The 144,179-nt window shown below is 43.9% G+C and overlaps 2 protein-coding genes across 4 annotated transcripts; one reads left to right on the forward strand and one right to left on the reverse strand.

Moving 5' to 3' along the window:
* Window positions 1-34,609: 34,609 nt before the first annotated feature.
* Fam20a (FAM20A golgi associated secretory pathway pseudokinase) lies at window positions 34,610-87,875 on the forward strand. Its single transcript, XM_047543535.1, has 11 exons — window positions 34,610-35,526; window positions 72,355-72,539; window positions 73,172-73,222; window positions 74,454-74,532; window positions 79,152-79,244; window positions 80,011-80,126; window positions 80,653-80,833; window positions 81,789-81,898; window positions 82,588-82,669; window positions 83,076-83,135; window positions 84,375-87,875. Exons 1-11 carry the CDS (start codon window positions 35,132-35,134, stop codon window positions 84,637-84,639), a joined length of 1,617 nt encoding a protein of 538 aa, XP_047399491.1. The 5' UTR covers window positions 34,610-35,131; the 3' UTR covers window positions 84,640-87,875.
* A 2,988-nt stretch (window positions 87,876-90,863) lies between these two features.
* Prkar1a (protein kinase cAMP-dependent type I regulatory subunit alpha) lies at window positions 90,864-106,786 on the reverse strand. Of its 3 annotated transcripts, none has more exons than XM_047543539.1 (12): window positions 106,549-106,786; window positions 106,144-106,298; window positions 103,225-103,404; window positions 98,493-98,663; window positions 97,631-97,722; window positions 97,383-97,444; window positions 96,489-96,535; window positions 95,397-95,555; window positions 93,848-93,908; window positions 92,662-92,783; window positions 91,587-91,668; window positions 90,864-91,246 (listed from the first exon to the last, which is right to left on the reverse strand). In XM_047543539.1, the coding sequence occupies exons 3-12, from the start codon at window positions 103,396-103,398 to the stop codon at window positions 91,074-91,076; spliced, it is 1,143 nt and encodes a 380-aa protein (XP_047399495.1). In that variant the 5' UTR covers window positions 103,399-103,404; window positions 106,144-106,298; window positions 106,549-106,786; the 3' UTR covers window positions 90,864-91,073. The 3 variants fall into 3 exon arrangements, with proteins under 3 accessions (XP_047399495.1, XP_047399493.1, XP_047399494.1); XM_047543537.1 differs by having other exon boundaries at window positions 106,144-106,348; XM_047543538.1 differs by lacking the exon at window positions 106,144-106,298.
* Between the last annotated feature and the right edge of the window lie 37,393 nt (window positions 106,787-144,179).

Here is a 144,179-nt window from a genome sequence, read left to right on the forward strand (position 1 = left end):
AAATTGAACCTTCTATCCATATGAAACATTCTTTGTATCTCTAATTATTTTGTCTTAAGGTCAGTATCTTTTGATCTTCACATAGCTTCATCAAATTTCTTTTGCTAGAATTCTCATAATAAATCTTCCTTTCAACTTTTATTCTAATTTTCCCATGTTGCTGTGTTTTTGATATACCTATTGTAACAGGCATAAAGATGGGTCTTCATTCCAAATTTAACAGTCTGTGTCTTTTAATTGAAGTATATAGTCCATTTACATTTGCTGTAAATACTGATAAACTTGGGCAATTATATTCATTTCCTAGGGCTGCCACAACTAGTACATAAACTGGATGACTTAAACCATAGGTATTTGTTTTCTCACAGCTCTCAAGATTAGAAGTCTGAGATCAAGGTGTTGGAAGAGTTGACTTTTCCTAAGGCATCTCTTCTTGGCTTTCAGGTGTCCATCTTCTCCCTGTCTTCACAAGGTATCTCCTCTGAGTCTCTGTGTTCTGTATCATCTCATTATACAGAGAGATTGGATTAGGGCCCACCACAATAATCACATTTCACCTTTATTACTCGTTTAACGGCCCCACCTGTACATAGCATTGCATTCTTAGATAATGGGAGTTATGAATTGGGGGGACCAATTCAGCCCATAATAGTAGCAAATATGCCATAAACTGGATTAAACTACCATCTACCAAGTGCTTTGTATTTGTTCCACATATACCTTGTTCCCTTTTGTGTCTTTTCTCAACTTGTTGATTGACATTTTTATTATCCATCTTTTTTCTAATAGCATGAAACTATACATGCATTGACCATTCTTTTAGAGTTTCCCAGAAATTACAACAGGTACCCTTGACTTATTAAAGCATAATATTAGTTGATGCTTTTATTCTTTCTGGATAATACAAAAACTTTAGAATACCTTCCATTTATTCCCATTCTTATGTTCTTGTGGGCCTATATTTTAGTTCAAAATATTTTCAACCCCACAATGCATTTTTGTTGCCTATGCACTCAATTTTAATTTCTGTTTACTCACATTGTCTCCTAGAAACAAAATTCTCTGCTTTACTTATTTTTCTATCCTTGTGCAACATACAGAAACAGGGGTGTTTATCTTCTAGTGAAATGGGCAGAGGCAGGACACTCTTTCTAAAGTTTTAAGAAAGGAAATACAGAAGTCAGATGAAATGTTGGTATCAAGAAGTAAGTCTGGAAAGAGGTAGGTTATTAGAATACTCCTTAAAGACAAAACTTCCACCTACAAGGTGACACTGGTTAATTTCTGGGATGTTTATTTTGCTGTGTTGGTAGAAGAAAGGTTCACAGGAGCACACCAGGGGTGAAGGAAGAGTCTGTAGGTGAGAGGAAGGCATCAGTGGGCTCCACAAGACCCAAAGGGATTAGCTGGGTGACATAACAGCAACTGAACTCAGAGGTTGGTAGACATATGTCATTCCCTAACTGAGGTTCCTGGATTAAAGGAGCCCATAAAATCAGAGCAGAGGCCCAGTAATCACACTAGCGACAGCAGAGCGTGTGTCCTCCATATTTATGAATTCTGAAATGATAAGATTCAGCTTCAAGCATTGTAAATAGTGTCATCCCCGGCTCGCGGGCTTGTGAGAACCTGTCAAGAGCTTGGCAACTTGTGAATATTCAGCCTCAATTAATGTAAATGAGTTGCATGTTGAGGGCAAAAATATCCCTTCCTTTGCCAACTCCAAACCTTGTGGCTCATTACCAAAAGGATTCCAGTAGTGAAACCAACAGAGTCAGCCAAACCCCGTCTTCCCACCACAAGCATGTGGGAACATTCTACAAGGGGCCACGCTGCAAGTCTGGTATATTAAAACAAGGGTATCGAGTTTGCTAAATCAGCAACAATTATGGTATGTTCGAGGCAGAACTGCAATGTGAAGGGAGGGAAGGCCAATTCGCATCACAGGCTTGGCCTGCCTTCAAGTCTTAAGATCAGTTAAATAAAAGGTCTTTGCCTGTCTTTGGGTTTTTTCCTTCTTCATAAATAAGGACCAAACAAAGGACCTCCTCAAAGATACCTAAAATGAGGAAATATTCAAAAGGTCAACCCTATTCATATAATTATTATTGTAGGTTAACATTTATTCTGTTTTCCAAAGGCCAGGCATTCATTGTATTCAGCTCTTAGTGTGCATTATATTATCTCATTCAAGCATTGCAACAATCCTACCATGCACACCCGAATATTCCCATCCAGATTGCTGCAAGGTTGAGCCCCTCGCACAAGGTCAACCATACAGAAAGTGCTAGAACCAAAGGTCAAATATGACTTCTTATCCCAAAGTTGGTATCTTTAACCATTATGCGAGGCAGCACAGTATTAGGGAAATAATCAAATTAATTACCCCTGGTTTATCTCATCTCACTACAAAGTTCCAAAGGATGTGCACTCAACGGAGGCCACATTTTTCAAATCCATGATCCAGCAAAGTTTCCGCATGTGTTCCATTCTCCCCTGCCTTCTCCCAGTTCTGGATCTCCCACCTCTCCTGACTTCTTGCAGAGAGAGAGTCCACCTGAATGGAGAAGGACAAATGCGAGGAATAGCTTTTAGGAGAATAAAACTATCATTAAAATGTGTGCAGGGTAGAAAAAGTGTGGAGACACCCAACATCTACATAAATGGTCTGGCAATTCACCTGACTCATTTGTTTGTGTAGCAAAATGACTTATTTCAAACATTGATCTTCTGGGTCTTTCCTCTATTTTTAACAGCAAAACTATTTTATGCTCATTCCTTCATGAAGAGGAAAAGGGTGTATGTAAAGAAGGAAGTAGAGAAATAAATTATATTCTCCTGGCTCTAATGTTTTAAAAGCCCATGATGTTAGAGGCCTAGAAAGAACTCTCAGCCTAGATATTTCTTGGAAAATATCTTGAGTAACAGTAAGGCTGTGTGGGAGCCACACAAACAGGAACAAGGAAGTCCATGGTGTTATGCTTAGGCTCATGAGGGAGGGTCAAGATGTCTTATCCAACATCCATGTAACAGTGTTATGCTCCCAGAATTTAAATATAATCTCAGGAGCAGGAAGAAACCTTAAGTTAGCTAAGGTTAAATTTTTCCACCTTAGTGAAACAGGGGCTTAAAACAAATCAGACTGAATTTCAAAAACATATCCTAAGTTGTTTATTGGTACACTCAAGCTTCTGGGCTGAGGGTCACACCTGTAAGGGTACAAGGAGGGCACAGAGCACAGACTCCCACCTCCGAGGAACTCTGGGGAAAGGAAGAGGCTCAGGCCCCAAGTGTGGGAGATTTTTGGACAGCCAAACAGACCATGCTTCACTGCGGAGTCAGCCCAGATGAAAGGATGATTTGTCTCCTTACGAGCATCCCAGAGCAGGGACGTCAAACAATTTCGAAACACTTCTTAAGGAAAAAGCCAAGATGTTACATAAAGTTCAAAGCCAGTTTACAGTCCAAGGCCCACACCTAACACTGATCCCCTTCCAAATGTATTGGAGCCTTATTTCCCTGGAGACAGAAAGCTATGCTTTTGTGCCCTGGGGACATTGTTCACTTTTCTCTCTGGGAGGAACTAGATATGCTCCAACAAACCAAGAAAGGGACAGATCCGCGGACGCACCTGTGCTGAATCTGGTCCCCTCTGAGTGCAAGGTCTGGTTGCACTGCCCTGAGTTTGAATTCTGCTTCGTGCACACCCTGGTCTCAGCTGATGCTCAGAGATAAGGCAGGGGAAAGGGCAAGAGAGGTGCATCTTGCATTAGTAAGACGTTCTTGACCTTTCTGTTCGGAGCAGAAAAAGCAGCATCTGGGAACTTGTTAGAAACGCTGGACCTCAGGCCTCCAAGCCAGGTCTGCGTCATATGACTCTGCATTTGGATTCCCAGGTGATTCAGAAAGCGGATTAAAACCCGAGAAACACTGGTCTAGGGAGCCAGTCCCAGGCTTCTGGAAAAATGGAGACCACCTCCATTGCTCCAACAGGAAGAAACCCTCATGGTGGGAGTGCTTTGAGATCAGATGATTGGCAGGGCAGAGAGCAGGCCTGGAGTTAGTTGACAAGTTCAAACTCTGGTGTGTTTATTACTAGCTACTAACTGGAGCCTTAAGCAATGTGCTCTTTGGACCTCAATTTTCCAAATCCGTAAAATGAGATGATGATGGTAAAAATGAATTTTAATTCCCAGGGTTGTGAAATGAGCTGAAACAAAATACATAAAACATTTAGAATAGTGTCGGGTGTAATAAACCCTCAATAAACGTTAGCTGTCATTATTTTTAGAAGGAAAATGTTTTTTTTTTTTTTCTTTTTGCTATTGTTTTGTTTTGTTTGAGGTTTTAGTATTTTTGCTGTTGGTGGGGAGATTGTTTCTGGTTTTGTCTTGTCTTGTTGTGCTTTCTGCGCTTTGGATACCTCACAGAGAGCTGACGCCATCTTGGTGATTCCCTCTGTGTCCTTCCTTCTTAGGTGTGGAAAGGCAGCGAATGACTACCTGCCTCTGACAGGCCCATGCTACCTGGTAGGCCAGGGAGCCAGCTGGAGGGAGGAACAGCATGAATCACCCTTTCCCAAACTTGACTGGTTCCGGAGGCATGATCTTTACTTTCCTTAACCATCTCCATATACACCCTTATGTATTATTTTTATTTAAATCAATGTACAACAAAGGTGTTTTCAAAAGCCACATCCTAAAGCAACAAATGGTATCTACGACCTCAGCAGTTTAACATGCTAGCTGTAATCTCTTTCTAATCCTCGTTAAAGTGAAACCATAACTATGGAAACAAATATGTTCACACCTGCATAAAAATGTCACTCGGAACTCCATAAAGTTTCTCTGTTCCTGGCTTAGCATTTCCTTAGCTCTCAGCTGTGGTTCTAAATGTTTTGACATCAAATCTCTCCCCCCAGGTGACTTGAGCAAACCTTTTGTTCCCAGCTCATCCTGCTCAGCTGAGGACCAGAGCCAGCAAGTGACTTGCCCAAGATAACACAGCCAGTGCAGGAGCAAAAGAAGCTCAGGTCCCTGCTTTCCCATAATACCGCTGGCAGAAGTGTCCTCACTCTCCCAGAGAGCACGGAGACAACAGCTGTGTCTATGTATGTCCCTCTTCCTGCCCTCCCTGCTTGGTGACTTAGGTCTTCTTATTGCTTAGATTCCTCTTCCTTTCACATCTAATGCAATTGCTGAATTCATCCAACAGAGCAATCATCCCTCAATGTTAAGGTGTTCATTTTGCAGGTTTCCCCCACTGGGGCCCAAGGCTCCTAGTGTCATGGAGCTTTTCTCATATAACCAAAGCAGCAGCTCGATCTTCCTTCCAGCCTGCTTGTCACAAAGCACTTGCCACGCATGAGCCTCGGGGGCTGACACCTTCCTCCCTAAACATTCCAAGCTCCTACAAAACCAAGGTGTGAGCCAGCTCCCATGCAGGACGGTCCCCAGTCCGAGTTTCTCTTCTCCATGTTTTTCTCCTCTGTGAACCATCCAGTGATTGTCTAGCGATTCTTGACGTTAATTAACATACGAGGAAAGAGAGCAATTTAGCAGTATCTGTTCTGTTTCATGGCGGACATGATAATGTGCTAGGGTGTTGTCTCACCAACATTCAAGTCAGTAAATATTTTTGGAGGGCTCCGGACAAGCCACAAATGCTAGATGCTGCAAGGTCACAAAAGTCAGATGTGGCATCTTGTGGCCCTCTCAAAAGAGGTGACCACAGGGTCACCCTGTGAAGGGTGCTTGTTATCTGAATTGTGGATTCTCAGTGGACAATATTGTCCTTCTGGGCCAAAAATAAATATGGTTCTCAGAGGCAAAAATATTTTAGATGTTACAACCCTCCCCAACAAAAGCTCATTCCTTAGTATTTCATTTCTTCCATTGAGGCAAAATTTAATTGTAATTTTAATTAATTTAATTAATTAACTTAGTCAATTAATATAATAATAATAATAATAGTCAATAATAATTAAGTTTAATTTTTTTTTTGACAGGGTAATAACAGCAAAAAAGATGGAAAAGCGTTTGGTCTAAATGAAATAAGGATCCAAACACACTTCTCCTTTATTTTAGAAATTCTGATTCTAGTATCTATCCTAGAAAGAGTCCCTAGAAGAAGCAGAAAAGCAAAGACATTATAACTGCATCATTGTTTTTAGTAGTAAAACTACCTAAATGTTCACTGAGCACAAATGGTTCAATAAACTACGGTGCATCTGTACTGTGAAATACTAAAAGGGATGAGGTAGCTCTGGAAAGGGAGGAGCTGACCTGGGGAGGCTTCCAGGTCATGTTATCAGCTGGAAAGAGCAATCTGTAGGGATTCAGTCTTACCTGAAGGGACTGGTTCCAGGATACCCAAGGATCTTCTCCTCCCAAAGCCCTTGGATGCTCAAGTACCTTATATAAAATGATGTCTTTGTATATGACCTTCCATTTACTCTGAATCACCTCTAGAGTACTTATAATGCCAGATACAATATCAGTGTCCTGTACCTCTGCCAGTAGTGGATATTCTGTATTGTTGAGGGAAAAAAGATAAGAAAAAACTCTACAGTGCTGATGCTTTATTATTTTTTCCAAATGTCTTCTACCTGCAGTTCACTCCGCAGATGTGAATCCCAGGGCTACTGGGCTGACTGTATATTCACAATGACATTTGTATTAACACAAACCCACACCAGCTCAAAGAGTTTCTAAATGTACATGTGTAGATATAAATACAAAAGGAAGTCAATGGAAAGTCTCACACCAAAGGGACAAACTCAGGTTCCCCTTGAGGATAAAAGGGAATTTGACAATACCTTCAAATCAAGGGCTTTTTATTTCTCTCTTTCTATGGACTTTGTTTTTGGTCTTCTGCACCCAAATAGCCATGAATAATTCATATAAATTAAGAATAATAAATAAATATTTATAAAAAGAAGTCCTACTTCATCTCCCTAGCATTAGGAAAGATTTCCCCATCTGAATGGAAAAAAAGATTTCTTCTAAAAGACCTGCCACTTGATTTCTAGTGCCACAAAAGTCCAAGCCTGTGGGCTTCAGATGGATTCAAGATGTATCTTCTTAACCACATTATAGATAAGTGACACAAAGACATGCAGAGTCATTGAAAAGATAATCTCCTAAGGTCTGAAGTAATAAAGTAATCAAAAAGTAAAGAGCGATGGATTTTACTTCCAAAAAATGAAACACCAGTGGTCATCACTTCTGGAAGGCAGTTTGCAACATGTACAGAAGTGTTAAGCTTGCTTACCTGTTGACAAGCCATCACAGTCCCAGGAATTACACAGGGATGCTTATTGCTGCTTGCTTCAACATAGAGAGAAGTCAGAAATCTCTTAAAATTTTGTTAATAGAGGATCAGATCTGCTAAACTATAGCAGATATACAGTAGTCCCTCCTTTATCCTCAGATTATACCTACCAAGACCCCCACGACACTCAACCAGATACTACTAAACCCTAGCAACAAGCACTGCAGTAGTGTGACAGAGAATCTGATAACAAGACAGCTACCAAGTGACTAACAGCAGGCAGCATCTACGGCATGGATCCCCTGGACAGAAGGGTGATCCACATCCTGGCTGGATAGAGTGGGACAGCGTGAGATTTCATTGTGATACTCGGAACAGTGTGCACTTTAAAACACATGAATTGTTACTTCTGGAATTTCCCATTTAATATTTTCGGACAGTGGTTGACCTCACATAACTGAAACCACAGAAAATGGAACTGCAGCTTGGGGACAGAGGGATACTGTGTACAAAGGAACCCTCTGCATTCATTCCCAGTGATGATCCGCATTTATCGACTTGGAAAGAGATTGGTGAAATATTACTGTATTTAATAAGTAGTTTAGGGACGCGCACATAGAGAACAATTGGATTTAACTTACACCTATGTGTGTGCGGTGGGGAGGTTCTTGGAGAGGAACTTAGTAAGATATTAACAGAATTTACCAAGTCATTTTGACCTCCTCCTTTTGTACTGTTTTGTACAGAGCACTTGGATGAGTCTGTGATTTCTTACAAAAACAAAATTGCTATTTGAAATAAAAATAACAAGTGTATAACTATAATGAGACAAAACAGAAGAGGGAAAATTAGAGATGAGTTTAGTATTTGGACACAGTATAACACACAAAGGGCTCAACATGGAGAATCAGTGGTATAGATCCTAATCCTGGCTCTTCCAAGAAATCCCTTTCCTAAACTGTAAAATGGTGATACCATCCTGGAGGCTTTTCCTAAGGATTAGATAACTAAGATTACAACAGTATCCTTACATCAAGGCACACCATCACAGAATTTTACTAACCATGGATAAAGAGAAGACCCTAAACAGATTTCAGAGGGGAACAATAGTTGGAGAAATCATGATAATGTCAACTTCTCAGCCTCAAAAACCTGACGCTAGAAAAACAGTGGAAGAAGACTTCCACAGTTCTTACACGGCCATTACCAAGTCTGGAGAAGATGTTTATGTCGAATTATTAAAATACTTCCAAGAGATATAATTTTTAGTGAGCAAGATGCAGAACAGTGTAGATTGGTTTTTTTAAAAAAAAGATGGAATGCATAGGTATGCATAGACTCTTCCTGGAAATCATACAGAAACCGGTAAGAATGCTACATGCACCTGTACTATTTGGAATTCTTTGCCATGAGTTTGTCCTGCCTACTCAAATAAAAATGGATGGGGAAAAAATTACATTTAACCTGAGACGAAATCCATAATAAATCATGCAGGAAATAAAAGATATGACATAAAACTTATGTGTGTGATGATTACACCTGTCAGAGTGTCACTGATTCTGAGATGCACTTTTTCCCCACACATTAGTGTCTCTGAAATTAGGCCATGTCCTATCCACAGTGTGTTATCCATCTTGTGATAGATCATGTTGGCAGGAGTGTTTCTTATATAGGGGACATGAAATAGTGGGCGCCTTACAAGTAATAGCACCTTAGAGTTTTTGTGGTATATGTGTGTATTTTTTTATCCACTGGTGCATAACAAATGACTGCACAACTTAATGGCTTAAAACACCGTTGATTATTTCACAGTATCTGTGGGTCAGGAACTCAGGCACAACGTAGACTCTCTCGGTGTCATTTGGACACCACAGTCCAGCTGCCACCTGGGAGGGGGTGTCATCTCAAGGTTTGACTTGGGGAGAATCCTTTTCCAACTCACTGGCAGTTTGCAGTCTGCTTGGCTGAGAACCCCAGTGCTTTTCCGGCCATTGACTAAAAGTAAAAGTCATTTCTGTGCCACGTGGGCCCCTGCATAGGACAGTTCTCTACCAAACAAGAGAGGACAAAAGAGACAGAAGTCACATTTCTTACGTCCCAGTCTCAGAAGTGACATCCTATTCCTTCTCCCGTTTTGCTATCCATTAGCCCTAAGTCCCTAGTTTCGGCTCACACTTCATTACACAAGGACATGGACATCAGCAGGCAGAGGTCTCCGGAAGTCCTGGTGGAAGCCAACCTGCCATAATGTGCTTTGTATATTGACAAAAAATAAAGATTAAAAAGTCCATTTGTCATGTTGTTGGTGCAAAACTGATAGAACGGGAGGAAAAATTCTGTGTTCACTGTGTCACTAGTTTCAGGCAAATCTACCACCAGTGTGCTCCCTTGAGGGACTGAGATGAATCCCAGGGACCCTGAGGCCTCTGTCCAGAGCCAGGCCACACTCCCCACACCAACTTAGGGTCAGAAGGAGCAGTGACATCCTCAGTCTGTGGGTGACCTTGGGCAGTCATGGGGACAGTGGGCCACCAACTACCAAGCATCATGGTTGAAGCCACAACACCGCCTGCCAACCCCTCCCTTGCGTGGATTGTGCTCTGAGATGAGGGCAGAGAGCGCCTGAAATCTTCACACCTTCCAACCTCTTGATCCTCTGCCACAAATCCCTGACCCTGAGCGAAGCCAACCATTCATTTTCTCTGTTCCTGCTCCCAGGCTGACAAATACTGCTGGAAGAACATCTAAGATCACGCTCACTGGTTCTGCCACAAATCAGGTTTCACCGTCTGAGTTGGGCACAGGCTGAGGCTCCTGCAAGTGAATTTCCTTTCTTATCTCCCTTCAACAGCAAGAAAATAAGCACCTGTGTGTGTTCAGGCAGATGGTGGATGGATGGATGGGTGGATAGTTGGATGGATAAATGGGTGGGTGGATGGATGGGTGGGTGGATGGATGGGTGGGTGGATAGATGGGTGGGTGGATGGATGGATGGATGGGTGGATGGATGGGTGGGTGGATGGATGGGTGGGTGGATGAATGGGTGGGTGGATGGATGGATGGATGGATGGATGGATGGGTGGGTGGATGGATGGGTGGGTGGATGAATGGGTGGGTGGGTGGATGGATGGATGGATGGATGGATGGATGGATGGATGGGTGGATGGATGGGTGGGTGGATGGATGGGTGGGTGGATGAATGGGTGGGTGGATGGATGGATGGATGGGTGGATGGATGGGTGAGTGGATGGATGGGTGGTTGGATGGATGGATAGATAAAATTCTTAACAGAGAATACATAGACTATGTTCCTTGGGATGTACAGAGGTACATTACAATATATCAACATATCTATCAACAGAGATAGAAATAGCTATGTTGAGATAAATATATACGTATAAAATAATGTGTCTAGAAATACAATAAATTGCTCAAACATTCCTTATTCTTTCATGAATAAGACTTCCTCTAAACTGCCGTTGCTGTGTTTGGAAGGTTCCTGCAGGAACCCTTGCTGCCTGACTGTTCTTTCATTGTTGCTACCTCCCTTCAAACATCCTCCACGGGTCTTCTCGGACACCCTCAACGCATGGAGGTGCCCCAGGGCAGAGCAGCGAACTCAGAGAGAGTGCTCTGGAATATTTGGAAATCTCCAGGGAAACTCCGTGATAGTGGACATCTGCTGGACACTGAGAATTCCTGGTTGGAGGTATTTGACAGTTTCAGCATTACGTCACTGCATTCCTTTTGATGATGTTCTGTTTTGGCAAAGTTGGGTTTGGGGTCGCTGATATGATTTTAAAAATAGATAAATAAGCATGGAAATGGTGCCCCGTGGAATTTGACGGGAAAAGGAAATGAGGGTGGCCCTGTTCAATCTGGCTCTTGGTTCGGGGCAGTTGTGCAGTACGCCACAATGACGCTTATCACTAGTAAGAAACCTCGGGGTGTAAGAGCCAAATTAAAATATATTGTCTTTCTATTGATATGCATTTTTAAAATGGTTGCTAAGTTGTTAGGACATGAATACTTATTACGATCTTGGGAGCCAACTGCTTACTACACAGGACTGATTCTTTCCCTTCAGGATGCTGTGATGCTTTGAAAGAATAACTAAGACGCTGAGGACTCTGGGAACCTGGAGTGTTTAGGAATCTCTGCCCGAGACGCTTTTCTCCAGGGGCATCTGCCTCTGTCCAGCTCTTGAGAATCACCATTGTACTTCGTTGCAACCATTTAAGTAACCAAGCATTTGGAGCCGTGGGCTGCGGGCTCACCATTGTCCCTCCTTGGCATGGGAGTGTCTTCTGTTCATCACTAGCATGACAGAAACAGCGTGGCACCCAGAGAGAAATAGGGAGATGCCAAAGGTTGAAAGAGGAAACTGGGGGAACGGACCCCCTGCGCCAAGGAGAGACCTTACAAGCAGCAGCCCCGTGAGCTATCATGGAACTCCAGACACAAGGAAACTTCTCAGCTGCAGGAGACAAACGCCACCCAAAGTGCGCACAAAGCCCTGTCCAGAGTCCCAGCCTGCACCTGCCCCTGCTGCCCCCGGGAGGACCTGCTTCTCAGGTCACAGGACTAGAGCTGGTGAGGGCAGGGCTGAGCAGGAGTGGGAAGATACCCTCAGGCAGTGGCAGGGGTAGGCTGGTCTCTGGGATCCCCCGGAATACCTGGGAACTCATTTGGATGAGGGTCAAGGGCTGGTGGGAACTGGATGGGTGGACTGCAGGCTATGCGGGGACAAGAACCAGGACCACTCTCTTTCGTCCCCAAGTCAGGGCTCATGACACAGCAAACGCTCCTTTCTTGCTTTGGTCTACACTGGCTCTCGGTTTATCTCTAACTCTCTCCTGAGGCAGCACGGATATTTCCAACCCATCAAGCTCAACACATCTCAAAACAAACTCACTGACGTCTCCTCTGTCCTGCAACGTCCTTTAACGTCCCCTTATCCTTCCCGTCTTGTTTTGTTTTGTTTGAGATGGGGTCTTGCTACGTTGCCCAGACTGGTGTCAAGTTCAGGGGTTCCAGAGACAAGGTTGCCTCAGCCTCCCCACCTCAGCCTCCACAGGGGCTGGAACTACAGCCTGCACCACCGCGCCTGCCTCGCCCACGTGCTTGGGGCATTACGCCTGGCATCCAAGAGGCTGAGCTGCATGGAGGTGATGGGTGGCGGCTCTGTCCTCTGCCACGACCTGGGACTCCGAGTCAGCCTTCCCTTCCCCAGGTCCTATCCTCACACTGTCCCGTCTCCGGCGTTCCTCTTGGACGCTGCCTGATTCAGGCCTTCGCTTCCTTCATCCCGACCCGTCCTACCTGCTCTCTAAACCCAGCTGGTCGCTCCTGCGCCCAGGACATTTCCACTGCCTCCCACCGACTCTCCAATGACGGCCGCCTTCCTCAGCAGAGCTGGCGGAGGCTCCTGGTGCCAACGGCCTCCACCTTCAGTTCCTTCCGCTTCCCTCACCGACGCTGAGGACCACCTGCCCTCCTGCGCACATCTATTTCTGCTCCGGGATCAGGACATTTCTTCTCTCTGGTGCTAGACCCTAAGTTCCTGGGATCCTCAGGTTTGAGATTTGCCTTTTTATCCCGCGTCCAACACAGTGCCTGGTCTCTGGATGGGGTACTTGATTTCGACTCCAGGGGAAGGGCTTCAGTTAGGGTTCTACCTCAGGACTCTGCCTTCCTCCAGGACGCCCCCCGGGGGAAGAGGAGGTGACTTACCTGATCCAGGAATTTGGTAAAGGATGGGAGCTTGCTGAGCTCCGCATCCCTGCCCTCTCCTGGAAGAACCAGCCCCCTGTAGGAAACCTGTGCTCTCTGTGTGCTCTCCTTTGTTCTTGGCCATCCAGAGGATTATTGGGACAGGATCCTCTGTCCCAGTGAGGCCTCTGGTTTGGATGAGCAATGTCAGTTTGATCCACGGGACCATGAATAAGCCCTTTGGCCAGATCCAAGGCGTGCCTCGTGACATAGGGCTTTATGAGTAACAAAGGCAATATTTTTATCTCCATCTGTTTGATTCTTAGGTCTATTTTTTAATTCTTTACAATTAAACCAGTTTGGAGGGGTGTTGGTTGTTTTGGGGGTCATCTTAAAACTTCTCACAGACACTATGTGTGCCCTATATGTGTCTCGATTTAACTGGTTTGAATTATTTTCCGGAGGCCGATTCTCCATTTGCTCAGCCTGAGTAAGACTGAACCCACAAAGCCTTACTTTATAAATAGTGAAACAGTAACGAGGCGTCTTTCAACCGAGAAAAGTTCAACCTGGGATTTGAGAAGCATCATTTGTTATTTTACACACAGCAGGAGGTTGGGCAGAAAAACAAAAATAGATTTTCCATGTCAAAATTCCCTTCATCTGTAAACTCTTCCCGTCTCAAGGAAATTTGTAAGTTTCTAGCTTTCTTTCCCTTTGGTCATCAAATTTAATTTCCCAAGAGTTTTGTTTTTGTTTGTTTGGTTTTTTTTATTTTTTAGTTACTATTCTAAATTTGTAAAAAGGGTCCCTATTCTTCATGTTCCAATCGCTCAATTTAATCCCCCACTTCTAATTTGTTCCTTTCTTCTACCCTGAACTTTCCTTACTCAGTCAGTTCCATAGATGACTAGCTCTCCTGCTTCCCCAAGAGCCACTGGGGGATTTTGCGTTTCATCTGAAAACTTGTATCGGCTTTTTCTCGTTCTTCCCTGAAGCTTCTTCTCTAAACACAAACCTTTCCCCTCCGCCTCCAGGGTACCCAGGACACCAGTTCTCCATTCTCCTCCATCCCTCCCTTCACTCTCCCGCCTCCCTGCAAACAGTCCGCCCTGTCAGCTCTAAAGAAGCTCTCCTCGTCAATCTCCAGGACACGCAAAAAACTGCCAAAGCTTAACGCCAAAAAAAACAAATAACCTGATCGATAAATGGGCAAAAGAACTGAACAGGCACTTCACAGAAGAAGAAATACAAATGGCCAACAAATATATGAAAAAAATGTCCCACATTTCTAGCAATTAGAAAAATTCAAATTAAAACTACATGGGATTTCATCTCACTCCAGTCAGAATGGCAATTATCAACAATACAAGCAAAAATTAATGTTGGTGAGGCTGTGGGGAAAGAGGTCCACTCATACATTGCTGGTGGGGCTGCAAATTAGTGTAACCACTCTGGAAAGCAGTATGGAGATTCCTCAGAAAACTTGGAATGGAACCACCATTGGACGCAGCTATACCACTCCTCAGTATATACCCAGAGGACTTCAAATCAGCATACTATAGTGACATGGTCACCTCAATTTTTATAGCACCTCAATTCACAATAGCTAAGCTATGGAACCAACCTAGGTGCCCTTCAACAAATGAATGGATGAAGAAAATGTATTATATATACACACAACAGAATACTACTCAGTCATAAAAAAGAATGAAATTATGGCATTTGCCAGTAAATGAATGGATCTGGAGACTATCATGCTAAGTGAAATAAGCCAATCCCAAAAACCAAAGGTCAAATGTTCTCTCTGCTATGCGAGTGCTAACACACAATACGAGGGGCAGGGAGGAGGAAACAATAGAAGTTCATTGGATCAGGCAACGGGGAAAGAAGGGAAGGGAGGAGGTGGGAATAGGAAAGACAGTAGAATAAATCTGACATCACTTTCCTGTGTTCATATATGAATACACAACCAGTGTAACTCCACATCAGGTTCAACCACAAGAATGGGAAGTCATACTCCAAATATGTATGATATGTGAAAATATATTCTACGGGCTGGGGTTGTGGCTCAGTGGCAGAGCGCTTGCCTAGCATGTGTAAAGTACTGGGTTTGATTCTCAGCACTGCAAAAAAATAGATAAATAAAATAAAGATATTAATATTATATATATTCTACTGTCACGTATAACTAAAAAGAACAAATTTAAAAAATTTCTCACTCTGTCTGTGGCTCACCTCAAACTACCTTCCCTTTCCACTGCCGGCCTGTGACCGTCACAATCCTTAAAACACCACTCCCCTCATGCCACCCTTTCCTCCACATCCTGGGACTGCCGCACAGCTCCACGGCCCTGTGCTGCCAACCCAGCCCCTCCACAGAGGGAACTGCTCTCAGAGTCCACCAGCGATGTCCTCACCATTACACTCTCAAGTCTTTTTATTGGGTCCTTGTTCTTTTTGACTTCTTCGCAACATTTGGCCCTGCCGATCACTTTCTGACTCCTAGCTTCATGTGCTCCTTTCTCTCAGTGCTGAGGTTCAGTCCTGGGCCATGATGGACCCTGGGAAGTGCTTCAGCATTACTAATGGAACAAGCGCCCAGCCCCTCCCACGCACAGCAGACTCTTCCCCTTCCATAATGACCCATGTTCTGGTAAGTGTCTGAGTCTGTTTTCTTTGCTCTAACAGAATGCCTGAGATGGGGCGACTTATAAAGAATAGAGATTTATTTTTGATGGACAGTTCTAGAAGCTGGAGGTCCAAGGTCAGGCAGCTACACGTGGTGTGGGCCTCAGGCTGTGTGGTCACATGGCAGGAAAGCAAAGGGTGAGCAGCTGTGTAGAAGGAGGAGCTGGGCTCACCTTGTAACAACCCGCTCCCACGAGAACAGCCCACTAGCGCCTCTGAAGGAGCTCTCACCTCTCAATGCTTCCCCACCTTCCAAACTACCACAAGGGCATCAGACTGCAGCATGAGTTTCTGGGGGTACAAACCACATTCGAAGCACACCAGGCAGGCATATTATCCATTTCTGATTGGTGATAAGAGATCTCTAGGGAGACCTAAGAAACACTTTACTCCCCATAAAAGAGGTAGATAATAAGAAAACCATTTCTTCCTGACCCTCCCTTTCTTCTTGGGATGTTGTCACCTAAGAATAAGAAGCATTGAGCTGTGACAATCTTGCCATCAGGAGGCAGAGCCGAGAGCCAAAAAGCCCACAGAGCTCTGACATCAGAGGCCTGCCAAGCTGGTCTTGCACCTCCACAAACTTGAACGACAGCAAGTCTGGGTGGAAGTATGCAGGGACTGGCCACATTTCTGATATTTGCAGCCAAACACACGAAGCTTTCCTCCACGGCCCTCTGCCTCAGGCCCTTCCACAGAAAGCATTGTGCTTTCCATGCTGACCTCAACAAAATTCGTATTGCCGAATCTCCCCACCCCCAGCCTCCTCAGGCTCTCCACATTTCCACCTGGATTTCACACCATCAGCTTCACATAACATGTTCACCTCCAGACTCAGCAGTTTTCCCCTCAAGTCAACAAGCTCTGTGCCGTCTCCATAAAGATGAAGAACCCCTTTGAGATCTGTTAGAAGAATGTGGATTCCAAGAGCTTCCGGTGGGAATGTCATGCAGAAAGGTGAAACTGAATTTAAGAGGTATATCTTAACACGGCTTAGCTCTGCCTGGTGTTACGCATTTCACGATAAGTTTGAAACAACCTGGAAAAGACGTGAGGTGCACGTGAGGAAGCGGCCAAAGATAGAGACAAGAGAGAGCAGTCGTCAGACCATGAAGCACGCCGCCCTGGAGAGTTGGGCCTCTATGATGTAAAGAGGGGAAGATCTGCAGCTACACGCTGCACCTTCAGGTTCACACTTTGCATTAGCTTCAGCAATGGCCTGCAGGACCGAGCAGAGGGTGCAAGACTGAGGTGAGTAAATCAAGATCAAAGCCCTCTAGTTGGAAAATAATGAGGGCCCAATGAAGGCTCTGCAAGAAGTAACGGGGAGAGAGAATTGAAAAGTAAGAGAGAATTTGCCGGACTGTGGGACAGATCAAATAGGGACAGTGAGAGAAAGAGCATAAAATGAGAGGTTTGGGTTGAAAAGGTAGTTAATGGCATAGTAGATCATGTAGTTGTTGTGGGTCAACATGATGGAGTAGCCTCCGCTTTCTCTGTAGCAAGGTACAGTCACATGACTCTGTTCCCACCAATGACGTGAGGAGGAATGTGTGAGACTTCTAAGAAAACTACTTCAGCTTGTGTGACTCAAAGGGAGGTAGACTCTCTTTAGTCTTTAACTTTTCTACTTTTATTCTGCCCAGGCCAGGGATGTGCTGGCCAGAGCTCCAACAGCCATTTGGTCTATGACGTGAGCTTGAAAATGGAAGCCACACGGTAGGGTAGCAGAGCAGTAAGACAGACGGATCCTGGGTTCCTAATCACTACAGAGCTGCTGTTACCAGCCTTAGACTGAGGACCTCCAGACCTGTTTTACATCAAAACCATTGCTGGGGTTTTAGGTTTTATGCCCCAAAGTATAATCCTCACTGATATATCACATGATTATCCATGAGTAGGTAATGCCTGACACCAGAGATTCCCTCTTATTAATGTGCTTAGTCCTCCCTGGTTTGTTGTTGCTTTGTTTTGTGTGTGTGTGTTTGTGTGTGTGTTTGTTTTGTTTTAATCTCAGTTGGCCCAAATAAGGCTATATTCCATCAACATTTCCTCCAAAATACTGTTCATTTCTACCGTCTTCCCATTATGGTTTGAAAGTGGTGAAGATCTTTCAGAAAGCGTCGGTAGGATAAGGAAAGGGGAATAAGCCCAGATGTTTGCTTAATGCAAAGAGCAGATGAAGACAAAGCCACCAACGAGATCTGGAAGGCTACCTGCGGCCACATTCTGCTGCATCATAAAAAGGCAAGATCAAAACAGCCAGCCAACCAGGAGAACCAAGCACAGGAAATGGAAAAAGAATTGCACCGAGTGGAAAGAACGTGTCAAACTTGGAGATGGGCCACTCCAGGGAGTGTGATTCAAGAAAGGACTGGCTGCCTAGCAGCGGGGAGTGTGAGTGTGGACAGCCTCCAGCTGTCAGCCTCCTCCTGGTCCTCCTCAGCCTCTAAGGCTAGAACTTTCTTGGACTATCCCAAAAATAAGTGAGTAAGGGGCGTGGCAGCCAAGATCACTTCCTCCTGTGGCGGCCCTTCCAGGGATTGGGGTCTCCTCCCGAAGGCACGTTGCTCCCATGCTGTCGGATCTGCCTCACGGTCGCGTGGCTCCCTCACCCCAGGAAGCCTTTTGCTCTCTTAATTCTATTTCAGCATCTGCGTGCCGGGGAACTCCCCTAGCACAGGGAATACGAAGGAGTTACACGAGTTAACGTGATTTAATCAAATAAGCATTACATCATTTAATTTCAAAATGAAGAGGTGGGAGGTTAGCAATTTCCTCAACCAACAAAAACTACCAAATACCGTTAATCTCACTCAATGCATTTCTCTCAGTTAATGTGCTTAGTCCTCCCTGATTTCTTGTTGCTTTGTTTTGTGTGTGTGTGTGTGTGGGGGTGTGTGTGTGTGTTTTGTTTTAATCTCAGTTGGCCCCAAATAAGGCTATATTCCATCAACATTTCCTCCAAAATACTGTTCATTTCTACCGTCTTCCGTTATGGTTTGAATGTGAGGCGTCCCCCAAAGCTCCTGCGTTAATGCAGGAATATTCAGAGGCCAAACGATTACATTATGAGAACCGTGACCCTAATCAATCCTAGTTTGAATGGACTACCTGCTGGTTACTGAAGGCTGGTGAGGCACAGCCGGAGGACATGGGTCACTGGGGGCGAGCCCAGGAAGGGTGTCTCTTTCCTGTAGTCCCTTCCCCTCTCTCTTTCTGCTTCCTGGTCACTGTGAGTGGAGGAACTTCCTCTACCACACCCTTCCACCATAATGTTCTGCCTCTCCTTGGGCCCAGAGCAATGGAGTCAGCCAACCACGGACCAAACCTCTGAAACCATGACCTAAAATAAACTTTTTCTCCTCTAAGTCATTCTTGTCGAGTATTTTGGTCACAGCAATGAAAACCTAACACACTTTCCTCCCGTGTTTTATCTTGCATTCAAATATTCCATAGGGATAAACAGTAAGTTTGAATCAATAACATCACAAACACAGGAAGTCATTCGAACCCCTGTCTGTGTGTTATCACTACCACACAGATCCAGCTATGTTACGGTATAGAACACAATCATTCCACACAACTCCCTAGGGTCAAGGCTTCATGTGAGAGGATGAACCTAAAGACAGGTACTAAACCTGTTCCCAGGATACAATGCCCAGAGGGATTGTCAATAGAATTCATTGGAAAGATTCTTGTCTCTGAGAATCCAACCGTTTCTTTCCTCAAGACAGAGGTTCATTTTACCTTTCTCCCTTTTATGTCAATCATCATTTAGTTCAAATTAATCTCCCCAGAAAAGCACATACAACTGCAAATCTGTTGGCATTTCATTCCTACAAGACAATCACAAAACAAGTAAAAAAAAAAAAAACTCTGCTCTCCCCAATTCCAGAAAGCCACTATTATTGGTATACTATTACAACTGATGTTCTCTTACAGGGAGACTCATAGACTAAACCTGGCCTCCCACCCGTTTTTATAAATAAAGTTTTATTGGAACATGGCCATTTCCATTGATTGACATACCCCTATGGCTGATTTTATCCTACAATGACAGAAATGAGTCAGTGGGACAGAAACAACCCAGCCTACAAAGCCTGAAATATTTACTATGTGGCCCTTAACAGAAGAGATTTTTGTTCTAGTTATAAAAAATCTTTGTGTGCTCTAACATTTCAGGCATATACCCATTTCATGGGCATTTTAACATGTCAACATCACCATTAATAAGTGTCCCTCTGAAATCAGACACAGCTTGTTGAAGATCATAGTGCCTGTTGGCCTTTTCCTTCTATTAACAAGTGATTATTATTTTTTAAATTAATCTAATTTTTAAAACAGTGTCTTCTACCTAGATGACACAGAATCTTGAGTCCAAGTTTAGATGTTCAGCCCTGTTTTGAGCTCGAGGTTCTGAACGCCAAGCTTCAGAACAATAACGAGAATGAGTCCCCAAGAGAGACTAGAAATTAAGCTCTACAGCCTTAAGAGAAATGAAAGAGACGGTTGTGTCCTGACGCCCATGTTTGCCTTCCTTTCCTTTTCTCTAAATAAAAGAAGATGACAGCCTTTTAAAATGCCTTTCATCCCCAGATCTTTTGACGTCACACATCTTCCTATTTTTAATAGAAAAACATCTTCTAAGAATTCCCCAGTGAATCATAGCAGGGGGAAGAGGCTGCGGTGACAGAGGGCTGCTGGGTGTCCACAGCCCCGTGGGCCAGGGCAGTGGGTAGGTTGACGGGAGGCCCAAACAGTGCCCGGGATGAAACACGGGACACATGATTCACCGGGGAAAGCCAGCGAGAGGTCACAGACCGCCCCAAGGGGAGTCCAGGGGCAACAGACTGACAGAGGGCACCTCTGTCCCTCCAGGGGCTGGCCCGGCAGCACCTGGCCTCCCTCCTGGTGCAGTGACCACCAGCTGGACGTCTCCTGGCTCCTCCCCACTGTGCCCTCAGTTCCATGCCGGTCCCCACTCAGGGAGGGGTTTCTATCTTGGGCTACGGAAGCCGAGTCGGCATCAGCATTGGCTCGGGTGCATGGCCAGCATCCCGGGAGCCACTGTCCTGGGGACTTTCTACAGATACTCGAACTTGCCCTGGTTCCCAGTGGGCATGAAGGAGAGCCAGTGTCTTTCCAGGCAATATGCACCTGGACCTTCCAGACGAGCTTGTATTCCCAGGCTAGGTTTGCGGGGACAGAATGCGGGTATTTGGGGACACGTGTTTTACCATCCACTTTTTCTTTAAGGACAATACATGGGGAGATTGCAAATGCAATCTGCTGCATTAGACAGAGTGGGGACAGAGAACGAGTCTGCTTGGGTCAAAGATGCCCCGAAGGTAAAGTGTGGATTTCTGGTTACCAGCTGCCCAGTGCCTGCTGTCAGCTGGGAGCTCTTTGAATCTTCCACAGAGTGTAAATGGCCAGAGGTCTCTTTTTGAGGATTTCCCCCATCATCTGAGTTTCTTTCTCCTACTCCCTCCTTCTCTAAGTGGATAAAATTGCTTGAGTTTTGTGAACCGACAATTCAAAAGTATCTTCAAGATGACAAAATTGTCACTTGTCAATGGAGTCTCTCATTCTTCGTCTGTCCAATACTTTTTTACCCTCAGAAGTAGTACAAAGATCTTTGCAGGAAAAGCATTAAAATACTTGCAATTAGGGGTGGAAAAGGAAACAAGAAAACAGATTATCCATAAATCCTACTACCCAAAGAAACCACTGTACAATGTTGCTGTTTATTTATATACGCAGGGGTTGGTGGGACTCACCCCTCATCCCACTCTTCCAAAGATGTGTCCACCCAGAATCCAGTTATGAGGTAGACATTAGACCAAGGAGCTGGTGAGTGAGATGCCAAACTTTTCACAGACATGTATGCATAAACGTTTTTAGTGGCTCATCATAATTGTTATCATTAACCCACTTTCTTCATTGTTTTAGTCAGCTTTTTTCTGCTGTAACTAAAGGAACCGACCAGCACAGTTGGAAACCTCCATGACCCCCTAACTCTGAATTCCTACAGAACCAGCACCATGTGGTTGACACCAAGGTCTGGTGCCATCTTGAGCAGTAGCCAAGCCTCCAGGGACCCTGGCTATGGCAGCTTCTGAGTTTCTGGGTGGCTGAGCATATCGAAAAAACTTCCTAGGCCCCCTTGTGCAAGAAAAGTGCCCCCCTGGTCTCTTCTCAAGAGAATTTTCACTTTTACTCCCTTGAGCCTGAGATAGATGTGGTCTTGCCAGCTCCTGAGATGCCCTCAGGTCATCTTTGTTTTTGTCTCTGGGCAAAGTTTTTAGCATTTCTTTAGTGGTAGTAAAGTCTTTAACAACTGCAACTCCCTTAGCCCCAGTTTTACTCTGGCCTTTCAAGTCCATGTTTTTCAAATATTTCTGCTCTGCTTTCTGCTCCTGAATATCACAATAAACTTGATCAAAAGCTGCCAGCAATATCCATGCCACAACCTGAATGCTATGTTATCTAGAAATTTCTTCCACTAGATGAAGAAGTCCATCACTTTTAAAATCAGCCTCACAGGAAGTCTCAGGACGCAAGCAAAATGTTGACAACTTCTCAGCCAGATCATAAAAGGAATGGCCTCTAGTCCAATTACCAATAGTGTCCTCATTTTCCTCTAAACCTTTTTGAGCCCTCTCTTCACTGTCCACAGTCCTTTTGGCATTCTGATTTTCTGAACTCCCACCAGAAGCAGCCATTAAGCTCTGTTTACAACAACCTAAAGCATGTCTAGCTTGCACTGCTAAGCATCTCAAAATTCCTCCCACCAATTCCAAAAAGCTCAAAAAGCTTCTGAACCACATGGTCAGTTTAGTCACAGCAAAGATCCCACTTCTCGGTACCAATTTCTGTTTTAGTCAACTTTCTCACGACTGTGACTAAAGGACTTGACCAGCACAATTGTAAAGGAGGAATAGTTTATTTGAGAGCTCACGGTTTTAGCGGTCTTAGTCCATAGAAGCGGGGCTCCATTTCTCAGGACTCCAAGTGAGGCAGAGCATCATGGCAGAAGAGTGTAGTGAAGGGAAGCTAATTCACTGATCAGGTTAAGACCCTTGCAACCCAATCATTTCTCCTCTGAACCTTCTTCCATTTTCTCACTCATGTGTGGGCTTTTGGGGGGACACCTCACATCCAAACCATAACACCCATCTAATAATGTAAACATATTTCATGATGATAAATAAATACAGCTTTATCTTACAGATAAACCACTAATTTTCTCAAGCAGTTCTCAATTTTCAAACCCAGAGTTTGTTTCAATTTCTCTTTCTCTACAGAAACAACCATTCTTTATCTCAATGATTGTGTACACCTTTAGTCATTTTCTTAAATTTTTAGAAATGGAATTCGGTGGTCAAAATTTGTTCCAGTTCTCTGCCCATTTTTTTTTTTTTTTTAGTCGAGGGGGAGGGGACCAGGGATTGAACTCAAGGTCACTTGATCACTGAGCCACATCCCCAGCCCTATTTTGTATTTTATTTAGAGATAGGGTCTCACTGAGTTGCTTAGCACCTCACTTTTGCTGAGGCTGGCTTTGAACTTGCGCTCCTCCTGCCTCAGGCTTCTGCCCATTTCTTAATCTCCCAGTTCCAAATCTGCCCTTCTATTTTTTTTTTTTTTTTTTTTTTTTTTTTTTTTTTTTTTTGTGGTGCTGGGGATTGAACCCAGGGCCTTGTGCTTGGGAGGCAAGCACTCTACCAACTGAGCTGTCTCCCCAGCCCCAAATCTGGCCTTCTTTACCCTGCCTGGTTAAACCATACAGCAGGACCCTGCAGCGTTCCTTCCTGACCAGTTGGCACAGTGACAGGCTCTGTCACTAGAGGGCGCCAGAGGGCAGGAAGACTCCCCCTGGGTCCCAGTCCTCCATTTTATTTCAGCATGGGAGCCCAGCCGCTGTATCCCCAACCACACTCTTGGGCCACACTCCCTCCCGCTTCTACCCTGTGCTGGTTTCCACTTAGCTGTGCCATGGCCACAGGCATCTCTCTCCCCATCCCGTCTACACATCAACATGGCCGGCAGTGGTACACTCATTCTCTACAAAAGGTCTAAATTTAAGCATTGGGTTGGGGTGGGTGCAGCTTCCGGAATGCAGTTCCTTCACTGTCCACTCTTCCTCAGCCTGGATTTGTACTTGTGTTGTTGTTCTTGCAGCTTGCTACTTCTTCTGGATCCCTTCGAGGTGCTTTATCGCTTTCACTAGTTAACCCTTTATTAAATTTTTCCTTTTCCAATAATTGGTATGCTCTCAGTCTCCTGACTGAGCCCTGACTGACACAAAAGCCAACACCCATTTATATTACCAAATTAACTTCCTGAACCATTGCTCTAATTTAGAACTTCTTCCCCAAGTCTTAACCAATTCTGGGTAGTTTCATTCCTTCTTTTTTTTTTTTTTTTTTGCAATGGAAAGAAAAGAAAAAGTGTCCCTCCTCAATTGCCTTAATTTGTATTTCTCCAATTTATTAGTAGGGTAGACAGACAACGATCTGAGTATGTATTGTATTGAAAGGAGTCACACCAAAGCAACAATGGTTACTTTTAGGAAAGACAAAGGTGTAGAGGAGAGAAGGAAGAGACTAGATTACCGATGCCAAACCCTGTATATTGTCCAAATATCTTCAATATATTCATGGGTCTTTTGTGCATAAATAAAAATAATTACATCAGGAAAATAAGCAGCCGCTGAGCTCCCTCCAGCTACGCACTGCCCTTGTGGTCAGAGCTGTGGCCTTCTGCTGCACGTGGAACCTGGTCGTCCCCACCACAACTCGGGCTACGGCTTCCCAGTGCTCCTGGGTTGAGGCAGGGGGGCCTTCAGAGGCATTTAGGGTCATGAAGAGAGTGTTTTTCTAGGGAGTCCAGATTAGTGCTGTCTAGCCTGGATGCAGGTTGGCAGAACTGGCTGAGTTAGGGCCAGAGGAGGTTGAACCAGGTGGGTTCAGCTTCCTCAGCTCACTCTCTTGCTTCCCCTCGTACCATGGAGATATGCTCCTTCCTAATTTTCCACCATGCATAGAGGAGCAGGTGGCCCTCACCAGCAGTGGGCCAGAGAGGGACACTGATCATGGATACAATGTGACCCAAGAGAAACATCTTTCCCTAGGACTCACACCACCTGGGTAAATGGAGTAAGCTTTGGCAATGGTTTATCCAGACATGATACTTCAGGCATCAGTGGTAGCCACTGACTTGTCTCTCCAGAACCCCAAAGGGAAATAAAGGCTCAGCAGAGGCACCTGTCATGGTACCTATGGTCCCTGTATTTTCTGGGATAAGAGAGTCACGGTTTCTAATACCTTGTCTCATTGTAAGACCACGTGGAAAGTCAGGAAGTGGACCCCAAGTCCAGATCTTCATTCACAATGTGGCCACACATCCAGGGAGGAACATAAGGAGAGCCTAGAGACCGTCAGGTCCATTGCCTTTCCTGGCTACCAGGTGGACGCGGAGGAAGCTGTGAAATGCAGGGCGTGGTCTAGTGCTAGAGAGGAAGAGGCTGGCTAGATCAGCACAGGCTTAGCTACAGGCACTGTCCGTTCCTGAGACTACGGATCACCTCTCACTTTTCAACCTTGCCTCCAAATTAAAGAAACAAGAACACCACTAAGAGAGTTAAGATGATGTTATTGCACCTGTCCCAACTGCAATGGATAATTCTATGAATCTCAATAAGACAGAATCAGATTCATTTAATGCAACGAATTAGCCAGCTACTCTAGAGGCCGAGGCAGGAGGATCTGAAGTTCGAGGTCAGCCTCAGCAACTTAGTAAAACCCTCTCTAGAAATAAAATTTTTTAAATGCTGGGTGTGTAAATCAGTGGTAGAGAGCCCCCTGAGTCCAAATGCCTAGTCCCACAATAAAAAACAAAAACTAAATCAGTTTAATTTAATAAATATTGTATTATCATATTGTACATACTTGAATTTCTTCCAGGCAGCTAACAGAATTCTATTGGGCTGAGCTGCATAGAGAGGGAGGGAAACGGCAGCTGGTGGACACAGAGCAGATTGTCCTCCGGGTAGAAGAATTGCAGGGGGCAGTGAAATAAGGGAATGAGCACGGTGGGTGGAGTTTGGGGGGTCAGGGCCAGGGGACAGAGGGGGAAGAGGAAACCACATGTGCAGGACACATAGATGTTCAGAGAGCAGGACTCTCGCCTCTCCATCAGAAGTTAGCGAGTGAAGATCTGCGCTCCGTGTCAGGGCTCTCTGGAGCTGAGTCTGCTATTTTAAAAGTTGCATCGATGTTCTGAGACTGAACTTGGAGCCGCAGCAGAGATATTTGTTTGTGTTATGTTTGTTGAATGTTTGTCTCACCCACTTGCTATAAATTCGTATCATGGATTTGGAGCTGCTGAGCCACAGCTAAAGTACTTGTAAGACATGATTTTCTAGAGACCCCAAAACGACTGAGAAGAGCTGGGCTGTCCAGGTAGTAAATGCTGAAACAGGAACACAATGTTGTTGCCGGCCTGTCAGCAACAGGCCTCGGGATTTAGCTCGGGCACAGATGCCGCTCGGAGCCATGGAGCCCCGTGGAACTCTTCCCTTTCCAAAATATGGATCCTACTCGTATTGTTTGCCCTCTGTCATATATGTATCTCCTCTAAAAAGAAATAGCCAGGTGCAGGGGCACATGCCTGAAATCCCAGCAGCTCAGGAGGCTGGGGACATAGGAGAATGGCAAGTTCAAAGCCAGCCTCAGCAACTTAGCAAGGCCCTAAGCAACTTAGCAAGATTCTGTCTCAAAATAAAAAGTAAAAATTTTTAAAAAGGGCTGGGGATGTGACTCAGTGGTTAAGCACCTCTGGGTTCAATCCCGAGTACCTAAATAAATAATAAAAAGAAATAGAGCTTCCTCCCCACATACTAAAAATTGAACCCAGGGCCTAACACACACCAGACAAGCACTCTACCCTGGAGGTACAGCCTCAGTCTTTTACTCTTTTAATTTGTATTTTTAAAACAGAGTCTCACTAAATTGCCCAGGCTGACCACAAACTTGCAATCCTCCTGCCCCAACCTCCTGAGCTGCTGGGATTTTAGGCATCAGGCCCAGATAGGATCAGTGTATTGACCCTTATTAACCTGCTTCACCTTAACAGCAACACCCCTACCCCATCTCCACTGTCCCTTTAAGAAAATAAAATATGAAAAATGTTTGAGAAGATAGAGACATTTAATCTGATTTAAATATTATACAGTGTATCGGTGTATCAAAATATCACATGGAATTCTATAAACATGTACCATTCTTATTTTTTTAAGTTTCAGTTAATAATTTAAATTTTAGAAAAGAAACTAAACTAGCCCAGAATAAAGGAAGTGTTGTAAGTATACAAAAAAAAAAAAAGAAATAGAACATGAACAACAGCTGTGGATCACCACCCAAACTGGTCTCATTTCAACATCATATGATATATTCTTCAAATTTTTTTTTTTTTTTTTTGCAGGGCTGGGGATTGAACCCAGGGCCTTGTGCTTGCAATGTAAGCACTCTACCCCCAGCCCTTCAAATCTTTTTTCTAAGAAATAAATCATTTCAGATTCTCTCACTTTGATCCCCTAGACAACCACAAAGCTGAATCCGCTGCTTGCTATGGACTGAATGTTCATGTTCCTCTCAATCTTAAATGTTGATGCCAAAATCCCTAAGGAGAGGGTATTGGAGGTGAGGACTTTGGGAGGTATTTAGAGCATGAGGGTGGAGCCCTCGTGAATAGGATTAATGCCTCTTAAGGGGATGAAAAGATCAGAGCTCCCTCCCCACCCTGTGAGCATACAACTAAAAGATGGTCATCTGAAAACCAGGAAGAGTGCCCTCACCAGACTCTGGATCTGCCTGCACCTTGATCTTGGACTTTTTAGCCTCCAGAACCATGAGAAATTTTCTAGTCAATGGTATATTTGTTATAGCAGCTGAAAGGTACTGAGACGGTGTTCATCATTCCCATGCATACTTTTATAATTTTACTACATATTTATCTATTGATACCAAGAATCATTTTGCCAGCTTTGATGCTTATCTACATAGAACCGTACTGCTACACATACTCACATACATACACACATCACATATAAGTATCATATCCTCATATAGCTTGAGAATGTATCCATGTCAAAAACTAGTTACACTTCTTTCATTTTAACGTCTGCATCCCATTATGTGACCATACCATCATTTATTATTTTGTGGATGAACATCTACTTTCTTTCTGCAATTCCTTGCTATTCTTAGCCAGACAGAGGGAAAAGTTCTTTTGGATGGAAGTATGCATCTTGTGTTCTTTTATTTCACTTTGTTTTTCACAAAGTTAATTGAATACTAATAATGAGGTCAATAAAGTTGATCTCATTTTTTTTTTTAACGTACAGGTCTGTCGGTTATAACACCTGTGTAGACTCCTATGACCACCACCATGAGGATATAGAACAGTTCCTGCACACCAAACTTCCCTAACACAGCTCCCTTGTGGTCACAGCTTGGTCACTGTCCCCATTGCCAGATAACCACCACCATTCTTCCATGTCTAGGATATCACAAAAATGTAACCATAAACTATGTAACCTTTTGAGATTCATTTCACCATAGCATAAGGCCTTTAGGCTGTATCCACGCTGCTGTGTCTATCAATATTCTGTTCCTTGTCATTGCTAAGTCATACTCCATTATATGATGTGTGACAGTTTATCTAGGTGCCCATGACAGGACATTATTTCCTATTTTTTCAACTATTAATAAATCTATAAACCCTTACCAGGCAGGCTTTTGTACATAGATGAGTTCTCAGTTCATTTGAGTGAATACCAACTGTGGACCACCAGGTCATGTGGTAAGGATGTGTTTATCTTCCAAATTGTCTGCAGCTTTATCAGTTCTCTTTCTGTCACTGGCTTCTAGTCTAATTCTAATATGGACAGAGAGCATAATTTGTATGGCAATGATTCTTTTACCCTTCTTTAATGCTTGTATTACAACCCTGGTTAACAGTCTATCTTGGAAAATGTCACGAACACTTGGAAATAACATGCATCATGCTGCTTTGAGTGGAGTGTCCTGTACATGTTAGGTGTCATTGGCCAATAGTGTCGCTCAGTTCTTCTACATCACTGCTGACTTTCTGTCCACCTGCTCTATTAATTGCTGAGAAAAGGACCTTGATGACTTCAGCTGTTACATATTGGGATTTGTCCATTTAGTTTCATTAGCCTTACTTCACTACTTTGAAACTCTGCCATTGAAGATACACACACTTAGGATTATTACGTCTTCTTGGTGGACTGTCCCTGGTCTATTCTTTGTTCTACAATTTCCTTTTTCCAACATCAATATAATCATCCCATATTGTTTTGGTTAGTGTTTGCTAAGCATATCCTTTTCTATCCTTTTACTCTTAAGCTACCTGTAGAAATATATACAATCTATTATATTAATATTATAATTATATATAATTACACATACAATATATATCAGTTTCTTGTAGGCAGCATGAATTTTTAATTATTTACATCATTCTGACAATCTCTGCCTTTTTTTATGAGAGCTTTATAGTTATACATACAAACTCATACATACATGGAATTCAATTTCAATTCATGAAAATCTCTCTTGATTGGTTTCAGACCATTTACATTTAATGGAATTATTGGTTGCATTTAGGTCTATTGTTTTACAATTTATTTGGTTTGTTCCCCATTTTTTGTTGTTCAATTTCAATATTTATTAAGTTTTTATTATGTCTTAGTTTCTCTGTTTGTTTTTAGTGGTTGCTCTGGGGATTATAATATACAAACAATGTTTCTCAGTCTACTTAGCATTAATGTTTTTACCACAGCAAGTGAAATTCAAAATGTTTACCAACATATAGGTCCCTTTATTCTCCACCCTTTACGTTTCAGCAATTATATATGTATGTAGGTACGCACACGCGTGCACACACACATAAATAGGTAGAAACTCCATGAGACAAGGCTATAATTTTTTGCTTTCAATGTTCATATGTATTTTAAAGAAGTTAACAAGAGAAATAATCTGTTATGTTTACCCAGCTAATTACGAACAGATATTTGGTTGCTCCTCCCTCATTCCTGATGTTCCGGGTTTCCTCTGGTAGCTTCCGCTTCCATCTGGAAACTTCTTTAACGTTCTTTTAACATTTCACTACTGATAAATTCTCCTCATTTCCTTTCATCTAAAAATGTCCCTATTTCATCTTATTTCTTAAAGAAATAAATGCTGGAAGGGAACTTCGAAATTGTCTAACTCAAAGTGCTAATTTGCACATAAGGAAAGTGGAGTCCAGAGACATTAAACAATCTGTCCCATGTCATCATGATAATTAACGATTGAGCCAAGACCACAGTCTGAGCTCCCTCACTCCCAATACCATGCTCATCTTCTTTCTAATCAATGTCCTGCTTTGCTACCTTAATTATTCGGTTTATACTGGGAATAAAGTTGTGCAAAAAGAGCTTGATTATTATACGCTTAGAAAGAAAAAGTAAAATTATCACTTTTTTAGAACTAAAAGGGACCTTAGAGATTATTGACTTTGGTTTTTCATGTTTCAGAGGAGGAAAATGAGGCCCAGAGGAGTTAATTCAGTTTTCCGAAGGAAACTTATTAATAAGTAGAGCTGTAACTTTTTGTAGCAAGATACCCACCATCCCTAAAGAACAAGCAACGGAGGTGTTTGTTCATATGTGATCTGTAGTGATGGATTGTGCTGTGCCAAACACACACCCACACTCGAGTCCCCTCGTGACATTAGGATTACATGTTAGTAACAGTGCCCACACACTCATCTGCACGGCAGTAAAAACTCCGAGGAACATAGATGTTTTACATGGCTGCGTTATTTCTCTGTGAGCCTTTTACCTACAACTCCTTGAGTAGCTCCTTTGAGATCCCATGTGGTTTTCTAACCAAATATAATGGTGTCTTATCTGGGGCCAGATTTTATAAATCCAAGTTTTGTTTTTGTTTTTGTTTTTTTTGCAGTGCTGGGGATTTGAACCCAGGGCCTTGTGCTTGCAAGGCAAGCACTCTACCGACTGAGCTATATCCCCAGCCCCAAATTTCTTTTCTTTTTTTTTTTGGTGGTGCCGGGGATTGAACCCAGGACCTTGTGCATACAAGGCAAGCATTCTACCCGCTGAGCTGTATCTCCAGCCCCCCAAGTTTTTATTTTAAGTAACACTCTTTCCCAAGCCGCTCCAGAGAGGCATAAATGTACGCAGACCCACAAACACCCTTTTTCCTATGGGAATGTGTCAGTTCTCATCTGGACACCCTGCTGTGTGTGACGGCCTGTGAAGATGGGGAAAGGAAGAGAAAAGTGTGCTCACGGAGTTATAGTAGAATGCAGAAAATCAGCCGTGCGACAAAATGCAACCAGTCGCGTGTTAGGCCACATGTGAACAGATGCAAGACAAAAATAGAGTCTAACCTTCACAGACGGAGGAACTCTTGTGTTTAAATGTTGACTCTGTTGTTTTCATGATTTAATTCCTGGAAGTAGAGGGCTTGATATTTAGAGGGACTGAAAAGAAACACAGTGCCCTTTGCACAGGCCCCTCCTCTCGGGCGGGGGTACCCGGGCCGTCCTCATCTGCTCCCTGCACTGCCTCATTCTTTTTCTTAATTGGCTCATAGGTACAGACAGATCTTGTCTGTCTAATGATTATAAAAGATGCTTGAAGGCAGGGAGTAACTGTGTCTAATATTTCTTCTGTTGTCACCTACAGGGTCCAAAACAATGTCATTTTATGGTAACCAAGAGTTACACCCCTACCGTGTACTAGGTGAGATGCCACAGGGTCGGAGATGGCCGATATCCCTGCCCTGGCTCAGCAAGCATCTCCCAACTAGCTCGGTGCACTGATGAGTGAGCCCTCTCTCCACACTCGGGCAGTGGTGCTCCGTTAGGGGGACCGAGGGTGCGGATTAGCTAGCAAGGGCTGCTGTGGCAAAGCACCACACGCTGGGTGCTTAGGCAACAGTGGCTTACTGTCCCACAGTTCTAGAGGTTCTTAACCCAAGGTCAAGGTGTCGGCATCGCTGGTCTCTTCTCAGGGCTGGCGGGGAGAAGTCCATTCCATGCCTCTTTCCTAGGTGGTAGGAGCGCTGGCCCAATTTCTGTCTTCGTCTTCACCTCGTGCTCTCCCTGCGTCCTGTCTCTGTGTCCAAATCTCCACACACACACACACACACACACACACACACGCCTTTTAAGGGCACACTCTACTCCAGTGTGACCTCGTGTTAACTAATTATATCTGCAATGACCCTATTTCCAAATAAGGTGCCATTCTGAGATATCAGAAGTAAAGATTTTAGCATTCGAACTTGAGCGAGGTTGCAATTCAATACATAATTCATACCAATAATCAGACATGACATAGCTAAAATAGGGGAACATAGGAGGAACTATGGGGCCTCAGAGGGGTCATGGCACTGAGGACAAGCATCAGAGAAAATGGGACCAAAATACTGAGTGGACAATGGATGTTCTCCAGGTGGGGACAGAGGAAGGGACATTGATCATAGGGATGTCTGCGGGAGTATGAACTACAGGGAGAATTTAGAAATGATTATGGGGTGAAGACTGGGGGAGGGTGTCTAAAGAAAGTGGAGATGAGACTGGGAAGAAAGGTCGAAGCTGTGCCCCAGGGAGTGAGTGGCCAAATCCGGAGGCATGAGAAGCTACAAGGGGACTTTCAATAGGAGAATGTTCTGGTTATTTCTGTATGTTTGAAAGTTTGTGGTGAAAGTATGAGTGGGCACTGAGCGGGGTCATGCTGGAAGCTGAGGCACAACTGAGGGTCTCGTTTGCAAGACAGAGCAAGAAACTATGGGACTCTGGATACACTCAAGAGCAGTAGAAATGGAACAGGGGAAGCTTCCATTGGGAAGCTTTTAAGAAATGATGGGCTCAACACACGGCAGTTCCGATTAGTTTTAGTGTACTTTGCAAAGATGTGGATGAGGTTGGTGGAAGCCAGGGGCCAAGACGTGGAAGTACAGAGGAAGATTCGGGCAAACCCTCAGAATGGCAACATCTTTCCTGTGGGATTTCACTCACCTACCCCAACATCATTCACAGATTTCCACATGCAGTTTTCCCCAGAACATCAAAGGGCAGGAATCTCTCAGGATGTTCAGATAATCTCTAAGCAAGTTAGAAATATTATTCCCTAAATTGGGGCCAAACAAGAGTCTTCAAAGGAAGTAGGACACCATGGTTTGGGAAGAGGAGAAGTCATAAGACATGTGATGTTTTCATGTCCTGTGTCTTTGTCAGTGCAGAGGAATGCACAGCAGTCTGTTATCACAGATAGAGTACCTGAGTGCCTACTATGCACCAGGCACTTGGCGTTATTTATTATCACAGATATGGCACCCACCATTGTTCAGTACCTGACCTCTTTATTTTTCTTTTAAATTATTTTATTTTTGTGTAAGCTAAAAGGAAATGTACACCCTGAAATCTCAAAAGACCTTGGTGGCTTCTTACTCTACTGGTCATGAGGCAGTTAGTCTCACCAGAAGTTGCAGAGTTTCTCAGAAATTGAACACCAGTTAAAAATAAATTCTAGGTTAAAAAAAAAAAAAGAGGTGGTCATTCAGGCCATAGTGTTGTGCTCCTGAAGATGAGCCTTTTCTGGTATCTTCCTTTTCCAGGATCCCTACTTTTGTCCTTCCAGAGAACAATCTGCAACCTCACCGACGGTACCACAGGAGGTAAGAAGATACCACTGCTAGAGCAAACACAAATTTCATGCTTATTTCACAGGAACCAGGGGCTGTTATGAGTCATTTCTATACTTTAACTTACTTAAACCTAGTAATAATCCCAGGAGGTAGGTTCTATTATTATCTTCATTTCCAGATAAGAGGATGGCAACTGGCCACAGGAAATATCCCACTGAACCACAGGGAAAAGAACTCTGGTTCCTCAAGTCTCTGGAAGTCTCAAGCTTTCCATTCAGGCAAGGGAAGGGGAGGCAAATCCTGGCAGAAATGTAACTTTCCCTGAACATTCAAGTTAGGGTCACCGCCCCATCTGATTTACATTTTGCTGTACTCCGGAGTCATGAAATATAGGAGCCAGGAGTTCAGGGCTCCCTCCCTCTTCCTCAAAAGGAAAATAGAGGAGTATAAATGACCTCACTGGCCGTCAGGAGAAAGCCTGACTGTGCCCTCCAGGGATTCTTTGGGGTGGACGACTTTCACACCAAGCTAAACTCAGAAGTTCGGAGTGGGGTCATTGGGGACCCCGCCCTCACTCAGTGCAAGAGCCATTTCCTCTTTTTAAAGTACAAGCAGGGTTGGAGTCAAACTCCATCCAAACAGGAAATCGCCAAGAGTCTAGGTAAAACTGGTGCCTCCTATTTAAAGGTCAACTTGTTTTATTCGCCAAGTGGGTATTTCCTGAGCGCCTACTATGCGCCAGGCAGGTGGCATGTAGTTATGATGAATCTGGTGTGTTCTCTGCGAGAGTATAAGAACACACACACACACACACACACACACACACACACACATGCACGCACCTGGCAGAGCTTACGAGAGAAAGGTTTTTAAGGGACTGAAGTCTTTTTTCTAAAAAAAAAAAAAATGGAAATAAAAACTTTCACCCCTACCCACCCGCCTGGCTTGGGTCCCTCAAAATGTGCGGACTGAGCCCTGAGCAAGGAAGGGGGATGGGCGCGAGAAGTGGGTTGGTGACAAGGTGGAAGGGCAGAGCCAGCAGAGGCACCAGGAGTTGGCTGGCAAGCTGCGCCAGAGGCAGGTGCCAGCTGAGAGTGGGCGGAGGTGCGGGCGCCAGGCCAGGCGGGTGGAGGCCCGGGTTACCTCTGCCTCTAGGAGTCCGGGCGCGCAGACAACGCCCCGAGGCGCCCCTGCTTCGCCAACTACCCGCTCCCGCGCCCGTGCCAGCCGGGGACACGGACGTCCCCGCCACCCGCAGAAGGAGCCGCAGGAGCAGTCGCGGCCGCCGCCGAGCGCCAGCATCCTCGGGAGAGACGCCCCAGGCTCCGCAGCCGCCTGCCTCGGCCGGCTCTCCGCGCTCTCCCGGCCGTCGCCCCTGCCGGGCCGCCCGCGGGACACCCGGAGCCCCACCTGCCGCGCCCCAGGGCTGCGGGCACAGGGCAGAGAAGGCGCGAGCAGCAGGCGCCCAGGAAACCGCTTCCCCGCGTCTCTGCGCGGCGAGAAAAGCCACAGCCGCGAGCCCCGGCGCTCCCTGCTCCGGGTCCCCAAGTTCAGGGCGACACACCTCAAAGGGCGTCTGTCCCGCGCGGTGAGCTCTTCGGCCGCATCGGCCCCAGCGGGCCCCCAGGACTCCGAGCGCCTCCGGTGCCCGCACCCCAGGCGCCCTCCCGGGTCCCCGGAGACGGCCCGCGCGCCCCGGCTGGGCCATGCCCGGGCTGCGCCGGGACCGCCTGCTGACCCTGCTGCTGCTGGGCGCGCTGTTCTCCGCCGACCTCTACTTCCACCTCTGGCCCCAAGTGCAGCGCCAGCTGCGGTCCCGGGAGCGCCCGCCGGGCTGCCCGTGCTCGGGTCGCGCCTCCTCCGCGGCGTCCGCCGCCTCCTCGAACCCCGGCACGATCGCGCACAACTTTTCCCAAGCCGGGCCCCGGGTCGAGCAGGACGGCGGCGGCCGCAGCGGCTCGCGCTCCAAGCTGCAGGCCCTCTTCGCCCACCCGCTGTACAACGTCCTGGAGGAGCCGCCTCTCCTCGGGCCCGAGGACTCGCTCCTGGCCAGCCAGGAGGCGCTGCGGTATTACCGGAGGAAGGTGGCCCGCTGGAACAGGTGAGGACCCCGCCCGGGAGACCCGAGCCCCGGCGCGACAGCCTCGGCCTCCGAGGCTCACTTTCCGCGCCGCCAGGGCCCTGGGCTGTGGCGACTTCACCCAGCCCTGAAGCCCTGGCACTGGGCTTGGAGTGTGGTCCCCGCCTAGACCCCTGCAGCAATTGCGGACCTCAGAGTTCAGGCCCCGAAGTGAGATATCTGTGCGAGAAAAAGTTTCTGGGCAGCAGCGCAACCAAGAAATGCTCTCAGCCACTCCCCTTGAGCTCTCTGTTGTCCGCCGCCTAGCCCCACTCCTGTTCCCTGGTGCCTTCCGCCCCCTTTCTCTTTGTCCTGGTCTGGAAAGCCGCTGCTGGACTTCGGTTTTCCAGAATGAGGTTTCCAAACAGAGCAACTCCAGGTCTGGTTCAAATTCTGCCCTTGCCTCTGCTCTTTGGACAGACCTCGGCACCTTCCAGAAAGCATGTTTACACCCCCACCACCACCACCACCACCCACCTTGTTCCCTTTCCATAGTCCTCTGCCCAGTGTCAGAGAGGACAAGAGGTCAGCTGGAGCAGTTCTCTAACACGGCCACCCCACTGTTTTTATTTAAACGGGGCTTGACCCTCTCTGTTGAGTGCTCTTAACCCAAAGCAGTTTACTGTCTTTTTATTATCGTGATGATTTGGGCTAACTTGGATCTGAAGGTTAATGCTTTTGCAGAGGAGAGAAAAAAAAATCTGCCTCGGGTTTTTTTTTTTTTTTTTAAACCCAAGCAAAATTTAGAGTGGGGGTGGCGTGGGGGGGAAGGTGGGAGGAGGGGATCCCAAACATATTTAGGATAAATTTAAGAAGGATGTTTTTGTGAGAGGGTAGAAAGTGTTGGAGAAGGTGGAGTGGTCATTGCTGAGATCCCCAGCTAATGGCAGAAAGCCTTTGTATGAGTTCAGGACTGTTCTGAAGTAGGAAACTTGTCTAAATATCACTCGTATCCAGAGTTCACTTTAGCACCACACCCATCTCTTTTCTTAATACAAAAGATTTCAAGATGAGATGTCATCAGTGGTTTTATAGCTCCTCCGGAAGATGAGTAGACCATAAATCTTGGTTGAAACTCAGAGCTAGCCCAATTTAACTGTTTGCTCATTATTCTGTAGAGCTTAAAACTGAAGGGAGACAAAAAGAAAAAAAAAAAAAAAAAAACCTTCAGAAAGAGGAAGAAATTGAGAGTTACTGGCTGAAATCACCGTGGTGAATTTCAATGGCAACTCTGTGGCTGATGATTTCATATTACAGAGAAAGCGGTTCTCAATTTCATTGTTAATTGCATGCAATAAAAAAAATGGTCTAAGATTGCTTTTCAAACACTGTCACTTTCAATATTACCTTCAGTTCATCAATAGCATGGGACTCTGGCTCAATGAACTAGGAAATTTTACCCTTAAAAACATTATCTACACATCTAATACGGGTTTGAGAATGAGGGACTCTGGGAAGTCACTGGCTTCTGTAAATGTGGATCAGTGCTCATTTAGTCACATTTCTGTGACCTTTAACTTCCCTGTGAAACTTCAGTCCTGGAGGAAAGTCCAGGGGAATATTTTGGCAGAAAAGCAAAGCGTCTTTCTTGCCAAGCTGTACAGTCAATTTTAAGCTTGATTTTTATACTGGTATATGACACACACGTGTGTGCTTTCTGACCAGAATTGATGTTGATCATTTAACAGGGAATCGATGGGGCCTGGTGACCTTGCTGTATTCAGAGGTCACAGAGTAGTTTTATGTGAATGGTTGAATGTGACAGTTTCCCAAGCAAGATTTGTGGGCTACAGCAGAGGGTCACCTGCATTGACAAATGTGAAATTGATCTCCAGGTAGCTGGCACATGCCTATAATCCCAGCTACTCAGGAGGCTGAGGCAGGAGGATTGCAAGTTCAAGGCCAGCCTGAGCAACTTAGCAAGACCCTGTCTCAAAGTAAAATTTTTTAAAAAGAAAGGAAGACTGAGGACATGGCTCAGTAGTAGAGTATCTGGCATGTGCAAGGCCCTGTGTCCAGTCCCCAGCACTGGAATAAATAATTAATGCTGAAACTGGACCTCAGAGTCAGAGAACACCCTCCCTTCACCCAAACTGTATTGTAAACATCAACAGGATAATTGTCATAAGCCAATCTGCAGTGACTTAGGCCAGTGTTAAAAATGGAACTGAGAAGATTCGTTAGCCAGCGTGAATTTGAACCACACCCAGAGTCCTCTTGTGAGTAGTATGGGTACTACTCCCTTCAGCCAGGGGGTATCCTCACTTCAGGCACAGGACCATGAGGACGTGAGGAAGTGCAGATGAAGTTTAAGAACCTGCTACAGTGTGCAGGGCCAGAGAAGCCACGCGTCCCCCAGCAGACCCATAATCAGAATAGACAGCAAAGGAAGACACAACGGATGGTCTGGCTAATTGTTTTTCTCTTGCACAGACAAGCCCTCCTTGTCCGTAGCCCCGACCCCGCCAGTATGTAAAATGCAGTGATTTATAACATATGTGGATGCTTCCATGCCAATAATTACCTAACATTAACTGCCATCCAAAACAAGCACATCAGCAATCTGCCAAGCCAAGAAAGGTGCAAGGGATAAAATAAGCCAAATCAGCATTCTTTGCCACTTGCCCGGAAGAGACCATTAGTCTAAGTGATTTCTCTTCTTCTTCTTCTTCTTTTTTTAATTTTTCATTTTTACCACCACACTAATAAGTTACGGTATGAAGTCGGAAAGTTATCTTTCTACTCCTCAAGCTCATTACTAACAGGAGGTGGGTAATGGCTCGTCCCCTACACGGCGTAGGATGGAACTCACCCACTGTTTTGAATGATTAGGTTCCCGATCAATATTTGTTAATTGGATGTCAATATTTAGTTATATTGAAATGCAGAAGACAGCCCTGAGTGCAGGTGGCTGTCCATGAGCTCTCTGGCCCTGAGCCTCCAGCAAACCTGCTTAAGACTCGTTTCCTCTCTCCCTCCTTCCCTTTCCCCCTCAAATGTAACCAAGTGTGGCAAGTCCAAGTTTAAAATGTAATCAGGGAAAGTGTTTCTGTCAGTCGTCAGCCGCTGATCACAGCAAGCTCGCCAGTGCTAGGCCCCATCAGGGCCTCCTGACACCTCTGGCATAGCGAAGAGGCAGGAGCGCAGGGGAGACGTCATCTTCACTATTCCAGGCCAGGAACTCACAAGCCAGAGTTGTGCCGCTTGGTCCTTAATGGGCAACGATGGCAGCCGGCCTTACCTGGCGCACAGGTAGCTGTTCACATGGTTGCTGTCCTGGCAACCTTAAAGGCTGAGCTTTGGGTTTCTGCCCTGGCGCACAAGCTGCCCCAGCCAGACAACTTCCTTGGACATATCGAAACTAGTCATCTTGGCCTGGCCTTTTGCCTACACATTTTTGGCACGGTTTTTCCTTGGTCTTGAGAGGCGAGGTCAAATAGGGTCGTGTCTCCCTTGTGTAGAAAGTCTGGCAGCTACAAGGCAAATGTGGGTTCCCAGCTGTCTGCTTTTCTTCCTCAGCATCTTCCCCAGATATCAGCAAGGTGATGCTGTCCTTATCAGCAAGGACACGTGCCTGCCTGTGTGTCTCCCGCCACCGGAAGCCCCTGCAGCCCCCTCTCCTACCTCTTTGCCGTCTCTGGAAGGAAGCCTGGCCCCGAGTCTCTGAAAATCACAGCACAGAGACTGGGCAGCTTCTCAAAAATGACAGTTGTTCAAGGGGAGGAAATTGGCGGAAGTTTTTCTGGGGGAAACTTTGAAAAGATCCAGAAGCTAAGGCAGATAGAGGAGGAGGGTGGAGAGAGAGCCAGGAGAGATGAAAACTGATTTAGCTGGAAATCAGAATCGTGTAGGGGAGGAGTTTTTGAAAGATAAGCTCCTTGCCCCTGTTGCATCCCGACATGAACAGTATCATCTCTTCATTCTCCCTCCCTCCTCCTCTTCTTACTCCACCCTCGTAGCTCTTTGCAGTTTTTCTCATGACTGCCCAGGGCATTAGTACTGTAGATTTCTTGTGAGCAGTTCAGCCCACCAAGTCCAGGCTCTTACTTAGGAATGGTGGCCACTTGCCTTTCTTCCAGCAGCCACGGGGCCCAGGCCCTTTTCTGATTCCTCTGCAGAGGTTGTCAGGCTAAGAAAGAAAATGGCCTCCTGCAATTTGAAAATATTCCTGAGCCGCCAGCTGTGTGTGTTTAGCAGAGGACTGGGGATCATTCCCATTCCTCCCAATTAGAGCCTGGCTTGGCGGGTTTTGGAGAAGCTATTATTTTAGTGGTTTCTGAATCCCTGGACTTGTAGCTAGAAGAAACCTCTTCACTCTTCCCAGAATGGAAAGCTCCCTGCAGATAGTTTCTGACACCGACGGTCGAAAAGGCCATTTCCAGGTTCCTGTTGCTTCATTCCAAACCCTGGGCCTCACTACGCACAGCAAAGACCTGAATCAGGGAGAAGGTCAGTTCTCCTTTCAAGGAAGACAGCACTTCCTGTTCCAGCCAAGAACCAGAGTTTGTCCTGTTGTCCCCAAGACCCAGCAACCTCCTTTCACCCCGACCAAGTTCTTATCCATCCCGGGAACCCAAGTGGCTCATATGTCTCTTGCATATCCTCCTACCTGAAACTTGCTTGCTGTGTGCCAGGTACTTTATGAATACTTGTTCCTTTGGGCCTCGCGGCTTCTACCGGGGTAGGTGCAGGAGGTCACAGAGTTCCAAGATGGCGTTCACACACCTCTCCCTGTTATTCGGGCCAGCACTGATGTAGATAGTGCTGTAAGGGATTTTACAGAGGTAACTAAAGTTCCACCTCCATTGCCCTTGGGAGAGGGAAATTACCTGGTAAGCCTAGTCCAATCACACGCACCCTTAAAGCGGAGAGTGTTCCTGAGCTCATAATGGAACACAAGGAAGCCAGATAGTCACAGGACAAGAAAGAAGGTCCATGTGGCAAGGCCCATGAGTGACCTTAGGAGTTAAGATTATCCCTAATGACAGCCAGCAAAGACAGAGGTTTCAGTCCTACAACCACAAGGAAGTGAATTCTGCCACCAACGAGAAGAGCTTGGAAGCAGATTTTTCCCCTGGAGCCTCCAGATGAGCACTTGACCCGGCCAGCACCTTTACTTCAGCCTTTTGAGAGAGTGTGGCCACAGCAAGCCGGGCTTCTGACCTCCAAGCCCACGAGCCAAGGGATGCTAAAGGGATGTTGTTTTAAGCTATTGGGTTTGTGGCAATTGGTCACGCCGCAATGGAAAGTGAATTCAGTGCTGCTGTTTACTTTGCTGTGTGGAGGAAACAGAATGAGAAGGTTATACAACTTGCCCAAAGTCAGGCAGCTAGCACGCCACAGGCGGGCCCTGTACTGAGAGGCTCGGCTCCAGAATCCGCATTCTTATACACCGACTCTGCCACCCAATATCCCTTGATGTCCAGAGACAAGCCTCTCCTCTTCTGGAAAGCCTTTTCTGACACCCCCCGACACACACCCACTCTGGTCCCTCTTGGGCTCTATACATCCTTTCCATGTATACCTTATTTTTTATGACTCTATCCAGTTATACCTTCATGGAGTTTCGAAAGAGAATGAATGGCCACTTGCTCTTGGCCTGAAGAGGCCCCAGCTTGCACATGGTCACCATGATACATCTGTTTCACAGTTTGCCACAGGGTAGAGCCAGAAGAATGGCATTCTGAGGAACAGAATTGGTAACAGATGACCCAGGCCTTCGGAGCTGTGGGTGAGTGGCCTGTTATCCCCTATGAAAAAGGCCTTGAGCAAAAGCCATTCCAATTATCATCATCCCACCTATAACCTGTCTGCTCCTCCCTATGAAAGTCTGGAGCAAAACCCCTCTGCCAAGACCATCTGAAATTTGCATCCGGGGAGCCCTTCCTACTGCAGCAGCCTGAACAAAGTCAGTTTCAGAAGTAGACAGCCGGGGAGCATAAAGGAAAGTTGGGAAAGGATCTTTGCCCAGATGAGGGAACTTCTTCAGCTTCCTGTGCTTTCTGAGGAAGAGCAACCAAGAAGGCTTGCACTTAAAGAAAAATGGGAAACACAGAGACCTTGACTTAGCCAAAGCAATCCCTGCCCTGCCTGTTGGCAGGTGCTGACCTGTATTTTTCTCGTGATTATTCATTAAGCTGGAGGCCGAAGGGAGCCTGCAGATTCTGCTGAAGTAGGCTTGCAGGTGGCGGAGAGCCGAGTGGGGATCCCATTCTAAACAGCTGTGGTTTTCGCAGGGCAGAAGTTACTACCTGTTATTATAGGCGCCCTGCGCGCACACACACACGCACACACACATACACGCACACGCCTAACGAAAACCACAGTATGGAAAAAGGCTTAGCTCTTTTTGTGCCCTGTCACTTGGCAGAATGTCCTATGGTTGAAATGTGAAATCAGGACAGAACTGAACTCGGGTGCTTGGGAGAGGCTAGATTCCAGCACTTTCCATCCCTGGAGCCTGGCTTTAGAAGCCAAGCGCTGGGGGCAGCCAGGAGAATTTGGCATGAGCGAGAGGCAAAATGAAATAGGCCCAGAGAAGGGTATATTTTGTTGGATTCGCTAGTAATCAACCAGGTCATAAATTTGGGAAGCCCCAGGAAACAGAGCATAGTGAAGGACTACGGTCCCCTTGCAGCCAAGCGCCTGTAATTAAAGTCAGCAAAATATGGAGAAGAGAAACTTAAGAAGTGCAGGTACCCAGGCCCGTGACTAATAAGCTGGATCATAAAAAATTTTTTTAAAAACCTGGTGACCTAGGAAGAGATGGGAGTTTTAAAACTTGGGACTGATGGGCCAGGAAGATGTCCACTAAAGAACAGCAGAGCTACTGCTCAGCCCTTGGAAGCAAACACAGCTCCCACAAACCTGCCTTCCATCGTCAACACCGGGGTCAAGCTCTGTAGGTCATAGGTCAATATCTCGATGATGCTAACCCAAATGAAATCCATACAGAGGAACAGATGATCACTCCAGCCACGTCACGTGTCCCGCGAGGTTGGTTTCATCCGTTGAAATGGGATTTCTGTCCTTCTGATTCATTTTCCTGCAGTAGCTGAAAAGGCACAAATCCTGCCGGGAACATGTATCTATCTGTTTTCACAGCTCAGTTCATGTTCTTTATTATCCTGGATTAAGGATCATGCATAATGAGCCGCTGCTTATTTCTGCATTCTGTGCTCCCCTGAACACTCAGCCATACTAGAGAAAGTCAGATCAACCAACCCCCAATTCCATGATCACACTCAACCTCTTACTAACCAAATTTCACTGGAGGAATTTTTTTAAATGTTTTATTTGTTCTTTTTAGTTATACATGACAGTAGAATGTATTTTGACATATCAGGCACACATGGAGTATAACTTCCCATTCTTGTGGTTGCCCATGATGTGGGGTTTCACTGGTCGTGTGTATTCATACATAAATATAGGAAAGTGATATCTGACTCATTCCACTCTCTTTCCTATTCCCATCCCCCTCCCTTCCCTTCATTCCCCTTTGTCTAATCCAATGAACTTCTATTCTTCCCTCCCTTCCCCCTGCCTATTGTGAGTCAGCATCCACATTTCAGAGAGAACATTCAGCCTCTGGGTTTTGGGGACTGGCTTATTTCACTTAGCATGGTAGTCTTCAGTTCCATCCATTTACTGGCAAATACCATAATTTCCATTCTTCTACGTAGCTGAGTGATATTCCATTGTGTATATGCACCACATTTTTTTAATCCATTCATCTGTTGGAGGGCACCTAGATTGGTTCCATACTGTTGTGAATTGAACTGCTATAAACATTGATGTAGGCATGTCATTATAGTATGCTGATTTTAAGCCCTTTGGGTATATGCCAAGAAGTGGGATAGCTGGGTCAAATGGTAGTTCCATTCCCAGTTTTCTAAGGAATGCTTCCTAGAGTGGTTGCTCCAATTCGCAATCCCACCAGCAATATATGCTGCTGCAGGAATTTTTTAACTGGGCTCAATGAATCCCATTGAGTTCAGGTAAGATCCATACTTCCCTTAAGTTATGCAAAATTTACTTTCTGTACATGTTCACTTTCCTAGGAAGTAGTTCATTATATTTGCAAAGTAAACCCTACATTCATGGAGATAATTTGGTTTCTTTTTGTTTGTTTTTGTTTTTTTGGTACTAGGGATTGAACTCAGGGTCACTTAACCACTGAGCCACATCCCCAGCCCTTTTTTGTATTTTATTTAGAGACAGGGGGTCTTGCTGAGTTACTAAGTGCCTCGCTAAGTGTTTGAGGCTGACTTTGACTTGCAATCCTCCTGCCTCAGCCTCCCGAGCTCCTGGGATTATAGGCATGCACCACTGTGCCCAGCTGAGATAGTCTGATGTCACAAGGCAAAAACCCAGCTACATTAGAGTAAGCAGAAATAGGACATGCAGTGAATCAAGCAATGAAACCTCAGAAAGGGCAGACAGCAGTCCTCTCACAACTGGAAACAGCTTTGGGCTCTGCATCTACTTTCCCTCTCTGTCACCCATCTATCTGCCTGTCTTCATCCCTTCCTGTGACTCCCATCCCAACAGCCCAGGGAGCAGAGGCTTCTTGACCTTCCTCCTTCAGCCTCCTCAGCCTCCCTGCCTCCCAGAAGAGTCAGCCTCAATCCCCTCCTTAAAGCAAGGTATCACCTCTTCATTTGTTCTCTTTTTCATCTACTTGTTTATGGATAATGTTTTCTGGAGCCCATGTTTAGAGGTCAAAAGCTGGAAACCAACTCTGCATTTCTTCTACCATAATCCTAATCTTTGCCAAAGCTAACAAACAGACTCTGCGGTTGAATGGGTCAAGTACACAGTATCATCTCCCTCCCATATCAACCAAAATATTTAGAAACAATAATAAGTTATTTCACTCTATCAAGTTCATTAAAACTTGTATTTTAGAAATGTATTTCCAAAAACCATTATTTATCCATTCATCTACAGGGTATTTGTGATAAGGTTAAGTATCTCTCATTTGAAATGCTTGGGACCAGAAATGTTGGGGATTTCAGATTTTTTTTAAATTTTGGAATATTTGCATGCATACTGAGATATCTCAGGAATGGTAACCAATTCAAAACATAAAATATATTTGTATTTCATATGCACCTTATACACACCGCCTGAAGTTAATTTTATACAGTGTTGTTAGTGCCCCTAAAATGTTTTGGCCCTGGAGTGTCACATGAGGTCAGGTGTGGAACATTCCACTTGTGACATCTTGTTAACACTCAGAAAGTGGAATTTTGGAGCATTTTAGATTTTGGATTGTTGTATTAGAGATGTTCAACCTATAATCATTGTTAACATTAATCCGATGAACAGTCATTTCTACTTCCTAAAGCTCTTTTAAGTCATCTGTAAGGAGTTCACCGGTGAAAGGCTTGGTCTGTACACCAGTAGGAGGTTGATCTGACTGTGCCCTAGGGACGGATCTGGCCAATTCATATTTTATCATAAACAGCTCCACCCGCTGCCCCAGGTTGGCTGGCCTTCAGTTGTCCACAGCAGACTCTGTGTGGTGCCTTGGGAAGGCCTTTGGTAGGAGTCACCCTTGCAGGGACCCTGGAAGCCAAACCTCTCTGTGGACTCTCTACTGAAATGCACGAAAGCACCCTCTACACAACTCAGTGGCACCGAAGCAACCAGGAGGAAAATTTGTGTTCTGTGTTTATAAGGATTATAATCATTAAGTTATTATAATGATGGGAAATCAAGACTGGCTCTTCTGATATAATCTACTATCAGAAAGTTTAAAATATCATCAAGGATAGACTTTCTGCCAGACTCTTTGGCCCCACCGTCCTGGACCCTTTGGAAGAGAAGACCCCTGGTGAGCTGCGTGCACAGCCCCAGCTGGGTGTCTGAGATGTCCTGCTACCAGGATGTCTGAGATGTCCTGCTACCAGGAAGTTGGAACTCAAGTCTTCAAGCCATGGATCACTTAGCATTTCCTGAGCAACTTCTGAAAAGGGGATTCAGTCATGATATTTATTTCTTAGGGCTGCCATAACAAATTGCCATTAAAGCCGTTGACGGTGCCTTAAAACAACAGAGGCTTGTTTCCAGGTCCTGGAGGCCGGCAACCTGGTGTCAACAAACCAGTGCTCCCTCCAGTGGCTAGAATCTCGTCTTTGCCTCCCCCAGCTCCTGGTGACCCATGGCATTCCTCCATCCTCCCTGGTCACCTCGCCTCCTCCCCTTGCGTCTGGTGTCTGTCTCTCTCCTGTCAGGACAGTTGTCATTGGATTTAGGACCCATCTCAAGATCCTTAACTGACGTGCATCTGCAAAGACCCCTTTTCCAAACACGGACCCATTCCCAGGTTCTGGGGAGCAGATTGGGGACATGTGATTTGGGGACCACCATTCAGCCCACGATGCCCGCACGTCATTACAGAAACAAAGCCCAGGCAGTAGCCTTTTTTTACACAATGTTTTTAATCTTGTAGATAAAAGAGAATCAAAGATTATATGTTAGACAATCTTTTAGATATGTCATAAAATAGTTATGAAATGTTGCAATGTTGAAAATAGTTGGAGAAATTGGGCTGAAAGGAAAAGAAGGATAAAAGATCTTGGGGCCCAGAGTGAGGATTCTGCTGGGCGTGGTGCACACACACAGGCCTGTAATCCCAGCTGCTGGGAGGCTGAGGCAGGAGGATCAAGAGTTCAAACCAGCCTCAGCAAAAGTGAGGTGTTAAGCAACTCAATGAGACCCAGTCTCTAAATAAAATACAAAATAGGGCCGGGGATGTGGCTCAGTGGTTGAGTGCCCCTGAGTTCAATCCTGGGTACCCCCAACCCCTCAAAAAAAGAGTGAGGATTCTCTGGGAATGCTTACCACAAAAACCTGCCTGCATGGGGTTAGCTCTGTTGGGACCCACCTGCTGTGTCTATAAGGTTAAAATCAGCAAGGGGCCCACAAGAATGCAGTGAGTCCCAGTGGCGGCTCAGAAAGGAATGTCTTCCTCGGCCTTCCCCCCAGCACCAGAGGGGACCCAGTGCTGTGTAAGGTCTCCCTCCACCACATCCTGAAGGGAGTTTCCCAGCGGGGGCTCTTGGTGCATTCCTCGGCATAAGTGGAGGGCGCTGTGCCCCCCGAGCACGTTCATAAAGCCATATCCACACGGGCCCCACACAGCCCAGGCCTGGTACTCAGGCCCGCTGGACTGCCTCACCTAAGGAAGGAATTAAAGCATCGAGGTTGCAAAGCAGTGGCAGCAGCCGGGTCTCTTGGGCTGTCCTGCATGGGCCTCGCTTGCACAGCAGGGCTTCCGGTTGACCCTGAGCAACGTGCATTTAGGATAAAACTCCCTCCCAGCAGCGCCCGCACTGCGGCTTTCCAGGGTTGCCACTCAGTGCAGAGAAAGAGACTTGGCAATTCGCTGAACCTGGAGGCAGCAACAAAAGGCTCTTTATGTAGGTTGTGGAGTCACATGGGATAGGCTTGTGGACTCAAAGCCACTGACCACCGTCCAGCGGGGAGCCAAAGGTCCAAGGGCCAGCCTGGATTCTCCTCGGATTACACTTTTGGTTCTGCTATGACAAGCTAATCGTCAATCATCAATAGGCCGTGGAACGTGGCTGCAAATTTGGGGACTGGAAAAATATTCAACTAGATGATAACCAAATGAAGATCATTGGTAAAGCAATCATTGAATGCCTAATTTATCAGCAGTCCCACCACTGACTGCACTGCAAACTGAACATCCCAGTTAACAGGGAGGTGACATTCTCTTCTTCTATTAGCCGTAAACCCATTAGAAGGTGGGAGAAGTCAGCCAGCCAAGAACGATGAGCTGGGATTTAGAGCCATCGATCGATTGGCAGCCCTTGTTTTTGGCCGTCGCAGAGCCAGTGGTCTGTTAAAGCCTCCTGTGGTTTGTGGTAGTAAAGCCATTTTATCTGCATGCGTGAAAAACTGCGTCTCTGCTCTTCACTCTTCATGCAGGGGCTGTTGGGCCCGACCCATCCGGAAGAATGATTTGCTCATGAAGTTATAGATGAACAGGCTGCTGAGTCAGGAGGGTTTGGCCCCCCCTGGAGAAGATCAGCCAGCTCCTTCTTGTCCTTTGGGTCTTCCTATCAAGTCCCCCAGCCAGAGTGACTGGCAGGTGCTCTCTCTCCAAGCCCAGCAGGGACCCTAACCCCACGTGCTGCCCTCTGCTTTATTGATTTGCTTCATAATAACCTCACTAATCATAAGCTCTGCAGGGACTGCATTGGGTTGACTAAGGACTCAAAACAAATAAATAAGTAAATAAATAAAACGTAACCACGTCCTAACCCCAGGTGCTGCAACTATGACCTATTTGGGGAGAAGTTCTTTGTTGATATAATTAAACCAAGAAAAACTTAATCAATTGACTACACTTAGGTTGAGATGAGGAATTATTCAGGTGGTCCCCAAATTCTGCACCAAGCGTCCCCATAAGAGAAAGGCAGAGGAAGATTCGACACAGACAGAAGAGGAGACCAGGTAATCAAGAAGGCAGGGGCTGGCATGAGGGGGCCACAAGCAAAGGGACACCAGCAGCCACCAGAATCTGGAAAGAGCAAAGAATGCACTCTTCCTCAGGGCCCTCGGAAGGAGCAAGCACTGCCCACACCTTGATTTCAAACTCTCCGACTCCAGAGCTGTGAAAGAATACATTTATTTTAAGCTACCAAGTCTGTGGTAATTTGTCGCATCAGCCGCAGGACACTAATAGGAGAAAGGAGGCTTGTTTGCCCTGGTATTTAAAATGTAGTATTAGGCACTCAATAAATGTTTGGTAAATGAATGAATAAAAGTGTTTAAACTCTGGGTTTAAATCCTGGCTCTTCCTCGTAAGTACTATGATGCAGGAAGCTTGTTTTCTCAAGCCTCGGTTTCCTGGTCTGTGACGTGGGATACCTACCCAAAGGTGTGGCCGGGAGGTGGAGTCATTTGTAGGTAATGCATACAGCTGGATCCTTCATTCATTTGATGCTGAACCACCAGGAGATGAAGGATCACTCGTTGGTTATTCTCTTATATCCTGTGTTAGTCAACTTTTCATCCCTGTGACGAATAACCTGAGAAAAACAACTTCAAGAAGGATAAACTTATTTTGGCTCATGGTGTCATAGGCATTAGTCTGTGGTTGGTCGGCTCCATTGCTTTGGATCTGAGGTGAGGCAGATCATCATGATGGAAGGATGTGGTGGAGCAAAGCTGCTCACTTCATGGCAGCCAGGAAGCAGAGAGAGTGAGGAATGAGCCAGAAAAAGATAATAACCCCCAAGGCTATGCCCCCAGGGGCCTACTCCCTCCAACCATGCCCCACTGCCTACAGCTTCCACCATCTCCCACTAGTCCATTCAGCTGCCAATGGATTCATCCACTGATTAGCCCTCCTGATCCAACCACCTCCCCAAAGCCCTGCCTCTGAACATTGCTTCCTTGGGGGCCAAGCCTTCAGCATGAGAGACTTTGGGCGGATACTTCATATCCAAACCATAATAGTCCCATGAGTTCCACGAAACCTATTTACCTCCAGCCCTCTGTGTTTACATTAATGCTCTAGCTGCTGGTGGAGAGACGGCATTTGTGGTCTCCCACGGTCCGGGAACAGCACCAGTGCTTCCAACCTGGGCATTGCCCTCCCTTGACTTAAATGCAGCTGGTCCTCCCGGACAGAAAGCACGAGTTGGTTTCTCCTCCATCACTTTGATGTCAGATACCTAGTGATTCCAAGTGGGGAGAAAACAGAATGACATCAGTTTGTAGTCAGTTCACCTGTTTCAGAATACACACACACACACACACACACACACATACACACACACACACACCTATTGCAGATTCTAGGAAAGTCTCTTTTTCTTTTCTTGCAACAAAGATGTGTTAAACGGGTTGGTGAGTTGGTGACATGGCTGGCAGCTGACGCTTGTCTAGCACTCTGTGCTCAATGCAGTCTTTACATAGTATCTCCTTTAATCCTCACAACAACCCCATAAGTAGTTACTGTTGTTATCCTCATATTCAGATAAAGGAAGTGCCTCAGAGAGGCTAGGGTATGCTGGACTCAAGATTCCAACATCAGGTCTTTTTGACTCCAGACCTGAAATTTAACATTGAGTTTAACTTCGTCTTGTGTCTTAAGCCAGGTCCTGGAAACATACGAGACAAGACTTATGCTCAGGAGGTTTAGAGGTCAGTGCTGTGAGGACATCAGCCCTCCTCATTATGGTCCAGAGATTAGTGAGGCAGCATCCTTCCAGAACCTTCTACGTTAAGACAGACGGCTATGGCCTTCCAGAAGGAAGGCAAGTTGACAATGATATCAGAAGTTTTTAAAATGGTCCAAATCATGAATCCTTATATGCCATACACAAATTCAAATTCTTTATTTTTATACGGAAGAATGTTTGGCTTCTTATCATCGGAGGGAAAAATCACTACTGGTGAACTCTCTCACCCGTAGTCTGATTTCTCGCTTGGGTTTGATCCCAACGCAGCCGTTTACTAGAAGTACCACCTTGAATGAGTCATTTGGTGCCTACACCTGGCTCCCCTATCTTTAAAATGGCAGTGATAATAATGACCTTATGAGGAGTTCCTGTGAGGGTTCAATGAGTTAAATTCACAAAGTGCTTACAACAGTGCAAGATAAGGGCTATGCTATTAACTAGCTTTCCTCCTTACTTGAACCTATAGACCCATTTTGGTCTGGTTCCTCTGGAATCTGACTTTTGTTCCCTGGAACAGAAGCCCATGTGCCCCCCTCCAGGATGGTCCATGATATGCCCCTTCTCACTGAGGCCCCTCTCAGCCCCCTCAGAGCTCAGAAGCCCCACGTCACCATCTGGAGGTCTTACTCAACTTCTGGGCCCAGGGTTGTGGCTCTGTGAGGCAGGATGGGGTCAGCACCCAGTTAGTCCAGGGTAAAAACAAGGGATCCCTTGCGACATAGCATGAAGCCAGCTCTGAGAAGAGGAAGCAATTGTATTTTTACCAGAAGAAAAGGAGTGCATGTCGGGAAACCAACCCATTTGGCAAAACCTCACAAAATCTTGGGACAGTCATTGCTTTCTCAATAGCAAACAAATAAACAGGTTCAGCGTTTCCCCTCCCTCCCTGCCACCACCACCACCAACATCCTGCTCTTTAAGGAAGCACCATCAAAATTCAAGTTAAAATTCTGACAAAGCATCACTCTGTGGTCACTGGGAAAGAGCAGAAAAGGCTCAGGTCAAAATCCCAGCTTTGAGGCCTTCTTTTTTTACTTACTGTGTTTTACTTTGTGAATCTTTATTTCCTTAATTTGCAGAATTCTGGGGGACCAGAATAAGATAAATCATGGAACAATCCAGAAAATACCTTTGGATTAAGCTCTGCACACATGCACATTAATAGTATTAAGTAAAAAGACACATCATGTGTGTGTAAGTACCAAGAGGCTGTAACAGAGGCACTACAGCTCAACAAAATCCACGTTTCCTTGTGGTGTCCCAGGCCCCTGGCAGTTAGGTGGGGCTGTGTGACCAGTAATAGCCAACGGGATGTCAGCTGATGTGAGGTACATCACTTCCTGTAAAAGCATTCAGAACCAGACCTGAACCCTCTGGTTCCTCTCTTTTCTTTCCCCAACCAAGAAGGCTACAAGTCAGGATCTTGGTGCGTCCATCAGGCCAGTTCCCTGAGTCACTCTGTGGAGCAGAAGCCCTATGACCCTTCATTAGACAAGTAGCATAATTGACAAATAAGCCTAGGTTGTGTTAAGCCACTGAGATTTCAGGATTAATTTGTTCCTATAGCAGAACCTCAGTTACCCTAACACAGCAGGTAAATTAGTACAGATGGATTTTGCTCTACTGACTCAAGCATGAAAGAAATATCATGCATATTTATTTTTTTCAAAAATCAAATCAAATGGGACTCTGAACCTCCTTTTAGTTTAGATTGGCTGTAAATTCAATCTCAGTCACCACCAGAGTTCCTTTTCCCAAGCCCCCTTTGAATGACTGTCTCTGAGGTCTTGGTAGCCTGACATTGGAAGGGGGCCATCCCATTCCATCACTGTGTCTGGTGCAGGTGGGCGGCTCTGTTGCTCCTGTGTCAAGCTCCAGCACAGGATTTATTTGCTGAGGCTGGATTTCTGGGGCCTAAAATGAGTCTTCCTAGGCACCCATTAGGCATTCTCTATCACCCTAAGTCTTGTCCAGGAAACAGGCCAGACAGTGACCCCAGCCAACTTTCCTTTCCTAATCTTAGAATCTTCATGCTTCCCCCAAATGTTATGTTTCTTTATGTACTTCCTACTTTCTGCCAAATCCCTCTGCCTGACATACTCCTTCCCTGGGTCTAGACTTTGAAACAAAGAATCCAGGGAAGGAGTGAAGAAACTTACCCGGAATCATAAGCACCATCTGACACAAGGAAACGGACTCAGCTACCCTCTTAGGACAGGGGTGGGGAAAATTCTGGAAGAACAAAACATCCATTAATAGCTCAATAAATTACCCTACCGTATGGTTGACTGCTCATGCCGAGGAGGAAAATAAGCCAGAAAACCCACAATTATTCTGTTTATAAATCAAGTGGAAATAGTTATACCATTCAAATTAGTACGAACTCACAGGCCAAGGACTTGGAAGAATTTAATGTGGGTGAACCGCAAGGAAATCTGCCTGTAAACCATGAAAATATGTGCTCGTAGCCTAACCCTTTTGCAATCGCCTACATTCAAATCCTTATCTCCTCCCAGTGACCATGCCCGTGTCGTAGGGAGGGAGGCAAAGTTCAAACGCTTTTAAAAGCAAAAGTATTAAAAGTGTTCTGGTAAACTGGACCCAGGATGTGGATTTTTAAGCCTCCTGAATTTTCTGGGTCCACTTCCAGTACTCAGGAAAATGGTAGCGGAGACCCACGCCCAACCAATGTTAATGACATCCGCTAATTATGCGTGTACCTGCGCGAGGGCGCTCACACGTGTAAGAGAGAAAGAGAGAGACAGAGAGAGATGTTTATTTTAGAATCATACAGTTAAAGGGATCAACACTGCATCTTCTGCAAGTAACACATGTGTTCGTGTTTTATCAACATGCTTCTTAGGTGGTATGAGTCTGAAAACTAAAAGTCTGCTGACTCAAATTTGTGTGTCTTTTTTTTAACAATGAAGTCACTTTTTTAATTTGTGCTGTGTAGAAGATACGGAAGGAGTCTAGGAGGAAGGCTTCCCCGAGGAAGGCTTTTATGCTGTCTATGGAAAATATTAAATTGCATGGAGTCCAAAATCCATCATAGCAATTTTCAGGTTGTCATCAGAGGATTAAGTGCTTAATTTGCTCATGAGTCTGTGGCGCTCGCCCAGGGTTTCTAACCTCAGAGTCACTGACATTGGGGGCCAGATGACTTTCTGTTGTGTGGGTTTGTCCTTCGCATTATAGGATATTTACAGCATCCCTTAGCTGCCTCCGTCAACTGTGACAACCAGAAGTGTCTCCAGACACTGCCAAACGTCCCCAAGGGTGAAGTCACCCCTCGTTGAGGACCACAGGTCTACGCTGCCAAGTAAACAGTCCTATGAAAAGAAATAGACTGTGTCTCTGAGGTCTCTGCTCTGAATCCTCACTTCACAATTAACTGCTCAGGCTAGTGGTAACATCTCACGTTTCTGAAAACGGGTGTGTGCAACAGAGGATGCAGGGGTATGTTGCCCTGTGTTATATACAGAATGGTGTAAGAAAGCCCCTCGGCACAGGAGGCTTGCCTGCGGGACCCCCAACCATCTTTATGTGCAGCATCCCCGCTCCCTGCTGCCGAGCCTGCAGCTCCTTCCATCCTTACTTCTGTGGCGTCTGTGATTTTTGTAACCATCTTGGTTCTTAGTTCTAGGTCCAGGAATCTGGGAGACATTGGGAGAGGTATGAAAGTCACTATGGAGGAAAAGATGGAGGTTTCTTGCTGAAGTCATAGTCCTAGCCCCTGGAAGGTCCCTTCTAGCTCGCCATGATCATCTAGCTCAGTCTGGGGCCATCTAGACTCAGACCTGTCAGGCCATCCAAAATCAGCCAGGACTGAGAAAATGGGTGAATCTGCCACACTGACAAGACCATGAGAAAAAGGTCCCATTTTGAGTCATGAGAAAGTAGGTTTCCTAACCTTATCTCCCATTTCTGCATCAGTGAAGCAAGTCACTTTATCCAACATTTTCTACAATCCCCTCCACCAGGTGTCCGACAGCTGTGTACGGTGAGGCTGTCCCTACCTGAACGGAGTCTCTTCGCAGCATTCATGGTCCTACAAGTCCCTCTCCTGGGGAGAAGGCTGGGACAGGCAGCAAGGCAGCCCGGGCTGGTGACTTCAGTCCCAGGAGCTTGAGGGGGGTAAATGATCCTGACGCCATGAGTGTGTAGCGTAGTGGTGAAGAGCTTGTCCTGAAAGCCAGCCACCTCTCGCCGGCCAGGTGACCTTGAGCGCGACCAGGTCCGCATCTGTGAGATGGCCAACAATGACCCTGCTTCGTAGGGTGCTTGTGAGGAATAATGAATCAACGCAGGCGAAGTGCTTCACAGCAGGCCCCAGCCCAGAGCGAGGGCCCCAGAAACGTCATTACGTGTGAGACTGTCGAGGGGAAGGTCGAGCGTGCTGGGAACAGGTGTGGTGGGCTGGGGGCCGTGGGGAGGGATGATATGACCCCTGAGTACTTGCTTGTTACCTGTCACCTTTGTGTCCTTATGGGAGCCGTCTCCCTGACTGGCCGGATCCACTGAAAGAGCTCAGTGTGCAGCCACATTTCAGAATTTGGGATGGAGTGGAGAAGTCAGGACCCCTCTCGAGCCCATCACCACCCACTTCCCCCAGCAACAGTTCCTGGGCCCAGGGATGGTGGCTCTTAGGGGACACTCTTTGAACTTGGTTTCAGGAGCAGCAGTGTCTCCATGCTGGTGGCTCCCACCAGCTCCACCAGCTGTAACTGCCAGCAGATGGATGCTTGCCTTCATTCACTACCGCCACCATCACAAATGGCCATAGGCTGGAGGGCTTAAAAACAACACAAGTTTATTCTTCTACATTTCTGGAAGCCAGAGTCCAAAATAAAAAAGTATGCCAGGCCATGCTCCCTCCTGAGGTTCTGGGGGAGATTCCATTTCTTGTCTCATCCAGTTTCTGGTGACTCCAGGTATTTCTTGACTATTGTCACTTCATACCTCTCTCTGCCACTCTGTGGTCACATTCCTTCTCTGTCTTCTTCTCTGTACACATCTATTAACTCAGGGGTGCTCTATCACTCAGTCACATCCCCAACTCTTATTTATTTTTTATTTTGAGACAGGGTCTCACCAAGTTGCTAGGTTGCTGAGGCTGACCTGGAACTTGTCATCTTCCTGAGTCACTGGGATTACCGATGTGTGCAACTGTGCCCAGCTTATATGTGTTTAGCTTATGAGGAGGGCACTTGTGATTACATTTAGGGCAAGCCCAGATCATCTGGGATCATCTCACCATCTCAAGATCCTCAACATAATCACATCTTCAAGTCCCTGTGGCCATATAAGACAACATTCACAGTTTCCCAGGATTAGGGCGTGATTATCTCTTAGGGAGTCATTATGGAACCTACGTAAGGGCAAGACTAGGGAATGCAAATTAGAGCTCTTGCCCTTACCAGGTAAGCAGAACTCAGGCAAATGGCATATTAAGCAGAAGTTTCAAATAGTTCTTCACAGTCCTCTGTCCCCACATGAGGCACAGAGGTACCTATATCAATGGAGAAATCATAGTAATAATAACCCACATAAGCAGTTATTAATTCATATTATCCTCACTAAAATCCCCTAACATAGGTACAATTATTCTACTTTTCAAGTGGGATAAGGTATAGAAAGATTCAATAGTTTGCCCCAGGTCACACAGCTGGTCAACCAAACCAGGCTGGGATACCTATCCCACCCTCCCTCTCTCTAGATTTGCAGACTCATCACTCATGGGGACTCTGATTTATAGACACAGCAGTTTTGCCCCCATCACCCACTCCTAAAAATCAAGCTGATTCGTGAGCTAGCTGGAGAAGACACCCCTCAGGGTCATCGGCAGATTCCCAAAGGTGTCCTGCCCTTCTCAGCTCTTGTCATGTCCACTTGGTGTTACTGCTCTGACGTTCTCTTACTCAGGAATTGGCTGGAGAATCAAGATGGTCCATTAGATAAAGCCCTTGGCTTCACTAAAATAAGGTGCCTGAAAGTGATCTACGAGGTATTGAGGAAATATATCTGGATCACAAATTGCATAATTGCCTGTCAGAGGCAGATTCACCCCGAAGCTGACAAAGCTTCAGCCCAGGGTCCCTCGCTTCCCCGGAGGGTGCTGGGAGAGCAGAGTGTGCGGATGGAGAAGTATTTCTGTGAAGTATGAGATCTCAGAAGTAAAGGACCTTACCTGTCGACCAAGGCAATTTGCTGATCTACTTTCTCACTCTAAATAGAGAGTCATACTAAGTCATCATCTTGTACTCTTCCTGAAGATGCCTGCCTATATCACAGGAGCTACAGGTCCCACAGGAAAAACAGAAGAGTGTGAAAGATAGTTTTCCCAAGTTTATCTTGGCCATGAGGGAAGAAAACCAACGCTGAGAAAATGATTTTTCTAAGACCAATGTCAAGGATAAGAACATTGAAGTAGACATGGATCCAACAGATGCAATATTTAATTGCAAGCTATAGAAATTCACTATAATGTTTTGTAATTTCCTTTATAACAGAGTACTTCTGGGAATTCATAAAATGAGTAAGACCAACCTTAGGAATCCTACTCTAACAGAAATGGGATTCTGGTACAATTCCTGCGCTCTAGAGATTCCCCCACGCCCAGCCCAACTTTTGATACTGGCGTTCTGGAATGTGATGGTGCTTTCTACAGCAGGAAACTTGTCTGGGCGGCTAATCATCAGTTATTTATAGAGCATTTATTGTGTGCAGAGCACTTTGCCAAATACTGGGAGGAGGATGCAGAAGAATCCAAGTTAGATTTTTGCCCTCAAGAAGTTTAGAACTTAGTTAAGAAGAAAATACACAGCTCTGGAACCTTTTGCTATTTCTCTTCCAATGTCACATGACCAGTAAACTGAGCTTACAACATGAAGAATTTTGCCTCGGTGCCTGACAGCCCCATTCCGGCCTTCCTGCCCAGAGTCCCCAGGTGACAATGACCAAGGCTCCAGGAAGCTCTGCAGGTCATCCATCCTCACCCAGGTGATGGGGCAGGGGTACCCCTTTGCAGCTTGCCACCTGGCTCGGCACCTCCTAGAATTGCTCAGGAATGAACATCTCCAGGAAATAAACTGAGATTCGAACAATTAAGAAATAGTTTAGGGATTATCACCAAATTCCTCCCTGGGGAATCTCAGTGTGAGCTCTCAAAGCAGAGAGTGTCAGTTCTCATAACAGCTTGGTAGCCAATGAGTCTAGCAAAATATAAATTCTGCAGCATGCAATTTAAAGAGCTGTGATGGAGAGGACTTGGCATTGTGGCTCTTGGAAGAGAGGTCGAAGCCAGAGGCCAAAGACAAACTAGTTATTTCAACAGAAAGGACAGAATTTATTTCCTAATTTTAACCTAATCAGGTTAGTCCACCCTGAATCAGGAGACCTGGGAGGTTTAAGAGAAGAAACAGTGGAAAAAAGGAAAAATGAGGGGTAAGATTTCTGGATATTTTAATATAGCAAACATCTGATATCCAAAAAGCATGCAAGCCTACTTCTCTTATACGGGTGACTCCAGTAAACCTGTGATTCCCACTAGTCGTTGTTCCAGAAAAATACAGAAGGTAGTTCTCACAGAGCTGTGCATCCACTATGGGTGAGATAAGGAGCACATTCCTTCACCCAACTGATTTTTGAGCATCTGTTACATGCCAAATGCTAAGGAGTCAGTGTTAAGCAAAAACAGAAATAGACTCTGCCCTTTGGGTGCTTGGGGTGGATAACCAGAGTCAGTGTGAAACGGTAATGTAGAATGTATGAAGGAGAAATATACCTCACAATGGAACACAGAAATGGGGACATGGGACTTGTCCAGGGACTTCCACAGACTTCCAAGAATCTGAGACTCAGGCTGGCAGGCAGATGAGAAGTGTGTAAGAAGGCAAAAAGGGAAGGGAAGAGTAAGGCTAAGGACGGAGCCTGCTCCCAGCCCCTCATGTGGAGAGGTTACTGCCTTTGTAGTTGAAGTAAAGGAATGGGGTCTGGACCTTGAGTCCAGTAGGACTTTCCACGATGAGGGACTTGTTCTACAATTGCACTGCAGCCACACGTGGCTCTATAAGCAGTTCAAATGTGGCTTGCTGTGCTGATGAACCAAATGGTCAATTTCATTTGCGTTTCTATGCAAACAGCCACATGTCATGGCTGGCGGTTATCACATTGCCCAGTCCAGGCCCTGCAAGTGACGTTAAAGAAGCTCATCTGTTTGACAGCAGTGGAGAGACAGTGAGCGCTTTGGAGCAGCTGACAGGGTTAGAATTGCATTATTGGAAAAGCCAGCATTCCAGTTACCATAAGAGCTGATTGACAGGATCTCAATGGGCATGTCCAGGTGGGAGGCTCTTGGAGAGGTCCAAGTAACTTAGACTAGGGTGATATGGTGGCTCAGCCCCGCAGATGGATAGTGGTATGCATCAGCATCTCGGTTCCCTTCCAAGCTCGGCACCCATCCTCCAGTTTCAGTAAGATTGGCTGCTAGAGTCTGAGACACTGGCCTCACCCTTGGGAAGATCCAGGAGTACCTGGGAGTTTTGTTTTTTTACACTTAGGAGAAAAAGAACCATGGAAAAGAAATCCCAGAAACCTTTGGATGTCACCTTATTTGGAAAAGAGAGTCTTTGTAGATGTCATTAAATTAAGGACCTTGAGATGAAGAGATAATTCTGGATTATCTGGGTCAATGTAAAGAGAGAAGAGGAAGAAGTAAAGCATTCATGGGGGCAGAGATTACTGATGCAGCCACAAGCCCAGGAACTCCTGGAGCTACCAAATGCTGGAAGGAATAAAGAACAGATTCTCCCCATGAGCCTTCAGTAAGTGGGTATTCCTGGCAATACCTTGATTTTGGATTTCCAGCCTCCAGAAGTATGACAACAAATTTCTGTCATTTTAAGCTACTAACTTGGTAGTGATTTATCAGGGTGATACTGAAAGCTCATTCCTTGTCCCCAATGCCAATCCCATAATGAGGACAAGGTTTCGAGAAAAAGGAAAAAGAAGTTTTGTTGATTTGCTATCAAAGGAGAAACACAGGGGACTCCTGTCCCAGAGACTGTGATTCTGTCAGGGTGAGCGGGGTACTTTTAAAGAGGTACCTCAAAAGCTACACTCCAGCTGTGCTCTGTAAAGAGTCATAATTCACCTGTAGCCTTGAGTGATAGCTCTTGCTTAGATCCACAGGTGCCAACTCTGAAGTCCAGACTCCTCCATTTCTGTGGTCTGTAAATCAAGAATGGATTAAAAGGATTAAAAAAAAGTTAATCGTGCTTCCCACTGGGATTAGGGAAGAAGAGAGGGAGAAGGGGAAAAAAAAACTATAGTTTTAAAATAAGCCACAGTGGCAGAGTATAAGGGTTGTGTTCAAAGCATGAAATGGACTGGACCCCTGTTTCAGTAGTAGCCACAGAAAACTAATACACTCCCCCACTACTCCTTCCATCAGGAACAATCATAACCAATGACTGAGCAGAGTCCCCAGGTCCTGGGTCTCAATGTAGGGCAAACTTTTAGGTACAACAAACCCAAGGGTTCCCCTACAGATCAAGATCAAGACTTGGGCTTCACCCAAAATGACACCTTCTTCTGGTTTCTTCCACCTGTCCTGCTTCTCTCTTTCTTATTGGTTGGTCCATGGAGTATATTCCTAATAAATCTTGCTCCTAAACCCAAAGCCCAGGGTCAGCTCAGGGGAACGGTGACCTAAGATGGAGACTGGGGGGCTGGGGGTACCTCCACTGAGCAAAACCCACAGCTCAGGCCCAGGCTTGAAGGGAAGATCACAAGTCTGGTTTTCAGCATGTTGAACACCAGAGCTTTCAAAACAGGTGTTGCAAAACTGTGACCCAAGCTGGCCCATGACCCCCTGCTTTGGAACACAGCTGTATTGCAACATGCTTCGCCCATTCATTTACAAATTGTCTAAGGCTCTTTTTGATGCAGTAGTGACGGAGTTGAACAGTTGAAATTGATTATGAGGTCCACCATGGCTGAAATATTTGTTACCTTGTCCTTTAGAGAAATGAGCAGCTGCATATTTGCAGCTACAGCTCCCAGGGCTGGAGGTATAAATCTGTGAGTTCCATGCATACAAGTGGTAATCAAAGCTATGGGTGTGTGTGCGATCATGGCAGAAGCTAGGCTAGAGCGAGGAAGGGAGAGAGAGTCAGAACAGAGCCTCAGAATTCTAGCATTTCATGATGGAGCCAGAAACACTGAAAGAGAAAGAGAAACCAAGTAGTCAGAGATGCAGGAAGAAAATCAAGAGGGTTCCTTAACATTTAAAAGACCAGCACGCTGCCCATTCATTTTTAGGTCTTAAGACATTGAAAGGCTTTATTTTCTCCTGGAGCATCAACATTTCAAATTATCCACCAAAAGCAATATGCTACCTCCACGACATTTGAAGTGACTTTTACACTAAATGTTTTAAAAGTTACTTTGTTCTGATGCAGTTAAAAATGTAGAGATACACTTTATACCTATGTCACTTTCTTTGCAGAATGATCTGGTGATGTTCAAATCGTAGACGGATTACCTGGTCCTCACTAACTCTTCTGCTCCTTACCCCTTCTAACCTGCTCTAACTCATGGCCTTCTCCTATTTAGAAAGTTCTCTTTGTAGATAACTTAAAGTGAAATAGTCTGAAAAAGACCAGATTCGCATGGGAAAAAGTTGATCAATGAGTCCCAAGTTACAGTCAGATAGGAGTAAGAAGTTCTGCTTGCTGTTGCTCAGCGTGTGGCTTCAGATAACAATAATGTATTGCGTCTTCAAAAGCTAGAAGGATTTTGTTTGCTTTCATTATAAAGGAAATGCCAAATGTTTGAGGAGTCAGATATGTGTACCCTGATTTGAGCATTACACAATGTATACATGAAGCATCACATGGTACCATAAAGATGTATGATTTTTTTTGTTTTTATGTCAGTTTAAAAAACAAATTTAAAGAAAAGAAAAATGAAAATGAAGACCAGTTTTGCATTGAATTATAAACCACCAAATCCCTGAAATATTTTCGAGCCCCCAATACCAAAAATATATTCAAAACACAGTTGCGGCATATGTTTGGTACAGAGCTCTATTGGAACATGGCGAGTTGAGAGCGTCCAACTTCTTTCCATAATAAATAGAAGTACCTTCTGTGTGCAAAGGTGCTGTGTTCTGTTTTGTAAGGGATGCAAAGAGAAGACATTGCCTCTGCCCACCGTCTGTTAGAAGGAACCAGAAATGTGCCTAAATCAGTATCGCTCAGAATGTGGCAAGAGCAACCAAAGATAGGAGCTGCATTGGAACAGGAGGGAGCAGGAGAGAAAGATCATATCCAGTTAGAGACTGGAAAAGTTTCAGAAAGAAGCTCCATGGAGTTTGACCCTGAAGGCAGGGCAGGATTTCTGGAGATAAAAATGTGGATGAAGGCATTCCAGCATAAGGCAGGCAGGGAAGGAGAACGTAGGCAGACGGGGAATGGATAGAGGAAGACTGAAAGGCAGAGAGATTGTCTGGGGACGCTGCAGTAGAGGTTTGGGGTCAGTGCTCTCCCACCTCCTAAGCACTGTGTGGGAGGCTCGTGCTGGAAGCTGGGCTCTGGACAGTTAATTTGGCCCAGTGGTGAGACCCAGAGCGAAGGAGGAAAAAGGCCTTGGGTCACAAATGTCAGTGAAGAGGAGATTCTGGTTTCCAGGTAAGAGGGTTGCAGGGAGGCCCAGGCAATGGAAAGAAGAGGAAAGATCAAGAGGCCGTGCATGGAAAACTACAAGATTTGGAAGCAAAAGGAATCAGAGATGTCTGTGCCCTGCCGCTGGGTCACCTCAGGAATGAACCGGAAGAGAACACTCGGAGGCCTTGACGTTCCCTCTGGTTCTGTTCCGGCATCTCCACGGTACCAACCATCAAAAAGTAGGGTTGTATCTGCATTGTCCTGGTCCAGTATTATTCCAAAGGGCCTGCCCCCAACCCACAAGGGATATGTAAACATAATAAAAGCATCCATGCCCCAAAACCAAGTGGGGGAGGGGACATCCATCCCATTCCTTCTATTCACCAAGACAAGGAAACGCAGGCACCAGGAAGGTTTTCACACCCAAAGCCAGGGGGTAGGTGACTGTAAGCTTCGGGAGTCCACCCAAACCTCCGAAAACCTTCCGGGTCCCTCTGAGTCACAGCTGTCTCCCCTCCTCCTCCACGGCACCCCAGTGACTCTGCCCTCGGGAACCTGGAAGGAAGCAGGACACAGGTTGGCACCTTGACTCCCGTACTCCAGGAAGCACCTGAGAAGCCAGGCTTCCTTTTGGCCCATCCGAGCTTCACCCCAGGCTTCCCACCTGTTCCCAAGCCAGCAGATGCCCACTCCTAAGCCCCAAGGCCAGACCCGCCTGGACTTCACTGCTCACGCCTTGAACTTGGCTAACGCTTACCTCGGACACGGAGAAACCACAGACGAGACGGCGGACAAGCTACAGCAGGACTCGGAGGTCGGTCGGATGATCTGCGACCTCGCCAATGTGCTGGGACATGCAAATGGCAGTGGTTTGTGCAACCCGGTGACATAGAGGTTGTTCCCTCGCTTCTGGGATATACCAAGGGATTTTTTTTCCTGGCTTGCAGCATTGGTTCTTTCTATTTACCCCATAGAACCGTGTTTTTGAAAACCTGGTTTCTAGTCTTTATAAATGATAAAAATAATAATTAAATAGCAACCATTCTTGGATGGCTCCCGTTTAGTTGGGTATTAACCGCACTTAATTCTTAGGGCAACACATGGAGGTAGCTACCAGAATCCCCATTTTCCAGAGTAAGGAAACTGAAGCTCAGAGGCCTGAAACCCCTTCTTAAGACTAAACCTTGTTCTCAGTCTTCTCATTTGCAAATCGTGGGGAAGAACCTTCCTCTGGAGCAGAGGTTGCGGGACCACAGGAGACACTGTGTGTACAGAGACAGCCGGTCCTCAAGGTCCCGCCGCCCGGCAGAGGCAGAGCCAGGACTGGGTGACACACAGCCACGTCCCTTCCTGTCACTGCACTCCTAATGAGTTCTTGTTCTACTCGCTGCCCACCGGCGACACACTCACCTCATCCCATCAGGGGTCAGACCAGGCCACTGTCATCAAAGATAGACCTCGTGTTCTGCTTTTGTGCTGTTTGTTTTTCATTTGGGAGAGTCGGAGAAAGGTTCCCGCTGGAGACCGGGGTGCTCGAGATGGCCCTGGAAGGAGTTCTGGAAGTCAAGACTGGGAGGGAAATGGACCAGAGACTCAGAAGCTTCCCACGAAAAAGATGGCGGGAGACTGAGGGTCTGGAGACCCACGAAACTCGGGTTTAATGCGGCACCGGCCAACAACATGGCTGTGGAGCCAGGCAGCTGTCACGTCTGCTTTCACACGAGATGAGATTAGGGAACTGGTTTTGTGGAAGGAAGAAAAAAGAAATCTCTGTTAGTTTTGGACCTGAGGAATAAATTTCAGAGAATTGCTTAGAACTGTGGGGCCCTGGCCCTCCCCAGGCTGGATGGAAGGGGCCTCTGGAAGGGGAGCTGACGCCGTCTCCCAAACGCCAGCACAAGTGTGGGACACATCGGGAGCAGGATTTGCATCCCTCCAGGCCGCCAGAGGAAGGGTGCTCCGTTCAGGTAGCCAGGAAGGCCACGCATGAAGGCCGCCTCCAGGAGCCCACACGGTGCCAATAAGGCCACCCTGCTCCCTCTCTCTTTTTTTGGGGGGTGAGGGGCTACTGGAGATTGAATCCAGGGGTGCTTAACCACTGAGCCACATCCCCAGCCCTTTTTGTCTTTTATTTAGAGACAGGGTCTCACTGAGTTGTTAGGGCCTTGCTAAATGACTGAGGCTGGGTTTGAACTGGCGATCCTCCTGCCTCAGCCTCCCAAGTGGCTGGGATTACAGGCATGCGCCATCGCACCCAGCAACCCCTGCCCTCTTGTTCTCGTACCTCACCTTTTAATTCTTGTCCTTACTGGCAGCAGAAGGAGGCAGGGTTTGTGGCCACGAGTAGCTCCTCTGTTACAGTCTCTTTGTAGCTGAGAAACCCAGTGGGGGTGGGGAAACTCTGTAAGTAAAATGAAAAGATAAACAACCAACAGAAAAATTATTTGCCATTCATAGAGAAAGAGTAATTTTTATAATTTTAGAAAATCAATAGAAAAGAAGATGAACAACTCAGCACAAACATAGTCAAAAGAAAAACGAATGTCTCATGAGCGTATGAAAAGACCTGCAGCCTCACTCCCAGGGAAACAGAGGCAAATGGAAAGCACACTGAGATACCGCTTTTCTCCTACTAGATTGAGGAAGATCAGAAAGAACAGTAGGTTTCATGGGAATGGCCTCACGCCATGCCCAGCCCCCAGGGTCAGGGTTGGCCTTGGTGGAGGGCAGTTTGGCAATATCTGTAACGATTAAGAACCTACTTACCTTTTATTATGCTATGTGCATGTATAAATATGCCACAGTGTATTCCACCCTTATGTAGACCTCTAAAGCACCAATCAAAATAAATAAATGAGTGGAAGGAAGACGAGTAGAGGGAGGAGAATAGAGGCAGAGAGGAAGGGAGGGAAAGGAGAGGGGACACTAGGGACAGAAATGGAGAAAAATAAATCCCATGCATGTATGATTTTGTCAAAGTAAGCCCAGGTGTTATGTAAAACTATAATGCACTAATAAAACAAAAAAAGAATAAACCCATCCATTACACTTGTAGGAGTTTATCATGCAGATACACCCTCACACTTGGGAAATATCATGCATATAGGCTAAAATTAGGTCACGCCATGGCTTGTCATAACAAAAGCCTTTTCTCTCTTTCTTCCTTTCATTCTGGTACCAAGGATTGAACCCAGTGCCTCACATATACTAGGCAAGCATTCCACCCCTGGGCTACATCCCCAGCCCTTTGATTTCATTTTATTTTTGAGATAGTCTTACTTAGTTGCCCAGGTTGGCCTCAAAATTTTAATCCTCCTGCCTCTGCCTCCCTGTAGCTGAGACTTCAGGCATGTGTCACAGTGTCTGGCTGGGATCTCTTTTATAACAGTGCTCATCCCAACCATGAGGGCTACATTCCCATGACCTAATTACTTCCCAAAGACCCAATGTCCTAATGCTGTCACCTTGGGGATTTGGTTTCATGTCAATTTTGTGGGGACAAACATCCAGACCACAACAGATTAATTATGTGATTTACATATACCAGCATGTTATGCTGCCTTAATAAAGAGCATGCTGTATACTGAATTGTAAAATTGCCAAACCTACTAACAAAAGGATAAAGCAAGCTTCAGGAGAGTGTGGATTTTATATTATCATACACATAAAATAAAACTGGAAAGAAACAATGAAAAGAAAAAAACCCTACAACATCAGTGGCCTCTGGAGAGAAGTGGGAACAGAGATGGAAAATTTTCTAAGATTTAAAATTTTGAATCATGTAACTCTATTTTTATTCAAAAACAAACAAGTCAAACATTTTTAAATCCTCTCTTTTCTGAAAGAGTTTCTGCTCCTTGTAGGGAACAAGTTCCAAGGAAAACTCCGAACAGTAAGAGCGGAGGGATTTTGACGTCCCCCCTTAAGGTCACATGACTAATAGCTAAGGGTTCATTTTTATTGATGCATCAACTATCAAAACTTTGTGCTTTGATTTTTATAGCATCTACTTTTTCTTTTCCTTTAAAGGTCAGGTTAGCTTAAAGATCAGGATTATCTTGACTGATATTGTGCCTAACTACATAGACATTTATCTTGTATAAATGGATTTTTATATATCCACTTAAAATATAGTGCTATTTATTGTTTTCATATTGATTGCTGTTCTAGGATCCTATTTCTTATTTAGCATAACAAGCAGGTTTAAAAAAAAAAAAAAGCAGGTAATTTCTCTATACGTCCGCCATTTTTATTCCTCATATGTATGCAGCTACATCAGAGACCAGACAGAACTGGAAACCAGTTTTCCCAAGGAAAAAAACAAAAGCTCTGATCTGTAACATTTGCAGTTACCGTGGTGTAAATGCTCCGACCACGGCAATTTCTTTGGGGTTTTTTTTGTTTTGTTTTGGACTGGGGATTGAACCCAGGGGCACTTTACCAATGAGCTAAATCCCCAACCCTTTTTGATTTTAAGTTACCTGTCCAGCACCTCCTCGTTGGTTGCCCACCCAGAAGCAAAGAGCATTCAAGAAAAGCTTCTGCAAGAAATCAATTACTCTGGATAACTCTGCCTTGACCATTAAAAAAAGAAATGGACACAGGGAAACCCATTCTTCCCTCTCCATGCCCTGACCCCCAAAGAGAGGTGACCCTGACTCTGGCAAGGGCAGAATAGCAAACCAGAGTCATGTGTCCCCACCCAACAATAAATGTGAATGTTTTAAGAAGCAGTACAAACCAGTCCAGAATTTACACTCAATGTGCCACTTGTATTTTTTTTTTTTTTAATTTGGATGCTGTGTCCACAGCTGGTGGTTATAACTAAAATCCATTAGGTATCAGCTCCACTTAAGAAAAACCCACCTCCTCCCCAGGCCTCTCCCCAAACCCGGCTCAACAGCATAATTGTTTTTCTTCTCCTTCCCTCCCGAGTTCTGTGCTGCTCCAGTTCAGGGTGACTAACTTGGCTAAGGACTCTCCACTCTTTACGGCAAATTCCCAAGAGAGTTTTGTAGTCACATAACTTCAGCTTCCAAGTAGCCCTGGGAAGCAGAGCTTGGCCAGACTATTTGTTAAAAATAAAAATAAATGCTAATAAAGTCAAGAAAAGTTGGCTGGTGGCCTGCGAACCTGGTCAGGAATTCACCCTTTTCCTTGATTTTTTCATAAAATTCTCTCTCTCTCTGCCGATGTTTAAAATTGGTCACTTTAAATAATTAGATGAACAGTAAAAGCTGCTTCTTTGCCTGGGTGGGGAGGGGGCAGCTGGACTCACGGGCCTGCCGTTGACCTTCAGGGACTGGGTAAGCGCCAGTCCTCCTTGAGGGAGAGAAGGCTCAGCCATCTTTCCTTTTACTGCTTTTGGAGACCAAAATCTTAAAATAGCAGATGGCTCCTTTGCTTGCCCTGTACCCTTGTTTATATGACCCCAGAGTCACCTGTGGGGGAGGGGGTCATAATATTTGGTCATGTTGACAAGGCTCGCTTTGCAATTGCTGCAACAGAAAGGGGCAGATAACACACGCTGGCTGTGGGCTTCTGTGGCTGGTTTGCCCAGGTAGGATATTTTTAAATTTGAGTCCACATTGTTTTTTAAAGGAAGTTTCAAATTCTGATCAAAATCTGGGGTTCCAGCTCCTGTCAAAAACTCAGGAAAATGCTTCGTGAGAAAAAGCCCTTGCTTTGTACACAGCTCTAGCTCCAAAATACAGATCAGCATCCAGCTGGCAACAAGTGCTTGATGAATGGTTGAATGAAGTCAGGGCCTGATTGCTGGGAGCCGAAGCTGGGTGGAGGCTGTGCCCCTTCAGGGGGAGAGAGTGCTCTCCAGTGGGACCCACTCCCCACCCCTCCCTGTTCTTCAGCCTGCATTCTTCACCATTTATGCTCCCTGTCTGGCTCCGGGAGGCATTTAAATCTGTGATCTTCTCCCCATGATGACTCCGCAATCTACCTCTCTCTCTTGCTAAATGATCCTGGAGAACACAGAAGTATAAATTCTATCCAGAAATTGATGAACCCCTTTCGTGATCAAATAACACTCTAAAACTTAATTATAGAAATAGTTTTCTGCATAAGAGAAAAATATTAAGTAGAAGCCAGGCAGGGTGGTGTATGCCTGTAAAACCAGTGGCTTGGGAGGCTGAGGCAGGAGGATCGTAATTCTGAGGCCAGCCTCAGCAACTTAGTAAGACCCTGTCTCAAAATACAAAACCAAAAGGGCTGGAGATTGTGTCTCAGTAGTTAAGGGTGTTTAATTAAGATGACACACACACACATATATATATATATATATATATATATATATATATATATATATATATATGTAACTTTGGGTATTTTCTTAAATAAATAAGAACATGCTTAAAATAAAAGTGTTTGGTTTTTTACCCTCTTCATGAACAGAATATGTATGGTTTTTGTGACTATGTACAGATTGCCACAAACTTGGAGATTTAAAGAAATACCCATTAATTCTTTAGGTCGGAAGTCCAGGACAGCAGAACACGTTCTCTGCTAGGGTCTCAGAAGACCAAAATTAAGGTCTTTGTTGGCCGTATTCTCATTTGGAGCTCAGGGGTCCTCCCTCGGGCTCAGTCCTCTTGGTAGAATGCAGGTCCTTGCAGATGCTGGACTGGTACCGTGTTTTCTTGCTGGCCATCAGCCCTGGAGCAGTCTCAGCTCCTCTGGCTGCTCCTTGGTCCTTGCTCTTGGCTCACCATCTTCAAGGCCAACAACAGTGTGTCAGATCTTTCTAATGTTCCGTCATTTCTCTGCCTTCTCCTTCCGCTACCAGCCAGAGAAGACCTCTGCTTTTAAGGGTTCAGTGGTTAGTTCAGGCCCAGCTGGATAATCTCCCCACATTCCACTGTGCTGGGAACACAGCTCAATCATGGGCGTGAGAGCTCCTCACAGTCACAGGTTCCAGGGATGAGGTCATGGAGCCTTGGAAGCCAATTTTAGAATTCACAGTTTTTTAGGAATATGAGATGCAGTTTCCCCCAAAATTACTCAATCTTCCATTACGTTAGTAGAAAGAAAGCATCTATAATGCAAGCAGTGATCACCCTTTTCTCCTCTGCCCCGGGCAATCCACAGCCCAGGTGTTGCATTTTGTTCTGGAAGTCAGAAATTGGAGAGAAGTGAATAAATATAACTCAGTCCTCACAAGCTGCTATAACAAAATACGATTGTCTGAGTGACTTCTAAACATTTGTCTCGGTCCTGAAGACTGAAATTTTCCAAGATCAGGTTGATCCATGGGTCAGAGTGGGCTGCTGAGATATCTGACTGAAGCTGAAAGACTGAAGCCAAATTTGTAAGAAACCCAAAAACCATGCCGGACACGGGAATTGACATAAGAGGGTTTAGTAAGTAAACAGAGTGTCTCCCTGCAGGGTAAGAGAGAAAATGAGAGGAAAAGAGAAAGGGCACCTGCTAGAAAGAGTGGAAAAGCGAGGAGGAGAGAGAAAGAAAGTGAATAGGAGAGAGAAAGCACGAGAAAAGATGGCGGGCTAGCTATCCTTAAGCAGTTGAACTAACAGGGAACCAATAACGGAGAAGGATACTTACAGGCTGACTGATGAACCAATAGCTAGCTAGGATGTTCACAGATTGACAGTAGTTGGGAGGCGGGGAAATGGCTGCAACAAAGGGCGGGGAGAGCAGCTTTCAGACTGACAAGCTAGGTTGTGATGCAACGGAAAGGGCAGGGGAGCAGCTTTGTATTACAAAATTCCTTCTGGCGTTTCCATGATCTGGTGTCTGATGAGGTCTCTTTTCAAGCTGACTTCCTTTTAGAACGTTACATGGCAGAAGATACAAGTGATCTCTCTGGGCTCTTTAATAAGGTCACTAATCTGATTCAGGAGGTCCCATCCTTCAAGACCTGATCACCTCCCAAAGACTCCCTACCCTGACACTAGCAGAATGGGGAGGGGGTTTCGACACATGAATTTGAGAAGGACATGAACACGCAGTCCCTTGCAATAACTAAGATCACGAATAAACTAAGACTCAACCCCCAGGTCTGTGAAGGGAATCAGAAACTTAGCCTTAAGAGGAAAGATGCCAGGCCAGGGAGATAGCTCAGTCCGTAGAGTGCTTGCCTTGCAAGCACAAGGCCCTGGATTCGAACCCCAGCACCACAAAAAAAAAAGATGGAAAGATGCCAAAGTCATATGGGAACTATCTTTGAATATCATAAATTGTGTAATATAAGAGGGGAATCCTAACTCTGGAGGGTAAAATCAAAGAACCAGCCTGGATATGGCATATCCCCTCACAGGACAAGAGACAACTCCTCAGAAGGAGTGTTAGGAGGAGGAAGGGAAGCTGGGTTCATAGTCTCTTACGTTCTTTCCAGCTCTGAGGTCATTGCTCAAGGATGGCCTCGTGATTTTCTTTGCAATTGCTTCTGGAAGTCCAAATTCTCTGCCTCTATCTCCTCTACCTGGGGCATTTGTGTTCACCCTCAATCATGACGTCAAAAGCCACAGTTTGAAATTTAGCTCCACCAAGTCTTCCTTCCCATGGCCTGTTTACAGAATCAAGTTTGAGTAATTAAGCAAAAGTCTGAAAGAAAAGAAGAAATGGGGCTGGGGAGATAGCTCAGTCGGTAGAGTGCTTGCCTTGCAAGCACAAGGCCCTGGGTTCAATCCCCAGCACCCCAAAAAAAAAAAAAAGAAGAAGAAGAAGAAATGGTTGTCCCAGGAAGTCTCAGATTATGCAAACACCCTGGTCCAGAGCCAAAGGAGCGTTCTCTCTAGGAATGACCACTTGGGGTTAGACCTGGAAGAAAGAGATAAAACCAATGATAAATAGAAGGAAAAAACACAGGCAGGAGATAGGTGACTGATTTGTGATGGCACCATCAAATTAGGTCCAAGGATAGACAGCAGAGGGTCCTAGATACCAATGAGAATAAAACACGAGGAACAAGGATAATTAAACAGATTCGTGGTTAGAAATTCAGTGGAAGAACCTGAACCTGGTCTTAATGAGATGGTAAAGCTTCCAGTGTGAAGCAGGGAGCCTGGCCTAGCCCTGGGTGGGAAGGCAACTTGCAGAAGGTCAAATAGACTGAGTTTGGACATCAGAAATGAAAGTGGGGAGGTGGGGGTGTGGCTCAGTGGTAGAGCACATGCCTAGCTTGCTAGAGGACCTGGTTCCTTCCCCAGCACCACACAAAATAAAGCACAAAGATGGTCATGGAGAGCCAAAGGGGTGCAAGTGCAAGAACCTCATCACCAAAGACTCAGGAAACCCGCAGCTGACACCAACAAGCTGGAGATCCAGTCTCTGAACAGTGACACCCTATGAAACCAAGTCTGGCTAATTGAAAGGTGGGTTCCTGGGTCACAGCGTGCTGGTGAGAAGTCGGATAGAAACTGGAAGATGGAAGCCAAACCCCATTGTGTATCATTTCCCTCCACGAAGACTGAATCCAGAAGGTTTGCAATAATCCAGTAAGTGATGTGTGGTACACAAACCCCAAAGAGTCAGGGCAAGAGGTGGCAGGTAACTAGGTTTCCAATGACCAGGTTGACTTGTCCCTGGCAGTTCAAAAGCCTAATGGAAACAGAATTTGCAATTGCCTCTTATGTATAAAAGATAATGAGGGACTCCTTCTTTATGTCTGCAACCTCCCTTTGAACTGAGGAGTTACCTGAGCAGGTAGAGAAAGCATAGATAGGTGTCTCACAGGCAGCTCTTGGCACGTCTACCTGCATCACTCTGCTCCTCACCCTCCCTGGCTAAAGAAGTGTTCTACTACCTAGGCCAAGAAAGGAACTAGGAACTCCTCCTCATCGAAGGAAGCCCACTCAGTCAGGCATGGCAGAGCATGCCTATAATCCCGGTGGCTCGGGAGGCTGAGGCAGGAGGATTGCAAGTTCAAAGTCAGCCTCAGCAATTTAGGGAATCCCAAAGCAACTTAGCAAGACCCTGTCTCAAAAAAATTAAAAAGGGCTGGGGATGTGGTTCAGAGGTTAAGCACCTGAGTTCAATCCTTGGTACCAAAAAAAAAAAAAAAAAAGAAGGAGCCCACTCTCCAAAAATGAGGTCAAATTCCATATTTCTTTTTGAGAAATACTCTCACCATTTCTAAAATAACAAAAATCACTAGCTGCTCAAAGCTTGTTCACAGGCTAAGCAAGCTGGAAGGTCAGAATTAAAATGCGTCCTGCTATGGCCCGGGAGAGTCCAGGCTCCTGTGCCCCCAGAATTCCTGTGCTGCAGCCTGACCCCCGAGTGCTGGCACTTGGTGGTGATGCTTTCTGTTTTGCTCCAGCTATTTCACAGACATACAGCTTGTCTCTAAATGGAAGCACCCTGTTGTTTACTTTTTTCTTTTTATCCTTGCAAAACAAAGGCTACCAAGAAGGATGATCAATAAATGGCTAATTAATTCTTCCTTTCCTTAATGCCCTATTGATTTATCCAATGCAGCTTCCAGCCCGCCTGGAAGAGGGTCCTTCCCTCCCTCCCTCCCGACTTCCTAGGACACAGTATCCGGAGATGTAAGGTATAGACTTTTTCACCGGAAAGGGCACAGGGGTGTGTCCCTTGAGATCCCAGGTCATGGGAGGTCCCTAATTCCTCTCTCTTAACAATCTGCCTTTTTCCTTCACAGAACCTGTGGTGGGGTCTAAGTCGGAGTCCCTGTGTTAGGTACTGTGACCTTGTGCACTGTTTCACCGACTGGACTGCAGGCTCTCTGAGGACGAGGAGCGAGGGTGGGGGCTCTTTGTTCCCCAGGGCATCCTGAGCACAGTGGGAAGCCTGGCTGTAGGTGCTGGACACACTTGTTGATTGAATGGGGACGGAACATCCAGAGAAGCTGTCCAGTGAGGTCCCTGCGTTCTTCTCCCTCCACTTTAAGAACATAACCAAAAATGCTCCTGTGGCTCTTTCAGACGACACAAGATGTACAAGGAGCAGATGAACCTCACCTCCCTGGACCCCCCGCTGCAGCTCCGACTGGAGGCCAGCTGGGTCCAGTTCCACCTGGGGATCAACCGCCACGGGCTGTACCCCAGATCCAGCCCTTTGGTCAGCAAGCTCCTGAACGACATGAGGCACTTTCCCACCATCAGTGCTGGTGAGGGTCATGGGGGGGCAGGAGCCACTGACCTTCTCCCAGAGGGGCTGGATTAAGCCCTCTCGGGCGGGGATCCGGGGTGGGATATTACAGGGTGGCCACTGTCACACGATAGGTTAATAGGTAGAAAAACACTTTCCTTTTGAAGGAGATCTTATAACCGTAATCTCACCACCGCCCCATAACGGAGGCGTAAGAATGTGTTCTGCACGCTTCATAAAGAGGGGCGATGCTGCTGTCTATCGAGCGTTCCTTTTGAACCAGGCAAGGCATTCTCTCCTCTGCCGGGACCTTATCATTTCCACTTTACAGGTGGGAAAACTGAGACTCAGAGAGGTTAAGACACCTGACCAGGGAATTCAGTGCTGGAGCTAGGAGTCAAACACGGGTCTTCTCACCCCACGACTGTGCCCTCAAGCACTATGACAAGCTATGTGATACAGCAGATTATTAGCAGAGACAAACTCAGACTGGGTCCGCCGGCCGGCTGTGGAGGATGGCGCACTAGAGACGACGGAGCCTGGGGAGACCGTAGTCCCCTAGGCTCTGGGAGATCCCTTCTGAACCGGCCCCTGCTGCACTGAGGGTCCAGGAACATGGCTGCAAGTGCTCACTGCCCTTCTTCTTTGCAGATTACAGCCAGGACGAGAAGGCTTTGCTGGGGGCGTGTGACTGCACCCAGAGTAAGTTCCTGTCCCTGCTTCCACCCAGGCCCCTCCCTGTCACAGCCGCAAGAACCCCAGCGTCCATTGCAATGGGGGCGTCCCTGCCTAATCCTCAGAGGTCACCCACAGAAAGAAAGGCATTGGAGAGGAGCCCTGCTGTAGGCTCTGACTGACCCGAATGCCGGCCAGGGACAAGCTTCACTGGCGTCACTGGGGAACTTGTAAGAAAAACAGGATCTCCCTTTCCATTCTGATTTCCTGAATCGGAATGCGAATTCTAACAAAATCCTCAAAAAGATCTGAGGGCGTTTTCAAATCTAAGAGGGCATCGTGCGGGACAGTGGTTCGTGGTGCTGGGAACACGTTAGACTCACTGGGGAAATTTTAAAAAGTGCTGTTGCTCAGTCTCCACCTCCCGAGGTTTGGGTTCAGCTACAGAAGGAGAGGCCCAGGCATTTTGTTTTTTAAATGCTCCAGGTGATTCTAATGCAGCCCGGGTTGGGACCACTGGCGTAAATGACTGACGGGATGGAAAAGCTAGGAGGGCAGCAGACTCTCCCTCTGCCTGGTCACTGAACCTCGGGCCAGCCACCTCTAGCCATAAGTGGCCTCATCCACTTACCTCAACTTGATGAGCTCGCATCAGACATTTCTCCACGTGACACCATGTGTCAAAGGTTAGACGTTTATAGAGCCCCAGGCTTCCCTTTTCTTTAAGCATCTGCCCTTTGCCATTTCATAGAACACCAAGTGAGGGAGGGAGTCGCTGTCCCAACCCTCAGGGGGCTCACAGCAGGGCTGGGCCAGAGGGGGGCAGGTGAGGTGAGGCAGGCTACAACTCAAGGAAGCAGGTGCCCCTGAACCGGAGGCACATGGATTTGCCGAACCCTAGCTCCGCCCAGCAGAGAATCTTAAATAGAAAGGGATGCAGATAAACTGAGTCTAAGATAATGTAAGAGATGGCATGATCAGAATCCACAAGGGTGCAGCTGAAACAAAGGAAAGGTTCGGTTCCTCTTAGGAAAACCTTTTTTTGGGGTTTTCACTTGTATCTTTCTGGGGAACCCTGATCCATGCTCCACTGCCTGACCTGGTGGAGTTTACCCTGCAGGCTTGGAAAGCAAATACGGGTCCTTAAGGTCTTATTAAATAAAAGAGAAGAAATTGGCTGGGCCTGTGGAGTGGAACAGTCCGAGCCCTGACCTTAGGCCCAGGAAGCGCCCTTCACTTGCCCTTCCACCCTTCACAGTTGTGAAGCCCAGCGGCGTCCACCTGAAGCTGGTGCTGAGGTTCTCGGACTTCGGCAAGGCCATGTTCAAACCCATGAGGTAAGTGGAGTCTTTCCCACCGCTGCGCCCCGTGGGGCAGTTGGGTGGGGGGGGCGGGGGGTGCTTGGACTAAAAAGTAGTAAAAGTGTTCTAACGCTAGGCGTGGTGTCGCCCACCCTTAATCCCAGTGACTCCGGAAGCTGAGGCAGGAGGATCTCAAGTTCAAGGCCAGCCTCAGCAACTTGGCGAGACCCAGTCTCAAAATTAAAAAAAAAAGAAAAAGGGACAAGGATATAGTTCAGTGGTAGAGCACCCTCGGGTTCAATCTCCAGTACTGCCAAAAAGATAAAAAGGGACCTAATATCTTTATACCAGTGATTGGGAGACTGTGTTTTGGACATCCTACCCAAAGCGTGTAATTCTTTTTTGTGAGAATAATAGCAACTAAACAGTAAGAGCTAGTCTCCACAGTCCTTGCTAGCATCTGCGCCACACACTCCACACGAACAGCGTCTGTGGACCGTCAACCTCCTCATGAGCCAAGTGCCGTTATGATGTCCATGGTAAGGTGAAGACTCTGAGGCCACAAGAGGCCGGCTCATCCCCAGGCGTGAAACCCAGGCAGCGGGACTGCTCGGTTCACTCTCTCCTGCTGTAATGGGTCCCTGCTTTCCTCCAGTGCTAGCACCCTCTTTTGGACGTCAAAAAGTTTGCAGATCTCTACAGGACAACACTCACTTTTTGTTTTTGCAATGGGTGTGATGAACCCCAGGGCCTCCTACATGCTATGCAAGCGCTCTACCGTGGAGCTACATCCCCGACCCCACAATGCTTGTTTTGAATGAAAAATTAGACAATCTAGAAAGGCTACATGAAGTCGGTTACACATTCATATGTAAATATATATGTATATGATAATATATATATCATATATATGATTTTATTTAATTTTCATACTGGAGATTGAATCCAAGGGCGTTCTACCCCTGAACTAATTCCCCAGTCCTTTTTATTTTTTTATTTGGAGACTGGAGAGTCTCACTAAGTTGTCCCAGTTGGCCTTGAACTTGCCATCCTCCTGTCTCAGCCTCCAGAATCATTGGGATTAGAGGTATGCACCACCACACCCAACTACTTTCATTTATATTTTGTTCCTAAAACAGTAACTTACAGCCAGGCCCAGTGTTGCTCACCTATAATCCCAGTAACTCAGGAGGCTGAGACAGGAATATTACAAGTTTCAGGCCAACCTGGACAACTTATTCTTTTAAATCTCAAAATATAAAATTAAAAGGGCTGGGAATGTAGCTCAGGGGTGCAGTGCCCTTGGCTTCAATACTTACCACCAACTTAAAAAAAAAAAAACAGAAAATGTACATGCCTCTGAATTTCATATATATTGGTGAAATAATCCACATCTAGTCTTTAGGCATAATTTGGTGTGTTTCTGGCCGCCACGATGCTGCAGGCTGGGGTCTCGTAAAGTGGGACTCTAATGCCTTCGCCTAGTGAATTGCTCCCCTGGGGATGCTACATTTAAGAGAGAATGGTCCCAAGAGGGACTCCCATTACCCAAGTCACATGTTTTCCAAAATGCACTGTGTTCCAGTGGAATCCACATAGACTGACCAGGGTTCCATACCTTCAGCCAGGTGAGGACAGTCCTCATGGGCAGTCCAGTCGCTTGTTCTAGAGGCAGGGCCTAGTGAAATGTGTACGAGGTAACGGGTCTTAGTTCCTGACCTGAGGGACCAAGGCGCCCCCTCAGGAAGGGACTTAGAGTAGATCAGCTGCCCTCGGGAGCCTTACACAACTCTGATGCCCAAAGTCCCAGGCTGGACTGGCTCTGGGGCTTACCCGTGACCCTAAGGCCCCAGCAACCTTGAGAGGCCTGCTTATAAGGAGATTCCCCCATTTTTCCTATGTGGAAATGCAAAAATCTAGTTGTCTGGTCAATTTACATATATAACTTTTCAGAGATATATATGAACCAATTGAATATCTGCTTATATTTTTTGATTTAAAAAAATCTATCATATAAAACAATATATAGGGCTAGGGTTATTGCTTGGTGGCAGAGCCCCTGCCTAGCATGTGTGAGGTACTGGGTTCGATCCTTAGTACTGCATAGAAATAAATAAAACACATAAAATGAAAGCATTATGTCCATCTACAACTACAATTTTTTTAAATGTTAAAAAAAATATAAATAAATTTAGAAATATTGCTCCCCCTGCCCCCAACTCTCATGTTCCACTTGCCAAGAATTCTTGGTGTTGGTCAACATCATCACAAAGCCAAGTTTAGGTCCTTGTAAACCCTGTAGTTAAGTCTTTCCCCCTCTCCTCCCCCATGACCCCCAACGACCTGTTTTAACCAGTTGTCAGGCAGCAAAAGCAGCTCGGAGTGATATCATCAGCTCAAACAAAATTAAGTCATTGAGAGGGGCTCCATCACTTGAGAAACTACCAGATGGAAACTTGAATGTGGAAAGCGTCCTTTCCCAAGGGACAGTTTCCAGAGGGCTCTTATATTCAGGCATATACAGTACTGACATTAATAAATTCATTCCCTTTCATTTTTAGGAGGTGGATTCTCATTATGTTGCCTAGGCCACGAGTGAAGTGCTGGCTGATAGTTTTGAATCATTGTCTCGGTTACTCATGCACATTTACCGTGTTCTCATGAAAGAGCACAGGTTAGAGAGAAGCAATTCAGGGCACGCTGACGAGGAAATGCAAGGCACTGATGGGAAGCACAGACATCTGCCAATTCACAGATCCCAGATCCATAAGTCGCATTCTTGGAGGAAAAGCTCTGTATGGTGCATTAGGATGTCTCTAGGTTTTAAAAATGAAAAACTAATGTGAAGTGGACAAATTCCACATTCACTTTTCATATTCAGGGGAGAAAAACTATTTGAACTACAGTGTTACATCGGTAGGAAAATTAAGGAACATAAGGAATAACCTAAAACCCCTTTTCTGCCCATGAGAAACAAACACAGAAATTGTTCAAATTAACCAGCTTCCTGAACTCCCTGAAATTAATACGAAAATTTTCACTATTCAGTGATAGGAGCAGTTTTACCTATTCTTATGCCATAAACAAACATTCATCTACAATTTTATAAAATGTACTCCAAAATTAAATACTATGGGCTGGGGATATAGCTCAGTTGGTAGAGTGCTTGCTTGCCTTGCAAGCACAAGGCCCTGGGTTCAATCCCCAGCACTGGAAAAAAAAAAAAAATTTAAATACTGTATCATTTTTAAATGCATTTTTTAAAAATCATGCATTTTCCCATAAGTAATTTAAACCAAAAAGCATTTTTCCCTTATTAAAGAGGGACAGCAGAAATTTTTCTTTGGATAATATGCATTCTAAATATAAAGGTGATTTTTTTTTAAATGTCATATGTTCAATATACTGCACAATAAGAAGTATACTCAGGCTTCTCAAAACGAGGGAAGCATTCACATCAAGTAAAAGTGGTTTTTCAAATTTTAAATCATTTCTAACTCAGGCCATACAAGGAAGCAATGATGTTTTAGAAAATCCCAAATCAGAGACCACATGTTCTTATGGATGGAATTCAGGAAGTAATGCGAGACCAGGGCCAGGGACTGTCATCTGGTGCAGAATGTGGTGATGCTCATGAGAAGGGTCAGGCTGGGCGTGGAGCTGTCCTGGAATCGTGGTGGCACTTTCTGAAATAGAACCTCTCTTTGGGACAGCCTCTGGCTGCAGCTCTCGGGACTAGCCTGTGTGTTTTGGCAGCGTGCACGGAACCCTTTTGGACATAGGCTGGTTACCTAGGGCCATGTCTGCAACATCACATTTCTTTACATTGTTGATGTTTTTGCTGCCTTCAGAACAGTTCCACGTGGTGGATATAAAACTATTGGAAGATCCCCGTTCTTCCATGTTTGTTAGCATCAAGGCAGAGTTGACCTAGTAGCCAGAGGTCACCCCATGATGCCCTGGTGATCAGGAGGCACTTTCCTGAACAAGCACACCCAGCAGGCCCCAGCCCTCTGAGCCAGGTTCCCCTTTTCAGGACTCCATTAGAGAGTTTAATATGTACATCACTCAATGTCCTCTTCACCTGCCTCCCGCAATCCCATGGCTGGGCCCATTCTCCTGACCCACCTGAGTTTCTCTCAGGGGATTGTTCCATGTGTTTCTCCCAAACCACCCCAAGATCCAGAACTTTCTAGTTGTTCACACCTCAATCATACTGCCCTTCTCTAGGGAGCTTTCCATGACCAAGTTCTGGGTCATACCCACCTTTCTTAATCCTGGGGCGTCTGGGTCTGCCCTGCCTCTGCTTCCGCTAATAGGTCCTCTCTCCTCTTTCAACACCTTCAGAAGAATGTCTGTATTTCTTCCTTCACATCTGTTGGATTTTTAAAGAATCAGACACTGTTGTCAAAGCTTAAGTGGGAAACTTGATGTCCATGGCGCTTGCAGGGCAGTGTCTTCCAGAAGCCTGACTTCCTACCTTGCCCGTCTCTTCCTAGCCCAGGAGGCCACTGACCATTCCTGAGTTGTGGCTCCATCATGCACGTATATATGAAAAGCTCGAAAGCACGTTCCTCCTCCTCTTCCTCTCAGCCCTGTCCTCAGGCTCCCAGCCGAAGTCTGAGTCCAGGGCGTGACTCCCTCCTTCCTTCTAGACAGCAGCGAGATGAGGAGACGCCCGCAGACTTCTTCTATTTCATTGACTTTCAGAGACACAACGCTGAGATCGCAGCTTTCCATCTGGACAGGTAAGTCTGACCCCTGAAGGTAATGTCCACTGCAAGGGCCACTTGCCCAGGAGGGAACACTGGAAAGACCCTTTGGGGACTCTCTGGCATTTGATCCTTCTGGCTGTTCATCTTTTCCATACCTGAGTGTGGTGCCTTTAAACTCGATACTCCACCCCACCCCACAGTCTTTAACATAATGAAACAAACAATTTATAAAGAAAACTAACTCTGCTGTGCTGCTCATGCTGCCATCTTGGGCATGACTCTGCCCTTTGCTCTAGTTACCTGACCCAAAAATGAGAACGAGTCATAAGGTGGCCATATTAGAAGATAAAGCACGTTCCTAAACGTTCAGGTTCCTATTTGCTCAGTCACTGCTACTCCAAGTGTGGGCTGTGAATTTGCATCATGGGCACCACCCAGGAGCTTTTTAGACATGCAAAATCTCAGCTTCACCCAAGATCCACAAAATCAGAATCTACCCAAGGAGATCCCCAAGTGATTGGCACGCACACCGAAGTCGAGAAGCACCAGAGAAGAACACAGCTTGGATGGTAGAAGGGTTTGCCCAGGAGGCTTGATGGAACAAGGGTTCCTTCTCCATCCTTCGACAGTGACCCTGGGCACTGTCAGCTCAGCACTGACCACAGAGACACCCTCAGCTGCTGCACTGCAGGATATGGTCAGGAACACCAGACAACTTCTAACATGTTCTGTTCTGGGGAAAAGACTCCTCCCCATTCCCTGACCATCCCTCAGATCTAAACTGGACTCCCTCTTTCAGGATTCTGGACTTTCGACGGGTGCCGCCAACAGTGGGGAGGCTAGTGAATGTCACCAAGGAAATCCTAGAGGTCACCAAGAATGAAATCCTGCAGAGCGTTTTCTTTGTCTCTCCAGGTAGTGTGCTGGCCAGAGCCTGTGGCGTACGTGGTAAAGCAGGAGCCCACTGTCATGTTCACGGGGGTATGGCTCCTTGCCACCCGCACTGCCATTACTGGGGTGGGCGGATGCTGCCGTCAGACACTCCCATCCTGGTCGGCTTCAGCAGTAGCACGAGATGGACTGCGTGTGGGGAAAGATGGTGTGTGAGCTGCTAACTGGCCCATGTGGTTGCTAAAACCCACAGCGCTGACCTCCCCGGAGTCAGAGGTTATCCATCCAGGGCAACAAAGAATGTCCCAATCAAATGGATGGGATGCAGAGAGACTGGATCCACACTTTCTCTGCTCAGAGACATTGGAAGTTGGTGCCCATGATGCTCCGTTCAGTAGCTGCTCTGTCCAGAAAGGGCAGTTTCCTTCTTCCACCTTTTCCCAAGCCGGGGTTCAGGGTTTCCCATCTAATCCTAAGGGATTTCTTGGGCAGGACGACGGCATGCCTCCAAGTCCTCCTCTTACGCTCCTCTCTCCTTCCCCGCCCCCAGCCAGCAACGTGTGCTTCTTCGCCAAGTGTCCGTACATGTGCAAGACCGAGTACGCAGTCTGCGGCAACCCGCACCTGCTGGAGGGCTCCCTCTCTGCCTTCCTGCCATCCCTCAACCTGGCGCCCCGGCTGTCAGTGCCCAATCCCTGGATCCGCTCCTACACACTGGCAGGAAAAGAGGAGTGAGTTGGCCCCTGGCGGCAAATGCCATGTCTGTGGCCCTGCAGTCCCGTCCTCGAGAGTTGTCACTGTTGGACCCCAAAAGCTTCCTCAGTTCTCCTCTGCCTCATTTCATCTTGATCCCTGACCAGCTGGCCTGGGTCTGTTCTCTCTCTTCCTTCATTTGTTAGGTGATGAAGAGCCTGTTAGGTGCTAGGGGACACAGGGGGCATAGGCTGTCCCTCAGGAGGCTTCTCAGGTGGACAGAGAAGCAGCCAGACGAAAGTGCTCCTCTAACGGAGAAGCACATGAGGAGCCATGGAGACGCCAGTTATCCTGAGAAAAACCCCGGGCCCAGAGCCTCCTGGCCGTACCCCCAGGCCCAGTATCTCCCTGGCACGTAGCAGCACTGAGGCCATCTTCAGGCCACCCTGAGTGTGGCAGTAAGAGAAGCAATGGCAGAACTTCTGGAGGACACAAGTGACGGGTCATGAGGGACTTTGTGAAGGTTGAGAGGCAGAGGGTACACGGTAGGCAGAGGCACAAGTGTGACAGGCATGACAAGGTGGCCCATGGCGGGTTGTGAACAGTGCAGGAACCCTGGAGGGCCCATGTCCGAGAGGACTGATGAGAGCGATGCTGAGGAAACAGGCGAGGGACATGGCGCTACCTTCCCCTCCTGCCCCGGTCTCCTCTCTGGCACGTGGTACCCCAGCCATCAGCTTAGCTCCCGGCAGTGAGTGACTCTGAACCTTTTACGAGGTACAATCTACGGACTCCATTCCCGTGTCCTTGGCCAGGGTCCTCGGCCAGGGTCCTCCTGCGAGTCCACCGCTTCCACCTGGCACCCTGAGACGTTGCCCCCAGCCCAGGCAGGGCGGGGGAGGCAGGGATTTGGGAGCAGGTGAAGGTGCAGGGAGGGCCCCAACACCTTGCCATCTTGGCTTTTCCAGCCCCAGGACTTCTTCTCACCCCCAGGTGGGAGCTCAACCCCCTTTACTGTGACGCTGTGAGACAGATCTACCCCTACAACAGCAGCAACCGGCTCCTCAACATCATCGACATGGCCATCTTTGACTTCTTGATAGGTAGGCCCCGACGCTCAGGGCACTGGCAGAGGTGGCCGTGACCTTTGCACAGAGCTATATCCTGGTTCATGAGGACTGACTAACCCTGCGCTTCCCAGCCTCAAAAGTGGCAAAGGTCCAAGAGGACGCGAGTTAACAGGTGCTCTCTTCAAAGAACTGGAGTTGAAGGGGACCCTGCCACAAGGCCCGAGTGGGTGGGTGTCAGATTTGACCTTACGTGTTCCCTGCGCCCAGTGAGGGGACAGCAGGTAGGAAGGCGAGAAAGCGCACAACGTGTAGCAGCTGGGGGGCCGAAGGCAAGGTCCTAGCCGAACCTGGTAACTCCACAGGGACCAGGAAAGGTAGCAGGACAGCAGAGTAACAGGCGGCCATGGCACAGGGGCTTAGATGCAAGCAGAGACAGAGGGCTGGCTGTCACTCCCTTCAGGAAGGAACCTTGTTTACTCTCAGCTGGGGGTGCCTGGGCTGAAAAAGCCATTCAGCATGGGCAAGAGGGACGAGTACACAGTTCAGGGCACACTAGAACCCCTGGGCGCAAGTGGGCAGAGAAAGGGGTGGAAGCCTGGGAAAGGCCAGCTGAGGCTCCGATCCAGACTCCTGTACTGGATGACTGACAGGCCTCTACTCCTGTAAAGAACTGGGGTCAGAAGCTCCCGGTCCCCTGACCTGCCAGCCTCTCCCTTTTACAGGAAACATGGACCGTCACCATTATGAGATGTTCACCAAATTCGGGGAGGATGGGTTCCTTATTCACCTCGACAATGCCAGAGGGTAAGTGTTCCTGCCAGCTCTAGCTCTTTCCTCTCCAGCTGCTCCGAGGAAACCAGAGGCCCCAGGGAGGACCTGCACAGTCACGCCCACCTCCAGGTGGCTGCGTTTTCCCACTTGCCCTTGATTCTCTGCCCGCCTAAGAGCACTCCAGTGAATCAGGCCGAGGCTCTCCGGGCTTCTCTGACTAGTGGGTCCATCTTGCAGGCAGAGAATGAGGCTTCTCCTCAGCTGCTAGCTGGGTATGAAGGAAGGAGGGGTTGCAGGGGTCCAACCAGGAGGAGAGGGAGCTGGGGAGGCGCTGCTGTGGTTCCTGGCTTCTTACCCCTACCACAGATTTAAAAGGGAGGAAACAGAAAGCCCCAAGGGAATGAGAAGATGCTGATCACTGATGCCTGTCTTTTCCTAGGTTCGGACGACACTCCCATGACGAGATCTCCATCCTCTCGCCTCTCTCCCAGTGCTGCATGTAAGTTTTCATGCAGCAGGTGCCAAGGGCAGGTGGCCATTGGGACAGTTCATCCTGCTTGCCACTGAGCTCTGAAGGCCTTCATCAGTTTTCACTGGTCTAGGACATGGGCAGGTAAAATGAGGTGAATTGCCTCATTTCTTAGACAATTATCACATCTTCTCCAGCAACATCTCACTTTTTTCATCCTTCAGCATAAGACGAATTCAGACGTAATCTTTTAAACCTTTCAGTTGCCAACTGTAATCTCTAACCCACTTAAATCACCCACTTTGCAGGGACTGATAATCTTTGATATTAAGAATCATACCTCTGCTTTGTCCAGGAGTCAGATAAGCTCATAAATATTACTATTTCATCACCATCTAAGCAAAGTCCTGATTAGAGTCTCCTTTAATCAGTCTGTGTCCAGAGTTTGGTTCGCCCAGCCACCTCTTCCCTGGAGGACGTCTAACCTACTTCCAGGCCTCTCTGGCATCTTAGCCAGGCTTGTGAAACTGTCCACCTGCTCAGCAACAGTATCCAGAGCTAATTATAAATATGTGGTTCACATCTAACAAAACCATCCCAATTGTTTCCAGTGGGCAACTCAGAATATGAATATTCTTAATCAACTTCTTAATTCCAACATGTCTCCCTTTTTGCTTCCTTCTTCCCTTCCTGGGCAGGACAGGCAATAGCTGCTTATGACAAAAGTAAGATAATTAAGTTGCCTGCACAGAAGTCCAAGTCAGAATCCTACATAAAAGGAAATCAAAATCCCGAAGCCAAAGATGGTCCCAACCCATTTTCATTTCTCTGATTTCAGAATCTGAGAAACAGTTAGCAAGACGCATCTTGGAGGCTAGCTCTTGAAATGGCAGACAGCTTCATCGTTTCACTTACTGGAAGCTTCTCCCGTCAGCTTTAAATCTCTGTAAAAATCCTAAGGGTCACTTCAGTTTTGATTCCTTTAGCAACCTCAGTGCAGATGCATATGGTCCAGCATCAGCAGGGACCATCACCATTATTAGAGTTCCAGTAGCTGGTCAGGCTGTTGACCAAAAGGCAAATGGGCAAAGGCGGTCACCTTTTCTTCATTCCTTTTTTGTGCAGTTTTCATTAAACGTGCTTGAGAAGGCACGGGGGTGAAGGCTCTAAGAACATCAGCTGCGACAGCTATTCTGGGGAAAGGGCAGGCACAGGCAAGATATTTCCTTTACCCTGACTTATATGGCTCCTGTGACTCTGCCTTTTCAGGATCAAAAAGAAAACACTCTTGCACCTGCAGCTGCTGGCCCAGGCCAACTACAGACTCAGTGACGTGATGCGGGAGTCTCTACTAGAAGACCAGCTGACCCCAGTCCTCACAGAACCCCACCTCCTGGCCCTGGACCGCAGACTCCAAATCGTCCTCAAGACAGTGAAGGAGTGCACAGAGGCACATGGAGAGCAGCGTGTCATAGCCGACGTCCCAGCACAGCAATCGGTCCTGGACTCTGGTCAGGCTAACCTGACAAGCTAAGGGCTGGAGAGACAACTGTCAGAAAGCACAGCTGGAGCCAGCGGTGGACTCTGCAGTACAGACCACCGCTTCCTTACTTCCCCCTCCTAATGCTGGAGGGCAAGTCTCTCGCTCAGGAAGAGGCAGGGCATGTTTTGAAACAGCAAGTGGGATCCACTGACCTTGCTCTACGAGATCACCTCTACAGTGAATTGCCTTGGCGCCGTCTTTCCCAGAAAGCTCTAGCTCCCTCAAGGCCACAGACTATCTTCCCAGTGCACTGGCAACCTGCACATGACTCACATCTGGAAGGTTTGTAAGTCCTGTTCCCAGGGAAGTTTTAACAGTACCACGTCAAATAAAAGAACAAGTGGGTAACTGTCCCCTAAGTCCTTATTCTATCTACAAGTAAAGGATAATTCCCAGCCCAGATTATCTTGCATATCTCAAACAGCCTCAAAATCTACAAATAACTCAGTCTCAAACTGGTTCAAACTAGACTTCACAATTTCTACTTATATTTCAGTCACTGTCCCTACTGAGCGATAACTTCTCAGAATATTATCACAAAAAAAATGCAAATAAAATAGGAATTTGCTCTAAACACCAGAAAAGAGATGTTTCAGTATGACAATATTAAATACCAACTGAAAAAACAATGTCAAAATTAGCAGGCAGTAACAACAGGAGGGATTCTAATGGAGGGCAAGCAGGGGAGGTCTTCGAGGTCAGGACAGCACATGGGTCAGGCCTGTCAGGTTCTAGAGAAAGGCCTGGAGAAAGGAAGGACAAAGACCAGGGCCTGCCGGACCACAATCCTCCTCCTATGTCCCAGAATTGTGGCCTATGAGATCCCAAAAGGAACAGGGGGCTATCTGGAGAGATGAGGGCCTCTGGATACCTTCTCCTCGTCTTGACTCAGAAATAACGACTGAGTTTCTGTCCCAAATCTGCTTTAAAGGACAGTAGGGATTCCCTGTCTCCTCCATTTCTCCCTACTGACTTGTTGACATCTCAAACTCTAGAACTGGAGATGTGTTTATTCCAGAATTAATAACTGAAACCACAAATAACAATGTATTCATTCTACAGAATGGTTAGTCAACCAGCAAAAATAAATGATCTCATCATATCAACTTCTCTACTGATAAAGGTTAGTAAAAGGGTGAGGGGAGTAGAGAACAAGGTCAGGAACTAGAAATGTCATCCAAGATTGCAGTGTCCAAAGACAGCCCAAGGAGAAAGGATAACAGGTACCTCTGACCTACCCTGGTACCCAATACCGGTACGTTGCCCCTGAGCCTTGTGGTTCCCTAAAAGATCACTATGGTTCACTCCAAGTCCACCCACATTACAGAAACATAGAGGCTTCCAGTCCTCCCAAACATACACATAACCTCCAACCCCTCAAGAAAGAGAACTAAGGCTCAGAGAGATAAACCACCCGATCCAATGGTTTAGACCTGTCCCAATGGGTTCTTTCCACTGTAATACAAAAACCCAACCGAGTTACAACCAATTTATGGTTATGTTTGCTGTAGAAAAGAGAAAAATAGCTTCCTAATAGAGGAACCTTAATCCCAGAGACTGCCTCGCATGGGGTGGCTGAATGTAGCACAGGACTTCCCACTTCATCAGCTGTTTCTCCCACTTCAAGTCATTTTTTTCCCTGAGGAGGGACCAGGAAATCACCCACAAAGGAATGCGTGAAAATAATCAGGGAAAGACATTCAAAGAAAGGCACAAAAGGGTTGGGATTTCCAAACCACAGAACCTCAGGAAGGTGAGTTTCAGCTCCATCCAACCTGCTACTGCTATGACGGCAAGCTAGTTTTTGAAGGGTATATGATATTGTGATCTACTATTCAAAATGAAAGTAACAGAACTAAATTTGACCATGAGGTCAATATGCCTTATTATTCACTCTTTAACATTCTATTGTCTTTTTAACAAAATTATGATGATTCATCAAATGGTATTAAAAATGTCCTCACAGTACTGATTAGCATTCCTTAATGTTAGAAGGCTGTCATGTTTTTTTAGAAACTAGTGAGTTCATCCAATTTGTTCATTTTCAACCGCTGCTCAAGTTCCCGTAAACTATTCTATGAAAACATTCCCTGTCACCTCTGACAGCAAACAGAAGAATGAAATACGCCATACAGTACAGAACTTGGTGATGCAGGGGCTGGAGCATCTCTGCAGCCTTCTCAAAAACCAGAACAATTTGAGTCTGAAGACCACAAACCCGTCAATTCTCTTGGTGTCCTATAAAGTTGTCTCGGACATAAATTAGCAAATACTGAAATTCTTCATTGCTCTGCCAGGATAGGTTTCCAGAGTTTATGTTCACTTTGTTTTCAACCCATCAACAAGCAATCTTGTTTTCTTGTTCAAGACCCCATATTTTAGTCTGCGGATCTCTTAACGCTGCATTCACGGCCACCAGTAACCGACTCAGGCCTGAACAAAGCTTATCTAATATGCGTACTTTCTACCTAAGACACAGAACAGCCTTCTTGCACGGAGGCACCTGGTTGGTTAGCCCAGCAGGACTACGGGCCTTTCCAAATAGGAAAATCATCAACAAAAAGCACAAAACTGCAAAGTGGCACTAAGAAGACAAAAAATAAATAAATAAATAAATAAACAAACAAACAAAAACCACATTCACAGTGTGACAGCTGAAACAAAAATGCGGAGTGTCCCCTTGTTGGAGATTCCAGCTCTTCACTGCTCTGTGCAAGTCCTCAAAATGACTGCAAAAGCACTGTGGGTACAGTGGGGGGTTACAAATAAATTTAGAAGTAGGCAAATTTGCAAATACAGAATCCATAAATGATGAGGAACAACTCATTTGAGATTAAGATGATAAAAAAGTTCTCCATCTAGTGGCAACTTTTAGAAGCACAGACCTACTTAGGCAAAATTGGCAGAACTTTCATTCACAAATCAGTGATTTTAGTTTCATGTGGAGTCATGAAGCCAAAAGTTCTGAAGTTATGTCAAACAAATTTCAGCAATGTACATGACAATACTGGTTTCTATACTAAAATCCCACAGTGTGAGGTGAGATTGATTGATTCCCCCTTTACTTCATATAACTACAGTCTTTACTGATAGTTATTTCGACAGACATCTTCAAGGGCAAATTCAGTGGTTATCTAGCCATTGTTCATTCCTAAATGTTGTTTCAGTCCATACAAAAATACATTTCCGGGTTCTAATCAAAGTAAAAAAAAAAAAAAAAAAAAAAACACTGGCCCAGCTATTAGTTGTTAGACATAAAGCAAAATTTAAAACAAAAACAATCTGACATCATGCTACTTCAATTTTAAAACATCAACACTTAATGTATTAAACAGAAAGAGAGTCAAAGCGGGCTACTGTTTAAAAGGGACAATGAAACTATAACAAGAACAATACCCAGGCAAACTTTCTTTAGTTCTACTCTGTTGTGAGAAGCAAGTTTCAACTCCAGTGGGCTGGAGGGAGTACTGAACTTGCACAAAGAGCCCAGGTTACAAAGTAGCACACACTACAGAATGTTCTTCTGGGGCTGAGGAGGTAGCTCAGCAGTAGAGTACTTGTCTATATGTGGTGAGGCTGCGAGTTCAATCCCAAGGACCACAAAAAAAATAATTTAAAAATTGAGTTCCTGAGTGTGTTAGCTTAAAAAAGTTCTTCTAGCACACCTCCAACTTCATTGGATGTGAAGAGATTAGCATCATTATACTAATAAGTACGACTTAATCATCTCACTCCTCAAAAATCCAAGCAATAAGCATTAAGCATGTTCTATAAAACATCTCTAAGCAACTGCATATCTTAAATTCAAACCAATGACATGCTAATCCAAAAAAGGTGTTTTGCTCTTAGTTATAGGAAAGTTCCAAGGCCAAAAACCAATCTATCCTCAACAAACAGGAAATCTTCAATTTCTGTTTGAATCTTTTCCTTCCATAACTTGGCAGGTAATTCTGCAACATCTCTGCTATCATTTAGGCAAAGTTGAAATCCATTCTTTGACAAATTGAATTGGAAAGCATGGAAAATAAACATTTTACTTTATAAAAATAATCATCCCATAATTCACTTCCCCTTCTCATTCTCACCCACCAGAAAAGGAGACTTTGGGGAAGGAAAGAAAAGGAAGAAGAAAAAAAAGGAGAAAGCGAAGAAAAACTGATTCATTTAAGAATTTAAATTATTTAATCTCTTTTTTATTACTTGACCTACTGTTAAGACAATCTATAACAAAAAGAATAGCATATATTAGCACACACAGTATCATCAGACAGGTAACCAGGAGGCAATACGAAATGGTCCTTTGGCCATCTATACTTCTAGAGCAGTAGATCTCATAAATTCACTCACCAAATCCAGAAATAATGACTCCTAAAACCCTGAATATCAACTACGACAAAATTATGCCAACTGTGATTTCTCACATACACTTAGATTGCACAAAGATAAAGCTTTAAATGTGAAAATTTTTCAATTCAGATTTATCTTAAAATGTCTAATCAAAAACTACAAAAGGGAGTAAACAGCAAGCCAAATGATTTGAGTAAAACTCATTCAGAAAGCGGTATCCATACCTAAATATACATGAACATGATTATGTACATATAAGAAACTGATTTTATGGCATTCTACATAATTCATTTAAGTACATTTCTGGCTTTTAAACAAAGATCAAAATCAAGCTTTAAGCTAATAACATAATTTTATTTTTAGTTTTTTAAGTATAAAAAAGATAGCTAAACAAAGTACAGAGCAGAAAACCCTCATTTAATATAGATTTTGGAAATTAAAAAATTTTACAAGGTGGCTTTCTATCCCACACTAACATGTAAATAAAATTTCCCAGATTTATCTTCCAAAGTTAGTAACAACCTAAAATCTGCAAAAATATCTATCATGTCCAATTTAAATTATCTGGGAATAGGAGAAAGGATTATTAATCAGAACCAGTTGCACACAGATGGAAAAATGCTTGCAGTCACTCCCAAATATTACCCTACGATATACATAAATCACAATGAAAATAAAAGTGCCTACATTATGGAACTGTGAAATTTTGTTTAAAAAAATCATAATAAAAATAAACCATTGGGTATCATTGGAATATTATAACACATAAGGCAGGAAAATACTGAGTTACAGGTAAGACCCAAAACACAGGTGACTTTAAAAAATAAAATAAAAGGCTGCCAGAGAAATACAGGACACACAGGAAAGCAGGTCTTCCAGCAGGATGGCCTTTTAGACACACACACAGACACATCCCATCCCATCCCATCCCACCCCACCCTACCCTACCTCACCCCACCCCACCAGAAGTTCTAGCCAACATAAAAAGGAGGGGGGAAATGTTAAACCGAAGTACAAAACTTATTCCTAAACCTCATGCCCCAATGAATTTAGTGGGGGATAATTCTCCACACTGAAATCTGTCCACCTGGTTACTCCCTTTAACATCACTTTCTTTTTTCTGTGTGACATTTACTCCACCTGTATCTACTCTCAGCAAATCCAATCTCCTGGAATCAGTCTACTGAACACAGGAGATCATACTGGAGTCAAATGAAGAACATATATAAACCGAAAGCTCTAACATATACACCTCAAATTCTTAATTCCAATTCAGCATCGGATGTCAGTATTTGGCACTGGCTGGATAAATAAATCTGTGAGCTGAGGCAGATATAGTTCAATCACAACCCAGTACTTGTAGTCTATGATTTGGTTTCAAAATTAAAAGGCTGGTACAGATAGCCACACCTAAGAATATTTCAGAGTTGGAGAAGAAACAGTTAACAAGATACAAACAAAACCAGGAAAATTACCTTGGCAAACAAAAATTCAGGTAAAGGGTTCGGGTATGAACCAACCATATCCATCTGATAATTAGCAAAAATGGGCATTCTTTCACCCTTAAACTAGTTTTAATTACAGGCAGATATCGTTCTACTCTACTAATATTTCTCTATATCCATTTTTCCTAATCCTTAGAGCCTAATGAGAAACCATTTATTCAATAAAGAAATACAGCATATATGGCCACAGTCTACAAATGCTTGACTGGAAAATTACGTCACTTACAAAAAAAAATCTTGCACTGTTACATCATTACTCTATGGTAATTCATTGGTGCTGGGATCTGCCCTCACCAAAAAGCATGGCACTCACTGCCCAGTTTGAACACTAACACTGCACAGAGAGAAGCAGCAACAGCAAAGTCCATAGAACTCTTTCTATTTATTTGTGTGTGAGCATTCAGTTAATGCTCCAAATTCAGAACGGTGCAATAAAAGCAACTTTTAATATAAAGAGACAAGAAGCTGCGATGCCAGTGGCCACTTGGTGCTGCAAATAGGGAAAATTAAGCAGTCTGCATAAGTGAAGCATGAACTGGGAAAAGGAGAAAAGGGAGGCACAGGAGGCAGGTTTCAGACAGACAGTGACACAAAACTGTTGTACTGCTGGATGTTTCGTTTGAGGATATCTGAGCATGGGCCAAGGACACGTTCAAATCGAGGTCGATCCAGCTTCACACACTTCAAGGGGCCGCGTGCAACCACTGTGGCAGCACGAGGACGATTCATCAGCAGTGCAATCTCACCTGGGAGAGGGAAAAGAAGGGTAGAGCAGGTTAACTTCTACAGAAAAGAACTTCCTTAATAAAGCACACTTCTGAGAAAGAAAACAAAGATTTTGTTTTCCATTAACTTAAAAGAGGATGTGCATCTGTATGTCAAAAAAAAAAAAAATGTCAATAAAAGGTATGAGACAACTAATTACTCTATTATTAACTGAGTAAAGATCAAAATCTCACACCATTTCTCTGAGAGTCAAGACTACAATTTAAAAAGTTCAGGAGAAGAAAAGACAAAATTATGAAAAGACTGCATGTCTCACTGAAAGGTAACTTAAACTACTTATTGTGAAGGAATCCAACATACCAAAATAATCAGAAGGCCCCAGTCTTCCCACTTCAACAAATTCTTCATTTTCTGACCGACGTTGCAGCACAGCAGCTGACCCCTACAATACAATCACCAAAAAGCTAAGTAAATGCGTCTAACCCAGAGTGGCATCTTAAACCCCCAGTGCAATTTACCTATGTTGCAAAACAGAGGGGAGAAAAGGATTTAGGGGTTACTTCAACTCATCTGTGTTCATAAGGTAAAAGATGACTGAACTTTGACTTCTATTGACCATTATTCCCTGCTTAGAGCAAGGTTCTTATCAAACTAAAATACTTAAGAGTTCAGACTCTGGCAAACTGTAGATTAGCAAACTAAAGACAGAGGGCCAAACCCAAACTCGCTCATTTTGTAAATAGGATTTTTTTGGAATGCCATATCCATTCATTTACATTTCTATGGCTGCTTTTGCACCATGACAACAGAGTTGAGCCTCTGAGTCTACTGGATCTGCCTGGCAGGCAAGATTAACAGCTATACATTTCCCAGATGGTGAAGACACAAAACAGAGTAACTTTAGGAATTTTAATAAATTGATCCTTCTTTGTCAAATAGCCCAAACAGTTGCATTTTAACCACCTAGAATCATCAGTTTGAAACACTAAAAGGTTAAGTTTTGAGTTTTTTGTTTTTTTCTTTGGCTTGCATGGTAAAGAACAATTTGGGTAACCCTGGATTTGGCCATTCTACTCAAGTCTTGGGCCATTCCAGAATTCTGACTCAAAGTCTTTTAAAATGTAGTGGCCTAACAGAAATCAAATAACTGCATTTCAAAATAAAAAATATTTTTTTAAAATGATCTTTAGTCTGGGCTAGTTAGGCCTTGCAAACCACAATGAAATCATACACAACTTTATTTTTTGCAGTGCTGGGGATAGAACCCAGGGTTCTCACAGATGCTAGGGGAGCACTCTACCATTGAGCTACATCTCCAGCCCCAAAAGATAATTTTTAAATAAAACTACCTGGTATTCTTAGAATTCAAAAGTATAAACCAGTTTCCCAATGATAGTGTACAACTTGGCAGGAAATCAAATGCAGAGTTCTTTACCTCTAAAATAATGAAGAACTCATCCCCTGGTTCTCCCTGCACCACAATCTTCTGCCCATCTTCAAACTGGACTGGTTCCAATGCATCAGCTACAGTGAGACGTTCCCACTTGTCCAAAGACTCTGAAAGACAAGAATCAAAAAATTTCTACATTATTTGGTGTTGCTCAATTTTGAGAAACAAAAACAAAGTGTACAGATATTCAACCAAATATCCAAGCCCATTCAACAACATGACAATGACATATGTCTTCAACTGCCTCTAGTCTCAGAAGGATTCTCAATACCTGCAGATGGCACTTAGGTCCTTACTTTAGTGACCAGATAAATTTATATCAACACTGTACCAAATGGCAAAGGAATAAGAAAATGTGACCATAAAGCAGTTCTTCATACTGCCATCAAAGCAAATCAAACCCATAATAGCAGTACCCAAATAAGTTTCACTATCCATAATTTTCCAAAGTTCAAGTAAATAACTTATCCATTTAAATACTCAGTTGTATTTGTTTATGAAACTAACAAGGGTAGCCAGAAAATAACTTTTATTTGCAAAGGTCAAACTAATATTCAAGACAAGAAGTAAATATAACTATTTTAGAGGTCAATAAGGAGGGAAAAAAAGTCAAATCTCTAACAAAACAATGGCAAAATCACCATTGCCTTTCCTTTAGAATAGGTTCTAACATTTCCCATTCTGCATAACAAAACTCATGTTAGCATCTCCAATTAACCTGTTTCACTTTGAATTTCCAATCTGTCATGTTTTCAGAGGATGCCAACAAATGATACCTCATATTTCCACAATGCAAATGCCTTCCAGGAAACAGATTCCAGAACCAATAAGCTCAATAACAAAACAACAAGGGAAGTCAGACTGGGAGTAACTAATGTTCACATTCAGAAGGAAGGCACTTTCAGCCTTTCTATTTAGGAGGAAAGAGCAACAATTCTTATTTTCAGAAAGCTTTTCCCGTGTCCAATCATTTCTAGTTAAGGAGTTTGTCACATATTAGCAAATTCAACACACAACTTAGTCAAATCTTCATCACAATTAAATGAAAGTCCCATTTGCCTTTCATTTCTATGAGCAAACAAAAACATGAGTTAACTAGATTACTTTTTGTGAAATATAATAGGTTCTGCTAGATATTTGACAGTACTCCAGGCAATTTTCCAAAACTCACCTAAAATAGACACTTTACTAAGGAACTCTTCATACATCTTTCTCTTTCTCAGTGTGCTTCCCTATTTAAAAAAAAAAAAAAAAAAAAAGTCATATCTCCAAAACATGTCATTGCACAATGCTATGGAATAATATTAAGTTTAAAATACACTAAAAAGAAAAAGAAAGTCAAAGCTTGCTGCTGTTGCCTCTTGATTTATGATCATTTCTCTTCATGATGAAAACATTAAGTGGTCAGTTACATTAAAAAGCTCAAAAAGCTCTTCATAGCTTGCTCCTAAAAGCCACAGGAGGTACACAGCACCACCAAATAATGAAATGTCAAGTAAGCAAGTTTTGTTCTCCAAAAACAACCAAGTAACATGAGAGATTATATCTAACTACACTCCCAGCCCAGAATCCTTCCCCATAACCCCAGTCTTGTAAACTGTAAGTATAGTCCCCAAACTTAATCCAAGTTGTCATATCTTAAAAATGTGTTAAATATATCTGGGGGAAAGAGGGGAGGAAACACACTGTGCTCTATAATAAATTTTCCTTACAGCATAAATTGCGTTAGCCCCACCACCCCCGCCTATCAAAAGACATATACACCTACACACATAAATATGTATGTGTATAGACAGTCTGTCCTCCATATTATCCACAGGTACTGTACCCATGGATTCAAAAACTACAGACTGAAAATCATGTCTGTATCAGAATTATTTGTCAATATTCCCCAAATGATACAGTAGAACAATTATTCACACAGTTTTTACTGTGCATTAGGTGTTAATCTAGAGATGATTTAGAGTGTTTACAGGGTGTGCATGTTATATGCAAACACTATGCCATTTTATAAAAGGTACTTGAGTATTCATGGATTCTGGTATCCACAGCGGGGATATAAAAAACACAAAAAGTATACTGCAAAGTACATGTACATATCCCAAACATACAAAAAAATTTCTAAGTACACAAGACTGCAAATTTTCAAATGGCCAGATGAACACCACAGAAATCGAAGAAAACTATTTAGAACAGTCAATGCCATTAGCTGGGACTTAACTACCCAAACTACAAACTTATCAAAGTTCTCAAAATTCTGACTATATCAGCAGACTGTCCCAATGGTTTTATTAGTTTTTTGACTCCTCAAACAAGAAGAGACATTTCACACACATTACTGATAACCAGCTTTCAGTTTAAAGAAGCTGCTTATTTCTGAATGGCTTTTAAAAACTTCATGTATTTCAAAGCAGCCAATCTGTGGTGGGTAAGATAGGTAAATCAAGAAGCATCTGTTGGCAAATGGGCAGCTTTCCACATATGAGCAGACCATTATATATGCACAACATTCTGTTTCACATGTTATTTCTGGTCTTTATTTTTGTTCTAAAATATCACTGCCTTGAAAGGTGTAATGAATAATGCTAAACTGGGATTAATACAAAACATTCAATCATTAGAAGAAAAGAACAACTCATTTCTAACCTGGCGACATTATTCAAACATTAGTTACATAGATCAGAATTCTAAATCACACTCCAAAATCCATCATTTCTTACCATAAGGATTCTTCTATAGCTGTCTCGGTCAATACCCCACAGTTTCACATTTGTCTTTGCTTTGACAGTGGCTGCTCTAGGTGTTCCATAAATCAAAGCAAGTTCTCCAAAGCTCCCTCCTTCCCCAACACTGGTTGCCCATTCATTGTTAACGTAGACCTAAAAATGCAAATGACATCAAGTTTTCTCCATATAGACAAACACGTTAAAACTTTTAGACCTTTTTAAAAGATCAAAAACCTGAACTTACTTTTAAAAACAGAGTATTTTATATTCTCAGAACACAGTGCGGCAAAATAGTGGACCTCTGACAATGAGTTAAATGAGCTATTATCTGATATGATAATATTATCTGATACTTCATAGAGGGATGATGAAATAAGGTGACTCAAGCACTGATACCAATGACACACATTTGCTGAGTACTGGCTGAGCACTGTACTAAGCATTTTACTTACATTAGGGCACGGAATTTTCTAACAAACCTACAGGTTCAATGCTTTTTTATTGTAAAGAAAACTTACGGAATTAAGAAAGCTCGTTAAGTGTCATAGCTAATGAACAGCACCAGACTCCCTTACATTTGTCTACCCTTCCACAGCATACACAACTTCTTAATTACGAACTCCGCAGAAGTCATGATCTGCACGTCTACTTAGAAAAATTACCCTTAAAAAGTTACGGTGTCGAGCTGGGGTTGTAGCTCAGTGGTAGAGCACTTGCCTAGCACGTGTGAGGGACTGGATTCCATCCTCAGCACTACACAAAAATAAATAAAATAAAGGTCCACTGATAACTAAAAAATATTTTTAAAAAATATTTTTAAAAAGTTACTGTGTCGGGCTGGGGAGATAGCTCACTTGGTAGAGTGTTTGCCTCGCAAGCACAAGGCCCTGGGTTCAATCCCCAGTACCGCAAAAAAAAAAAGTTACTGTGTCAAAAAATACTTGGTAAAAGGTAATGGAATATAACATACACGGGCTATATTAGCCCTTAATATTCGCTATGCTCAGTGCTTAAAAGTATTAAAAATCAATGCATTGATTTCTAGGGAAAGATTATCAACATAGTTTTGCTATTATTTAATCTTACATCCATTTCTCCTTGATCAATCACATAGAAGTTATCCCCTTCATCACCTAAAACAGAGTAAAAGAGAATCATATTCCAAATTAAAAAAACAAATTGAAACAATCAAATTAATATTAAAATAAACTCATTTTACAATAAGGCTATGAGAGAACAATATATTAAACGTTTAACACATCTTTAAGAAAAAAATTCAGCAACATAGAAGTCATAAAATTGAAAGTCACAGAACTGATCAATTTTTTTAGTCATCTCATGGAGAAAAATACCTTCTAAAAAGGTAACTATAAAAAGCCACATATGTGTACAAAGTTATTAACTTCTATGGCATCTATAATATCTCAAGAAACAACCCAAAGAATTAACAGAAAATATCAGACTGTCATGAAATGGAAAAATATATAGTTTATGAAGACCCATGAAAATGTCAAGAATAAATTAGAAAAAAGGGAGAAGGTACCCAAAAGATTAGATGCATTTTAATCTTTGGGTAAAACAGTAAGAATCTGTAGGAGGCACAAAACCTTATAAATATATGGGCTATATTTTGAAGAATGTAGGTGGTTTTGTTCATTTTTTACTTTAAAAGAGTCTAATAATCAATATAAAGGACACATGAGATATATATTGTTCTAAAATTCCATATGACTTTCAAAATAAAAAAGCATTATCCTTTAAGTTATATAAATAAAATTATGTCAGAAACGTTAATAATTAGGCTTAGGGAAAATTTTCTTTTTAGCTTAAATTTTTATCAAAAAAAAAGGATACAGAAAAATTTAAAAGTGTATCAGAGGGAAAAATGGTAGGAACCAAGAGGGGAACCAACTCAAAATAAACAAAACCAATTCTCCAGTCTCGCCTACCCTCCCATATCACATAAACAGCAGTCCTTACCTTGCTGAATAACTGTCTCTCCAGCAATAAAAGAGACTGGAAACATGGCATCAAAAATATCACTGCAAAAGAGAAAAGTCCTTGTGTAAGATTTCACAGGTCTCTTCCCTGATTTTGAATGTCAATTGTTAGAATTAAAGTTCCCAGATTTTCAGCTCTGATTGTCATTTAGCCTTAAAACTTACAAGGATAACAGTTGGGACTATACCCTTAGTGAAAAAATACTCTAACAAAGAAGTTTTACCTACCTTCTTTCATTATCATCAAGATGTGAAAATAGCACATTCTTTTCAATGGCTTTAGCTAAAGCAGCCATTGTCTTATAATCTTTTGGTATAACCTAGAAACGAAGGACAAATAATTCCATAAACCAAAACTATTTCATGCTCGCAACTTACATTTCAATTAAATGTCAAGTCACATTACAATATTAAAACAAGACTGTTTTGAGTTAAATATTTTCACTATGGATAAATTCTTATTATGTTTGATTCACAAAGTACTCAACAAATATTGACTATTTAATTCCCTTGCCTACAGCCAGACTTGGACTTAAAGGCCAATACTTGGTTCCTAGTTAAAAACTAAACAAACCAAAACCACCTTGACCAAGTACATTATTCTAAGACAAAAGTATCTTATAACAATCATTTTTAAAACTACAGTCATGTAGAATTACTAGTTTCACAAGGCCCAAGCACATGGGATTGTTCCACTGAAGACTAACAGTGTAACTCAAAATGGCTGACTGGCTCTGAGAAAGAGCAGATTAGGACAAATGAAGCTTGGAGGATACAAGGTTAAAAACCAACATGAATTAAAGAGTATTGAAAACAGAGACCATGATTCAAGAGAAAAAGGAATAGCTCTTGATTCAACTGCAAACAAATGCACTGAAATGATCAACACTTAAATGCAATTATTCCCTGGATTATAATGATCATTAGTTATTTCCTCTGACAGCAAACTATTACTGAAACCTGTTCTCTGGTACCAAAGATCTGTATTTTTGTCAATAACTGTTCAAAATAGTACATGCACTCCTCAAAAGAAACTAGAAGACCAAGTGGGCCCCCAAAACATTTCCCTAATGTTAGAGATCAAAACTACCTTTCTAACATAAGACGCAGCATCTTCCTCCGTGTAGACTTCAGCGCTAATAGCGCCACGTCGCCGCCGACCCTTAACCACTGGATTAGGGGGAGGAGGAGAGATTTCCTCCTCCCTTGAGTCTGTGCGGGTGCCTGCTTTCTGCAGATTCTGAATCTGTTTTGCCTCCTCCTGAAAGAAATGAAAGGTTTTTAAATGAGATGCTTCAGCATGTAAAGTTGGTATTCTTATAATCCAATGACAGTCCATCTCAGTCACATAAAGTCTCTTCTTGTACCAATGTAAGTTAAGGGGAAATGGTCAATTCCAAATAGGAAAAAAAAATAAAGTTTAAAAAGAAAAACTTTCCAGAGACTGTTTCTCAGATGATAATTAGATGGTATGCTTTATTAATGAACACAAGCCATATATGTTCAAGGACATATATAAGTAAAAAATTAGATATCCATTATGATATTGTATTGAAATTAATGATTCATGATGCACATAAAAGCAACATATCAGAAAACAAAATCCTGGGAATGACGTTCCTGGTTACCTACAGCAAACAGCAAGAACTTCCCCTTTCCAAGCATGTTATCCAATAACAATAATTCTGGCACACCAAAGTAACTCAAGAATGTCTAGACTACTATTTCATTAATTCAGCATTTTCTGGATCTGTCACACCACATCCTATATAAAGCAATGGGATACACAAACAAACTGGAGAAGGTCCTGAGACTGCACAATTCACATTCTAGCCTGGGTCCCAGATATAAACAAATGATGAGGGTGTGATATTAACAAGAATTTAAATAAGAACCAATAGTGACACTCCTCCAGCAGAGCTAGAAGCACTCTTCATTATCAGGGTTTATACTTGAAGTTAAAACAAAAAAAAAGGTTACGGCTTGTAAAAACTATTACTTACTGAACCAATTCATATAAAAACTAAAATCAACAAAAATTATTTTTTCGAACCTAGAGCTTTAAAAAGAAATTTCTCTCAGTAAAGAATGAATTATTATGCCTGAAATAAAAGGGAAAAAGAATGTTATCTTCTACTTTCTCATTCAGTTGACCCATTCTACATTTTTCTAAACCATCTTACAAATTCTAAACGAACTTTGCATTTGATGATTATTATAGGAAAAATTTTGATTTAAAAGTGATATCCATTTTTTGGGTTTTGTTTTCTTGTTTGTTGTTTTTCTGCATAGTCCTCACCCCAGCTTTTGGCATCAAATACGAGAATTCTAAATGTGCAGCAAGCAAAATCCAGAACCATATTCACAAAAAGGTTAGTAGTGTTTGTTTCTATTAGTAGAGTCATGCCTGATTTTTATTTTATTTTATTTTATTTTTTTAGAGCAAAATTTTATCTTTATTCATCTCACTTCTCTGGATTTTCTAATTTTCAGAGGGAAAAAAAAAACACCTTAATATTTTTGTATATAATTACAAATGTATTTACCTTTTAACTCAGTAATCTAGTAATTCTGCTTCCAGAAATTTATTCTAACATATGCATGTGTGAGAAATAATACATATATTATTTGTTTGATTAGCGTTTTTAAGAGTGAAACATGCAACTAACCAAAATAGTTATCAGTAGGGATGGTTAAATATAGTATACGTTAGTGGATTGTCACATGTGTTAGAAAGGATACTCTTTTTTATATAAGGATTTGTCTGTAAATGCCATATATTATCTCTAGAATACTGGTCACATCCAAGAGAGGCAAGGGTGTGAGGAGGAGACCTCTTATTGCTATGCCTTTTTTATCTACAGAATTTTGAACTATGTGTGAACATGTGACCTAATTGTTTTTTAGAAAACTCACTTCATTTTCATTCTGGAACATCCAGTAATTAATAAGGCTTTCCTATTCCATATTAACATATAACTATGAAACTCACATCTCCCCCAAGTATAAAGTTTAAGAGTATAAATGAAAACACAAATTCAATCTCCCCAAATGTATCACTGGCATTACACAAAAGTTTAATGAAAAAATTCACCAAGAATATCTTATTAGGACTGTATTCTACTTAAATAAATTTTTAAGATAATTCTGAAGTACCAAAAACAATTTGATTTTAACACTACCTCAGATTCTAGTGAATCTATAAAATAGCAATCTGAATATAACCTATTTTGACAAGTCACAGCCATTACTGGGATCCTCTGTTTCTAGCATGTACCATGATATAATTTTATACCCTTACTCTTGCTGTTATTCAGATCTTTAGCTTATTAAAACAAAAACAAAATAAAAAAAAAAACTCCTAGCCTACTTTGTTTAATCATGTTGACTCTCCTGCATTAAATTCTGCATCATGTTCTGAATTCCAACCACTTAATGTTTTCACAACTATTTGTTTTCTCCCTGCCCTTGCCATTCTTCTCTGTAGATTAAGTAAACTTGCCACCCACTGACTTGAGCCATATGACTTGCTTCTGTCATGGAATGTAAGTGGACATGCCATAGCATGCAGGCTAATGTGGTTTGGCTCAGTTTGAGCTTCTGTCCCTTCTCTGCCTTTAGAGAAGAATGCCCTATATAGTAACTGCTTCTTCCACTCAGTCCCAGAACAAAATACATGAAATAAAGAAGACAAGATAGGCTGAGCCCTAAAGAGTTACATATGACCAATAGTCATATTACTATGTTGTAGTAAACCACTGAAATTTGGGGATTACATGTTGATGCAGCAAAAGGTGGTCACTACATTATATGACCACAACCAAGTTTTAAATGCTGCTTCTGTAAAATGGTGATAATCACATAAATCACACATTTGCGATAATGAATATCTATGTATGTAAAATGTTTCACAGTACCTGGCACACAGGAGGCCCTCAAAAGGCAATAGCTATTATAATTCCTCTTATCGAAAAGATAGGGAAGTTCTATAACAAATACAAACACAAAAGAGAACTCAAATTCCAGACAACAGTCTGAATAAAAATGCAGAAATTTTCAGCAGGCCAAACTGGGGTTTGGGGTACATTTCTTATGAAGTAGTTGAAGATTCCAGAAACATAACTCCTGGGTTAAATGGGAAGGAGGTAAAGAGAATGTGACAAGTATTTTAGGACATAGAAATTAACATGATATACGAAAAAACAGTCTGTTAAAAAGTCAAAAATTAAAAAAAAAAAAAAAAAAAAAAAAAGGAAAAAATCTAGTTACTTGAAAGTCTAGGAAAATATATTTAACCCTGGAAAGGAGTATGTTAGTAAAGAAAGACCCCTGAGTTATAGAAAGAAATGTGTTATGAGGCAACTTTTATTAAGAGATTTTTTTTTAAAAGGTCAATACATATTAAATCTAAAAATCTGTAAAGAAAGTACCCTAATAAATTCTTGTTTTCCTCCTCCTTGGTTAGTCCTTAATACAGACTTTGAAACTAGCACCACACATTCAACACTCCCTAAAAAAAGATACACACTTAATGTCTCACTAACTTAATCCCCTCATTTCATGATTTCTATTGATGTCCAAAGAAGAGGGATCACCTTACAATGACCCATTTCAGAACCAGATCTCCAGGAACGCACTTGATTTCAAAATAGGGAACATTTGTGACCTGGCTCTACAGTACTTTCATTATATGGAAACTGCTTAAATAAGAGAAAACCAGAATTTCTACTACAATTTCAAGATAGCAAGGCTACACTCATAGTGACTAGTTAGCAGCTGTGTTTTTTTTTTTTTTTCTAATTACTCTAATCACAGTATTAAATATCAACTTTAATAGTTTTTAAGGAGTGTAGAAAATACCTGCTTACTGGAACTAACCAACATGTTTTAAATCTTAAAACATGAATTATGCTGGTAAAAAAAAATACCAAAGGGAAAATAAAGCAAATATTTCTATTATACAATAAGATAATTATATATAGAAAAAAATGCCAATTGGTTTATGATCCTTATGAACCACTTTCAAAACTTCAATACTCACAAGAAAACCTATAAATCTATCCCACTGACCTATAGAAGCAAATCAAATAAAATCCTCAAAACATCTGGTGATCCAGACTTTTTCATTCACCATCTTGAAGAAAGTGAACCAAAGCACTGTCCTTGACACAAAATTATTATTTTGCTAAGAAAAGCATCTACATAAACATAGGTCACAATAACACACACGAGGGTGAACAATCATAAAGAATAATAACTCGATTATTCTTCCAGAAAAACAAGTCCTAACCAAAACTATAAAAGGACTAAAATTTTGACAACCTTCCATCTTGTAACTGCACTCTAGTTAATTCATCTAAGACATACTCTATGGTAAACCAGACTTCACTAATTCAAAATTTCTGATGTGTCAATTACAAACTAAAATCAACTGTTTTATTACACAAGGTCTAAAATGTGGGATAAGGTTTATTAAGGTTACCTGCTTTGCTTTCAAGTACTTCAGAATTTCTCAAGTCATAGCAATTGCTGTACTACAGATTGGTTCTGTTACAGTCAGTTTTATGTACTAATTAAAACCAAGTTACAAGAAACTGAGTTTGGAAACCCTTCATTATTCAAATAAATTTAGCACGCAGATGCATTTTCTGATTAAATTCTACTGGTTATGAATTTTAAAATTACCACAAATGTCTTCACTGCATTTTGTAATTTTAGGCAGAATTTCTTTCCTTCCAAAAGGTGCAAATCTGCAACATTCTAAAGCATTATATTTAACAATTGTTATACTCATCACATCATCTCCCCAAATTTATTTTTACCTTCTCCAATTTCTCAAAGTACTCCCTCAGGAATGCCATGGGTCTCTCAGGTCGAGCAGTACACAACTGCACAATAGAATCCTTGAGCAGTGCCTGAATGTTGTGCTTCTGCACATAGAGTTCACATTCCCGGAGACTGCGCTCCTCCTCACTGGCGGTACTACCAGATGCCATGATTCTCTGCAACAAAAAGCACACATATGCTTGGGTAAATAATGAAGCACAAACACCACTTTGGCCTCTGATATTAAATTCATCAGGTAACTGATTCATAGGAACTTTTTTTCCTTACTAGATTGTTTTTAAACAGAGAAACAGGGACTCGAGCATAAAACATGTACAGAATTTGCATTCTTCCAAATAAATATTTCATTTAGTTATTGCTGTAGCATCTGGGCTCTATAGGCAACAATGAAAGGCAATATCCTCATGCTCCCAGGGGAAGGTATGAGCCACTATCCCTGTAGAGGCAGGCTGCTGAGAAGCCAGGCCCTTCAGGGAATTTCATTCAGTTCTCTCCCTGCAAAGAAATCATGATGACGTGGGAAATGTGTCAATAGTAAACAGGACAGAGAATTACAAGGGCACTTGAGTCAGCTCTAAGTGAAAACAAGGAAGCACAATAAAGAACATCTGATAATGGCCTTATGGTAGCTCCCATCTAGTTCCTATCCCATGGAGAAATGTCCTGATGTCACACAGCAAACCACTAGAGCAAAGGATCTGATTAACTATTAGTGTAATCAATTTTTTTAAAACACAGAAGGAACTTCAGATGGGTTTTTAAAGCAGCCCTTTCATTCTAGAATATTTTACCAGATTCCGGTCCTAAATAATGCCCTTCAGCAGTGGTAAAAAGAGGAAAATCATTAGTTGGGGGTGAAAAATTCTTACCAAGTAAACTACAAAAGATTTGGACAGAAAACTGTCAAAATGTTTTCTTCAACTGGATAAGAAAATGTAAAAACATTTAAGTTTCAAGCTTACATGATGATTCAATATATAAACTGCATTTAATGGATTTCAGAGGGTTCAATTTGCCTGGATGTGAAGAAAACAGAAATGTAATAACGAGCAGGTAATCTTACCCTAGAATTAAAAACAGTAATTTAACAGTGTCATTCACAGACTGTTTTCCTTCCAACTACTAATCATGAAGCAATTAAGACTGTTCTTCTCTACTCTGCAACTAAATTCAATACTATCAGACTTTTCAAATTATGATGCACAGAAAACAACCAAGATAAAACTATAAGTTTAAAAGAAATACCAGATGAAGAGCTTTCGAAAGTGTCAGTGTTATTCATTTTGTTCTGACAACTTACGTGATAAGTCATTACAAGGAGACTAATTAACAGACCATGAGAAAGTTTGTGGCTCCAGAACAAGCATACAATTTAGAAGCCATGGGAAAAGAATCATGCTGCTACTTCAAAAATAAAACACACACACAAAAGTTTACTTACTATAGGATATATTTAATACTGATCACTTTTCCAGATCAAGAGAGGAAAACCCACTTCAGTAGAATTTTCTGCTTTTCAAATAATACTGAAGGCCACCAAGAACAATCAGATCTCTCACACTTGAAAGTAGTCTGATTTCAGCAATATTATAATACACACACTCAAGTCAACAGAAAAAAATCATTCTAAGATCAGGTCTTGGCTGGTAAAAATGACAGAACTGTGCCTAAGAAGCGAAAATATTTTTGTTTGAAACAAACCAATGTTTATCGCCAAGCCCAAAATGACGATTCTGGTGACCACAGTACAAGAACAAAAGTTGACCCAAGATTAATACGGTGGCCCTGTGACCTCCGAATAACCAAATTCCAAGGCCTTAAAACAGATTTCATCGGATATACCTGGATTCATTCTGTATTTGTACTTATTTGTCCAAGAGCCCACCCACTTAGTTTCTTCCCTTCCCCCCAAATTATTTAACCACTTCAGAACTGTCACTGTCACAACCTCCGCTTCTAAGAAAATACCCAGACGTTTCTTTAGGAAAGTCAACTGAGATGAAATTCTGCTTCGGAAGGATCACGTTCAAGGAAACATTTAAAAGGCTGGGAGGCCGCGCCGACCCGGGGCGCACCCCGAGGCCTGCCGGGCAGCCCCTCGGGTCAGTCCGGGGAAGGGCGAGCTTGCTCCCCGCGGCTCTCCCGCACCCCCCAGCGCGGCGGGCGGCAGGCCTGCGGGACGCGGGACCTGGCTGCGGGGCTTAACAGGCACTGCGTATTTTCGAGAGGACAGCAAAGTGCCCTTCACTCACTGAGGCCACGGTCATGACCACGAAACCAAGGCAGTGGACCCCGCGCCCTAGGTCAGTGCGCAGGTCTCCGCGAAGGCCAGGGGGCCTGGGGCTGCGGGGTCGGGAACCGAAGGGCAGTGGGAGGGACAAAGGGAACCTGAGGAGCCGGAGCCAGACCCAGCTCACGGCGTGGGGGTGCGGGAAGCTGACGCTGGAAATATCTAGCAGGGAAGGGTGGACACGAGAATTCCTGCCGGGCCTCGAGAGCGGCCGAAACCGGCGGGGAAAACGATGGCGGATTCTGGTAAAAACCGAGCTGTTGTCCTTCAGGAAATGGGGGAGGGCGAGCGAGGAGGCCGCGGCGCGCGGGGGCGGGGACGGCAGGGCAGCCCAGGGCCCGGGCCGAGCGCGGCCGAGGCGGGAGGGCGGGGACCGGACGCCCGGCACCCGAGCGGACGCCGGGGCCTGGGGGCTGCGGAGCGGGGGCCGGGGGCGCGGCCTGAGGCCGGCCGGGAGGCGCCGGGGCCGGGGAGGGGCAGGGGGTGCGGCCGTCCCCCTTCAGGTCGCTCCCCGTGACGCCATCTTGGATCAGTCCAGCGCCCCCAAACGCGCGGCGGAGCGGCGAGGCTCACCGCGCCAGGGCCCCTGGTCGACCCCACTCACCAGAGACGCGCGGCGGCGGACGCGGGACTGCAGGTGCTAGACTGCGGCGATGCCCAGGTCCCTCAGCGCTTCGCTCGAAGCCCGGCTCCACTCTGCGATAGCGGCGCGGCGGCGGCTCCACCGGAAACGACCGGCCGCAGCCAATCAGCGCTCGGCTGCTGACGTCAATGCGCCTCGCTTTGGCCAGGGCCGTCGCCTAGGCAACCTTAAAGGCGCAGGGGCCTCAGTTCCTCCCCCGCCCCTCTTGAAAGGACCCTCGCCCTTGGTCACCCCGGAATCGTTCTCCTTCGGCGGTTCCTTCCACCTTATCTCGTCCCCGGGCCGTGGCTCCTTCCTCACTCCCGACTCCTTACCCTCTCTCTCTGGCCCGGTGCGTCTTTCCTCCCTTTCACCTGCCCTGCCTACCTGTCTCTCTCGCAGGGTCTCAGGTCCGCTTGTCCTTTCTCCCGCTCTCCGCTCCCCGCTCGGCCGTCGTGCGCTGCGCTCTCTTCTCCTCTCTGCTCTCCTGCGAGCCTCCCTCCTTCTCACTCTCACTCCTGCCTCCCTCGACGCCTCTGCTTTTTCTCCCTCTCTTCAACCCCTCCCCACGGCCGACCCACGTGGGGCGTCTCGGATGACAGGTGGGCGACTCCGCCCCGGGCCCAGCAGGGGGAGGGCGCCGCGCCGGGCGGGCGGGCCCGGGAGATTCCTGCCGTCTCCAGGCCCCGGAGGAGGCGGCGGCCCGGGCGGACTGGCAGCAGCTGCGCCACGGGCCGAGTGCGGACGGATGCGCGGGATGCGCCCCGCCAGCCGCGCATCCTGTGCGGGGCCTGCCCTTGGCTCGGGCCTGTCATCCGGTCCAGCACATGAGCCCGGCCAGGGCTCTGCTGGGCTCTGCTGTGGCCAGTGGGGGCCACACCGCCCCGCAGGGCTCGAGACACGGGAAAAGACTTTGTCCGGTCCAGGAGGAGGCCCGAGTCCTGATAGAACCCGAAGTGCCCCCGCCAGCATGCCCGGCCCTAGGGTGAGGTCAGAGTGTGCACTTGGACACAAACGCTGTGGCCGCAGCTGGAAATCTCAGCTGCCAGCAAACCTGCCGGCAAAATTCATAGACACAGACTTCAGCCATTTTTATTTTCCATGAGAATTTCTGCCGGTGAATGAAGAAAAGGAAAACCAGGGACACTTTAGACAAAGTCGCTAAATGAATAAAGAAGGCCCTTGGGGACACATATATAAGTGTTTGGGAGCTGTTATTTTCACATGGTATGTAGGTCTAGGGATGTGTGTGTAAAATACTTGATGGATGGATTTAACACAATATCCAAAAAACTAAAATATCTCAATTTTATTATCCATTCTAGGTTGAGATATTTGGCAATAGTGTGTGAAGTATTATTTAAATTAATTTCACCTGTATGAAAATTTTTTAATATAGCTATTAGAAATTTTCAAATGACATAGGTGCTCCCATTATGTCTTCTTCCTAAATCCCCTATGCTATAAGGGTCCTGTTTATTTGACTGTTTTTTTCTTTGTTGTCTATCCCCTGCTTTCTGATAATCACAGGAAGCATGGACAATATCAGAAGGGCCTGGGAGAAGGGAGTTGCTTCTTTCACTGACCCCCAACCTGTTGACCATTGGCCTTTCTCCAGGGATGAGTGGAATGGAGGATTAAAGACAGAGCCTCAGTCATATAGAATTTCACTGTTGTCAGTACAAAGAAGGACTGATCAACTGAACCCTCAGCTGGCAAGCAGGAGGGGAAATTTGATAGCGTTGAGCAGACCCAGTCATGTTCTAGGAAGAAAACATTGCTGTGAGATAAATCTGAGTTTGTTTCAGGCTCTGCCATCTCCGGTAATTGACTTAATCTCCATGAGCCTCAGTTTCCTCTGTCGTTAGAGGATATACAAGGCTGTGTTAATTAACTAATAAAAATAATAACAGCGCACATGCATGTAGCTCTTACCATGTTCCAGACCCTGTTAGTAGTACTTTAGACATAATAATTTAATTCTTGTAATAATTCTACAATAAGGCGTATGTGTTATTTCTACAGAAAAAACAATCAGACAAAAAGTTAAGTGACTTACCCCAGGCCCACAGCAAGTGTGGCTCAAACCCAGGCAATGATCTCAAATTCCTCTCCTTTAAAGCTCAGATGGGATCCATTTAATAAATGTTATTTTGCTTCTCACTTCTCTCCTTCCTAAAGAGCTACGCAAACTACAAGGTCAAGTCTGAGTGATACTGTGTCCCACAAATTCATGTTACCTTTCTAAGACACTTAAGTCACTTAGAAGAAGGAAACCAGTGAGCGAGTGACATTGAGCCCAGTGCTTTGAGTGACAGCTGCTTCCTTGCTAAGACCTGGCTGTGTGTCCCCATTCAGCTGCATGCAGGCATCAGTCCAAACACGCTGTTTCCTGGAGCAGTGCATTCAACCTCCTTCTCGCTGCCAAATCCTCATATGCCGGGGCTTTAGAAGACAAAAAGGGAAATGGGCAGTAGATCGTTGAGCCTAGGGAGAGCTCACTGAGACAGCTGTTCCGGAGAACCGAACAGCCCCAGTGCTTTCCAAATAGTGCAAATGTTCTTCCAGGGCCACCGTGCCGCTATGAGAATACCAACTTGTAAATTACATTTCAGAAACGACAGTTGTTCCGCTGTAGTTTCTACACGGTCTCCCGTCTCCAGAGGCCTTCTGCCCTTGACTCAAAGGTCTGTTGGCCTCTCCTTTGGTCCACGTCCTTGAGAAATTCAATAAAATAAATGTCTAGAGTAGTGGGGTTATAATTAAATATTTTCTTTCAGACAAAATTTTGTAATTACTATTACAATGTATGTGAAACCACAACCAAAAAAATAAAAAGTTAAAAGCAGTGATACATTTAATAAGAAGAAGAAGAAGAGAGGGAGGAGGAAGAAGACAACAACTGAAATATAAAAGAATGGAATACTTTGGAGGCCCATTCCATTTCTTAATATTCCTTATGTTTAAAGTTTCCACTGGCTAAACGCAGATCCATGTATTCCAAATTTCCAAGGGGAACTTTTTAGACTATCACTACCTAATTGTGGGTGTGCACTGATCTGAGTACTTATGCTTCCTAGGGGACCCAAAGCTGTGGTTTCAAACATAACCCAATTCCAGCAAATTGTGTTAGTCAGGGTTCAGAGAAATAGAACCAGCAAGAAACGTATATATAGAGAGATTTATTTTAAGGAAATGGCTCACACAACTGTGGGAGCTGGCAAGTCTAAAATCTACAGGGCAGGTGCAAGGCAGGCCATCAGGGTAGACCCAAGAAAAAGCTGATGTTGCAGTCTCAAGTTCAAGATGGAACTCTTTCTCCACGGGGAACCTCAGGCTTTTAAGATCTTCAACCAGTGTGATGAGGCATGCTTACAATATGGAAGTTCCATAATGCTTTAATCAAAGTCTAATAATTTGAATGCTAATAATATCTAAAAAATACTTTCACAGTAAAGACTGGTGTTTGAGCAAAAACTAGGTACCATGACCCAGCCAAGCTGACAGAAAATCAGCCATCACCAGCATGTAGCCAGTTGAGTCCAGGTATTTGTTTGTATGAATCTCTTCTAAACCTTTCTTCTTTTGAATACCAAACTCCTCTGCCTGTGCTACTTTTAGCAAATGCTAGTCCTCTGTCAGTAGGTCACAGAGGGAGGCTTTTTAAAAAAAAATAACAATATGCCAGGTATGGTGGTAGATGCCTGTAAATTCAGCAGCTTGGGAGATCGAGTCAGGAGGATCTCAAGTTCAAAGCCAGCCTCAGCAACTTAGCAGGGCCTAAACAACTTAACGAGAACCTCTCTCAAAATAAAAAAAATAAAAAAATAAAAAATAGAAAAGAATGTGGATATTGCTCAGTGTTAAGTGACCCTGGGATCAATCCCTGGTGCCAAAAAGAAAAGAGAATAAAATAGTGATGTGCCAATCACCCAGGTAGATCTGTTAAGTGTGTCTTGATTGGTAAACTGTTGGATAGGATCTAAAACTTCCTTTGTTTCTGACAAACTGACAAAGTCAACACATCTTGTTAATTTTCCCCGTCCACACTTTACTACCCAGGTATCTATACCTCTTCCAGGAATTCTTAATTTTTTTTTTTCCTCTGAGGGAGGGTTAGTCATGGTCCCCTTTGAGAATTTCATGAAAACGGTGGTCTCTCTTCCCAGAATATAGGTCCCAATAGACATACACACACATTTTATTCTATTTAAGGAGATCAGAGATCCTGAAACCCATTCATATGTGGCCTCCAGTTTCAGAATTCCTTAAAAATGGATCCTGATCATCCATACAGCAGCTACCAGGTGCCAGGGATGCAGAAATGAATAAGACGTGGCCTCCCTCTTTAAAGCTCCCAGTCTGAAGAGACCAGATGGAACACAGGTGTTTCCAAGAGAGGCCAAACCAAAAAGTCAGGAGTTAGGAAACTCACTGAAGAGGCATCTAACTCCACCTTGGGGTGGGGAGTTTAGGTAGAGTAAACTGACAGTCGGAAGAAAACGTGGATTTTTGGAGAGATGTTTTTCAGAATGGCTTAAGGAGAAGACGGAAGATGAGGTAAGTCCTTGCTGAGGAGTAAACAGTGACCTAATGTATGCAGTGGCTTAGAGCAGAGTTAGCACATTTTTTTTTTTTTCCTGTGAAGAGCTAAGTAGTAAATTAGGCTTTGCAAGCCATTGGTCACAGTTGCGACTACTCAACTTGGTCATGGTAGCACAAAACCCTGGACCACATGTAAATAAATCAGTATGAATGTGTTCTAATAAACATTGATGAAAGCTGAAATTTGAAATGGATATGATTATTTTTAATCCACAATTTTTTGAGCAATTTTAGTTTGACCAGAAAAAAAAAGACACCATCTCTCCACCACACCTTTACACATTAGTCTCCCTTTTTTTTAACGTCTTCCATTAGTGTGGTACCCTTGTTACATTTCATGCCTTGTCATTAACTGAAGCCCATAGCTTCCATTAGGGTCACTCCGTGGTGTTCACTCCACGGATTTTGATATAATGACACTTATACCCACCGTTGTAGCATCCTATGGAAGAATTCTACTGCTGCAAATATCCCCTGTGCTTCTGTCCATGCCTCACCCTGTCCTGAGATTCTGACAACTGTCGATCTTCTGTCACCATACTTTGCCTCTTTGACAATGTCACAAAGTTGGACTCACAGTAGGAAACCTTTCCAGATTGCCTTCTGTCACTAGTGACACACATTTAAGTTTCTTCCATGTCTTTTCTTGACTGGATAGCTAATTTCTTTTTGTCACTAACAGTCCATTGTACGGTATGCTCTAGTTTATTCATCTGTTTCCAAGTTGGGGCAATAATGAATAAAGCTGTGGTACAGGTCTTTGTGGGGAGATAAGTTTTCAACTCCACTGGGTAAATACCAAGAAGCACAATTGCTGGGTCATATGGTAAGACTCCATTGGGTTTTGGAAGAAACTGACAAACTATCTTCCAAATTAACTGTGCCACCATCCATGAATGAGATCTCCTGTTGTTCCAGGTCCTTGTTACCACTGGGTGCCACAGGAGCATTTGATCTTAGTCACCACAGTGGTGTACACTGGTTTCTCGTTTGAATTTACGATCCCCTAACATTATATTCTGTTAAGAATCTTTTCATATACTTATTCATTGCTGCCTATATATCTTCTCTGGGGAAATGTTTATGAAGGTATTTGGGGCATTTTTAAACAGAGTTGCTTATATTCTTGTTGAACTTTATGCGTTCTTGGCATATTTTAGATAAAATTCATATAACTGTAACATGTCACGTTCTTTGACTTTTTTTTTTTCAACCATCGAAAACCGTAAAACCATTCATAATTTTTGGACTGCACAAAATCAGGTGATGGACCAGATTTCAACCTGTGATCTGAAACTTGCCAAGTCCTGCTCAGAAGTTTCCATTTTCTTCTTCTGGCTGTGAGGATCCAGGGAAAGTTCTCAAGCAAGAAAGAGGTCTGGCCAAGGGCACACTTTTTTCACTGTGATTATACTGAAGCAAGGATAGGAGCAGGGAGCGTGAGGGAGCCTAGAGCCAAGGGGTCCTTGCAGTGAGCCCTGCGAGGGGTGATGGGGCTTAAACTCCAGAAGTTCTGATGCAGGTGAATGGAACCCGGTAGAGTGGAGGGAGCAGAAGGAAATGGGAGTGACGGAATCTAGGGATTGATGTGGAGGAGAAGGACTGGAGCCTGGGACCTGGATTTCTGATTCAGACAGTGAATTGATGCTGCGGCCATTCACTGATCAGAGAGTGTGGGAGGAGCAGCCAGAGTGGCCGAGATTCAGTTTGGAATGTGTTGAACTTGAGAGGAGGCAGGAAATCCACCAGCAGCTGGCCAGGTGCTTGCCGGTTGGAAGTCTGAGAGAGCTAAGGGGTTCAAACCCATCAACTTATTAGTTACAAAGCCACGAGAGTGGGTGAAATCCCTCCTGATACAGAGAGAAGAAATGAGAAGAAAAACGGCCAAGAGCAGAACCAAGTGAAGGGCCAATCATGAGAGGAGAGAGGGAGGCAGAGACCCAGCAGGAACATTCAGAAAGCAGGCAACAGACCAGAGTACCAGCGGGGGCGCGGAGAGGTGAAGAGAAACCAGCGTATTGAAGGGACAGATGCTGCAGAGAGAAATGAAGAGCCAGAGCAATTCACAGCACAGATGGGATGCCAAAAACCAAGATGGCCCTTCTGATCTGCCGTCCCGGAAGAATGTGACACGGCCGCATTTACACCGACCAACCAGTAAGAGATCAGAGGAAAAAATAACCCCGAAGCCATCAGGCTGCTTGCTGTTCATCTGAAACTTACATCGGAAGACACAGGGGAAATGCAGAGAGTGTCAGGCCAGGCTGTTTCCAATAACCTCCTTTCGACCCCTGTCCTCTGGAGTGGATCTTCAAGAATGTCCTCTTCCAAGCACTTCTCAGTGCGGTTTTTGACATTGTCCCCAACTGACTCAGTCCCCACCCTGGTTTCAGACCTTCCCAGCAGTTCTGTGAGTTGCTCAATATGTTCCCAATACATTTCTGTCTTACCTAAGTCATCTAGTGTTTGGTTTTTTGCTTATGATAAGAACTGCAGTCTCTTATCTTATCCTGGAAAATAATACGATAAAAAAAAAAATCTCTGGGCTCATGTTCGAATAATTAAGAAATAACCAGTTAGTTAATATTTGGTCTTCTTGTCATCCAAGAAGGAAAGAATGACCACGCTCAGTCAGTCAAAAGTCACAGTGGTAGCTGGGTGCAGTGGCACACGCCTGTAATGCCAGAGGCTCAGGAGGCTGAAGCAGGAGGATCAAGAGTTCAAAGCCAGCCTCAGCAACTCAGCGAGGCGCTAAGCAACTCAGTGAGACCCTGTCTCTAAATAAAATACAAAAAAGGACTGGAGATGTGGCTCCATGGTCAAGTGCCCCTAAGTTCAATCCCTGGTACCAAAAAAAAAAAAAAGTCAAGAAGTCACAGTGGTGTACCAAGCCTGGGCTGGCTCACTTTCACCAGCCTGATCTGATCCTTGCATGCCTAACTGTGGCAGCCCGGGGCAGGGAGCTCTGATCAGTGGTAAACACTGCTTCCTGTAGGGGTCATCTCAAGTGTAGAGGGCCTGCACAGACATTCTCCTCTGTAAACCACAGAAAAGTGTAGAAAAATTTCCAACCCTACACTGAGAAATCCTCTATGCTTTTTCCAACTTGGAATTGATGCAAGTCTTGTCTCCCCCTGGCCTTGGTTTCTGAACCTAGGGACACTTGACTCCTAAGCTAATATCCCCAGTCCTTTTTATTTTTTTAATTTTGAGACAGGGTCTCACTAAGTTGTTGAAGGTCTTGCTGAGTTGCTGAGGCTGGCCCTGACCTTGCAATCCTCCCACCCCAGCCTCCAGAATCCCTGGGATGACAGGCGGGCCCCAGGGCGACTGACTGACAACAGTCTTAATAAGGGTCATTGGTGAGTCTTAGTAAACAGCTTACGGCTGGCCCCTCTGGACTGAATTCTGGCTTGCTGTCCCAGCACTACCTGCTCCTAGATTTGGATCCCAGGATGGAATTTGATGCCTGGTTTCTGAAAGTTTTCTCATCCCTTGATGCTCTTCCCTCCCTACCCCACCCCCACCCTCCACGACACACTGATCTCTGCACTGGGTTTGGCATTCTGAATTTGAAGTATTTCTTGTCTTCCCCGGTTTTCCTAGTTGGAAGTATAAAGCGTTCTCATTCTGAGCAAAGCACGAGTTTCTGAAGCACACTTATAACTTAAGACCCACTCAGTAGGACCATGGGTATTGTTGGTTACCAACCAGGGTGGCGCCACCCAGTGGCAAGAGTGTAAACAGATCTTCTCATTTGCTCTGGCTTTGAAATTACAGTTGTCCCTCCATAGTAACTGGGGGTTGGTTTCAGGACTCGCTCTGATACTAAACCCGTGGATGTTCAAGTCTCTCATATAAAATGGTGCCTTTTTTTGTTTTTGTTTTTGTTTTTTTCAGATAAACTATCCACATCCTCCCATATCCAAACAGTCTCCAACTTAAACTGGTTTGGTTTATGATTTTTCTACCTTCATATAGGTTTATGGGGTATTCAATGCATTTTCAACTTATAGTATATTCTTTTTTTAATTTATTTTTATTGTAAACAAATTGGATACATCTTGTTTCTCTGTACATGAAGTAGAGGCATACCATTTGTGTAATTATACATTTACATAGGGTAATGGTGTTTGATTCATTCTGTTATTTTTTCCTTCCCCCCCACCCCTCCCACCCCTCTTATCCTTCTATACAGTCCCTCCTTCCTCCATTCTTCATGCAATCCTTTCTGTAACATTCTAATTTTAGTACATGTGCTGCAGAAGCAAGCACACATGTGGCCCTTTGTGGGGACGGGCACCGGGGATTGAAGCCAGGGGTTGCTCTGCCACTCCAGTGGTCCAGTCCTTTTGTATTTTTTTATTTTTAAACAGGGTCTCTGTAAGTTGCTGAAGCTGGCCTTGAACTTGCGATCCTCCTGTCTCACCCTTGCCAATCACTAATATTACAGGCAGGTGCCACTGTGCCTGGCACATGTGTGGCTACTGAGTACTCAGAATCTGGCTAGGGTGAATTAGCCATGAATCTTCAATTTTAATTAACTGAAATTGAAAAAATCATCCTTGTTTCAGTTCTCAGAAGAATTCTAAGTGTGTTTAGAACAACTTGGGTATAAGAATCTTCTCCCCTTCATTCTAATATTCTCATTACATGTATATTTGGCTGCATGAGCCTATCCTTCAGCTCTGTCCATTCATTTCATATATGTGTGTGTGTGTTTGCGTGTATTTTTTTTATTGTAAACAAATGGGATACATGTTGTTTCTGTTTGTACATGGAGTCAAGGCATACCATTTATGTAATCATAAATTTACATAGGGCAATGTTGTTTGATTCATTCTGCTATTTTTTCCCTCCCCCCACCCCTTATGATATATTCTTACAGCAAGGTTATCAGGATGTAACCCCTTCTAAGTCAAAAATCACCCGGAGTGCTGGGCTTGGTAATGCACTCATGTAATCCCAGGGACACCAGAGGCTGAGATGGGAGGATCTCGAGTTCAAAACCAGCCTCAGCAATTGAGCAAGGCTCTAGGTAACTTAACAAATCCTATCTCAAAAAAATTTTCTTTAAAAAGGGGGGGGCTGCTAGGAATGCGGCTTTGTGATTAAGTACCCCTAGGCTCACCTGTTCAATGTGTAACTACTCCATCAAAAACCCGTGACAAGCCCTACCAGGGGAAGCCAATACAGTCCCTGGTCTCTAGGAAAAGGGGCAAAAAAATATATATGAGAAAAGTCGGTAGGGATGGCTTCCCAGAGGAGGTGGTGTCTAAACCAGGGTAAGAAGATCGAGGAAGCGTCGGTGGCCAGGGAAAAGGACCACTCTTCAGGCAGAGGAAACATGCCCACAACCTCCAGAGCTAAGAGGATGCACGCTGGGGGGTGTTTTGAAAACTGCAAGTTAACTTCCTCGAAGACCATGCCAGCAGACTCAGAGCCAGTCCAGGAAGCGAGGGGACAGTGGCATGTGGCGGAATTAGGGTCAATTGCCAGGTTTCCAAGAACTGAATGGGGAGCTGCCAGGATCCCAGCCAAGACTGTGGGAGATAAGGGTGTGGAGATCATACCTAATGGGCTCAGGGTTGTTTCTTCAATGCAGAAACATCCACCAGCCTTTTGGAACCAGAGCCAGGGTACAGCCAGTGCCCAATACCTGACTGCCTGGCACTGTCTCATGTGTGTGTGTGTGTGTGTGTGTGTGTGTGCATGCACATACGTGCACACTGCTAGAGATTGAACCCAGGGCACTCTCTTGTCAAGCTCTATCCCCAGCCCCCCTTTTTAAAATTATTTTTTTTTTTATTTTTTACAGACTGCACCTTGATTCACCTACACAAATGGGATACATCATTTCGTCTCCATGGTTGTACACAATGTAGACTCAAACCATCCGTGCAATCATACATGTACACAGGTAATGATGTCTGTCTCATTCCACCATCTTTCATACCCGCCTCCCTCTCATTTCTTTCTACACAACCCAAAGTTCCTCCATTCTTCTCTCACTCCCCCTAGCCCCACCCCCTTATATATCACCATCTACTTATCAGGGAAAACGTTCGGCCTTTGGTTTTTTGGGATTGACTTATTTCACTTAGCATGATATTCTCCACTTCCATCTATTTATTTGCAAATGCCATAATATTATTCTTCTTTATGGCTGAATAATATTCCATTGTGTATCTATACCAGAGTTTCTTTATCCATTCATCTGTTGAAGGGCATCTAGGTTGGTTCCACAATCTAGCTATTATGAACTGAGCTGCTATAAACATTGATGTGGCTGTGTTGCTATAGTATGCTGATTTTAAGTCCTTTGGGTATAAACCAAGGAGTGGGATAACTGGGTCAAAAGGTGGGTCTTTAATGTTTTTAGAAATTTTAACTTTGAGACAGGGTCTCTCTAAGTTGCTGAGACTGGTCTCAAACTTGCAATCCTCAGACCTCAGCCTCCCAAGTACCTGAGATTATAGGCGTGCCCATCGCACCCCCCCCCCACATACACGCTATCTTTTAACGCCTCTTATCTTTTAAATTTATCCTCTTGCACTCACACTACATCTGCCCCCAAATGGAAACTATTTGGTCATTTACACCCTCACATGTTCACAAAAGGAGTAAAGCAATCTTGTAATAGACATATAATAAAGTGATGTTAGACTATGAATAAGAAAAACTATTGTGATAAAAAGATGTTTATATATATATATGTATATATATATATATGAGCAGAAATTGAGCATTGGGGGAGGAAGAGAGGTGGAACACTCAAGCTGTAAGTTTCTCCTGTTCTTGCTATAGTTGAAGTTCAAGTTTGACACTAAGCCTCCAGTCAACGTGGAAAAGGAGACAAGACCACGTGCATAGCAGTTATTGGCAGAAAAGAGGAAAGTCACCCAACTGTCAAGGAAACTTTCTTAAACTATACAGTTCATTGCTATTAACTTCAGTCACCCTAGCACGCAGTAGAACACCAGAACCTCTCTCTTCCATCCAGCTGCACCTTTGTGCAGGTTGGTCACCTTTTCTTTGTGGTCTCCCCACATTTCCCCTCCCCAGATGTATCAAAATAGATAGAAGAGAGGACTTGGAATGCTCTCACCGAAGCAATGATAACTGCACGGCGGTGAGCTTGTAATTACTCTGATGTGGTCACTACACAATGTACGTGCATTGATGCGTCCCTTGGCACCCCATACTTACATGCAATCATTCGTGTCAATTACAAAACTTACAAACACACACACAAGAAAATCTTTGTGGCTCTTGGCTGACTAAGTGCCAGCCTGGGTTTTCAATCTGGACCACTTTCCAACCTTCAACCGCCTGCTTTAATTCCCCGGACCACCTTTGTTTAGGCTCTTGGATCCACCTGTCTTATAAGCACCTGTCAGTGAAAATGTGACACAAAATACAAAGCCCAGCATACGTCGTTTTACACCATGAAGACGTCTCTTCTTCCCGGTCAGATGTGCTTCCCCTCCGGTATTTCTGTGCCCCGTGGTCAAGTGTTATGTGTGATAGTTCCTTGTCTATGTCTTACCTTGAGGTAGTATTGTCTAGAGGTTAGAGTGACAGCTAAGAGTCAAACTACCTGGCCTCCAGCTTTTCCACCCACTAACTGTGAGATCTTTGGCAAACTTCTCGATGTCTCTAAAGCTTCAGTTTTCCCATTAGTTAAATGGGAACAAATCCCCTGTCCATGTTCTCTTAGCACAGCCACTTCATAATCATGATCTCGTCCCCTAGTGACGTTCAACACAAAAGTCACAGACTTTTGAAACTGCAGGTGCATTGCAGGTAAATGAAACTTAAAAAGCATAATTTGGTAGCACTAGCTTCATTTTAAGGGTCATTTGTGGCCAGTGGCCACGATATTGGACAATAGAGACACAAAAACATCCCCCATCACCACAGAAGATTCTCCCAGACAGTGTTGCTTGAGCTCAGGGATTAGCAACTTTTTTTTTGCAGAGGGTCAGATGAGTAATAATTGTACCCTTTGTGGACAGAGGGCCTTTGCCACAACTCCTCACCTTCGCCAGTGCACTGCAAATCAGCAGGAGACAGTGCATAAATGAATGGGTGTGGCCCTGTTCCAATAAAACTTTATTTAGACACTTTCTTTTTTTGGGGGGTGGGGGTGGGGAGGGAATTTTTATTTTATTTTATTTTATTTATTTATTTATTTTTGTACCGGAGATTGAACCCAGAGGCACTTAACAACTGAGTCACATCCCAACCCTTTTAAATTTTTTTTATTTTAAGACAGGGTCTCAAGTTGCTTAGGGCCTTGCTAAGTTGCTGAGACTGACTTTGTTTTTTTTTTTTTTTTTTATTGTAAACAAATGGGATACATGTTGTTTCTCTGTTTGTACATGGCGTAAAAGCATACCATTTGTGTAATCATAAATTTACATAGAGTAATGCTGTTTGATTCATTTTGTTATTTTTTTCCCTTCCCCCCCACCCCTCCCACCCCTCTTTTCCCTCTATACAGTCCTTCCTTCCTCCATTCTTGCCCCCCTCCCTAACCCTAACTCTAACACTAACCCCTCCCACCCCCCATTATGTGTCATCATCCACTTATTAGCGATATCATTCGTTAGACACTTTCAATTCCATCTCATTTTCACATGTCCCAAAATATCATTCTTCTTTTAAGTTTTTTTCCCCCAGCCACTTAGAAATGTAAAAACTAAGCTTATAAGTTGTGCCAAAACAAGTGGTGGGTCATGTGTCAACACCTTCTTTCAGAGCACACACTGTATGTGGACCCAGTATTGCTTCTTCTTCGTGTGCTATGTAGAAGGCTTCTGTTTTACATTAGAGGACAGTGATGTATAAGTTACAACCTCTGTACTGAAAGAGATCACAGGCCGGCTGATCAAATAATGCGCCCCTGAATACGTCCATGTCCTACTCCCCAAACCTGTGAATAGGCTCTTGTACATAGCAAGTGGGACTCAATATTGCGAATGGATGTGAGGTTGCTCATCAGATGATCTTTAAGTAGATTAATTTGGCTCATCTGGGCAGGCCACACGGAAAGGGAAAGTAAAAGAGCCAATATCAGAGTGAGGCTGCCTTAGGAAGCCTCGACCAGCCATTGCTGGATTTCAAGATGGACAAATGGACTATAAGCCAAGAGACAACCAGCTGCCACTGGAAGTCATAAAGATGAGAAAATGGATCCTCTTTTAGAGCCTCCAGAAAGGAACGTAGCCCTGCAATACCTTGATGTTAGCCTAACCCCCAGAACTCCGGATAATAAACGCATGTTGTTTTAAGGCACTACATTTATAGTAACTTGTTACAGCAGCAAAACAAAACCAATACACACACAGACCAGTAGGAGAGCTAGATATGGGAACAAATGTGCTACAATGTACATGATGAATGAGTGAATGAGCTTGCTCAGTGTACAACACTAGCAGGGCAGAAGAAGCGGGACCCTATGTGAGGGTGCTACTCAGCTGGAGGATGGGCTGGTCCATTGGATTCCAAATGACTTCACTTACATGGATACTGCTGTCCTGGGGAGGACAGAAATGCCCTGGGACCAGAGAGAGCATGCCCATCATGGAAGTCTCAGGGTATCTGACTTTTCCATGGTGGCCCAGGGATCCCAGAGAAAACGTCCCCACAAAAGCCCCTGAAATACTGCATGGCTTTTTATGACCTAGCCTTGAAGTCCCAGAACCTCACTCCTGCCACATTCTCTTGGCCAAACAAATAACAGGCCAGCCCAGAACCGGGGGGAAGAAATTCAACCCAGCGTCTCAGTGGGAGGAGTGTCAGAGCTCCTCGGCTGTCTTTAACCTGCCACGAGTAGAAATAGGAGACAGTAAAGGGCATTTCCAATGATATGTTTTTAAACATTTTTTATGTGGAAAAATACAAAAAAAAAGAAAATGAAAATCACCCACACCTCTCTCACCCAGAAATTATCACATTATATTGTGAGGAGCTTCCTTTCACCATGTTCGATGCTCTGTTTTTCTTGATTCTCCATATATTTTTGTGCTTTTTAAAATTTTAACTGAAGAACGTTAAGAAATAGATGCTATTGGGCTGGGGATTTAGCTCAGTTGGTAGAGTGCTTGCCTTGCAAACACGAGGCCCTGGATTCAATCCTCAGCACCACAAAAAGAAAAGAAAAGAAATAGATGTTATTAAATCTGCATGTTGCAAAATAGTTTGGCTCAGGAAAGAGAATAGTTTGTCAGGGAGACAAAGCAGGCGGGGAGCTGGGGCTGTAAAGGGAGGTAATGGCCTCTCCAAGGGTGGACGGGCGGCAGCAGAATAAGGAAGAGGGGTGGGGGGTGTCAGCTATTCCGTGGGCTTCTCCCCATCTCATTTATTATTATGATTGCTATTTTCATTAGAGCATCATAGTTATACATAGTAGCCAGGTTCATCCCAACAAAATCATATATACATAGAGCCTGACCCCACTCCACTGCAGTCCCTGTTGCTCCGCCTCCCCCACCATCCCCCACCATCCATCCCCCACCATCCCCCGCCCTCCCCCACAATCCCCCATCCTCCCCCACTTCCACTCCACTCCACGGATCCGCCCCTGCTCATCCGTTCATCCATCTTCCATCAGTGCTTCTCACACACACACGTAGAAGTGAAATTCCCTGTGGTATGTTTATATATGCACATAACGTGACTTCCCATTTCACTGTTTTAAATAGACAATTTAACTTTCAAAAATCATATGATTATTTTAATATGAGAGTTCAGGACAAGCCCCGTGCAGAAACAGGCTGGAGTAAGTTGATTTCTCATCCACACCCACGTCCACCAGGGAGCCCGCAAGTTCCATCCGTGCTGTCTTCACACCAGGCGACAGGCTTAAAAAAGGACCTCTTTCTAGAAGATGGTGGCAGGAAGAAAGGAAGGATAGAGAAGCACAGGTCGGCTCGTACAGCTTCTTCCTGGAAGGATGGACGTCACTTCCTCTCCTACCTCATTGGTCAAAGCAGATCAGAGGCCAGTCAGACTGTAAAATGGGACAGAGAAACCTCACAGTGTCCTACAGATCCCTGTGATCTGGCCCCTGTCACCCTCTGACCTCACCACTGATAGTCTCCTGTTCCAAGCCTCACTCCACCTAGGGCTGGTTCCTTCCTCCTCCTAAAACATGGACTTCCCCAGACACTCAGGGCTTGCTGCCCCAGCTCCTTCAGGTCTGTGCTCAAATGCCTCCTGACCTTCCTGTTGCAAACTGTAGACTTCCCCCATCCTCAGTCAATATCGACTCCCACTCCCACTTACTCCATATTTATTACCATCTCACACACACATATATATATATAAACAAGGCCTAGAATAGCCGAAGCAAATCTAAAAGAGCAATGCTCTCCTGTGTCGCGATCCAGTCTGTCTCTGGCTCCACGCATTCAACAACACTCTCCTTGAAGGTAGGGCATGCCTTCCACTTTGCTCCCTAGCACCTAGGGCAATGCCTAGCTCCTGCTGAGCACTCAATGGTCATCGTCTCCTTTCCCTTAATCTACACAGCTCAGTTTAAGTTTCACCCACCGAGAAGTCTTCCTTGTCAACTGGTGTTTTAGTCAACTGGTGTTTTAGTCAACTTTTTGTTAGGTCGGAATTTGAGCGACTATATGAGGGAGAGCGGAGCTACAGAGGCAAAGGATAGTGCACCACACGGCAACCAATCAAACAGGGGCAGAAAAACACTGACCCTTACCTCCACCTGTCACTCAGCAGGACCCCGCCCATTCCGGCCTATAAAGACCCCGGGGCCGCCGGGGCCACGTGCGATTTTCTCTGGCTCCCTACCCTGACCTGTACTCCAGGGGGGCTGGGAATTTCGCCCGAGAGCCAGATTCCAATAAATCTTGCTTCGGCCACTTTCTATCCGATTTTATTTGGCAACTAGCCATGCCCCCGAGCTTACACTTTTTGCTGCTGTGACTAAAGAATTTGACCAGAACAACTGGAAAAGAGGAAAGGCTTACTTAGGGGCTCACAGATTCAGAGGTTTTAGTCCAAAGATAGCAGGCTGCATTCCTCAGGACTGCAGGTGAGGCAGGACATCATGGTGGAAGAGTGTACCAGAGGGAAGCAGCTCACATGGTGGTCAGGAAGCAGAGAGACTTCACTGACCAAATACAAATATATACCCAAAGTCATGCCCCAATTCCCACCTCCTCCAGCCACACCCCACCACTTCAATTACTATTCTGTCAATCCCTATCAGGGAATTAATTCACTGATTGGGTTAAGACTCTTACAACCCAATAATTTCTCCCCTGAACCTTCTTGCACTGTCTCACATGTGAGATTTTGGAAGACACCACATCTAAACCATAACATCAAGCTTCCACTGGGTTGTATTTTTGCTTTTTTTTTTTTTTTTCCAATTTGTTTTTACATATTCTATTCATCTGTGTATCACCAGGACCTAGCAAAACTGGAGCAAGCAATATCACATGAAAAAGTGAGTGAAAAGCTGGATGGAAGACTGATTATTCCAGGGTTCCAGAAACATGGATGATGATGACAAAGAGGAAAATAGATTGAAATATTTTCAACTAAGTATTATATTTTTTAAAAATCTTGTTATAGGTCGAGGATCCAATATGTCAGCCTAGAGGGAGGTTGTGTTCCTTGCCACCCCATAACTTAGGTTTCAAGCAGAGGAAAATCTGTTTCTCTGTGAGGCAGTTTGCTGCTTATCAATTCCCTGCTGTTAACCCCATTTGACCACTGCCATTACCCGCTGTCTGCCAGCATATCTCCTACATTTTGAGTACAGATTGCTCACTGACTGCCACCTATTATCTGCCATTTAAGCATTTGCCTGTCTCTTGCCTGCCCATGGCCTGAGGTCCACCTGCTGATCATCCACTGGCAGCCTACAGACCGACCACAGACTGCCAGCAGATTACCACCTGCCTGCTGTTGCCTGGAAGTCCACTCTCACAATACTCGTAGGTTTAGTTACACATGTCTGCCGCCATTTTGGGGAAACAGCCAGGACCTGGCCCAACTAACTGCCCCCTGCCTCCAGGACCCCCAGCCCAAGGGACTACACCCCACATAGACTCAGAGCCCATGCCCCAAGCTGCAGCTCCTCATTTGTCAACACTTTTGGAAGCCAGTGCATCCATCTTGGATTATCCTGGAAGCAGAAGCTCCCATCTTTAGGTGGGGCAAATTCCATCCTGAGATGCCTGCTGGAGACGGGAAACTCATTGTCAGGTACCTCTCATAACTCAGGCTACTGAAGACTGGGAGGTTTGAATGGTATATGACTATTATGGTGTAGATTTTTTTTCTCCTTTTTGAAAATTTTTAAGTTTTTATTTTTTTATTTTCCTTCCTCAAACAGGTGTTTGAGGAAACACCTGTTTCCTCAAAGTCTCTTTCTCCCTTTTCTCATGCTAACAATCAACTTATTTTGATCACACTTTTACTCTTTCTATGATAGAGAACTTCTATATACTCTTTTCTTATCCATTAACAGTTACTTCCTACATATCTCTCCATCCTCTTTGTCCTCCATTAGAAACTGCTACTGATTGCAAATCTATTTGTTATACTGTAGATAATAATTAAACTCATCCTCTCTGTTTATTATGACAATATTATTAACATCTTTATAGGGGCTATTTGGTTTAGGGCTGCATCTTGTCTGTACTGGGCACTGCTAATATTGATCTTCGCCTTAAAGAAGAGGTTTTGAAAACCTATAGGATCACTATAAGCCTATTGCAGGGAAACTGCAATACCCCAGATCTGCACTGCTAGAGGAGCAGATATGTGAACAACAAAAAAAAAAAAAAAAAGAAAAGAAAAAAAGAAAGCCAAGGGAAGAAAATGCTCCAAACAAACCAAGATTCTATATTAATAGAATCCAATGACAGCATGGTAGAAAAAATGTCAGAAAAGGAGTTCAGAATATGTATAATTAAAAGGATTCATGAAGCAAAGGAGGATATAAGAGAGCAAATGCAGGCAATGAATGATCACTCCAATAAGTAGTTGAAAGAGCAACTGCAGGAAGCAAAAGATCATTTCAACAAAGAGATAGAGATTCAAAAAAAAAAAAAAAAAAACAAACAGAAATCCTTGAAATGAAGGAAACAATAAACCAAATAAAGAACTCAATGGAAGCACCACCAAGATCACTTGGAAGACAGAACCTCAGACAATGAAGACAAAATATTTAATCTTCAAAATAAAAGTTGACCAAACAGAGAAGATGGTAAGAAATCATGAACAAAACCTCCAAGAACTATGGGACATCATGAAAAGACCAAATTTAAGAATTATTGGGATTGAGGAAGGCACAGAGATACACACCAAAGGAATGAACAGCCTATTCAATGAAATAATATCAGAAAATGTCCCAAATCTGAAGAATGAAATGAAAAATCAAATATAAAAGACTTACAGAACACCAAATGCACCAAATTACAACAGATCCATACCAAGGCACATTATAATGAAAATGCCTAACATTCAAAATAAAGATAGGATTTTGAAGGCTGCAAGAGAAAAGCATCAGATTACATATAGGGGGAAACCAATACAGATATCAGCAGATTTCTCAGCCCAGACCCTAAAAGCTACAAGGGCCTGGAACAACATATTTCAAGCTCTGAAAGAACATGGTTGCCAACCAAGAATCCTATACCCAGCAAAACTAACCTTCAGATTTGAAGATGAAATAGAATCCTTCCATGATAAACAAAAGTTAAAAGAATTTACAAATAGAAAGACTGCTCTGCAAAATGTTCTCAGCAAAATATTTCATAAGGAGGAAATGAAAAACAATAATGTATGTCAGCAAAGGGAGAAATTACCTTAAAGGAAAAACCAATCAAAGGAGAAACCAAGTCAAGTTAAAAACCAAAAATAAGCCAAATGACTTAATACAAATCATATCTCAATAATAACCCTGAATGTTAATAGCCTAAACTCATCAATCATAAGACATAGCCTGGCAGATTGGATTAAAAAGAAAGACCCAACAATATACCACCTTCAAGAGACTCATCTCATAGAAAAGGACGTCCACAGACTAAAGGTAAAAGGATGGGAAAAAAACCTACCATGCACATGGACTCAGCAAAAAAAAAGCAGGGTTTTCCATCCTTATATCAGATAATGTGGATTTCAAGCCAAAGTTAGTCAGAAGAGATAAAGGACATTTCATATTGCTTAAGGGGACCATAAATCAGGAAGACATAATGATTGTAAATATTTATCCCCAAACAATGGCTCATCGATGTACATCAAACAAATCCTTCTCAATTCCAGGAATCAAATAGATCACAACACAATAATTCTGGGTGACTTTAACACACCACTGTCACCACTGGATAGATCTTCCAAACAAAAAACTAAACAAAGAAATCACAGAACTCAATAACACAATCAACAACTTAGACTTAACAGACATATAGAGAATATACCATCCAACAAAGAGTGAATACACTTTCTTCTCAGCAGCACACGGATCCTTCTCTAAAATAGACCATATGCTATGCCACAAAGCAGTTCTTAGTAAATGCAAAAAAATAGAGATATTGCCTTGTGTTCTATCAGATCATAATGGAATGAAATCAGAAATCCATGACAAAATAAAAAACAAATTACTTCAACACCTGAAGACTAAATAATATGCTATTGAATGAAGCATGGATAACAGAAAACATCAGGGAGGAGATAAAAAAATTCTTAGAGGTCAATGAGAACGATGATACAACATATCAAAATCTCTGGGACACTATGAAAGCAGTACTAAGAGGAATATTCATTGCATGGAGCACATTCAAGAAAAGAATAAAAAGTCAACAACTAAATGACCTAACATTACAGTTCAAAACCCTAGAAAAAGAAGAACAGAACAACACCAAAAGTAGTAGAAGACAGGAAATAATTAAAATCAGAGCTGAAATCAATGAAATTGAAACAAAAGAAACAGTTTAAAAAATTGACAAAAACAAAAAGTTGGTTCTTCAAAAAAGTAAACAAAATAGATAAACCCTTAGCCACACTAACAAAGAGGAGAGAGAAAACTGAAATTACTAAAATTCGTGATGAAAAAGGAAATACCATGCCAGACACCACTGAAATACAAAACATAATTAGAAGCTACTTTGAAAATCTATACTCCAACAAAAGAGAAAATCGACAAATTTCTAGAGACATATGATCCTCCCAAACTGAACCCGGAGGACATTCACAATTTAAACAGATCAATTTCAAGCAATGAAATAGAAGAAGCCATCAAAAGCCTACCAACCAAGAAAAGCCCAGGACCGGACGGATTCTCAGCTGAGTTCTTTTTTTTTTTTTTTTATTGTAAACAAATGGGATACATGTTGTTTCTCTGTTTGTACATGGTGTAAAGGCATACCATTTGTGTAATCATAAATTTACATAGGGTAATGTTGTTTGATTCATTCTGCTATTTTTCCCCTTCCCCCCCACCCCTCCCACCCCTCCCACCCCTCTTCTCCCTCTATACAGTCCTTCCTTCCTCCATTCTTGCCCCCCTCCCTAACCCTAACTCTAACCCTAACACTAACCCCTCCCACCCCCCATTATGTATCATCATCCACTTATTAGCGATATCATTTGTCCTTTGGTTTTTTGAGATTGGCTTATCTCACTTAGCATTATATTCTCCAATTTCATCCATTTGCCTGCAAATGCCATAAATTTATCATTCTTTATGGCTGAGTAATATTCCATTGTATATATACCACAGTTTCTTTATCCATTCATCAATTGAAGGACATCTAGGTTGGTTCCACAATGTGGCTATTGTGAACTGAGCAGCTATGAACATTGATGTGGCTGTATCTCTGTAGTATGCTGATTTAAGTCCTTTGGGTATAGGCCAAGGAGTGGGATAGCTGGGTCAAATGGTGGTTCCATTCCAAGTTTTCTAAGGAGTCTCCACACTGCTTTCCAGAGTGGCTGCACTAATTTGCAGCCCCACCTCAGCTGAGTTCTTTAAAACCTTGAAAGAACTCATTCCAATACTCCTCAAAGTATTTCATGAAATAGAAAAGGAGGGAACCCTTTCAAATTCATTCTATGAAGTTAGTATCAGTCTGATACCAAAACCAGACAAAGACACATCAAGGAAAGAAAACTTTAAACCAATATCTCTGATGAATATAGATGCAAACATCCTTAACAAAATTCTAGCAAATCACATACAAAAACATATTAAGAAGATAGTGCACCATGATCAAGTAGGGTTCATCCCAGGGATGCAAGGTTGATTCAACATCCAGAAATCAATAAATGTAGTTCATCACATCAATAGACTTAAGGTTAAGGATCATATGATTATTTCAATAGATGCAGAGAAAGCATTTGACAAAATACAACACCCCTTCATGCTCAAAACACTAGAAAAAATAGGGATAGTAGGAACATACCTTAACATTGTAAAGGCTATTTATGCTAAGCCCATGGCCAACATCATTCTTAATGGAGAAAAACTGAAAGAATTCCCTTTAAAAACTGGCACAACATAGGGATGTCCTCTTTCACCACTTCTGTTCAACATCGTCCTTGAAATACTAACCAGAGCAATTAGACAGACTAAAGAAATTAAAGGGATACAAATAAGAAAAGAAGAACTCAAGCTGTCACTATTTGCTGATGACATGATTTTATATTTAGAGGGTCCAAAAAACTTCACCAGAAAACTTCTAGACCTCATCAATGAATTCAGCAAAACAGCAGGATATAAAATCAACACACATAAATCTAAAGCATTTTTATTCATAAGTGATGAATCAACTGAAAGGGAAATGAGGAAAACAACTCCGTTCACAATAGCCTCAAAAAAATAAAATACTTGGGGATCAATCTAACCAAAAAGGTGAAAGATCTCTACAATGAAAACTACAGAACATTAAAGAAAGAAGTTGAAGAAGACCTTAGACAATGGAAAGATCTCCCATGTTCTTGGACAGGCAGAATTAATATTGTCAAAATGGCCTTTCTACCAAAGGTGCTATACAGATTCAATGCAATTCCAATTAAAATCCCAATGACATTCCTCATAGAAATTAGAGAAAGCAATCATGAACTTCATCTGGAAGAATAAGAGACCTTGAATAGGCAAAACAATCCTGAGAAGAAAAAGTGAAGCAGGAGTTATCACAATATCAGACCTTAAACTATACTACAGAGCAATAGTAACAAAAACAGCATGGTATTGGCACCAAAATAGACAGGCAGACCAATGGTAGAGAATAGAAGACATATAGATGAACCCACATAAATACACATACCTCATACTAGACAAAGAAGCCAAAACATACAATGGAGAAAAGATAGCCTGTTCAACAAATGGTGCTGGGGAAACTGGAAATCCATATGCAGTAAAATGAAATTAAACCCCTATCTCTCACCCTGTACAAAACTCAACTCAAAATGGATCAAGGATCTAGGAATTAGACCTGAGACCCTTCACCAAATAGAAAAAAAGGCCCAAATCTCCATCATGTTGGTTTAGGACCAGATTTCCTTAACAAGACTCCCATAGCACAAGAAATTTTTATTTCAAGAATTTTTATTTCAAGAATCAATAAATGGGAAGGGTTCAAACTAAAAAGTTTTCTCTCAGCAAAGGAAATACTCATTAATGTGAAAAGAGAGCCCACAGAGTAGGAGAAAATCTTTTCCACGCACACTTCAGACAGAGTACTAATCTCCAAAGTTTATAAAGAACTTTAAAAAATTTACACCCAAAATATGAAGAACCCAATTAATAAATGGGCTAAGGAACTGGACAGACACCTCACAGAAGAAGATATACAGGTGATCAACAAATACATGAAAAAGTGCTCATCATCCCTAGTAATTAGAGAAATGCAAATTAAAACCACCCTTAGATTTCATCTAACTCCAATTAGAATGGCTGTTATCAAGAACACAAACAATAAGTGTTGGCATGGATGTGGGGAAAAAGGACCACTTGTACATTGCTGGTGGAGTTGGAAATTGGTGTAACTGAAAAGCAGTGTGAAGATTCCTCAAAAAACTTGGAATCGACCCACCATTTGACCCAGCTATCCCACTCCTTGGTGTATACCCAAAGGACTTAAAATCAGCATACAACAGTGATGCAGCCACATCAATGTTCATAGCTGCTCAATTCACAATAGCTAGATTGTGGAACCAAACTAGATGCCCTTCAATAGATGAATGGTCAAAGAAACTGTGGTATATATACCCCATGGAATATTACTCAGCCATAAAGAAGAATAAAATTATGGCATTTGTTGGAAAATGAATAAAATTGGAGAATATCATGCTAAGTGAAATAAGGTGAGCTCAAAAAACCAAAGGCTGAATGTTTTCTCTAAGTGAATGATGATACATAACATGGTGGGGTGTGGTGGGGCAGGAAAGACAAGAATGGAGGAACTTTGAATGGTGTAGAGGAAAATGGGCAGGAGGGGTCAGGGGAAGGAAAGATAGTAAACTGAGATAGTATTACCCTATGTATATGTATGATTACACGAATGGTGTGAATCTATATCATGTACAACCACAAAAATGAAAAGTTGTGCTCCATTTGTGTACAATGAATCAAAATGCAGTCTGTAAAAATAAAAATTAAAAAATAAATAATATTCATAAGTTTTCATATTTCGGTTTTATGCTTTGCCTGGTTTTGTTTTGCAAAACCTCACAAGCTAAGTCTAAAGCTTATATGGAGAAATGTATTATTAAGAATAACTTGAAAAATAGTGAAAACAAGGGGAGACTACCCCTCCAAATATTAATATTTTATAAAGTTACAATAATTACACATGGAGCATGAGAACACACACACACACACACACACACACACAAGCAAATCAGAGGTTCAGAATAGAAAGTATCAAAGTTGACTCAAAACATATAGAAATTTCATCTATATAAAGATGAATTTCAAACAGATGATGAGAAATAAATTAATAAATAATGTTGATACAATTAGCTAGTCATCTGGAAAAAAATTAACATACTCATACCTTTGACCTAACATTGGAATTTTTTCTCCAACACACGAGAACAATATAAGAATGTAAGTACAAATACCGGTATCCATTAACAGAGGTTGATAAAATATTATATGATCTACAAGATAAGGTATGTGATATATAAAAATATGTAAGGTGTTCAATATTATATAGAATAATGCATAATAGACAGATATATATGTCACATAAAGAATATCAATATATTCTCACAATAGGAAAAGCAGCCATTCAAAAGATAAGACAGTCCTAAATATTTTTAAGGGATTAAAAATAAGGTATAAAACAGAGTACTTTACACAGTATGGTGGTATTTGTGAAGAACAACAGGGGGGAAGAAGGAGAGAAGAGAAGGAGGGAAAAGAGGCAGACTACAAATCTCTGGAGAACTCATAACAAACTGGCAACTGGTAGACCCTGGAAAGGAAACTGTGTGGCCATAGCCCAGAGGGGCAAGGATTTACTTTGCCCTCTCTGCCATTCAGTTCTTTTACCTTCTGAACTGTATGCATGTCTCATCTACTCCAAAAATATATCTTATAATTAAAAAGGGGAAAATGGAACCTTCCACTTCCTATACCATGACAGACTAGATACCCTGAAATCCTTCTGCCTACAAAAATAACAGGTAATGCTAAATAGAATATCACGATAGCCATTCAGTTATAGTGATTTTTAGCATACTATCTCCCAGTCCATCAAGCAACCCAAAACATATACACGGAAAGCTTTCGGCACTCAATTATCAGCAGGTCCGCACTATTTTTAAACACTACAGACCACTTACCAAAATTGACCAGGTCACACACACCCAAACGTATTAGGTGACAGGCAGGGATGGACAAAATCTAGCAACCAGAAAAATCAACATCACATCACCCTACCCTCTGCAAAATTTGAAATCAAGTTTAAAAAGAGCAACAACCAAAAAACTGGGCACTTTAGCAACGTTAAAATATAATTATATAATATACATCAAAGAAGTAACCACAATGGAAATTGGAAACTGTTTTGACTTAAGAGGAAATGATTAGTCTCTGCATCAAAATGGCTAGGCTGATGCTGTAAACAGAGCTTAGAACAACATCTGTGCTGTGAGCTTTATTTATTCACTCTATATTGTGTTTCTTGAGATAGCACTGACACATGGAGATTCCATTCCATTTAATGGCTACATAATGAAAGGGCACAAGTGTCCCACCTGACTCCAAGGAAATTCTTGTCATGGTTCTGCAAAAAGCATACTATTCACTGTAAATTTTTGGCAGATAACATTGTGTTAGGTAAAGGAGGTTCTCTTGTATTCCCAACTGACGGAGAAATTTTATTGTGAATGGACTTGGAATTGATCGGTTCACTGCAAGATCTATTGAGAAGATTACGTTACCCTTCTTTATTCATTTATACAATAAAATTGCATTCAATGTACTCATTGATTTTTGAATGGTAAACATTCTGTCATTACAGAAATAAAGCCAACTTAGCTTTTAGAATTTAAATCAAGACTTTTAAACGTTTATTTAAGAAAATAGGAAAACGGGGTGGTGGGCGGGTTTTTTGCTTGGTACGCTGATGAGCAACCTCTAACGCGAAGCCTGTGCTGACCGTCACGGGGCAGACCGGATGCTCTCCTGCTTTCCTGCTGCCAGCCTTCTCACTATGTGTGACATCAGGTGACCGGAGATCAACAGACCCCTAGGACACTGACGTCCAAGTCACCCAAGCCTCGGACTCCGCCTGTCCATGCACCGGCAAGCCAAGGCAGGAAATAACCTTCTGTCAAAGTCCCCATCATTCATTCGGAAGCACACTTCTCATGGTTAAAAACGGCCAGGATGACAGCTGACTCCCTACCTTTCCAAAAGCTTAGCCTCAGGAAAAAGCAGAGTTGATCTGACTTAATGCTCTAAGTTTGGAAACCAGCCAACACTTTTAGCTGAATTAAAGGTGCTTAAACTAAATATAGCTGTGTATAATATAAAAGGAATATAAAAATGCATTTAATCATTTTAGAAAGAGTAGCAAGAATCAAAACACTACCAGTGATCAACCAAGGATGAAGATTTTAAGTTAACATTTCAAGACTTCCTTTTCTTGTTAACAAGTTTTTACATTAGAAAATTAATACATGCATATATATATAAAAAGCTAAACAGAGTTGGGCATGGTGGCGCATGCCTGTAATCCCAGCAGCTTGAGAGGCTGAAGCAGGAGGATTGCAAGATCAAAGCCAGCCTCAACAACTAAGTGAGGCCCTCAGCAACTTAGCAAGACCCTGTCTCTAAATAAAATACACAAAAGGGCTGGGGATGTGGCTCAGTGGTTAAGTGTCCCTGGGTTTAATCCCTGGGACAAACACACACACACACACACACACACACACACACACACACACACACAGAGCAAGATGGACACAGGGGCACAATTCCAATGGGTAAAGTAATCCCAGCTACTCAGGAGGCTGAGGCAGAAGGATCCCAAGTTCAAGGTCAGCCTGGGCAACTTAGTGAGACACTGTCTCAGAGAAGCGGGGTGGAGGCTGGGTAGGTAGTGCAGTACTAGAGCACTCCTGGATTCAGTCCCCATTACCAAAAAAGAAAAAAAAAAAAAAAAAAAAGCAAATAAAGAAAGAACAAGTTCCCTCCTATCCCAGTCCCCAGTTGCCTAGACTGGGGAATGGAAAGAGACTTGGAAACCATCTTTTCCAATTTCTCATCAACAATACATATACATTAGAGAGTTCAAAGAGGGTGAATTGGCAGATAGATAATACCTAGATCAATAGTTCCGTCCCCTCATTTGAATCAATTCTTTGCATGTCTGAATTTAAGTTTAATGTAAGGGTGCACCATGACATTTTAATGTCTCCTCTGACATCTCCTGTAACTGTTGAAGTTGCACAAAAACCAAAAATTGCAACCGCAGGGTAATCCTTAAAATTAAAAATGATTTGCAATACAGCATTTTCCCAGAGCAGCTGACATTACCTTCAATTTTATTGATTAAATATGATATTGCTAAAATATAAATTTTGATGACCTAGTAGATGAATTCACAGAAAAGTGAGCCAGAAAAATCTAGTGCTCAATCAAGATATTACATTAACAAATTATTGCTCTTTCTTGTTATATGAAATTATGACACCAAAATGGTTTTGTTTTTTGCAATTTGTAAGCTTATGTTTACGTTATGTTAATGTATCATTGCTGTCTCTATTGTGTTTTATAAGCAATGAAAATGAGGGGAGGGTTGCCTCGCTAAGTTGCTGAGGCTGACTTTGAACTCACCATCCTCCTGTCTCAGCCTCCTGAGCCACAGGGATTGCAGGTGTGCACCACCATGCCAGGCTCAGAACTTCAGTCTTTCGTTAATCATTGTCTCTCCTCTTCCCCACTCCTCCACCCGTATTTGTGCCTAGGGGCATAAATGGGGAAGTTTTCCAATTTTCTTGAAAAATAACCATCAGTAACCGTCACCTCTCAACCCTTATTATTTTTTACCCATGTTGACTGCCCAATTTGAAAAGCAGTCATTAGCCAATTTTCTCATTACCAGACCCTCATCATTCTTACCTACACTGACCACCTGACTGAAAGCCCCCACCAACAGGACTGCGTTATTATTTTAATGTCTGCAAAGTCTTTGCTGTAATTTGAATGTCCCCAAAACCCACACTGAAATTTAATCCCCATTGTGAGGGATTTGGAGGAGGGTCTGCCTTCAGAAGGTAATCAGGATCAGTGGAGGTCACCAGGTCACCAGGGTAGAGCCCTCATTAGTGACTTCATAAGAAGAGGAAGACCCAAGTTGGCATGCTCTGTCTCACCATCAGCACCCTCTGCCATGTTGTGATGCAGCAAGAAGGCCTCCACCAGATGCTGAGCAGAAGTGGCCACCAGGCTCCAGAATCTTTTTTTTTTTTTAATAAAACTTTTTTTTAAAAAAAATTTAGTTGTAGATGGACACAATACCTTTATTTTATTTATTTATGTGGTGCTGAGGATCGAACCCAGTGCCCCACACATGGGAGGCAGGCCCTCTACCCCTGAGCTACAACCCCAGCCCATGCTCCAGAATCTTGAACCAACAAAACTACTTGTAAAATAACCTAAGATGTTATTTGCTGTTTTTACTCTCATTCTTTCACAAATGCACAGTAGGGATTTCCAGAGGGTACATGATATGTGGCGTCACCACAGACTGGTGCACAGGTAGGTCTGAGAATCCAGAAGCCAGGCATCAAAGAGTTTTTTTGCAGGGGTGCATACTCTCTTCTCCCTACCTTTTGTTTGCTTTGGGGACTGAAAAAAAAAATTGTTATTCACGAGAACATGCAATGGGTTTACTATTTTTTAATGAATTGATAAATCTTTTAAATTATTCTCTGTTAATTTCTACTTCACTAAATAATGATAGCTATAAATCACATAAACAAAAGCTCTCTGGAGTCCTCAATAAATTTTAAAAGAATAAAAGAGGATCCCAAAAGTTTGAGAGCCACGAACACAATTGATTGACATTTAGTAACAGCCTACTTAAATTTAGACAATAGCTTCAAGGGAGTGGGGGAAAGTATCCTTTTTGATAGGAAGCTATTACATATATGATCTTTGAAGCATTGGTTTCATAAGTTAGTCAGGCAGCAGCTATTTCATGAACACCTACTAGGTGGTCAGGCATTGCTTGACGTGCTGGAAGAAGACACTCAGATCCCCAAGCTTATAGCGCCTACCTTTTAAATGGAGGGGACAGATGGTGACCAAATAAATACACATGATAATTTCATGGTGATCACTGTTTTGGAGGAAATGCATGGCTAATGTGATGAGAATCTTGGAATGGAAATTATCGGGCTCCGTAGTCATGGAAATCACGTACCTTACTTCCAAAGGACTTAAGAACATATACCAGTCATGGATTGGGAGAAGTGAAATAAAGAACAACCCTCCTCAAAATAATGAATGCACAAACTGGTGCAAGATGAGCTGTTCCTATGTTTGTTGCAGGGACAAATCCCTTTTTAAAAGACAACTCTCCCACCGCTCCCTGGGTGTCACTGAAGCAGGATTCCTTCAGGAGTTCAAGAGAAAGAGAGCCCATCAGGAATGCCAAGCAGAAGTGTGCATTGCTGTTTCCTGGAATGAAAGTCAGAGGCAGACAGCATTTCAAAGAGGGAGATCAGACAAGGGTCATCTGCAGGCAGAGCTGACTTAAACCTCTACAAGGGGAACAGGTCCCAGGGAGGATGTGGACAGAGAAGAGCCAAGATCCTAGGACACGGCCACTTGAAATATTTTGAGACGTGTCTTATCTGCTTGATGTTATTCCAACAGGCTCATAAATAGTCTCTGGAGCTGAACTGCCATAAAAAGTCAGAAACCCACCAAAAGATGTTTCTGACCTCAGCAAAATCACGGAAAGCCCACGGCAAGCCCACTAGAGATACGCAACAGTGGAAACACCAGCATATTTCTGAAGGCTACGCCAGCTTTTTATTCCTTATGCATATCTGCAATCAATAAGGAAAATAGGAGCTCGTGGACATAACAGGTACCAAAATAAACGGGTGCATTCCATGTTAGCCAATGAGCATCTGCCGGTTCCCGTTTCCATTTATAACAGAGATTCTCACTCATCAGCAATGTGTGATTTAGAGCTGGGGCAGGCGGCTCGGCTCAGAAGCCGGCCTCCTTTCTGATAGTGTTCCTAAAATTAAAGGAGTACTCAAATCAAACCAGGGCATCGCATCCAGTTCATCACCAGCTGGCACAACCCCTTTATACCTCAGTTCCATCATACCTCACCTCCTCTTGCTGCTCCGCTCCTACTCTGCCCCAGCAACCCCTGGATCTCAGTCCCATGCATCCCACCCCAGCCCACACGCAGATGCCAACTGCTTTCTAGACCTGCCTCTGATGTCACACAGGATACTCACAGTCAAAGAGACCAAAGCTGTTTGTCTTTCTTTATCAGCTGTGTAGTCGGCCTTCCTCTCCACCCCAGTGGCAACCCCTGCTGAACCTAAGCTCAGGTGCAATCACATACCCATGTACCTGAAGAACTACTGGTCCGTCCAGGGGTTTTAGGAGGGGAATAAAGGATAAGAATGGAAAGAAGAGGCCAGAGAGGGTAACCCAGGGTCTGCTTCAGAATCGATTCCTTGACCTGGTCCTGCGGACTTCCATTGGCACTTCAAGAGGAGGTGTTTATGCCAAAGCTGAACAAACTCCAATATGATATGAGGCTTTGTTGCCCTGGTGTCAAAAGTGTGATCCAGAATGGGTATAAGGCTCTTGAGAATACGACATAGCTTTTTCTCCGTGAGAGTGCTTGGCAGTGGGGGAAGGGCATGCTCTGAGCTACTTGGATGTCCCAGGAGTTTGCAATTTACAGGCACTGCACAAAACTTTGGTTCTTCACACCCACAGAATGGCTATCGGGATTTTGTATGAAAAACACACAAAAACAAAACAGAAAAAGCCCGTGTGGAAGGGGCGTGGAGATACTGGAGCTCTGAAACATTGCCAGAGGAGTGTGAAATGGTTCAGCCCTGGGGGAAAAGAATTTTGCAGTTACTTGAAAAGTTACACAAAGAATTACTATGTAACCCAGACATTCTACTCCCCAGGCTCCAAAGAATTCCCTGGAGAATTGAAATAGGTACTCAAGTATCTAAACAAGCATATTCATAATATTCAGAGTAGCCAAAAGATGTGAAGGACCCAATGTCCATCAGCTGATGAAATTGTGATATATACGTCCAATGGAATATGATTCATCCCCCAAAAGAATTGAAATACTAATCTGTACCACACAATGGATGAACCTTGAAAACTCGCAAGAAGCCAAATATGAAAGGTCCCATATTGTGTGATTCTGTTTATACAAAATATCTAGAAGAGGCAAATCCATAGAAACTAACAGCATATTGGTGGCTGCCAGGACCAGAAGAGGAGGATGGGTAGCCGCTGCTTCCTGGGTTCGGGTTTTCTTCTGGAGAGATGGAAATGTTTTGGAAGTAGGTAAAGATGACATTGTGAGTAACCTAAGTGCCTGTGGACTGTTCACTTTAAAATGGAAATTTTTACATGAATTTTACTTCGATAAAAAAGTGCTCAGTGTAATTCACCACATTAACATAAGATAAAACATTAAAGGTTTCTTCAATAAAAGCCGAGCACGGAGGAACTTGGTTGTTGTCTCAGTGGACACCAGCAGGTGGCAGTGATGAGGCACCCCTGCATCACTGGCTGCCTCCATCAGTAGTAGCATCCCTGTGAGTACCCAAAAGAGCGGGGCCCCTGCACGTGCGAGGCATTTCCAGGGACCCGCGGTAGTTCCTGGGAAAAGATTCGAAGAGTGTCGAACGTCCCAGAGAGGGCAGGCCACGAACCAGTGGAATTTGGTTAACCGATAGTCCTGTTTTCTCCAAGGAACCAGTGAGATCCGAGGACACCAAGTTGCAGGGACAATCACTTTACACGGCGACCTGTGTCTCTTCATTTCCACATCTGCTAGGCCACTGCGTCCTATAGGTGATATTCCCATTCCCAGCCACCACCCGAGCTCAGGTCTCCCTCGGGGATGGGCAAAGCAGACTACCACCTGGCCTCTGTCTCTCCTTCCCCATCTCTCTTCTTCGTCTTCCACATCTCCTGCTGCCATTAGCTGTATGAGATGCACATCTGTGTTTGCAGATGGCCGTTACTCATCTGCTCCCTACGATGCAAGTGAGCTGAGAAAATACTTTATTTTGCCTAGAACCAATCTGATCTTTCTCTAGGCATCTGCACATCCCCTGCAAAAGTCCAAGGAGGACCCTGGCATGAGGCAAGTGTATTAAGTGATGATCAAGTCCAAAGAGCTCATGGTACCAACATTCAGCCAAAAGCTTTAGCAGCATGAGGGACCAGACAGACAAGAGCAGCTAATAAAACTAATACACACTTCTTTTTTTAAAAAAAAAACAACTATTTGACAATATAATCCTTATCCCTTTTTGTTCATCGTACACTGTTTCCCATTGGTACACAGGGCATTTCTGGTGGGAAGCAAGGTCTCACTTTAGACTTACAGAATTTTATATTTTTTATATAATTTTATCCAATATTTCTTAAACTATGATAAAACACCAGTTCTGATTATACCTTCAGGTAAAGACCAACAGAAATGAGCCTTGTAGATGTTAGTTATATTAACTTACCACAACAAGGGAATGTGTACCTCCAAGGAACCACAGGTGTCTTAGTAAAAGACTGTGGGAAGGGTCTTGTTGAAGCTTCTGTGTTAAGTGATCGTAGGAGAGGAGGGTAAAAGAAACAAAAATCAGGTCAGGATTGGATGTGTCACAAGCAGGTGGTTTTAAAATTGGGTATCTCAGAAATCTTCGCTCAGGAAATGGAGGCATGGAGTGGATCTAGGGAAGGCATTGAAAAGTAAGAGTGAGTCACTGGGCGTCAGCGACTTCCCAGCTGTGCTGTGGCCTTGGACTAAATGTTCTGTTGGTCTTGTGCTGGCCTTGTTCATGACTGTCAGGGACACTGCAGTGGGCTGACCAGGGCTGATTTCATTCTCTCAGGTCGCACGTGAAGATGACGGGTGTTCCTGGAGGAAATGAATCTGGAACGTACTTTGAAATGATGTTAAATACTAAATATAATACTCCAGAAATGGAGCCTTTGACATGGTAAAGTGAACTGTGAATTTCCCACAACTCCTTCTATTTATTTCCAGCACAGTTGTTTGGGTGATTCTGTTAAAATACACACATCTAGGGGCTTCTCGCTCCCCCACAGTCTCCAAAATCCCCCCCCAAGCTCTTTTCCTCTCATTTTAGCCCCCTTCTCTCTACTCCAGCCCCTTGGCCTCTTTGTACTCCCCCCAGGCACTTGGATTCCTTTGGCCCCAGAGCTTTTCCCCACGACTTCAAAACCTGATTCCTCCTCATTTTTCAAATGGAACCTTCCAGAAAGGCCTCCCCACTCCCTTCCACCCCCAATCCAGCCCTCCCCAACACCTCTTTTACTGTTTTATTTTTCTTCTAATCACCATCTAAGATATAGGTTTTATTTTTCTTGCTTGTGGTCGGTCTCTCTGCCCATGCTGGCAGGAATTTTTGTTTATTTTGTCTAGTGGCATATCATGAGAACCTGAAGTCACCGCTGGCCCATCACGGGCACTTGCTAAAATGGCATTGAATGAATGCATGTGCAAACGACTTCCAAACTTCTACAAAGGAAATGGTGAGGGAAGTCTCTACATTTCCTATTTATGGACAGAAATGAGGTTTCAGAAGGACACAAGGGAGCCTCAGGGTCTCTTCTTGCAGGGTTTTAGGATGTTGCTCATTCACACTTACCACTCACGCTGGTCTCCTTCAAGGTCCACCCCAGCAGCTCAGAACTAAATCCTGAGGGTCACTAGATGGCGCTGTTCACCAAGAATCTCAGGAGTCCTAGCAACTAGGTCCCTCCACCCCAAAGCCATTGAAATGATCTTCACAGAGTGCTGAATCCAGAGGCATCCTTGTCACTCCTTACACCATCTCAAGACTAAAAGAGTTACAGGGCTGGAGTCTTTTGTGAAACTGAGGCAGCACGGAGGGCCCCATCACTCCAATTCCTGCCATCAGGCCAGAAAGACTTCAGACCTGAGGCTGAGAGTAACAGGCATGAGTTTATCAGAAGGGAGAGGAAAGGGGAAAAGGGACAGGCTCAAGGCAAAGAGTGGATCCTCTCAGAGAGGAGAAGGATGGCGTGTCTCACCTGCCCTCCAGTTTTATTAGGGGTCCCAGAGAAGTTTCCAGAGAGTTCCACTCAGGTCCACCTCTTGACTTTTGATTGACAGAAGGAAGACATCAATTTTTCAAGACATGACAATTCTAGGTACTTTGACCCATGCTGACTGGTTCTAATGGGAACCTGTTCTTATAGATTTTATAATCAGGGGGAAATATGCTCACCTCCCTGAGTTCCAGGATTTGGTCTATAAAGGGTCATAAAGTCTCCCCATTCAGGGTAACGCGGGTTCTACTTATTTGTGTTTCAGGCCTGCATGGGCTGAGGAAGGCAACCCAGGCGGTTGACTTCAGCCAGGTGGGGCTGCAGGTAGATTGCTTTTTTAAAGAGACAGCATGTGGAGGTCAGCATAGTGAGCCCAGTTCATAGAATTATTCTCTTAACCTCGTGTTCCCACCACTCAGGTGGGTCTGTTCCCTGCCCCCCAAAGGCCGAGTGTTTCTTCAGCACTACTTACCAGCTAACCCAGGCCCACCTGGGAGCACAGGGTAACCCTTTACTTGAAAACTAAGGATATTTTTAAATACTCCTAGTGGTGCCCTTGGTGATTCTAAGCAGAGTTTCGGTCTCCTTTTAAAAGCTGCAGCTCTCCACACCCCGCTCTCTTATACTTGGCCTGTGGCGTTCTTGGCAGAATCCTGTCTCTCTGTCCCTATATTGAATGAGACCCAGGTTAAGATGCAAATTGTATTTCTAGCCTTGATCCACTGCAGTGTGAGAGGCAACATGGAACAGCAAACCAGGAAACCACAGGAAGGCACAAACTGCCTCTCCATCACTAACCTTCCAAAACCTTCGGCACCTACCCAACATTCCTTGACCTTCGTCTATGCAGCTGCTTGAGGGGGATTAAAAATTCCTGGACTAGATAGATGTGTGAGCATTAAATGAAAAAAAATGTCAAAGGCTTCTAACCAAGTTTTCTATACAGCTTTGTTTTTCATTTCCTGGGATCACCTAGAATTATACTCTTAAACTTAAGTCACGGCAAATGGCTGAACCCCTCTCTTTATTCTTACCTGGTTTTGAAATGCCCCAGGGAACAAATAGTCCATAACTGAGCCTCTCTGCCTTGTTCTGCTCACCTGGAAAGCTACTGTTTTCATGAACGAGCATCAGCTGGTCTGGAAGCATTTGTTGAGAAACTGTGAGTTCCCTTCATGTTTTAGGATGAGAAGTATGGAAGCCAAGATAAGGCAAATGAAAGGAGAGAATAAGGATAAAGACACAAGTTCACTTTTTAGTGAAATATCGTCTTTTCTAACTCCTACAAGGAAGTACAGAAATGTTATGAGGTGGGTGTTTGGGGCTCTCTTCCCCCTAGTTTTCAATCAATAACTCCAGAAGGAATGGTTCCACTTGGGAGAGTCCATCACTGGGATTACAGGCTCACACAGACTGTGCCAAGGAACAAAATGAAAAAGATCCATTGTGCCTCTTGCTCAGCCAGAACTCTGCCCAGGGGACTTCCTGTTTGCCCATCAGCTGGAATCATCTCCTTCCCAGAAATCACCCTGCAGCCCCCCTCCGCCTCCCACCCTGCAATGGTCGGACTCTTTGAGCTTTCTTCACGCTGTGACCCATCTCTCCCCCTCTTCCCATCTCCATCAGCCCCAAGCCCTTCCCAGGTCCCCCTTCTCCCAGGGCGCCCAGAGGCCGGTCCACTGTTTTCCAACTTTCTCAGGTCACATTCAGAGTGTGAAGCCGTCACAGAAAAGAAAAAGGAAATAATCTCCTGTGACTTGATTTTATAAAAATAGAATGGATTTTATAAAAAGAAGAGGACAGGAGTGGCATTTGTTCACCTAGTAGTTACTCTAATTATAGATGGTTGGGCGTCCCGGGCAACCATATTGGGTGACAGGAGGGTTGCGTCAGACAGGATGTCTCATTTCCAACTTCCCTGGTCGATGCCCTGTGCGTGCCCTCAGCAGCATTTTAAAATTACAACCTGATTGTTACCCAAATGGGAAGTCTTCCCATTAGCTGAATTGTAGCCTGCAATTTTATATTACCAAAGATATTTAATTCCCAGGGACTGGCTTCATTCATCCAGATTTTAGTGACTTTCTATTTCCTTAGAAGTCATAGCCATTTTCTTATTCACAGAAATGGAAGCATTTAGGAGTTTCAACTGGAAGAGGAAGAAAAAGCTGGAATCTTATTCCCATTGTGCTTAAGTTGTATTTTTCTCTTCCAGTACCCCCCCCCTTTTTTTTGGCAAGAGGTGGGGTACTAGGGATTGAACCTAGTGATTTACCACTGAGCCACATCTTCAGCCTTTTTTAATTTTTATTTTGAGACAGGGTCTTGGCTAAGCTTCTTATATCCTCGTTAGGTTAGTGAGGCTGGCCTCAAACTTGCCATCCTCCTGCCTCAGCCTCACAAGTCACTGGGATTACAACCATATATCACCATGCCCGGATTCCAATATCCTTAACTGTTGTTATTTTCCAGTGAAATTGCTGTTACAAGCATGCAGATATCATAAGCCCGACACTCAGATTAGGAGTGTCCTCTCCCATAAAGCCGAGAACTGGAACTTAAGAGAAAAGCTAGCCTGACTATGAAGTCAGCACCTCTGATTTATTTGTACCCTTTTCCTTGGCTTTTTATACAAATGGACTTCTTGGAAGCATTTTATTTGTTTGAAGATAGAGCTCTTTGAGCTGGCTGCCCTCACACAGGTCACTGACTGACTCTCCACAAGCCACACCCAGCCAGCTGACACATTTAGTTTGGCCCACATGGTGTTTTTGGAAAGTAAAAATTGTTATCAACATTTTTTAAATTTACACAAAAACATATAGGTTTATACAAATACACAGATTTCTATAAGCATGGTTTATATTATAGACATATATATTGTCTTAGGAAAAATAAAACCAGAGGAGGCGGCCCTGGGATGTCATTCACCCAGCAAACCACGTACAAGGAGGGGTTATTCACAGGAAGGGTGGGGCTGGGAAGGTGACCAGTTTTCTCCCATGCTTATATCTCTAGGCCTGAATCTTAATTCCAGGGAATATTCAGTTTTGTTGCTACTGCACCATGGTGAATCTAAACACATCTTCCTAAAAAATTACCCAAAGATCTGGTTTCTAAAATCAGCACAACAGGCTTCTTTCCAAAACATGAAATCAGTTTGAATTCTTCTGTTTTCTTCCCTGCTATTCATCTTCCCCATCAGTCACCATCTCCTGCTGTTTAGTCCCTCAAAACCCCACTGAACCAGACAGTGGCTCACACCTACGGCAGGAGGTTTGCAAGTTTGAGGTCAGCCTGGGCAATTTAGCAACACCCAGTCTCAAAATAAAAAATTAAAGGATTGCGGGCCAGCTCAGTAAGAGAGCACTTGCTATATAGTTTGCTGGAGGCCCTGGGTTCAATCCCCAGGACCATAACAAAAGCTAACAAACAAACAAAAACAAAACAACAAAAAACTACTAAGCAAACAGTAGCCACCAGCTATATAAGCACTTAAAATGTGGCTAGCATAAACTGAGCTAACTGCAGTGAGAAATGCACACCAGATTTTAAACACTAGTTCTAAAAAAAGAAAAGAAAA

This window comes from Sciurus carolinensis, chromosome 3, assembly GCF_902686445.1.
Source record: "Sciurus carolinensis chromosome 3, mSciCar1.2, whole genome shotgun sequence".
Classification (NCBI taxonomy): Eukaryota; Metazoa; Chordata; class Mammalia; order Rodentia; family Sciuridae; genus Sciurus; species Sciurus carolinensis.

What these genes read in the sequence shown, in the direction of transcription:
- Fam20a (XM_047543535.1), top strand. Translation starts at nt 35,132, where the DNA reads ATGCCCGGGCTGCGCCGGGACCGCCTGCTGACCCTGCTGCTGCTGGGC. An exon ending in AAGGTGGCCCGCTGGAACAG is followed by an intron (nt 35,527 to 72,354) that starts GTGAGGACCCCG and finishes TGGCTCTTTCAG; the next exon opens with ACGACACAAGATGTACAAGG. An exon ending in GGCGTGTGACTGCACCCAGA is followed by an intron (nt 73,223 to 74,453) that starts GTAAGTTCCTGT and finishes CACCCTTCACAG; the next exon opens with TTGTGAAGCCCAGCGGCGTC.
- Prkar1a (XM_047543538.1), bottom strand. Translation starts at nt 103,398, where the DNA reads ATGGCATCTGGTAGTACCGCCAGTGAGGAGGAGCGCAGTCTCCGGGAA. An exon ending in CTGCGTCTTATGTTAGAAAG is followed by an intron (nt 97,723 to 98,492) that starts GTAGTTTTGATC and finishes CTTCGTTTCTAG; the next exon opens with GTTATACCAAAAGATTATAA. An exon ending in TAGTAAAGTGTCTATTTTAG is followed by an intron (nt 92,784 to 93,847) that starts GTGAGTTTTGGA and finishes CTTGTCTTTCAG; the next exon opens with AGTCTTTGGACAAGTGGGAA.